Source organism: Notolabrus celidotus, chromosome 14 (genome assembly GCF_009762535.1).
Source record: "Notolabrus celidotus isolate fNotCel1 chromosome 14, fNotCel1.pri, whole genome shotgun sequence".
Lineage (NCBI taxonomy): Eukaryota > Metazoa > Chordata > Actinopteri > Labriformes > Labridae > Notolabrus > Notolabrus celidotus.
Genome location: NC_048285.1, coordinates 18,978,260 through 19,110,377, shown reverse-complemented (window position 1 = coordinate 19,110,377; position 132,118 = coordinate 18,978,260). Strand labels below are relative to the sequence as shown.

The following is a 132,118-nucleotide window of genomic DNA, read 5'->3' as shown; positions in this document are numbered from 1 at the left end:
TTAACCAGTGAGTGTATTTCACCCCTTTTCTTTCATTTCTTCTTCTTTCTTTCCAAAAACTGAAAATTGATTCTAAATGCAAATATATTCTAATTAAACATATATATTTATATAACTCAGCAAACATAAAGATCGAAGAAACATAAGCTATAGGCTGGAGAGAGTACTGAAAAAATATGACTCACTATGTAAAAGAAAATATTACAGAAATCTCAGTAAAAAAAAAAGTATTAGTAATATAATTATAATCATTATTATTATTAATATAATTATTATTGTTATAATTATAATTATTAATATTGTTATAATTATTATTAAATAATTTTTATTTTTGTTTTTATTATTTTTTTTATTGTTATAATTTTAATCATAAGTACTCTATGATACATTTCTTTTACATCAAATGGATTAATTTGTCAAGCAGTGTCTCCCAAATGCAGAATTTGTCACTAAACATAATGATAACTATGGGTGTCCACCCATGATGGGCCATGGGTGGCATTGCCCCTCTCCTTAAACTCTGGTCAGTGATCCAAGGTGCTATCCCAAAATCTACTACTAGTATATTTCAAACATTGCTCTTTTGTTAGTACTTTGAAGGTAAAGGAAGTTATATGGTGAAGTCAAATGTCTAATTTCTGTATTTGTGGTAGTTATGTGCCAGAGTTTGCTTGCAATCTTTTGAACAATAAATTATAACTTTATTCTTTTTGAGTCACCAAAGAATCAAGCTTAGAAGATGTATATGGCCCCACATCTGTTTGACATTTACATGTTAGTAGTCAAAGTAGACATGATTAGTGGTTGCCCCTGCATAAATCTTCCCGAATAGGGCCACAGTCAAAAATTTCAGGACGTGCCTCTGCTCTCATGCCCTTTATGAGGAAAATGATTATTAAAAAAAATAAACAAGGTCACTGCCATGATAATAAAACAAATACCATTACTAAAAGCTTTAATGAACAAAAATATTAAATCTCAGAGAGTGGTACATTACTTTGAAAAGCTATTCAAGTCTCATAGAGTCATCGCCACTTATCATAAAGATGTTATCTGTTCCTAGCAGTGGAAAGTTTCCTGTGGGTGATTCATACTCTAGCATTTACCACAAACTATGAACCACAATGCGTATTAAATGCTATCTAATGGGTCAGCTGCCATAACCACATTAATCCAAAGAGATAAAAGGATCTTATACTGATGACTGAATGCTTGCGGAGGTAAATGCTGCAGGGAGACACCCCAGTTTTTATCAGAATTTTCAGTTTCTCACCTCTACGACATTTGTCAACTGTGTTCCATGAAAGACCCATCAAAATGTCACACATATTTGACACTGTATATGTAGATACTCGTATGATTTTTAAGTTCCCGCATCAAGATTGTTATCTATATTTTGTGGAGGGGGGGAATTCCATTTTTTGGGGCAATTATACACCCCCCAGAAAAACCCCAAAGAACGCACACACCCTCTGAAAAAAAAGATTCAATCATTTAAAATGTTTTCCTTAGTTTGAACCTTTATTGTAAGCTTATTAGCTTCATTAGACTGAGAATAGCCACAGGAAACAGGTTGAAACAACTAGCCTGACTCTGTCCAACAGTAAAATTATCAACCATCTCACACCACATTGAAGAATGTGCAAACACAAACAAGGCTGAATAATCAAAAGAAATAAATTCACAGGCTTTGATTACACAAACTGAATCGATACTAGGATCCTGCTCACCGGACATCCCGACACTGATTTTTTTTCTTAGCATATGTGATTATCTATGTATTGTTTTAAAGTCGAGGCGACCTCTTTGTAGTTTGGATCCTGTTAAAAACCCAAATAAAAGACGAGCGCTGACAGAAGCCTCACTGAAACAAGGGGAGCTCCTACCAACATGCTACGCTAAATTTAGCAGCAGCTCCTCCCTCTGGTGATGAATTATTCCTGTGTGTCAGAAAATTCCTCAAACTCCTTCATTTAGTGATTCTTATTAACCGGGTTTGTTTTCAAGAGATGGAAACATCTGCAGGCTGTTTGGTTCTATAAGAACCTTGAACTATTCACACTGAATATTTTAAGGAAATGTTCCTTTACATTTTTTGGAAACAGTATAAAGTTTACAGTCGCACCACAGAGATGTGTCACAAAACGTCTTTGGTAAGACTAATGATCTGTTGCTGATACATTTTATTGCATCACAAGTGGTATACATGTGACATGTCTCAGTAGAGAACACTTGTCCTACCTTCTTCTATAAAACTGCTCTTTTAATTGAGTCACTCCGGTGGAGTGGACAGGGCTGAAACAATGACATCACTAATCAGGATTTTTTCCAGTGGACAGTCAAGTTAATTGTTTCTAGAATAACCACAGGATTATAAGTCATAGAACATTATGAAACCATTACTTGACTATTTTGGAATTTTATTTTTCAATGATTTTTTAAAAATATCAAACAGATATGAAGCCTTGTTTCTTTCTTCTTATTCTTTTTTGCATTTATTCCCCTTTTCTTTCACAATTACACAAAATTTAAATAATAAATCCAAGATTTAAATGTTTTTGAATAACCTCAACATGTCAATGACTGGCCTCAATTATGTAAGCTTGGAAAAATAGGCGTTTATCATTATTTCGGCTCAAGCATTAGCAAAAAAATGAAAGAGAAAACATTATTCTAACACATGCAGAAGATGTAGGTTTACAGTATGGGAAATTAGGATGACATACTTTTCTCTAAGCTAAGGTATCGTAAATGTGAAGATGTTAATCATTAACCCTTTCTTTTTCAAGTTGCCCTTTATTTGGCTCGCTGAATCTCCAGTTTCACAAAATACACACCTGTGTGAACAAAAGAGAGTTTGGGTGCCTCAACTAGCAGAGGAACCTTACGTTTCAGGGCTCTGATGGTAAACTCAGGTGCTGTTCATGTGTGCGAGTTAGAGAGAGAGAGAGAGAGAGAGAGAGAGAAAGAGAGAGAGAGAGGAAGAGTAAGATAAAAGTAGAGGTCAGAGAGGCGGGATAAAGGGAACTTTATTGAAGAGTATTCCCAGTGGGAACAATTAAGGTCAGTCGAGGCAAATCTCCAGAGGAAGATACTGGATTTCAGACGCAGGGACTAATTTGTTTTCTCACTGCCCTCCTCATGATTGGGGCGATAGTTGCTGCACAGGTGAGAAGAGAACTGGAGGAATGTGTTTGTGAGAAACTGTGGTTCATTTTTTTTATTACTTCTGTATTTTTTGTTAACACTTACCCACAGCTTTGCTAAATAGTAAATTAATTTGCATCAGATTTCTCAAGGAACAAACTTATTATAAAGAAAATAGAAGAATTCATGGGCAATCATTTTCATAATCACTGTCTTATAGAAGTTCCTGCTGGGTAAGGATGAGGTGCAAAAGTCCTTTAAAGTCTGAAGTTCAGTCTTTGATGTTACATTTCAGTATGCCAATTATGATTTGGTAGGCTGTTATGCAGGTGTATAGAATACAGTTGCTTCCCATGTGTGCTTCCTTTTTTTTCTCTAAGCTGGTCTTGTGATCAAATGAAATGCCTCAACGTTATTGCAATTACAGTCTCAGATCCCTGTTTTGGTTTCAAGGGTGTGCAGACTGATTAAATCTGCCGCATTGTTTGCAGGCCAACGAGAAACAAAAGTGGTTTCATCATTTATAATGATGCTCAAGAAAAAGAGGTTACATGATCATACTTTATATGTAGTGGTTTTGGTTTTAGTTTGCTGATGTGGCTCTTATACTTTAGTTAATATGTGACCCGTCTAGACTGTAAAGTAATCAGGAAGTAAGCAGTTTGTTTTTGCATGTAGTCTGAAAAAAGAGCGCCAGTGATCCCACAGGCTGCAGCTGGTTTCCCTGACAAAGAAATGAGGAACAAACTAATGTATGCATTTCATTATTCTGATATGGAGTGTGTGCTTGGCTGCTGTGCTGTGAGAGCTGATGGGATTATGAACAAAATGAAGCAGTGTAACTCAGCAGAACAGTAAAAAGCCCACAGGCAAATAAAGGCGTACAATAGATTCATTAGATCTCTGAATTGCTTTCGTCTTCGCTTTGATAGCACGTGCAAACATCTTGTCAGCCATTGTTTAACCATGTCTGAGAGGATAAAAGTTGTGACTGCACAATATTCTTTGGATTTAGGGTTTTAACTCTGGGAGGATTTTATTTGAATTTGTTTTTATCCTATTATTTTACAGAGTGTCATCTAAATGGCAAAATGGTGACTTTTCCTAGGCGGACAAATGAAAGCCATTAGTGTGCCAGATTTTATATCAGGGTGGGGCCGTTGAATGTTTTGGCACCTGCATGGCAACCTGATTATGTCACGGGGTTAAGGGAGGTAACTGGTAGGCCATTCAACCTGCCAAGTCCACAGGCCGAGTTTTATAAGCAAATACAGGATGGGAGTGAGCTGAGTCATTGCATTTAACTGACCAGGTCAAACGCCACATTCAGCTGCTGTTTCAAACAATGGCTCTTTCTCATTAACCAACCATATCAGGGTTTTTTTCTCACACTCCAAGTCAACCCCCAGCCCTTTATCTAAGCTCAGGGTCCCGTAACATTCACAGTGGTCATCGCGTGGACCAGTGAGTGGTAATTTAACACTTTCGACAAATTTGCTTCTTTAAAGCTGTCCTACTTTGACACACTCAGGCAAGCTAATGCTAAAGCTAGTGCTTGCTTTTGTTTTCCTGATCACATTCCGATCAGCAGCGTCAAAAACAGGTTGCTTTTTTTATCTCTCTGTTTATTCATCAAAGCCAGTAACCACACCACACCTTCGGTGCAAAAACAACTGCATCATTCTCTCAGATTTCACAGATATCTACAGAAACCTTGTGTAATTTCATTCATTTAAATTAACATTTAATTCAGATGTAAGGTATTTCAATATATTTTTGAAAATACAATTTTAACCATCAATCAGTTAGTCTCCTTCGTCTGCCAGTCCAGCTATTGATGTTGTGTCAAAAAGTGTTGCTAAGACATTCATGGCTTCCAGAGGACGAACCCCAATGACGTTAGTGAGACCCTAATATCTTTAGGATTTACCAAGTGGTTGACATTTTAGACTTTTCTTAACTTGTCTAAACAACTATTGGACAAAGACATTCATTCTCTCCCTAGAATAAATTGTAGTAGCTTTGCTGATCCCCTTTCTATCAATGTAGCTCTATAAGCATGTCAGATACTGTGGGTTCATGACTTCAAACAAACACAGTAATAATATCAAGATCTCCATCTGGCTAATTAGGTTTGCTTTAAAAGGCACTGTAAGGAACTTTCATGTTGTGTTGATTTTAGGGACCTCAGTGGCATTTTTCCCTAAAAGACTGCATTTCCCATAAGCAAGCATTGATGTGTGCTCTGGTGTCTGAATAAATCTCATATAGTACTGAAATAGTAAAATAGAGCGCATTCACATCCCAGCATTCAAAAGACATCCTGTTCATGGCGATTTTGCCATTTTACCAAGCAAAGCTGTAACTTTACTTATACTTCAACAGGAAACATCTTTTTGCTAATCAATCAATCAATCAATCTTTGTTTGTATAGTGCCAAATCACAACAAACATTATCTCATGACGCTTTTACACACATAGGAGGTCTAGACCATACTCTTTTTTAAATTATCAACTGAGTCCCAACACCAAGACAGGATAATACTCAGTCTTACCACATCTTAATCCAACATGAGCATTGCACCTCACAGTATTTAGCTAGTTATGGCAAGAAAAACGTCCTTTTAACAGGCAGAAACCTCCAGCAGAACCAGACTAATGTTAGACAGCCATCTGCCTCAACCAATCCTGCGCTAGTATCAGCTAGGAGTACAAAAAACCCTGATAACTTGCTTTACCAAAGCTTGCCTGCAGAGCTCTAAACATATCCACTTCGGGTTTAGTGCCAAATATCAACTCAGCTTTGTTTGGGGGGATAGAAAAATTGGCCCTGAATACACACAAAACAAATCTGTAAAGAAATGTCAGTCTTGTCACTGTTACTGTCATTTTACTAAGTAGGTCATGAAGTGGTATCGGTACAACCCTTCAAAATAAGCTAAAAACTACTTATGGTGGCTTTAAGCAAATGTTAGAATGCTAACACACTGCACGAGGATGGTTAACATTGTTGATAAAATATCAGCATTTAACAGCATTGTGAGTGTTGTGCTACTGTACAGCCTCACAGTCACTAAGCACAGCTGTAAGTTTTTATAGGTCACTGGGTGTATTTTTGTCTCTTTTCTGTTATTTTTGAGCTATGACACAATGTGAGTCACAATTTGATGTCAGAGACAAACTTCTGACTGAAACTAACTGACTGTCAAAACAAAACAGGTGTTAAACAATCCACACCTCAGCCTCAGGGCAAGTCTCAGCGTAAACACACAACACCACTGTAAGCTGCTTCATAATTGGTCTGGATTTTTGTGTTTTTTTTGCATAAACTACAGAAGTTTATACGGCTGTGTGGGTGTATGTTTGGGTAACATTTGAGAGGCAATGAGGCACTGGAGGGTAGGTAAGGACTACAGGACACAACAGAGACAAAAAAGGGATGGTGCGTTTTCTGTCCAGAGGGTTCAAAAAAGTATGAGGTGGGAGGATGTGTGGGAGGAGGAACCAAACAGAGGGAGGCCCACAGGTAGCGAGAGACAGGGAATGAGAGATAGAGGAGGGTTTAAGTGTCAGGTTACCTGAAATATTTTAGATCTGTTTTGTTTGTGAGCAGGGCTTGGTCACCCAAAAACAGCCTACTCTGAATCTACGAAGCATCCAAACAACGCTACGCTCCGGAGCTCTTTATTACAGCCCTGGGGTTTCAAAGAGGGGACACGTTCAGCAACCTTCAGGAAGGATTCAGTTACACTGCCATAGAAAGAAAGGGGGAGGGAGAGAAAAGAGAGAGAGAGAGACTGAATCAAACCAGGTGTTGTAGTGTAAGCCAGGTGAGTTGGACAGTGAGGGGAAGCGGAAGAAGGACGTACAGGGGTCAGTAAGTGAGATACAGGGGAGTCCCACCTCTAGGGAGGGAGGGCAGTGTTTGCTGTGTGCTTCGTGCTAGGTGAGCTACATCTGGGTCTTAACGTGAAAGACAACTACATCATGTGGGTAAGTACAACTGGAAGCAGAACATGTTTATGGAGAAGATGGCATTTCAGGTCACAGATTTGCATTGCAGTAGCCATTTGAATACCCTGTTTATGGTTTTTAATGTTGTGTAACTGAGGTACAAAAACACACTATTATACAAACACTATACTATGTGTTTTCTAACTTCTGCTAAAACAATTTCCTGCATTGTCCTGGCCAACTATGTTTTGCATACTTGAAATGTTATCTCAAACTAAAGGGTATCCACCTCAAGCTTCATATACTGTATTCTGTCAAAGGTGTGTAATCAGGGACAGCTTCTGGTGCAGGTAGGAACACTTTAGATTCTTATAAGTCCAACTGTTACTCATTTATTCTGTTTGATTTGTGCAGAAAGAGTTAATTCTACAAGACTAGACCAAACAGATTTTTGTTAGCTGATCTTTGATCGGCTGTTCAACACAAAGGCTCAAACATTTAGTCCTTTTTTCCAATTGAACCTAAAAACAAATTACTTATAATCGCTGGTTAAATGAGTTAAACTTTTAACTTGTAACACCTTTTTCAATAGGCCACATCTTTTGGACTAGCATTAAACATTTCTAGCTAATTACTTTGGACTGTTTTGGTGAAATTGCTGTTATATTTTTAAGCAGATACAGGCATTAGACATTAAGGATGGGACATGATTTTCAAATGCTTGAATATTCATTCACTTGTTAAAAATCGAAGAGTTAATGCGAATATTGTCTAATTTTAAAAGTACACTTTTCTTCTTTTTCACCGGCGCCTGGTTGTATTACAGAATTCCCTCCACACAGGGGCTATAGAGCGTCTTAAAAGAATGCTAACTTCATTAAATAGTAAAAAAAGGAGAAAACATTAGCGACAGTCGCTGGAAATAAGTGTGAAGTGGTGTGAGATTCAGAAATGGAGAAAATTGCAGCGACTGAGCGTGGCTGTGAAATTTAAACATTGATGCCACGTTGCTGTGTCAAAGAAACACCGGCATAAACGTTGAGACGGACCCTGCCAATGCTCGCTACTAGCAGCACCTCAATTACGAGTAATCGCTGAATCGATGCCAGTGACTATCGAATAGAATTTTGGCTTGAAAAGCCCATCCTTATTAGATATCTGATGTCTGGATCTTAAGTTTCCAGAGAAACAAGTTTTTCTTATGTTAGTGTAAGTTTGGTTTGTAACCCTGGAAATCCTGCAAAGAGTGTAGACACTCATTTCAGTTGTGAGAGTGCTTTCAAACACTAATTTCAGTTGTGAGAGTTTATAATTTTGTTTCATTATCCTCAGTGGATAATTCTGCTCCCGGGTTAGAACACTTGTAAGTTATGCACACTAAAGGAAACCAAGTCTAAAAACAAGATAGGCACACACACATAGAAACATGCAATTTGTAGTTCAGCTCATAGCTCCTGTGTGAAACTGCTTACACTTTGACCCACCAACACTATCAATGTGCCTTTTTTGTAAATATCCTAACATGTGTGGACTGCACTGGTCTAGATGTGTGCCTGTGATTAAAGCTCCTCCATCATGTCAGTGGAAGTTTCTCAAAAGAGCTTTCATAAATCAGTCAGTGGAGATAAGCTGTGAAGGGAACACCTCTTCTGAACAAAAGGTTTACCGTGTTGTGGCTTTTATCTGGTAAGACTGACCCAGTTGTGCTTTGTAGCTTGAGCTGGAAGGAGAAGCTATTGACGTTCACTTACTGAAATCCATCGTATGGATCAGTCAAGTTTCACCATGACCATGCTTTGCTTACAGTAATACTAAAAGTGTTTATGGGAATGTGACATGGTGAAGATGACAGCATTGATGTGTCCCAGCAGGAGCTATGACCATGTCATGGTTACATAACAGAACATGTATTTTCAGGTAGGTGTTTGTCCATTTTCAGGCACTTGACATTCACTCACTCGTAAGGCATCTTTCTGGTTTGCCAGGTTTTGTGCCGGCTCATTCCTTCTGCTTTTAATCCTTTCTGATTCATTGAACTAAGACGGTATGAGCTTGATTGATGTTGACCTGATTATGTTTCATTAAGGTGTGGTTGGTATTATGTTAATTATGTGATGTGTATGTTTAGTCAACTACATGATTAAGCGTCATCCCCCTCGCATGTCAGCACCAGAATTACCAGTTGGTTAAATTAATTATTAAAATGTTTAATACTGTAGGCCAGAATTCCCCTTCATAAGTTGTGTCCAAGCTGTAGTTAAGCCACCTGCCACTAGCAGGGGCTGTAGCTTTGGCTATTGGCCACAAATGCCATAATGTTACAATGCTCTACTACCCAGATGAAAACCAGCGCAGATGGCATCTTGTAGCATGGTGTGGTTCGGCTGTATTTTGATCCAGAACATATAACATTAGCAACTTAACTGAAATCACATGGACATAAAACTACAAGAGAAAAACTATCTTTCATCATTTCATTTGACTCAGGTGAACCGGGGCTCATTGAAAGTGATGCAGCACTGCCCTTTTGCTTTAACCAGCGCAACATACTGAGGCCCTGCCACCAGGCTGTTTGTGACTAAAGGGATAGATGGAGGGGTGCCACGGGAACATTTCAGAATCTCCATCGGTCTCGTGCTGAGTAGCAAGCCGGGGGAAGTGGGTGACCATGGTGACAGCATGAACAGACATGCTGATATTAAGTCAGAGCAAGGTTTAGGTTTCGTTGGCTAAGCAATAGTTACTCACACATGCATACTGTAAACGAAAATGGGGGATGCCACTAAACTTGAGCCCAATCTGAGTGTTTTCTTTCAGACTAGTTGGTTGGTAGTGCAGACGTGCAAACTTATAGAGTAGACTTCTTGCATTGCATGAACCTGGTATATTAGAATGAACTAGACAGTTTAATTTGGACTCTTCAGGCATGGGTTAAAGCAGAATGAGTGGAATTTAGAAATGGCTGAAATATCCCAGAATAGAGAAAAGTTACATTACTGGTCTTTGCATCATCATAAGGAATGGGCGAACAGGTTATAGATGGTCAGTGACCCCCGGAGAAAGTCCTTATTGTTTGGCTAGCTTGTGTACTGCAGATTGTTGCAAAACATAACCAACAGGATAGGCTTTTTTTAGTTTTAGAACATAACCACTTTGTTATGATTATTAATACTGCAGATCCAGTATTATTATTTATAAATTGTTGTTATAGGGGGGTGGCTATTTCATGGATGCATTGTTGATTTATGCAGCAGTACAGTAGAATACTGCATTTCCTTTATTCAACTTAATTAAAATCTGGTAACTTAACAGCGTCATTTAGATCATGTAACCTCCAGTGTTGAAATATGAAGCCAATGCAAGTTGCTAAAAAATGCAGTTCCTCAAGTGTCCACTAGAGGCTAGCTGCAAAAGCCCAGGAAGTCCCATCCACATTAATGTTAAAATGCCTGTTTTTACAGCAGAAATTAAACATGTTAACAGCCTGCTTCAAGAAGTGGTTTTGAACTTTTCTTTATCGCTAATCTGCTTTAAAGATATTAAGGCTAAAAGTGATGCATACATTTGCATAATTTGGGCCGTGGTCAATGTTGACTTACAGGTGAACGTAATGTAACTGCTTGCTCAGCGGCTTCCTCCCTTTGTCTGTTTCTAGGTTGACCAAAAGTTTGGCTGAGTCAGTATTTCAGATATAGTGCCCGCCTTCGACTGTCAAAATCCCTCTTCAGGAACCAATGGGTGACCTCACTGTGACTACGTCAATGTTAATACAGTCTATGATCCGGATGGATGCCTGGCTTCAGAATCACCTTACGTCCTGTTATATAAAGTGAAAAAGTATATGGCTGTAAAGTAAAACAAAACAGCATTTCACAGCAGTAGAGAAAATCTCTTGTTACCAGAGAGCTGCAGGGCTTTATGCGACAAAGTTTATCACACAGCGTTTCTGAGTGGAGGAAAGTCTAAGACATTTTTGGTGTGTACACACACAGAGTTAAAGATACGGTGCTTTATCTATGATGCATGTAGGACATAAACATGCACAATTCTTGCTTGTAGAAGACTATTTGAAGAAGTTTCTAGGTCAGCATATCTGATTCGAGAGCTCCTTTTCCAAAAAACCTGTCAAGCAACATTCTATCCTGCTTGTTCATAAAGCCTATACACTCTTTTTACCCTCACATTGGACTGACAGGGGCTGATATTTAACAGATGCTATAAAACCTCAACTTTTAATCTTCGTTTTGACCATTTCCTTTAACTGAGGAACTACAGCAGACTGAACACAACAATAAAGAAATGCAACCATAATAAGGGACTTCACCTTATGCTAAAAAGGAGAAGTGGAAATAAGAATGTATGCAGTTCCATACCTATTCATCAAACTTTCTGCAGTGTATGTTTCTCTTTAAATTATCAACTAACATTTACACTGTAAACATATTTTCAGCTCAAACAAAGAAGAAAAAGCTGAAAGACAAGTCAAAGGAGAGCAGCAGGTAGACGAATGGGCTTTTCATACAGCCATTCAGTAACCATATACCATCTGCTGAAATCCTCCACAAAAGGACAGTAAGCATCCATATTGATGTTGAGCTACTAAGCAACAGAGTGAACTGTATTCAGCGGTGATGAATGAAAGCAAACATGCCACACAATCTCAGAAAGAGAAGAACTGAGAGTCACATGCTAATATGGAAGTGCCACAAAACAGATGAGCTCTGCATGAACTCATTTACATAGCAATGTATCAGCAGACTGAATCATTGTTGTCTTCTGTGTACATGTGTGACAGTTAAAGTTTTTAGTATTGAAGGTGAAACTGACTTGAAAGATGATAGTATGTCTGATGTGTTTCGGTAAAATGCAGCCCATACAAGGATTTCTTTTCCTATTGTTTTCTGCGGTCCCTACGGGTTGTAAAATATCCGTCAAAGCCATTAAGTACTCAGTCACTGAAAGGCAGCTTGGATCTTCTGCTCTCTTTGGCTTAGATTGGGACAGCAACACTGTAGGAGTGGAGAATTAGTCAATCTAGCACAATACAGTGGTCTTTTGCATGGCAATATGGGCTAAATAGGGGGATGTCAGGAGTCTTTTTTCTGCAACAGAAATAGTTTTTGAAACATTTTGTTGCAAAATGAAAAAATCTGTGTAACTGGTTGAAAGTTATTTTTTAAATTTAAATATGAAGGTTTTGTTCAATGGAAACTGTATAAATCACAACAGATGTGGAGTTCATTGAATAATCACGAAACATGCCAATATAACTTATTAAAATACTCAGCAAATTGGCAAAGACAAATCATAAAGTTTTCTCAGGAACATTAGCTATATCTTATAATTGACCTCTAGTGATTCCTACTAAACGTGTGTATCTTTTCAGCACTCAAAATCCCACAATCCTCTGTGCTTCTGTGTATTCATTCAGCCAAATCAATAGGTAGGGTATGGAAATGTGTGAACCCAGCCAAACCAAATGGTGAACATAATTCAGTATATTTCAATGTCAACATGTTTCAGCCTGTTGTTTCTCATTTTTTCCAGTTCAGAGTAAGATTTGTCAGTTGGAGAAATTATTCACAGTCATGTAACTCTTGAAATTATTCAACAAGGCCTAGTCAATGCTGAAGGTACAATTTGGCCACAGCCATGGTGTGTTATGCATGAGTTCCCATTTTGGTTGGTTAGCTGCTCTTGCAGGATCATGTCACATGAAGCAGGTGTGTTAAAAATGTTTTTTTTTAAAAGCTCCAAAACAACAAGTGCATGCCACATAACAAGGACAAAACAACAGACAGAAACAGGAAATAGCAACTGGCCAGCTGGTGTAGTAAAGTGGAGTATTTAGCTGCATTCAAGAGTCAGATCCCAAAGGAGTTGATTGGGCTTACATTAATGAAAGATCAGTCTGCTTACTGTATCTGGGTCGTTGACAAATAAGCCTCAAAAAAGCTTTTTGTTTTTTTAAGTATTTCCCTATTGTATACAGTCTATGGTATTTCCAGAATGTTTGCAATGCATATTTTTGTGTCTGGAGTAATGTGTTCAAACAAGGCTTTTTTGAACACATTCCTTTTTTTTAAGTGTTTAAATAGTTGGTTGTTGTTTTTTTTTACCCTTTTCTTAACTTGAACACCCAAAAAATGTCAGGTGGCGCAACCAGATATTTGTCAAAATACATGTACTTACCTATCATTTATTTAACTGAAAGTTTTAGGAAGTATCCCTTAGAGTGGTTACAGTGCTTTGCACATTTGTATTTTGTGAGTCTATTTTTTATTAACAATATATTAGGATTTTTGCATTCTATTGGCCAGGTTTAAAATATAATTTTTACAGTTTTAGGTTGGTTGTACCACCTGACATGGAAGTTTTACCGTCCACCTATAAGTTGATAAAAGCTTTTCTATTATTATTTAAGAGACATCTACAAACCTTTTAACTCAGACATGACAATTAGTAGGGTCCTCTGAATGATTTCATATGTTGAAGTCCATTATAACTACTTTCAAAATAAAAGCTCCATGAGTACAGTGGTGCCACCCTGACGTTTGAGAACATGCAAATTGCTGGACAAAAGCTTTTAAATAACCTTAGGTGCCTTTAACCCATTGATATTTATGAAATTATGTTTATTTCAAAGCTCTTGTATGTAAAATCATGCCATGGTGTTTTAATTTTAATTTATTATTATTAAAATACATTTTTTTTATAGTGTTTTAAGTCAGTTCACTTGCTCAGACGGTTGCGCCACCTGACATTTTCAGGGTTTGAGATACTTCAAAATAAAATAAATCTCAATATTTGAATGTACTGAATTTGTATTTAAAATAAGCATGTTTTATAGAATCAATTGATGTTTGTGTTAAACATAATTAATTATTTCAAAAGAAAATAATGGATTCGGACACAAAAATATGCACGTCATGTCAATGACCCATTTGCTGAGTGTACAGTAAGCAAACCTTTTGTTGATCTAAAAGATAACGTACTGATTAGGGGCTCACAACTTTCAACAAGTCCCCTTGTTTAGGTGGTGTATGGTAAAATATCAGCATAACTAATTGTTATCCCCAATGGACGCACACGTTTCAGCCTATGGTTTCAGCCCTTCAGAGTCCAGCTCTCACAGAGGCCACACCCTCCAACTCTGTGTAACCAAATAGATTAATTTTAAAGTAAAAAAATAAAACTACTCACTAGAAGTCGCCGTTTCCATTTTGGTCAAAGCTAACGGAGTCCTTACGCTTCCTGCGCCCAACTTAAAATCCAGTTTCGTCGCTGCTCGGAGAAGACGAGACAGCAGACCAAACTCCAGGTAACAAGAACAACCCCTCTCCCCGGCCACCACAATAATATGTCTTATTGATGAAGTGATGAAGGTCTTTTCTGGGGTAAGAAACTACCAGAAATGTAATGATGTTGCCAGATTTTTTTTAGTGAAACATGACATGGAATTCAAATCCTGGAAGTGTACACTAATTGTATCACGTGCGGGCACAGCCATTTCATTCCCTACTCATGAGTGAGTGAATGGTGAGTTAACGTGGCTTTTAAAAGTTGAACTAGTGAAATGGACAATGTATACAGTTTACATGCTCCCTTTTATCTATGCGGCGCCGTTTGTAAAGTTGTGCACACAAAAATTACAGCAACATTTCTCCACATTTCAGCATTTAGATTTAGATTTAACATTTAGATATATATTTAGCATTTAGATTTATATTTAGCATTTAGATTTATATTTAACATTTAGATTTAATATTTAGATTTAGATTTAACATTTAGATTTAGATTTAGCATTTGGATTTAACAATTATTTTAACTTAATATATTTTTCACAACAAAATTAAATTTGAAGAAGATCACAAATATTCCTCTAAATGTGATAAAAAATAGTGACTTAAAAATTCACTCCACATTTTCATGACGTTTTGGAGCTAAATGTGGAGAAACACAACTTTACAAATGGCGCCCCATATTTTATCACTTGCCAGTTTCCTATAATGCCATTTTATCTATTCAGCTCACATTACCTGAAACCTAAGTCTGCCATCATGTGCCTATTCATTATGAGAATTTTCATTGTTAAATGCTGGATAGTTTGTCCCCTTCGCCTTGTGTTAACCCAATCTTTTGAGAATATTTCCCTTGTTTTGATTTATAAGTAATTCCTTTTGTACATTTTTTCTACATGCTACAAACACAATAGTGACTGCAATGAACTGTGAACACTTATGCAACTGGGATGGGCCCTATAGCTGATATCTTGCCTAAGGACTTCTAAAGAGCAGCCACTCCTCTCTCTATACCACCCCACAACTTTACATTGTGTTCTGTCAACCCCATATCAATTGCACATAAGCGGAAGACTCAGTTGGTCCCCAAAGACCCTGCTACACTACAACCTGTACTGTATGTTCAGAGTCTATCACTTTCACAGTGGACTCTGTCTTATCACAGATTAAAGGAGGAGCCTGAAGTATATAGAATGTCTGACATGCAAAAAGCTGCATGGGTATAATGTGACAGCTCATAGTGGCACACCATGTTCCATGTATTCTTGTCATCAATTATCCGAAGATGGATATGCATTGTATTACACTCCTGTTGTAGTTATGGATCATACTTTCTACACCACATTGGGGTTTTTTTGCATAAAAGAAGACACAATTCATGCTCTCGTATCAATATATTACCTGGGAGTAAACAGAAAATGTCGTGTGCAAAGAGATAACAGAAGCTTGGGCAATTGCCTGGCAGTCTGCAAACAAAATGACCTAATCACAGACCAACGCCTCCACTGGGAAACTGTACGCTGTATATGTTCTCTCAAGCCACGCAGTGCACACTGCTGTTTTTTTTTGCCTGTTCTCACTTTATCTCTTGTATCTTGCTCTTTCCTCAGACAAGCACTCAGGTGCCTCAGGAAAGCACTAGACCATTGAATCCAAGGCCGGCAGGTAAGCTGTCCATTGGTGTTTTCTTTTTCTGTTGTCAATGTGTTATTTTTTCACTGTAGTATTTTCTCTAACATTGTAAATCCTGTAATCTCTTCACTGCTTCTCCTCTTCCCTCGCTCTTCCTCTCAGTGGTACCACGCCCTGGCCGCCACAGAAGGCCCATGACGGCTCCAAAGACTCAGAAGGACAAAGCGTCTAAGAGGAAGAAAGTGTTGCTGACTATCCTCTCAGTTGTGGTTTTACTGGGCATACTGGCCACAGCAGCAGTCTTCAGTGAGTCCAACTCCTGTATTTATCTTCCTTTAAGGCTGAAAATACACTGAAGGCTGGCATCATATTTATAACGCTGACTGAAATCAGCTATGTGAAAAAACGTCATTCTAACTTGTGTTCCCGCTCCTTTTCCAACCAGTTAAGAAGCTGATCGACAGCAAATACTTCTTCTGCAAGCAATCGTTTAAGTTTATCCCACTAGACAAAGCCTGTGACGGGATCCATGACTGTACTGGAGGAGAGGATGAAATAACTTGTGTTTCAAGCTTTAAAGTCAATACAACCTTTCCAGGTAAGTCAAACATTAGCTTCTTGTTCTCTTCATCCGCAAAGACACCAAAATAAAGCAAAAGAAACCGAGACTCCTCTTCTGATCCTGTTTGTGCCATTCCCCCCTACAGTGCGTCTCACGTCTAGTCGGAATGTCCTGCAAGTGTACAGTGCTGGAGCAGGATGGCGGAGTGTGTGTAGTGACAACTGGACTCCGCAGCTCACACAGAGGGCGTGTAAACAACTGGGTTACACAAAGTGAGTATGCACCCACAACGGATGAATTACATCTAAAACATCAAATTGTGTGAATGAGCCAAAATCAAATACTACATTATTCTCTTTCTGTTTTCACAGTAAACCTTCTAGCACCAGTGTCCGAGTAGAGACGTTAATGTTGTCCATGAAAAATGGACCATTCGCAGCTGTCAGTTCTGGGACTACAACCACCCCCGTACATCAGGCCACTGTAGACCGGTGAGGAAGGCTGTCATGATGGCATTATTTGTCATCTCATAGATCTGACTTCATCTACACAGTCAACAGTATTTTAGAAAATCTTAGTTTTCTGTTGTTTTCTTAAAATCTCTTTATGTTCTTCTTTTATCTTCACTTTAACTCCCTTTCTCTTTCACCTCTCAGCTCCTGCTCTCTATTCCCCTGTCCTCCCCCCTGGTGGTTTTCTTACACAAGTGAAACTGTGTTTTTCTCACAGTTTCTGTATCTAAAGTGCAGAAAACACCAGTTTTTGTTCCTTTTTTTATTCACCCCTTATGAAAGTGAAAAAAACAGAAGATTTCATTACAGAAGGCAAAAGTTAAAAACAGTAAAAGTTCAGCATTTTTTAATGCAGGGAAGTCAGGTTAACATGTGTTTGTCTTAATGACTAATGTTGTGGCCATTTCTATATGTATGTTTCCATAAATATTGAATGAATACACTTTTCTCCTCAAACAGCAGTGCATGCAAATCTGGATCTGTGGTCTCTTTGTCCTGTTCAGGTGAGTTTGTTTTTTAGAAAAGCAACCCCCACCATTGACTTACTTTGCAGCATTTATCTTTGAAAAGTTGGGAATGACATGGTTGTGTGACCAGTTTCTCACCCACAGGCCCACACTTGTCTGTTATACTTTGAAAAGGTCTTCTTAGTAACACGACTGATTCGTTCTTCATTATTTACTAAAAATGAAAAACAGAAGTGTAAAGGAAACCAAAGCCTGCCCTCCTTTGTTTGGATTGAAAAGAAGATCAAATAAAGTTACTATGAAATGAAATTTAAGAGGACAACTTTGTTTTTCAGACTGTGGGATGACAGGCTCTAAGGGACGTATTGTCGGGGGAACAGATGCCTTAATCGAGGACTGGCCCTGGCAGGTCAGCCTGCAACAGAACGGCCGACATACTTGTGGAGGCTCGCTGGTGTCACCGCGTTGGGTAGTCACTGCTGCCCACTGCTTTACTGGGTGAGTGGTGTTTCTATGCAGCGTTTTCTATGACTTTCTTCAGAGGTCAACTCTTGCTTATACTTCCTTTTTGCTGTCTTATTTGTGGTTTTGCAGGAGTAAGAAGGAGCTCAGTGGCTGGAGAGTGGTGTCAGGCAGGACGTTCCTGGGCACACTGGGGGGAACCTATGTGGATAGGATCATATTGAATGGAGATTATGACACATCACGAAACGACTATGACATAGCAATGATGAGACTCAGCAGCCCCATCAGCGTTGGAGGTAAGACGTTAATTTAAACCTTATAAAAGCATATAAAATACAATTCCTCACTAACTGTTACTGATGCCATATGAACTTTGATTGTAGAGTAAAGTGAATACATTTTGTCTATTCATTAGGTTTCACTTTTACTCTATTGCCCTCTAGTGGTGCCAAACAGCACTTACACCTCTCTGTTTGTCACTTGATAACTTTAACTGCTAAAGCCAAGACGAAGGCAAATTAAATGACCCTATTTGCAAAATAAATCCAAGTAAATGCACTGACCTTGTCTTTCAGAGGCCCGCAAGCCGGTTTGTCTACCTCCTAAATCCTTTGGCCTTGCTGCGGGTACTGTCATGGCTGTGACCGGCTGGGGATACCTTGAAGAAAACGGTGAGGGATTTTAATAATGCCCATCATCATCACAAAGTTTTACCCCTTTAACTTGAAAAGACAACTTCTTTGAAGTAGCCTTTTTAAATCCAAATTGCATCTTTTGTTCTGTCTCCAGGTAAGGTTTCTCCCTCACTCCAGAAGGCTGCTATCCCTCTTATAGACAAGGCCAAGTGCTCCAGCCCCACAGTGTACGGCAGTTCCATCACCCCAAGAATGATCTGTGCTGGTTACTTGGAGGGGAAAATAGATGCCTGTCAGGTAATCACAGTTTCCAGTTACATCAATATTGATTAAGACTTGGAGTTTAGAATAATTGAATGCATAAATAATAATTTTAATGTAATACCTTTCAAGTTTGATTCCTTATATGATACCGCATCATCACAGCAGTTAAGTATTTGTTGGAATTTGTAGAAACATCCTTCATTTACATAATGAAATGTTACTGTGCTGTGAATTTCAGGGTGACAGTGGAGGTCCATTGGTGTACTTCACCTCCTCTCAGTGGCATCTGGTGGGTGTGGTGAGCTGGGGTGTTGGCTGTGCCCGAGAGAGAAGGCCAGGTGTCTACTGTAATGTTGAAGAGATGTCAAACTGGATTCAAACAGTCATTGAGGTACAGCATACTCATACTGGTGTAAACAAACCACATTGTTTACTTGAAACTAAATGAAACTATTACTGCCTGGAGTCAAGTCGATGTGGGAAAACACTCTCCCTTCTAACAAAAATAAGTCTGTGTTGACCAAATTTTACTTCCTCTTTCGTAGAAAAACTCCTGAGTCTCTCTGTTGGGACAAGTAGGTGCCACGAGACCTCGGTAGAGTCAACATGGGACAAACTGTGAAGCTAAGGCAAAGCTTTGGTTTCAGTGTAGTTGACTGAAGACAGGAAATGAAAGGGCGAAAGGGGAAGATGAAGATCATTCTCAGCAGCAAAACAGACTGTCAAAAACAGCCATATGCCAAAACACTGCACACATACATACACACGCATTTCACACAGACTTATTTCAGGTGTTGTTTTTTGCCATTTCAGGTTCTTATCTCAGGGGGAAGAGTTTTTATGCAGTTGTTCGTCATTGGCCATTCTTGGGTTGTTTTTCGCCAATTCACTCTTCATGTGCTTTCAAAATGGGAGTTTTACATTAAGATCAGATCACTCCCATTAGAACATTAGGACTTGGCAATAATCCTACAAAATGTTTTTACTGTGCAGATTTTGGACCTTACCAGAAAGGCAGACCTCACACATAATGTACTTGATTACTATGTGCTACGATTTCAGGTGTGCACTGTGATATGAGGGTTTGTCAAAGAAAGGGTTAACCTGTGCAAGTTTGAAGCACCAGGTAATACCACCAATAGAAGTGAGTTCAATGCATTTATGGTGCTTGTTAATCTAATGTGTACGTGCCTTTTTAAAGGACAAATGCACCTTTTTTCAGCACTGATGGTGTTCCTGATTCCTTAAGCACTTTAAATGGAACATGAGATTTACTTGTCCTAAGTGTATATGCAGATGGCTCAATGTGCTGGAGATTATAACTCAGATCACACTATTGCATGTCAAAGTGCCTCCATGTTGAGTTTAGGGGCAGTCAGACATCCAGTAGTGAACTAGAGTGTTAGTGTTGTGTGTTTAGAGTTTTTTAATTCATAGCTAAGAGGATATTAGAGTCACTTCCTACAAATATTAAGTGAAGTTCATAGTCAGATATGTGAATCTGTACACTCAGGTGAAACAAACATAAAAAGTCTGCATTTTAATTATTCCTTTGCAGCAATGTAAAAAATATACATAATTTAACAGTTTGATCTTTAAGGCCTTACACGTCAGTCCAAACTGGCACATCTGAATGACAGAATCATAGTTAACACATTGTAATATACTGTTTGTTATCATAGACTAATTAAACACGAGTGCCACGGTTGATATAATTTGTATATACGGCCCATTTTGATGTGTTTTGTTACCTGTAAATAATCTGTAAATGTAATAAAGACATTCTTCTCTAACTTCGCGAGCTCTAATGTAACAGAAAATACAACTTGATCTACTTGGCATGTGTGTCTGTGTGTGTGTGCGTGCGTGTGTGCGTCAGAAACTGGATCTGTCCTCATTTCATTCACTGGTTTCCTTCAGGGCACACACCCTTTGACCCCACAGACAAAAGAAGTGACAGGTAACATACTTTATGGAAATCATTATATAAACCGTGATCTGGAAAAGATCCAGTGACAGTTTTGTCTCAAGTTTCATTCACCACCACATGAGCATATCCTGCAGCAAGATATCAAAGAAGAGTTTGAAAAAGTGACAAATCTGGCAGTTAAAAATGACTACAACTTTAAAGGAAGTTGGAAAGTTATTTTGTCTACTGTGACTTGGCACTTTTGAAGACCTTAATTTTGATAAATGCAGTGCATGAAAGTTCATACTTTAATATGGATTCCTAAATTGCCCCTAAATGCTCCAAACTGTATTATACCGCCCCCTTATGGCGGACACATCTCATTCCCTGTGATCTACTGTTTTCACTGTTCACTTTTTCTTTTACATTTGAAGTTTCGACTATCAACTGCTGCAGATTTAGCAGCAAAACATAAGGAAAGAAGTAGTTCTATTTGAACTAACCCACAAGCCTTTGAATCTAGTACAACATTAAAAAAAATGGAACACCACTGCAAAGGAAGCCAGTGCAAAGAGCAACTTGTTCTGTGGCCTTGTTCACATTCCTCTGCAAGCTCTATCTGGTTTTTCAATCTTAGCTTACCTACAATAACTTGCACACTATGTCAGCCCAATGCCATTTCTATGTTTTTCATACAACATCCTTACAGGGACAGTTTGAAAAAGAGACAGGTGGTTGTATAAGAGAAACATTTATTATATCCTGAATATCAGTGAACAACAACAGGCAATGACAAACCCAGCAGCATGTGCGCCACCTGTTGGTAGGTTAAAGTGGCTGCACTCACCAGAAGCAAGTCTAGTTTCAAAGCCATCGCAACCAAGCTTTACTCTAGCATTTAGCAAACCCTTCCACCAGAGTAGACTGATTAGACAGTTTTATCAGAAGCAACAGCAGCTGATCAACTTCATGAACCATTGTGAAGACAGGGAGAACAAATCCCTTGTTTGGATGTTTGGATGCTCTTCTGGTTATCTTCGGGAACCACGGCTTGGGCCTTTGAATGGATTGTCCTATATTAAAGACAAAAGAAAAGAAGATAGAAAAAATATTTGAATCAGGCATACATTTAGTTAAAAGAGGTACAGCGTGGATCCTAGAACTCCAGATCAATAGTGTATTATCTCTGAGCCTTTCTTACATCATCATCATCACTGTCATCAAATGCAACTCCTCTTGATGACTGGCTCTGGCTCTGAGAGCCGTACTTAGTGAAGGATGACGATGATGAGGATGCTGGTCTGTGGTAAAAAAAACAAAAGACAGTTTTCATTAACCCATCTGTTATAAAATTCTCACTTGGTGGGAAAGAAAGCGAGATAGAGAGAGAAATAATCACTTCCATGCTGCAGATGAAAATAGACATACCTCGCAGGGGGTCTGGTAGTCTTCGTCACAGGTATATCTTCATCCGAGTCTTCAATGGTCAGCTGGGGATGGGAAGCAAGGTAGAGGATGGAAGAGTTTAACTAAGAAAAAGTAGGTTTTTCAATGTGTGTGAGTGTACTCCCTCGACTTACATCCTCTTCTTTGTAAGATGTGGAAACTTTGGCCCGAGATGATCTCTGGGATGTAGCTTGAAACGCTGAAAGAGGAATACGAAGAGAACAGTACATGTAGTAAACAGATTCATACACTGATAAGATGAGCTTTCTGTGCCTTCTCTGTTAAGTTTCAGTATGACTCATTACTTTTGTATACCTGATATTAACCTGTGCGTCCTTAGATCATAACACCCACACAGATACTCTCACACCGTCCTACCTTGCATAATGCTTCTACTTTGTGTTGGTGCTGAGGATTTTGTGGAGCGACCTCGACTGGCTGGCTTTGGTTCAGAAGCTGCTGCACCTTGATGGACAGAGAAAATAGTGAATACATGAATATACATTTCTCTACTTTGCCACATTGTATGAAATAAAAAGCCTCTTTAACCCTCCATAGTCTAAACTCAGGGTGACAATCATGGATGTTTCTGACTTTTCTGATTATTGGGGATGATTGCAAAACACTACTGGCAAACTGATACATCTCCCCTTAATTCTTCAACAAGAAGCAGCTACGATCACAATAAAAAAATGACCCATAGCATATCAACTTCTTAGAAAATGATCCCAAATGTGCTAGTTATGACTGTAAAATTACAATTTGAATCAACAACAGCAGTACACTGTAACGTTTTTTGTTGCAACATAGGCTTTAATTTCAAGGCAGGTCTACTCTTCTAGGTCTGAGGAGGAGCGTGTTAGCACAAAACGTCACTTTGTGCTGATAAACTCTTCAAGGAGCTTCCTGGTTTGTGGATCTTCATGTTTTTTTGATAGGCTGATTTATACTTCTGCGTCTCCCCTACGCAGCAGGGGCTGACGCAGACATGAGCCCCACATACTTGTGCGTCGATGTGTCCGTGTCGCGCAGCAATTCTCAGCCGAAACGCCTGAGGGCAGTGCGGTCTCTCTGATAGCCGGCCGCCTGCTTCCGGTCCCGCTACGATCTCTGTTTACTTTTCCACAGAGTTTCAGAGCGTGTTATGTTAATCTACAGCTGATACATGTTGCTGTTTATCATACAGACATGATTACATGAAGAATAGAGAGGAGGAGATGAAATACACGGCCGATGTGCGGCCGATGTCCGGGATCCCGGAAGTGCTGTAAATGCGGGAAAGACAAAGCCGCCGAGCGGACCAATCACAGAGCTTGCGGTCCACGTCGGCTCTACGGGGAGTTACATTTTGGAGGAGGTGCACGTCAGCTACGTGCGTAGGCCTCGGCGTAGATACGGGAGCTACGCGGACCCCCGGCGTAGGGTACGCCGTTGATTCAACGCAGAAGTATAAATCAGCCTTTACTTTTCCCGCAAAAAGGTTCACGGTTCAATCTTTTCATCTGCAAGAAATTTGTCCTTAACAAAATCAAACTAACTAAAAAACAAACCAGCAGCTATGGCATGTAGAAAGTAGCTCATACACAGGATTAAAATATGTGGAAATCTTTCTTTTTTGTTGTTGTTCTTTAACTAACTTGCTGCATAAAAACAAGCAAAACGCAAATATGTCCTCATGTTCCTTTTGCCGTCCTGAAAAACTTGTCCAAGTAAAAAAACATACACCTTCTTGGTGGCTGCCATACCTATAGTCATCTACCCATACATAAAAATACACAGCAACAGGTGACAAACTACTCAGTTCTCAGTTCTTTCAAAATAAAAGCACAAATGAATTCTGAAATATTCTACAATTAAAATGTTTCCAAACTCAACTTGTATTACTTTAACAAAAAGTAAATGATGAATTAAATACTCGAATATCTCCAACAGCATTAGTACTAAATTAGTGCACTAACATGGGTTCTGTAGTCCCTTACACTTTGGTTTACTGAGCAGTCACTCTGTAGGAGGTGTAAACTACCACTCAGGCACTTATTGGTGTATTTGCTGCGAGTCATTAGCTTGCACCGCGCCTAACTACGTATATATATATATATATAAATAAACCTCTCAGGGACAAATAACCAATGTGTATTTTTGACTTTCATTATATCAATGCCACTAATATTTCAACAACCTTACCTCTGCCCCTTCCCCGACTCCCCCGCCCTCTGCTCCCTCTCCCTCTGCCTCGTGTAGGAGCAGGGGGCGAGAATGAGTCTTCATCAGAGTCCATATTAACATCAGCAAGGTCATCTAATGTTGCCTGATCTAGAGGATCATCGCCACGCTCCAAACGGTGAGCTTTGGCTCTGTTGATGGCCTGTGAGAAAGAGAGATACACATTTAAAAAAACAGACAACACAGCGTTTCAGGTTCCATACACTGACCACTTACTTCTTTGATTTCATTTTCTTCCTCAGTCGTGTTCTTTTTGGAGTCTCTGAATTTTCTGATCTGAAGAATTAAAAAAAAAATGCAATCTTAGAATGACTTTAAACATCAACTTAGATAACCACATTTCCAATGTGAGCCGTTTTTCCTTACCTCGGTGTCTATATCCTGCTCTGTGGTAACTCCTCTGGCTTGGAGGTGGCGCTGTGTCTTCTCTAACTGATACGTGATCAGCTCTTCGATGGCATCTTTCTCGTCTTTGTCGACAAACTCCTGAATGGCCTTGCCCATGCCCTGCTCGGTCAGAAGGGACAGCTGCACCTTCTGTGAAGATACAAACTTTTTAAATATAATGTAGTAGAAACATGAGATGAAAGTGAGTGTTATAGCTGTTTACATGAAGATAATGTAAATCAGGATGTGTAGAGTACCTGTTCAGCTGCCTCAAAGTACTGTTTAACCAGATCCTCCACTCTCAGCCCCTCTACTGCTGTGGTTTTCAATATTTTGCTGTAGTCAACATTGACCTCATCTGGAAAAACAAAGATTAAAGTGTGTGATTAAGAAAAATAATGTACACTTATCTGTAATGTATACTAGCATTGTGATCCCTCATTGTCTAACCTTTAATGTCCTCCTTTTGCTCGCGCCGTCTGAGAAAATGAATGAGGTCTTTTGGGTTGGCTACACGTTCCACAAACTTCTGACTGAAGCGTGCAGTATTAAACGCCTCAAAGCCCCCACTGTAGTCCACCTGTGGGCGATGGAAAGGATCCAATTTCACATAGTGTTAATGCAAAGATTTGTGCAAATGGTTAAGTTGAGACCTTCTTACCCTCAGGCGAATCAGAGGTTTCTCTGGAGTGAGTGGACACCCAAGTCTTTCTCTTTCAGCTTCTTCTAACATCTCTGTGACCTACGTGAAGACAAGGGAGAGCACAGATGACGGACAAGAAGGGTTAGATATTGGAGTAAGAGCAGTTGGACTGACTTAGTTTGCTGGTGACTTCAACAGTTACCTTTGCATAGCAAAGGTTCTCCACTTTCTTTGTGACCTGGGGTGTTTCAGGCGTGAAGAGGTCCTGATAATCAGCCAGAACCACATCCTGGATGAAGAACTGACGCACCGTCTTTAACGGGATCTTCTGGAGGTTCATCTTACGACCTTTCACCCTCAGGAGCCCTATGTGCCTAAATCCAAACAAACACACAGTTTTGTTTCTTCCATGCTTTAGATCATAATCAGAATATGACCAATGTCAGTGTGTGTGTGTGTGTGTGTGTGTGTGTGTGTGTGTGTGTGTGTGTGTGTGTGTGTGTGTGTGTGTGTGTGTGTGTGTGTGTGTGTGTGTGTGTGTGTGTGTGTGTCTCTATTTTTACTTCTTAGTTGCCTCTCCAGGGGACAGAGAGGTGGCTACAGAGCTGCCGGGCTGTGTCACATAGAAGAGCTGCTGTTCGTTTCTAGTTGGTGTTATCAAACATTCGTGCTCGTGACCCCACACCACCAAGTCGAGAAACTCATCCAGGAACTGCTCAGGAATGTAGTTAGTGGGTCCATGTTTACTCCTGGTAAAATCACGCACAAAAACATTGAAGTGAAATCCTAAATGACAAACAACTTGTTTCAGGAGGTCATTCGGTAAAGATGAAATAAACCCAATAGATATTGAACATGCCAACTTATTAGTCAGGACACACACCTGTTCTGGTGGATGGCGAAGAGGTTAAACCAATCATCTTGATCTTCTTTGGGCCGAAGCATAGTCACCTGGTTGTTGACAAACATCCTGTACAAGCGCTCATCTGGGATAGAGCCTTTACAAACACAGAGAGAAAAATCAGCCTGAAACAGTAATTTAAATTCTCATTCTACCTGTGATCAGACTGAAACATATTATATAAAATGCACTTACCAAGACCATATAAGGCCAGCTTTGTGCTGCCTTTCTGCATGAGGACAGGACTCATTTCAATCCTCTCCACTGAGTGTGAGTGACCAAAGTGATTGACAAGACCAGAGGCACTGAGCAGATCCAACGCACACAAACCTTCAGCCTTGAGAAATACAGAAGCAGAATGAGATTAAAATAAATATACAGATTATACTGTTTAAGTTAAGACAATAGGTTTCGTCTATTGATCTGTTTTATCTTGAACTCACCCCAGTTGGGTCGTCATGATTACCATGAATACTGAACACAGGAATCGAGATGTTCAAGTTTTCATCCTGATAGTTCACCCAGGGGAACCTACAACATACCATCACAGACTGTAAAACAGCATTTCTATGACAGTTATTCAGAGAGAATACAGATTTTTGCTCTTATAAAAGACACAGATGCTTCGTGAACTGACTGGGTGGTGTTGAAGTTGACAGTCTGGTCACTGACAACGTTAAAGTGGATGGGTGTGTCCCCCATGCAGTATCGTCTCAGCATCGTGATGCAGTTGTGAAGGCATCGGCGTGTCGGCTTGTTTTCATGAAACAAATCACCACCCAGCAGGATGAAATCTACCTGCAAGCAAACAAGTGAGCAAAAAGAAAGCAACAAGCATTCAGAACAGGCAGACATTTGGGATGTCAATTCAAGCAAACAGATAAACAAACACACACATCCATAAACTTGCACGTACCTGGTTTGTCTTGGCACATTTCAGGATCTCATCGAGTGTGTTATAAGAGTCACCTCCACGGATGGCATCCTTCTCAAGGTAGCCGAGGTGAATATCTGTAGCAATCAAGATCTTGAAGGTATCCTCATCATCCCTGGAAAACACACACAAACACATACAGTATTTAAAAACAAAAACAACAAACATAATGTAATTCAGAACGCCCAGTGCAATTATACATTTGACTGCATCGTGCATTACATTAATACAAACGATATTATGCTTGAGGGTGTTTTAAAAAGTCATAAATCTAACAGACTCACAAGTTGCTCTCTGAGGACATGATGATGATGAGCGCTCTGTTTGCACAGACAGGTGGTCAGCAGGAAGCTTTGCTGCAAAAAAGACAGTATGGTTATATTAAATCCTCAATGAACTTAAAGCTGCTGTGAGGAACTTCTGGTGTGTATCGATTCTGGCGCCCCCTTGCGGACAAAGTGATACCTCTTATCTCTTCTCCTGCAAATGCAAAATTGATGTCTTCAGACAATAACCTCATCCTGTTGTCTTTTAACATTTATATTCATCACACACAATGTGATTATTTGCCATGAAAACAGCCAAAAAAAGGGTGTCTCTAGAGCAAGATGTGAATCATCTGTTCTGACACCTACCTCCTCAACAGTTTCAGGCATTAAAAATGACAACAGAGGAGGTATCGGTGTTGTTGTGGATGGTCTTGTTTGCTTTTGAGGGTCATAATGATGCATCAGTATCAGTTTCAGTCCGTTTCTCAGCCAGTTAAAAACTCCTCATAGTGCCTTTAAAGTACAGAAGCAGAAGCAGAACCTGCAGCACACCTGGTCTTCAACCAGCCTAAGACAGCTCATGTCACTCCCCTGCTCATTTCGCTACACTGGCTTCCAGTTGCAGCTCGCATCAGATACAAAACGCTAATCATGACTTACAGAGCAGTAACCAAAACCGCTCCAGTTTACCTGGAACCCCTCATCCAGGTCTACTACCCTTCTCGCCCACTACGCTCAGCCTCTGAAGAGCGTCTAGTGCTTCCAGCACACAAGGCCTCAAAATCACTAGCTGGACTCTTCTCTTCTGTTGCCCCTAAATGGTGGAATGAATTGGCCAACTCCATTCGATCTGCAGAGTCCCTCTCTACTTTCAAAAGACAGCTAAAGACCCAGCTCTTTAGGAAGCACTATGCACTTAGCTAGACTGTTCTCCACTGTTGTCCCCAGTGACAGATCATGTCTTCCAGCTACAATTGACTCACACTGTCCTGCTCTACTCTGGGAATCTGTGTTCAGGTCTTGAGTGACCCAGCACTTGGTACTTTGGTCATTATTGTGGTGATGTTAATTGTTGATGATGATAATGGAAGGTCTTAAATTGTTTGGTTGCTTCATTGTAGATGTTCCTTATTTTATTAAGAAAAAAAAATCCTTCTTTACTTTTGTGAATTGCCTTCACACTGCTTGGCAGTACCTGCACCCAAATTGACTTGAAGCACTTTGATACTCTTACTGATCTTGTTTCCTCTTGTCTAGATTTTTGCTTGTGTTGTTTTGTTCTCGTATGTACGTCGCTTTGGATAAAAGCGTCTGCTAAATGACATTGTAACATTGTAATTTACACACAGGAGATGCTAAAGAAACAGCTAATGTTACCTATGTTGAACATGCTAGGAAATACCACACTGTACAATAATAACCTAGAGAACTGTCAAAGTAGTATTCTATTATACTTCATGAAGCTTTCCACATACAAAACATCACAATTACACTCTGGTACATTGACAGCTAAAGTATTAGCTATAGTAAAGTATTAGCTAGCAGTAGTAACGTGTTACTGAGTGCTAACTAACTGCGAGGACAGTGAAAGAAGTTAACATTAGTTTAGCTTTCAATTTTGCCAGAAGCCATCGAGAGCAAGTCATCAATGTGATAGCTAACACGACATACGCTTATACCAATCGTTACAAGTGCAACAAGTTTGTAATAACCTTCAATGCGTCAATAAAACGTCATAGCTATACGTTATACATGCTAAACACTACTAAATGGAAGACATTACTTTCTACCCACCTCTTCTACACACCACAAGCATGCACACTTGTCCTTAAAATCCCGGCAAGTCTTGCAAGTCCTGTCCCCGCCTTTCGAAGGTGGCTTTGAGGTATTGTAGTTTTATTTTGAAGCAACGCCGTTTTGAACCGCTGAGTCCCTGCGTAAAGAAACTACATTTCCGGTCAACACATAGTGTGCGTTAGTTTTATACTTCAAGGTACGCCGGTCTTCCTATCAATCGAAGAGTAGTACTGCGCATGTGTGCTAAGTGACTGACGGGCAGGGCTAGGCAGGATATCATTCAGACCCATCAGAAATCCTGGATTGTGTGTGGCTTGTCAAGTGATGTTTTCTTTTCACAGCCCATACTAGCCTTAGTAGTTGTAGAAACGGAGCTTAGCATGCAAGCTATGAGTCGTAGTTAAAAAAAGGCTCGGCTATATGTCTCTGGTGGACTACATTAAGCTTATTTTGCACATTTTTAATAGCAGGTTCAGCACAAGCGAGGCACACTGGATAGGCTGCAGTCAATGGAGAGTCTGTCAAAAACAGCCGCTTCTGATGCCCCGCGGGAGACGGTAGCTGTACACCAATTTCCTCATTTGAAATCTGTTTGTTTATGCAGTTTGTATTAGCCTAAGAGTTAGCTAAAAGCAAACCAGGTACTGTTGCTACAACTCAGACCAGCCGATGCTGCAGACTGGGAAAGTAAACTTAGCTGTCATCTGTCATCTGTCATGTGTTATTTGACTTCAGCTGCAAGGAGAAACACGTTAAGATCAGTTTAAGCATGCTTTAGAGGTTTAGTGTATATTTACTTGATGTACTCTATTTGCTGATTATTGCTCATAATTGATCATCTATATTACTGATATGTTATTCACGTCTGCAGTATTAGCCATATAGTGTGCTTTCTTTCTTTTTCAAGTTTCTTTTTATTTAAGTTCAAGATAGATTTATACAGCACATTCTCAGATGAGCACTTTTTTTCACAAGAAAAAACAAAAACAAAGAGGACAGACAAAATTACAACAAACAAAGAAAACATAACAGTCCATGTGTAGCAGTGAACTAAGGAAGTTACAGTACAGCTGTAGATTTACCTGAAATCCGTTCTATGGGGGTTAATGAACTCAATCCATCCTTTCCAACAGTTATCAAAAACATCACTTTTGAGCCTCAGAGTAAACATTAGTTTTTCCATTACAAAAATGTCATGCATCACATTAAACCAATCTACTGATGCAGGTGAATCTTGACATAACCACTTTTTCGTTATGGCTTTTTTGCTGGCCACCAGCATTACTCTAAACATGTACACTCTGGAAAAGCCGAGAAGTTGAGGTGGCATCTTACCTAGATACAATACCTGAAAACATAAATCCATCTTGATTTTTAGAACTTGTTCCAGGCTATCTCTGATTGACTTCCAGTAATTTTCAATCTCTGAACAATCCCATAACACATGAAAGTGGTTTGCTCTCTGAGTCCCACACCCTCTCCAACATGCTGTCTGCCCCTCTGAATGTTTTTGTACAGGTGTTATAAAAAACCTAACCAAGGTCTATAGTGTGCTTTCTAACATCCAGTGTTGTTTCTTCACAGCTCTATCCACGGCCACCCAATGGAGTTGTATCTGACAGCCTGTCACTCACATCTTATAAAGATTACCCCTCTCACCGTCCCTTCATCAACACACATGTGCATCACACTCCTCAAACACGCACACATCAGTCATTTCTCTCATCATCACCCAGCAAGGCATTCCCAGAGACCAGCAGTTCAGGTAACTTTCTGCTTTCCCATAGTTTCCATTCAGATGTTGTCAGATGGTGTTTCTCAGCTCCATGGTTACAGCATGTGCAACATGATGCCACACTACTTGAATGTCTCTGATGCACAGGCATCTATTCATCCTTTAACATTAGACTCTCCTTCTATTCCAATGTAAAATCGTATCTTATTACAACATGGCTATGATAACAACCTAAATATATATGAAGTCCATCAGTATATTCCCACATGTATCCTTTCTTGTACCTTATTTCTCACACACAATGCATGTGTGTGTGCTTGTGTAGCGATCCTCTCTGCCCTGAGGAACCTCCAGGAGAAGATCAGGAGGCTGGAGATGGATAAAGGAAAAGCTGGACTCAGGATACACACTCTGGGGCAAGATGCATCACACACCCATCTGCAGAGTGAAAGAGTTTCAAGGAGAATTTTAAGTGATCAGATAGCCACACAAAAAGAAAGAGGAGACCAGTCTGACTGCAATCAAGGTTGGTGTGTGAATAAGATTTTGCAAATGTTGAATATTTTTTTCATTCATGTCTCCTCTCTCTTGTAGTTTATGGTGTCCTATTGTTTGTCTTTGCAGTGTTAATCGGCCACCTGGCTGCTGCAGAGTCTCGCTGTGCAAAGTTGGAGAGACAGCTGGATCACATGAAGAGGATGCTGCGTAGTGCCAAGGCAGACAGAAGCAGCCTGCTCAAACAGCAGGTTAACAATGTTCCTTAATGTCACAGGCTGTGATGATAGAGATGCAAAGACATTCCACTTAAAGAAGCTCAAAATAATTCATAAATGCAGTGTTTCTTTTTGTGCAAAGATTTATTAAACTGTATTAATTGTTCTCTAAACATACAGGTTTCCATGGAGACAGCCAAGTCAGCTGATAAACTGTCTGATCCAGTGTCTGAGCATGCCCAGTTGGAGAAGCTTGAGCGACTGGAGCAGGAGTATCTTCGGCTGACACGCACACAAAACAGTGCAGAGGTACAGACAAAGACAAAGACAAAGGTCATTTTCAGTTGTCACTGACCTGAACTACTTAGATGCATTAATCCAAAGTTCTACATTTGCCTTCAGATCAAATGGTTATACATCCCTAAGATTGTTTTCAGACTATCTGTCTGCAAACTACAGAAGAGGATAAGGGCCATTAGGAAACATCTTTTTGGAGGGTTGCCAATCAAAGACATTTTTTTAGGTGTACATTTGTTTTTATTCTGAGATTGAAGTCAAAAAATGTTGAAAGGCGCCATTTTTTTTCATTCTGACATTGAAGTCGGAATTATGACTTTTTTCAGAACTATTTTTAAGGTGTAATATTTTTTAAATTCTGAAATTAAAGTCGGAATTTTAATTTTAATCTTAGAATTCTGATTTAAATCTCAATACCAAAAATGATTTACACCTTAAACATTTTATTTGCTCACCTGCTCTCCAAAAAATGTTTTTTCAGTGGCCCTAATCCTCATCCATAGCAAACAAAACAAACACTGATGAATAATAATCTTTAAAGCTTTATTGAGTCTTGTGTCACAGTGGGGAGAAAATGGTGGAAAGAGGACCCAAGTGCAGATTTAAAACAAAAGTATCATCAGAACTTGCTAAAAACATCCAAGAATGAAATCCAAATAAAACACAGGGAACACAAGAAAAGAAACACATGGAGAACACAGGACAGGTGAAACCGAGGATTAAATACACAGAGTAATCAACACAGGTGTGAACACAGGACACAGGTGAAGCTAATCAGGTTAATCAAACAAGGAGGGAAACACACAAGGGCAGGAAGTAAAACTAAACTGGACACACAGGGAAAAGGAACTACACAATAAAACAAGAAAACACAAGACTAGACTAAGAAACACAAAAAAAATACAACAAGAGACATGGATAACTAAACACACAAAAGAGACATAGGATAACTAATACAGAATAAACACGGGGAGGAACCAAGGCAAGAAATACAAGGAAACATATAATCTAAACATCAATTCATGACAGCTTGCCTTCATTACCGGTAGACTTGCACTTGCCCAGAATTCAAGGCTCTAGTTTCCCTTAAATATTTTCTGTTTTTTGGTGAAATGCTGAATACTCTCCATCTGTTTTTAGGGAAAGTCTGTCATTGGTTAAATGTTCCTGTAGGTTGTAATTAATCTGTGATGAGGTGGCACAAGTAGGAAATCATATTTTGGAAGTGTCTGCAGCCTTACAAAGGGTTGGTGTTATTGGGTTTGGGTTAGGGTTAGGGTTAAGGTTAAGGTTAACAGATTACTGATTCAAATTTTTAATTACTCAGGTAGAGTGACCAAAAAGTTAATATTTCATCAGTTTGGAAAATTTCTGCTAAATCGTTTAGTTACATTTTCAGTCTCTACTTGGCCGCAACTAGATTTGAAATATCAGACCTGAAAGCTTAAATCTCTCACTGATTTTCTTTTTTGAAGGCTAGGCCCTGATGAGAGAAAGACAGTCATTTCTCTTGTTATCATTGTTCACTCAGTAACAATGATTTGGTGTCTGATTGTGGCAGATGAAGATTCGGGGGCTGGAGATGAAACTACTGGAGGAGGAGCACCAGAGGAAGCTGGTTCAAGATAAGGCCAATCAGGTACCGAGTCTCTGTAGCAACTATTTTCTTCCTTGTAAATAACATTGACAGCTTGTAATGTTTTTCAGAGGAGGTGAAGTCTTTTGTTTTGTATTTCTTCAGCTGCAGACAGGTTTGGAGGCCAATAGGATTCTACTGCAGTCAGTGTCACCTCGCCTGTCTTCTAGACAATCCAAAGAGAAGAAGTCGGATTCAAAGGTAAAGACCTTCATTCGGTTTTACTTCACTAGTCTCCGTAAGAAGATTAAGAATATGTACAGAGGTTTAGAGGTTTTTATAAAAACTACCTATGCACATTTTTTGAAGAGAAAGAGATCAAATGAATTAATAAACAATGATAAAAGTAACACTTTGTTGAGGGCACAGTTCATATTCTTGTTTAAGCATTTTTTCCAGAGGATCACATTTTAGTACGTGTCTTTCTTTCCAGAAACAGTCATTTCCATCACCACAGCTATCACCCTGCACACAGCCACACTACAGACTGAGCCTCAAGGATGTTCCTTTTGTGGCTGGAACGGTAACATGAGCATGCATTCATCCAGGTTAAAACACTGGAATAAAGCTGAATCTAGTTTAAATCTTTAGCGTTCCTAACTCTGGCTCTCTCTGTCTCCTCTCCCTCTTGACTCTCAGTCAGTGGGCTGCAGCCACTCAGTCCGAGCTAACGTCCAGTCAGTTCTGTCTCTCCTGAAGCAACACCAGCCTCACCTCTGCAACAGCCGCGTCCTCTCCAACAGTTATGAGACGGCGGAGAATCGCAGGCACTCCAACTCTTCTTCTTCTTCATCCTCTGCTAGTGAAGAGGAGCTTTCGGAGCTGCTGCAGGCACTGCAGGAGGAGCTGCGACTCATGAGCTTGTGAGTGTATATTCAAGTAAGAGCTCAATGGAGGGTATATTTCTTTAAATGGTATAACATGTTATCTATTGTGTGTGCGTGTGTTAATTTGCAGGGAGCAGGACGAGTTAATACGGCATGTGGAGGCCAGTGTAACTGGAGGGGAGAGAGGAGAGCTTCAGAGGGAGCAGGAGAGGCTGCTGCTGAAGATGGAGAGGAAAGGAGAGCAGATCAGTAAGCTCTACAAACACAAGACACAGGTAAGTCCTCACAGAAAAAAACACTTCAGATCACTCACAACCAGATGGCTAAGATTTGATTTGGTTTCGTCTCTCCAATAGATGAAGAAGTTTAGAAAGGAAGCTGACTCCAGGCGTAATGAGGTGAGAGTAACAACCACTGTGTCCACTAGAGGTCGCTCTGCTGGATCAGTCAAAGCTCGACCAGGAGAGAGAAGCAGGAGGAACCTGAAGCTGCTGAGGGACATGAAGGCTCTACAGACTTCATTACAGACCTGAAACCCACCAGGACATGGCCACAGCCTGCTGGGTTCACCTTACTGGCTCTACATACATTCCTGCAACCATGATGTCACCACACACATTGCCACTGAATAATGTGACTAGTGAATAATACTGACCGGCCTGAAAGAAGTGTCCTTTCTTGAATATATAACATATCCGTTATATCACATATATAACATCCGTTGAAAACTCATTTTCCCTTACTGTATTAGAACATATGTAGCAACTCTTAAGAGACTGTGTTTATCAGTCTAAGTGCATTTTATCATAGCAGTTACATTTTTGTCCGTCCAGTCATTCTAGTGTCTAACAGCCATACAAAATATGTTCATTTATAGTCGACTCTTTCTTCAGCTTTCCCACGTAAGAAGCTGTGTTTTTATATTTCATGGAGCTATTGCCTCAAACATCTGTATGAATCTTTATTTTTTTAAACTTCATGGTTAAATATTTACCAGCAGAGGGCAGAAATTCTCAAAACTTGTACCTCATCTTTTTGTGCAAGTAAGGATGCAATCTGGCTCAAAGTTTTCTGGGTATTTCTAAAATGTATAGTAATAAATGAGTCCCAGAAAATACATAAAGTGCTGAAATATTTTTATAGTAAAGCCAACTCCTCAGGATGCTGAAACATTCCCTGTTTGCCTGATAGTCACATATTGTCAGATTTTATGAAGTGGTCTGTGGTGATGAAATGGTTTGATACATATTTTTGTCCTCAAGAAAACTACACTGTGCTGTATTTTGTTACAAAGACTGAATGACCTTGATAGGTCAGATTTATGAGTGTATACACACGTGCTGTTAAATGAGAATATTTGTATTTATTACTTTAGGTGTGTGGATTCTGGTGTTTTTTGACAATCATGAGTGCACTATTTTTTTTGCTTTGGTGACGAAGTAAATCATCCCCTGAACAGAACAATAGCACTGAAAGTATCTGTTTTGTATCTCATTCCTGTAACATGATTTATTGTACATATTTATTTCATAATGTTTTTCTTCTACAAGTTATTTTAGTGATGTCAGTATCATAATTTCAGATTTGGATAAATAGGCCTGCATTATTCCCCTCAGTACAAGAAAAGAAGGCCGTCAGCATTGGCAGTAATCGCAGAAGTCACCAGACAATGACACAAAATCCAACAAGCATGGACTTAAGAAATCGGGAGACTGAACATTGTTCCAACAACTATATAAAAAATATATATTTTTCCTTGTAAATTTGCAGCATATCTGTAATAACATTCTTACATATCACAGTGCATTTGGTGAATACGATATCTGAAATTTTAAATATCTGAAATAGAGAACCTAATACACATGAATGGCAAAAGTGACCTCATTAGAAATAAGACATTGTAATAATGTCAATATCTGAGATGACATTATGGATAGCTGAAATTTCATTATGACTTGGAAGTATTGAATTATAGATATCTGTTATTTATATAACATAAGTTAAATCAACTTGCCAAACTTAAAATTATTTAAAAAATCTGTAATATGTTTTATTTTAGTCAGAACTGTATTGTTAGGAATAAGAACTATAACAGTATAATGTAATATAAGCACAGTGACATTCTTCCTATTTACAATTGTTATTTAAGATATCCACAATGTCATTCTTTCTGTCCACAGTCAACATTTTACTGCAATAAAAAAAAACATCTCAGATATCTAGTCTAGTTGTTACCAGTCAAAATGTATTTTGGATGTTCAAAAGTTCATCTGGAATGATAGTTGTCATTTTTGATCTCTAAAAATGAAATGCTGAATAATAACATTTGGATTAAAAATACCTGAAGTTTAAGTTTCTTAAATGATCTTAAATGTTAAAACCACTTGCCATAGCAGCTTAAAACAATGACTCTTAACAGCCATTGGGGGTACAATTATCTTATTTTCTAGGTGTAATAAAACTCATGTTCAGTTGTCAGACAATGTTTTCAATGTTTTTGGATGAAAATATTCTTATTAAAAAATATTCACCACAAATTGTTAACCACAATTTCTGACAGAGCTAGCAAAATCAGTATTTCTGTCTTCAGTCATGTAAATAAATACATTTTATTGTGTTGTTTTAATAATAAAGTGAGCTACAATAAGGCATATTTTTAAAGAAAATTACATTAAATGAGCTTCAAATGTATTCGAACACTTCATAACACTGATATGTCTCTAATAATGGCTCAATGAACGTTAAAGGTGCTTTGCTTTCATTTTGACATTCTCACATGAAACACTAGTAAGCGTTACAGGGAGCCTTCTGTACCCACGCAGAGACTTGTTGGTCACATGTTGAAAAACACACGTGGCCCCCTTGACGACACATTTCATTTTACAGGATGAAAACATACAAAGATAAATAAACAATGCTCTTGATGTTGCTCCCGGGAACTGAGTCAGTGGCCATAATTGTCTGTAAAAGTGCTGTCACCTGCACCCATAACGACACCCAAAGTTCAGAGCAGAGTCCAGACATCTGATCCTCACTGAAGAGGCCCTCGGGTGTCATCACTGCTGACCGGGCCTGGATCGCCATGGCAGAGTGAAAACAAACACCTGTAACCAGAGTCCTCTGTTTGTGTGGTCAGGTGTGATAAAATCGGTCTGCTGGTTCGCTCTGTAAGAGCTCCAATCTACTCTGACCTAAATGAAGTCCATGTGTGCGTTTTGTCTCATGGTCCACATCCAAAGTCGATTCAATGTTCTGCTTAATCCCTCATGAATCTGTCTCAGATATTGAGGCCAGCTCTGTGATTTTAGGCCCCTCCTGGTGCTTCTTAAGAACTGGCCTACTGGTGTAAATGTCATCCACGGGTAGAAGGAATGTGACAGTTTTTACCTTTGTCCTGAAAGGTCAAAGAAAGTGGAAGGGTTTTATGTCTGCAAAGCTGAACATACGCAGCGTAAGGTCTGCATGGGAGAATTCACAGCATCACATATATAATAACTACAGTTAAAAACACACCACAAACCAAACTGTATGCAACAATGTTGTTTAAATCTCTAGGACTAAAGGCTGCCTTTATTACCTGTTTTTGTGCACATATTCCTGCAGCGAGTGCCTGTTGTTAACCTCTCTGGCTGAATTACCAAAGATGGCATTTCCATGGTGATGGTCGATGTCTTCTTTTAGTCGTCCCCATCCAGAGTCCTTCCTCTGTGCCCTGTCCACCCCTCCTTCTGACATGGTCACCCCTGACAGGTTGGAGCCAATAGAATACCTTCTGACAGTCATGACAGTGTTCTCTGTAAAATAATAGGAAAATAATATACTTTAAAATATGCTAGCAGATATCCATCCATCCATCCATTTTCTTCCGCTTATCCGGGGTCGGGTCGCGGGGGTAGCAGTCCAAGCAAATTGACCCAGACATCCCTCTCCCCGGCGACACTTTCCAGCTCCTCCTGGGGAATCCCAAGGCGTTCCCAGACCAGGCGGGAGATATAATCCCTCCACCGCGTTATGGGTCTACCCCGGGGCTAGCAGATATCACACAACAATAAATTGATGTTTTAATTTCAAGTAAATTTCATGTGTTAAAACTTTCCATGTCTTACAGCGAATTCATGGTTTTCTTGTACGTTTTCACATGTGGTTGCCTTTTCAATAAATATCAGGCCACTTCTAAAAAACAAAAGTGCAAATTTATTGAGTTTTAATATGGGAGCCGTAGGATAAAGGGTCATTAGCACATGTTTGACAAATTCCACAGAAGAAAACCTGAATATTTCTGCTCTTCCTCATAATATGTTGTTGTCACTGTGTCATCCAACTCCACAAAAGTGTTACTAAATCACCGGAGTTCTGCTTTAAATGTTGCCAATTAGAGGCAACTGAAGTGCATTATGGGAACTGAGGTAGCTGAAGTATCCAGGTGTTGGACTGATGCTAAGGAGAAAAATCGGACCATCTCTCCTGTCCCAATTAAAATTCTAAATGTCACTCTGTGATTTTAATTGATTTTTTCATGCAGTTTAATTTAAGTATCAGGCCACATCATTTTACTGTTTATTTAAAAACTTTTTTTTAACTTTCTTTAAAGGCCCTGTGAGGAGTTTTGAACTGGCTGAGAAACAGACTGAAAATGATACTGATGCCTCTTTATGACCTTCAGCAGCAAACAAGACAATCAGCAACAACACTGACACCTTCTCTGTTGTCATTTTTAATGCCTGAAACCACCCTGAGGGGGTAGGTGTCAGACCAGATGATGGACATCTCGCTTCAGAAACAGCCTTTATTTGACTGTTTTAATGGAAAGTAATCACATTGCCTGATAAAGTTGACTTTTAAAAGACAACAGGATGAGGTTTTTGTTGAAAACACTACTTTTGCATGTATAGGACAAGAGATAAGAGGTATCACTTTGTCCACAAGGGGGCGCCATAATCAATACAAAACAAAAGTTCCTCACAGCAGCTTTAAGTTCATTGAGGATTTAATATAACCATACTGTCTTTTTTGCAGCAAAGCTTCCTGCTGACCACCTGTCTGTGCAAACAGAGCTCTCATCATCATCATGTCCTCAGAGAGCAACTTGTGAGTCTGTTAGATTTATGACTTTTTAAAACACCCTTAAGCATAATATCGTTTGTATTAATGTAATGCACGATGCAGTCAAATGTATAATTGCACTGGGGGTTCTGAATTACATTATGTTTGTTGTTTTTGTTTTTAAATACTGTATGTGTTTGTGTGTTCATGTGTTGAACTGGTTTGAAAATTGTTAAATTCAATAAATTAAGCATCGAGTTGAATTAATAATACTATATTCTCTATTAAGCAACATATTAAAAATAATTTCAAACACATAAAAATAAAATACGTCCAAAAGAAGTCCTGAAGTGCCTTATTTCCTACCTTTGTATTGTCCCTCCAACACCGGCGCAGATGCATTCCTCCTCAGGTTCACGTAGGGGTTTTCCAGCTTCTCTGATTCTGGGGAAACCTTGCTGCATTCCCCTGACATGCCCCGCTGTCCAAAGTCCCCCCTCAGCTCTCGGTTCTCCTCCTCCAGCTTCTTGATCTCGTCGCGCATCTCCATGATGACGTGCGCCAGGCTGCGCGTGCTCTCCATGCTGCTGCTGCTGCGCTGCCAGTACCACGGCTTCCCATACACCGGTGGGGAGTCATGCAGGAGGAGCTCACCGTGCTGCTGGGGCTCTAACATGCTGCTCCTCCTCAGGGGGGGTTTTGTGGTCTACCTAGTATGTGCCTGTGCGCTCAATCTCAGCCAAGATCTTGTTCTGAGGAAGATTATGTCGCCTTTCACCACTTATACAGCTGAAAGGACTCCGGTGATCAGCCAGCGGCACACAAAGGATGTTTTATTAATCAGGTCTGGAGTCCAGTTTCAGGAAAACCAAGCAGGGGTCGGAAATGAAATGTGCACTGCAAAGGAGCTTGCACGGCGGGAGATCTACTAAAGAGAAAGCGGCAGGCTCACTCAAATATGAAGACTCTTGGACCACTTTTTGGTCCTCAGACACGCCTAGACATAGCAGCTTCATTTTTCAACTCAAGGAAAGACAGGATGAACAGATTTTTTGGCACCCCTCTCTTCTTGATGTAATGACCATGTCTCAGCAGGGATAACAATATCCGCCCTTAAATTATTAATTAAATCTGTCAACAGAGATAAATCAAGGAAAGAAACTGAGAAAGCAGCTTTCAGTATTCTTCCTACCTATAAGGTGATGCCAAAAGAAAGCATTTTAAAAACTACATCAATGAAAAGATCTACAGTATGTCTTTTCAATGCACACACATCTTCAGCAGTTCTCATGTAAAATACAGCCAACACTACAAATATACAGGAGAATAGGAGGTAAACATTTGAAGAAAACAACATGCTGTGTAGAATGATCTGCCAGACCAGGGCAGCTGACAGGGGGGGACAACCGGGTCAGTTGTCCCGGGCCCTGGGTTAGTTGGGGGCCCAGAACTGAGCTGAGCCTTGTACTTGGCACAGGCAAACCTGTCAATTTTCTGTTTATGCCACCATTCAGCAGCCTATCTGAACAGTAAAGGAATTGTAGCTTGTCATTCATAGATATGCTTCCTTAGAACAGCACACTACAAAAGGGTCAGCAAGTGATACAGTAGTATATGGCAGTGTTTTTCAACCTTTTTTTAGCCAAGGGACATTTCTTACATTAAAAAAAATCCAGAGTCACACCACCAACCAAAAGTTTTACAAAATGACACATTTAGTCTCTCAATTTATGAACCTATTTATCTGAGAGAGGGACTTTGGCAACTTCTTTAACTGCGTCAGTGCAAAGCATCTTATTTACAATGACTTTTGCAGGTAGTATTAATGTCCCTGCCACAGTGTGTGGCTTTTTTGATTTGGCTACGAGTTCAGCTACTAAGTAGCTAGCTTTGAGAGCTCTCTCAGAACCCGTTGTAGTTTTTCTCATAAAAGTTGCCTTTTCCACCACCCATATTACTCTCTTCATCCAGGTTGGACTTCTATCCAGGGCCAAGTTTGGAGTTTTCATTTGTCCTTTTTGAATATTTATCCATCGCTGTTGTATGCCTACGTCTTGTCACATACACCTCTCGCACATCATTAATTCTATTGTCTTAAATTAACAAGGTCATTAGTGTGCTTCATTGCCACCCAGTGGGTGGGTAGCACAGGTCAGTACATGGAGTACTGAATTACTCCGCCAGTCACTACACTGCAGGCACAGACACACTACATGGCAAATTGTTTGCAGGATATGAATAATATATTTTTTTTGACTAAGTGAAATTGGAAAATGTCCCACGGAACACCTGACGATCTGTCACGGCACACTAGTGTGCCACGGCACAGTGGTTGAAAATCACTTGTTTTATTGATAGCACAGCAGTTAGCTAGCTTGCTAACTTCAATACTGTTATAAGGACATTTTTGCATGTAAAGTTACAGTAACCCACCCGGGATTAAACAGTAAATAAATGACACTGCAAATCAAGTCAACTAATACACAGGGTTCCCACGCGTCCTGGAAAACCTGGAAAAAAGTTGACCAGTTTTCCAGTACTGGAAAACACCTGGAAAATGGGAGAAAAAGTAAAATGTCCTGGAAAATCACATATAGTCCTGGAAAATTATTCCAACATGGCTGCGTTTGACCTGACCCTATTAACAAAACACATCCCCATTCATTGAAAGTTGAGTTCACGCTGTGCTGGAAAAGACAGCGACACTGCACAACTTTTTTCACATCTTTTCTCCTTCACTTCATAATCATGCATTCACAGAAAACGGGGGTATATTGTTTATGTTTTATGGTACATTTGGCTCAATTACCGTACTCTAGCTCAGTTGTTCTCAAAGTAGGGTCCTGGGACCCCTGGGGGTCTGCGAACCATAACGTGGGGGTCCGTGAAATAATTAGAATACATTTCTAGTAAATCATAAAATTGTGGTGTGTCATTACAAAACAGCATACACCATTGTTATGATACCATTTGGTGGCTCAAAGGGATATGTGAGTCTTGTTACTGTTCATTTTCTGAAAGTGTTTAAGATCAATTACTTGAAAAGTATAAATGCTGTCATGTTGTGTCCACAAGGAATGAAATGACCCTCTGTTTTAAAGTATACAAGTGGTATTTACTTGATTCAAATTGAAGTGTTATCTGTTTATCACTATGGTACAGGTCTGAAGTATTTACATTGATAAGTTTTACAATACAAATAGTTCCAAGGGCAACTAAGAGTGCAAATGGTAGTAAGCATGTGCTTTAGTGATGGGAAGTTGGGCTCTTTTCAGAGAGCCGGCTCTTTTGACTCGGCCCCCAAAGAAGAGCCGGCTCTTTCGACTCCCGAACGGCTCTTAATTTAGGATCTTTTGTAGCCGTATATTTTACCTTGATTTTGCTAAAACTAATGGTTTGTGTGTTGAAAACCCTTTTACGTATGGTGTTTCTGTGAGAAGACTTATAATTGCCCAATTGTGTGCATTTATTCTGTTACAAAATCATTCTCACCCTGATCCTAGGGTTGTGATTAGGGTTAGGGTTGTGATTAGGGTTAGGGTTGGGGTTAGGGTTAGGGTTAGGGGTGTGATTAGGGTTAGGGTTAGGATTAGGGTTAGGATTAGGGTTAGGATTAGGGTTAGGGTGAGGGTGAGGGTGAGGGTTAGGATTAGGATTTGGGTTAGGGTTAGGGTTAGGGTTAGGGTTAGGGTTGGGGTTAGGGTTAGGGTTAGGGTTAGGGTTAGGGGTGTGATTGGGGTTAGGGTTAGGGTTAGGTTTGGGGTTAGGGGTGTGATTAGGGTTAGGGTTAGGGTTGTGATTAGGGTTAGGGTTAGGGTTGTGATAAGGGTTAGGGTTAGGGTTAGGGTTAGGGTTAGGGGTGTGATTGGGGTTAGGGTTGGGGTTAGGGTTAGGGTTAGGGTTGGGGTTAGGGTTAGGGGTGTGATTAGGGTTAGGGTTAGGATTAGGATTAGGGTTAGGGTTAGGATTAGGGTTAGGGTTAGGGTTGTGATTAGGGTTAGGATTAAGATTAGGGTTAGGGTTTTGATTAGGGTTAGGGTTAGGATTAGGATTAGGGTTGTGATTAGGGTTTTGATTAGGGTTAGGGTTAGGGTTGTGATTAGGGTTAGGATTAAGATTAGGGTTAGGGTTAGGATTAGGGTTAGGGTTAGGGTTAGGATTATGGTTAGGGTTAGGATTAGGGTTAGGATTATAGGGTTAGGATTAGGGTTAGGGTTAGGGTTAGGATTAGGGTTAGGGTTAGGGTTAGGATTAGGGTTAGGGTTAGGGTTAGGGTTAGGATTAGGGTTAGGATTAGGGTTAGGGTTAGGGTTAGGATTAGGGTTAGGGTTAGGGTTAGGGTTAGGGTTAGGGTTAGGATTAGGGTTAGGGTTAGGATTAGGGTTAGGGTTAGGGTTAGGATTAGGGTTAGGGTTAGGGTTAGGATTAGGGTTAGGGTTAGGGTTAGGATTAGGGTTAGGGTTAGGGTTAGGATTAGGATTAGGGTTAGGGTTAGGATTAGGGTTAGGGTTAGGGTTAGGATTAGGATTAGGGTTAGGGTTAGGGTTAGGATTAGGGTTAGGGTTAGGATTAGGGTTAGGATTATAGGGTTATAGAATCAAACTCAACCAGAACCGAACCAGAACCGAACCAGAACCGAACCAGAACCGAACCAGACCCGAACCACAACCGAACCAGAACCGTACCAGAACTGAACCAGAACCGAACCGGAACCGAACCGAACCAGAACCGTACCAGAAACTTACCAGAACCGAACCAGACGTGAACCAGAACCAAGCCAGAACCGAACCAGACCCGAACCAGAACCGAACCAGAACTGAGCCAGAACCGAACAGGAACCGAACAGGAACCGAACCGAACCAGAAACATACCAGAACTGAACCAGAACCGAACCAGAACCGTACCAGAACCGTACCAGAACCGAACCAGAACCGTACCAGAACCGAACCGGAACCGAACCGAACCAGAAACATACCAGAACTGAACCAGAACCGAACCAGAACCGTACCAGAACCGTACCAGAACCGAACCAGACGTGAACCAGAACCAAGCCAGAACCGAACCAAACCCGAACCAGAACCGTACCAGAACCGAACCAGAACCGCACCAGAACTGAACCTGAACCGAACCGGAACTGATCCAGAAACATACCAGAACTAACCCAGAACCGAACCAGAACCGTACCAGAACCGTACCAGAACCGAACCAGAACCGAACCATAATTGAACCAGAACAGAACCAGAACAGAACAGAACCAGAACCATACCAGAACTGAACCAGAACCGAACCATAACTGAACTCAAGCAAACTGAACCAAAACCAGAACCAAACACAAGCAAACAGAACCAGAATCAAACTGGAGCAAACATTATTAATGTCCTCAGGTTGGCATTGAGAAAAATCAGATGCCTCAGCTTGGATGGGCTGATCCGATTTCTCCTCTCAGTGAGTATTTGCCCGGTCTTCAAGAAGACTCTCTCTGAAGGAACAGAAGAAGCCAGGATACACAGCCTCCCCTCCATCACCTGTATCCTATATCCTCACATATGATTGGCCGCATGGCCGCCATGCTGACCAATCAAACAAAGTTCTGCTGTGAGCAGAGCTGGGGCTGAGCACTGAGAGCTAAGCTGCGAAAGGACAAAACTGGGAGCCGGCTTTCTCTCGATGCGAGCCGGCTCTTCTGATTTACTATAAAGCGTCGGCTCTCAGAGCCACAGCTTTTGATCATGACACATCACTAATGTGCTTAATCTGTGTTACAATTATGAGGGGGCCTTGGACAACATTCTCACCTGTAAGGGGTCCCTGGCTCCAAAAAGTTTGAGAACCCCTGCTCTAGCTAGTAGGAGTGCAAACTCCTGATAGTGAAAACAAACGGAACAAAAAGAGCGACACAGCTGCACAGAAACTCCACGTTGTAGACATCGCTGATCATAATAGACATCGCCACGCAGGAAGACAGTTTACATTTTTTTAAATCTCTGAGAGATCTTCAAATACAGAGTGTGTCTTTACACCGGTGCGATTTTTTCAGAGTTTACGGTAACTCAAATTAAAAAACGTGACATTTGCTTTGTTTTATATCGACCACTTAGCAGGATGAATATCATGATTAGTGGTCAGGTATATTTTGAGTTTGAGATGAGTTGAGAAACATTTGTGGCCATTTTTGTCATTCAGATCTTTTTAGGTCATTAAAGCACTGATCCTCTGATCATTATTATTATTTATTTATTTCAGTAAGGCAGATTCCTTCGCTGGCTCTTTTGATTTTTTCTTAGCTCATTTTATATTTTTTGAGAAAAGAGAAAGCTGAGATGTTGCCCATCATTGTTACTTGGTTGGAGTAATAAAGTGAAGTGCTGTACATCTGTGGTTGCATTATTCTATTATCAATTTGCCATCATTTTTAAGTATGTAAGAGATGATTTCATTGATAGCCATAGACTACATGTCTTTCAATGTAGACTTCCAGAACTAAATTTAGACTGTCATACCAGCTTGATCATCAATGAAAATGTCCTGGAAAATGATCTCTGGAAAAGAGTGGGAACCCTGAATACAGACATAAAGCACCAATTTATTGTATATGGCATAGAATTTTTAAGAAGTTTGGCAATGGGCGTCCCACTTGTGGCATGTCTGATAGTCTACTGTCAAAGAGTTGTGGCTGCCTATCGAAAATACTTTGCCCTCAAGCCATTTACAGAAAAAAACTCATAATGGCAACTGGAATAAAACTCTAAACTCTAAACTGTGTTACACATACCGTCTACAAAGGAGAGAATTACAGATAGTTATTCTAAATGCGGCTTCTTGAGCTGAGTTTGTATGGTCCTGTGCTGCTATGCAGGCTCATGTTGCCATAGGAATTGACACACTTTTACATAGCTCACATTACTTAAAAAAAATGTGCAACAAGAAGGGTAATACAGTCCGGAAGAGTTGTTAGGTAGCAGGTTGAGATGTTTTTGTTTGTCTCCTGACTCCCAGTAACTCGAACCATTAGGATACAGGGCCCAGGCCACCAGGAAGGAGACAGACAGGCACACATAAGGCCGTCTGTACTGGAGAGAAACCCAATCAGCCTCCTCTTTCTGGTTCACAGAATAGGCTGCAGAGAGGGAGGGAGGCAAGAGAGGAGACAGAGAGGAGGACTGATTGGCTGTGAGTTTATGCAGAGGCAGGAGGTCAGTGAAACTCAATCTACTGCTCCTCAGGTGTGCAACCACAAAGGATAGTGAAGAGAGCCGAGGATGTGTCAGCGTGTTTGTAAGGCAGGTATACAGACAGAAGTATTGAGACAGAGGAGTGCATGCTGGGTTCTTCCAACAGCTGCATGTTCAGAGACACTTAACCTCTCCTTATGTGCAGGGCCCTAAACCCAGAGCTTAGCATCAATAAATAAAGACGCACTCTTCTACTCTCTCTGCATGGTCAGTAATTATACACGACAATAGGAAAAACTGATACCAGATCCCATTGCAAGCATGTGCTAAATTTTAATGTGATTTCAATTAAATCAAACCTCAGCCAAATGACTTATAGTTCTTGTTGTGTGAAAGTAGCTGCCATTTTAAAAACTTGTTTTGGAGTTCATTATGACCCAGTCTTCCTCTGGTCATGCACTCATCCTCAGTTTCTTTTTGAAAAATTCTCAAAGATACTGATTTTGTGAGACATGACAGACATGAGGTAACATCACTTAAGCACATAACATCTTATAGAGCAAGGTTCAGTTTAGTAACAGCTCATAAAAAGCTGTCAAAGGGTGTCAAAAAGGCGGGAAAAGGAAAGCTCTAAACCAAATTAAGCACAGTGAAACTTCATATTAAACCTTATAAATGAAAAAAAGGTTGCCAGAGGGGAAATGTTCAACATGTAAACAAATCAGGGAAATGAGAGACAGGCTCCTGCGAGGAACTTTCATCCATATTGGTGCCGCCTCCAGATAAAGCAGCTCCTCTTATCTCTGTGCTAACTTTGTCCTGTAAATATACTACTCCTCACAGGAGCTTTTAAGCAAGTAGATTATGATTTTCCCTCTATTATTCTTATTTGCATATTGTAAGTTTGCTCTCAAACGTTAAATAGTCCAGTTGGGATGGACTGCCTGATTGGAAACTATTGGAAAATGTAAGTGGCATACTAAGTGACATAAGCTTCTCTATCATGAGGGCATATGATTTGAGTGTGATGTCCTATAGCATAAAAAAAGCCACACAATAGAAGGCACACTGATATCCTGACAGCAGATAAAATGCACTGAGGAACTTTGGACACTAACAAAATTTTATTTAAATGTTATACATAAAACTTTAGTTGTTGTTCTTTTTTTAAATTCAGCTAAACAAATATTTATATATTGTATATTTTATAAAAAGAAACATTTCAAACATTTTTAAATATTAATATTTCTTATTTACAATTCAAAACAGTACATGAAATAATAACAGTAACAATGCAAATCCAATCATAGAAATGTTACAAAACATACGTTTTTTTTGTCTCCGTTTGAAAATCGGCTAGCTGATATTTCCAGAACGTTAGCAAGGATACAAAGTAGCAATGTGGAGCTGCTCTACATTCAAACAGGAACGTGAGGTGCGTTCAACTCTTCAAATGCTTCTTAATGTTAGTCAAAGACCTGTGATCCGATTCCTTTTTTTCACATTAGTCATCTTTCAAGTTCTCCTAAGATCTTCCGAGTATAATGGTACCTTACAGAAAAAAATGTAAAAACTGGTTTAAAAGGCTCCAAAAGGCTTTATTTTACATACACAGCTGAACGCACCTCAAGCTCGGTAAGGTCACTGTTCTCTAAAGGGACAGGGTTGTGGAGAGAAGGCGCATGTTGTGTGTTTGTGTGTTTGACAATATGCACTGGATGCATTCATTTTGTGTGCATGTGAGTGTGAGTGTGTGTGTCAGAGTGTAAGCTGATGAATTAGTCGGCAGGGCACGGGAATCCATTCTGCACATGGTCTGAGTCTCTAAAACCAAAAACAAACAAAAGCTAACTGTCCAGCGGCCTGGCATCAAACTGTAGATAGTCAACGTTCAAACCACAGGACTACAGACTATCACGACCACAGTCTACACACCACTTCTTCTTCTTCTTCTTCTTCTTCTTCTTGCCTTGTTTTCTCTACACTCGCCATCAATCACAGTTCCACTACTTCCACAATGAGGCTCAAACTGGCACTCCAAAGACATTCAGGAGAAAAAAAATTGGCCTTCTTCCAGTGAGGCTACTGGCCATTCAGTAGGCGCTGTGCCGTTCCGTTCCTGGTTGTCTTGTGTGAGGAATCTGGACAGGGACAAGAGCAACAAGTCAAATCCAAAGGTAGCTTGACGCAGCAGTTTGGCTATAGGATGAATGTGGAAAGGCTGGGATGTGAGGTGGAGGAGAAAAAGTGGGTTAAGCATGTGGCAACAATGCTTGACCAGAGACTGTATAAAAGATGGATGACATGACAGCTCCTCAAAAGTGAAGCCAGGCTATTTTGAACTTCTCCCACTGACTGGCTTCAGTAGAGGTCGTAAATCTCGCCTCCTTCACGTTTACTGGTGGTACGTGGGTCAAACTTTATGACCACAGTACACGTCAAATATATTTTCTGCTAAATACACTTCCTGTTGTTATAAGGAGCAGATGATTGACAGCTCTGTTAAATTTTAAGTGGTGAGTTAAATGTTTGATTCGGTTAGCGGAAGGGGCAGAGCGTCAATATGACGGACTGGCTCCAAATGACATCACCTTTACACCATTACACGCTTGTCACAGGAGGCTGCTTTTTTGTACAACAGGTAGAGGCAGAGACATATTCTCCATCTTTAAATACGGTCTGTGGGCTTGACGTCTTTCATGAAGGACTTCAATGGCATGACATACCAGTCTTAGAAAGAGTGGACAGAGAGCTGGCAGAGAGAGATGAAACACTGGCAGCAAGAACACGTTTTTGCAGCTGTAATGAGAGGAAAAGTTGGAAGAAGCCAAAGAGACAACAGATGCTGATGTTCATGAAAATGCAAAATGACTAATGACCAATAAAACAATTCATAGGACAAGATGACGCCTAGAAGAAAGACACTCATAGGTTTTTGTATAGCAAGACCTGCTCGTTCATGATGCCTGACAGCTCAGTCAGCATGTCCCTGTAGTGAGCTTTCATCTCCTCCTGGTATTCCAGCTGGTCCTCCTTGATCAGACGCTCGTTCACATCCAGAGCCTGACCACAGGCTTCTGCAAACTGCCTGCAGGGGGACAACAAAGATGTTTTTTTTTGCAGCATTATGATTTAAATGCAGAAAATAACAAACCTGAACCTAACCTTAAGTGATTTTTATAGAGCAATTTAAACTTTGTAAAAGACTGTGGCTACAAAAATCAAATAATAACTGAGTACTTGTAATGTCCTTCAACTCCAACTTGAATCATCTACGTTTATTTTATTTTTTAAATCTTATATTTTCTCCTGAGAGAAAAACAGAGCAGTTTTTCAAACATTTGAGCACTTCATAATTTACCTATGTGTAGACAAATCCAGATTACCTTTGTTATTGATTTCGAGATACATGCTAAACACAAGAAATACGCTTCTGTTTCCAAAGCAAAAGGATCTTGGGAAGCTATCAAAACTCTACGTCCCATATGCCCTTGCATGACACATAGCAGCATACTTCTTTCCGGTTTTATATCTGGAGTAGTTTGATTTTTTTATGTGTGATTTGCCCTTCAGTATTGATTTTTTATCCACACTTGCAATGGTCCAAAGCAAACAGGGTTTCCGTTTTTCAGACACTCAGAAGACATATTTACTGTGTAACAATAATCTCTACTCTTTTCTCTTTACAGTGTATTTTATTTTACCTGAAGATCTCCTTGAGCAGTTTGACCTGGTTGTCCGGATATTTCTTGGCATTCTTCTCCTCTAAAAACGCTCTAGCATAAGCCATAGGCCCGGCATTCACCTGTGAGGGAAACACAAGGCAAGGCAAGGCAAGGCAGATTTATTTGTATAGCGCATTTCATACACGAGGGCAACTCAATGTGCTTTACATTAAAACATTAAAAGCATTGGAGACATTCAGACAGGCATAAAAGAACACAATTAAAATGACAAATATGATAAAACAGAAAAGAAAAGGAAAATTAGAAATATATTAAAAATTACATTAAATTTTTAATTTAAAGTGGGTTAAAATAATCTAAGATAGGTAGGCAGTGGCAAATAAAAAAGTCTTAGTCTTTGATTTAAAAGAGGTGAGAGTTGGAGCAGACCTACAGCTTTCAGGGAGTGTGTTCCAGATATGTGGTGCATAATTACTGAACGCTGCTTCACCATGTTTCGTTCTGACTCTCAGGACTGAAAGCAGACCAGTACCTGATGACCTCAGAGGTCGAAGTGGTTCATACAGTAGCAGCAGATCAGCAATGTATTTTGGGCCTAAACCATTCAGTGCTTTATAAACCATCAGCAGGATTTTAAAGTCTATTCTCTGACAGACAGGAAGCCAGTGTAGAGATCTAAGCACTGAAGTGATGTGGTCTACTTTTTTGGTCCTTGTTAGGACTCGAGCAGCAGCATTCTGTATGAGCTGCAGCCGTCTGATGGACTTTTTAGGGAGTCCTGTAAGTCTGCTAAAGATAAATGCATGGTGAGACAAAACAAAGTACTTGAACTTACCATAGTGTCTGTATTAAAGAAGAAGCGTTACCTTCACACTGACGCTGCCCTGCAGTTTCAGCTGCAACCGGATCATGTCCACCTCCTCCATGTTGCACAGCTGGTTGAGCTCGGAGACTTTCCGTGACATCTCATCAATGGCTACCTCGATCGGGTTCATTTCTGTGCTCTGCTGCTCCACCACCTGGATACGCTTCTTCAGGTAGGGGAAGCTGGAACTCGCTAAAGAGAGAGACAACATTTTTGGAGTAACAAAAACTGTACTAATGTTCTTAAATTATTATATTTCTTTTTTTTTTTAATATTTACTGGTCAGTATGGTGCGTCTCTTGCACTGCTCCTCCACATCTCCGTGTTTCTTCCCCGACAAAGTGAACGGCGTCTCAAAAACAAAGCGGTTGATGTTGTGATGTCGCTCAAAGTCCGTCCTTTTGTCCTGTTGTTCTTTCTCATCAAAGAAGGGCACGACGTATGTCACCTGGATGTAGGCAAACTTGGGGTCCAGGTCTTTAGGATTAACCTGTTTTTTTTTTAATATTAAGCAAACATAAGCAACCAGTTAAACTATACCTTCATAAACCAGAAATTAAAAAGATGTTACTTGTTTAATTTCTCTGTAAATGACCTTGTTGGAGTCCTGGATCATCTTGACATTATCGGCTCCAAACTTGTCTGAGTAGAGTTTGAGTAGCCTCTGGGAGATTTCTGACAGTCCTGTCAGCTTCGGTTCTTTGTAGATGAACTCTTTGCTCTCCTCCTCTTCAAAGAAACCCTGCAAGAAAACACACACCCATACCCTAGTAAGCAAAGCATGTTACATGACAGTATGGGAGTTTGCACTTGTACATCATAAGTTGTTCTTTTGCTTTCACAACACCCTGTGTAAGTATCAGTCTGATTTAAGTTTCTCCCTGGTGGTCACAGGCCAGATTGAGTGTTAGAGCAACTCAGCCTTGACAGTGTTAAGTGCCGGATGGGAGAGGTTGGAGGTCATTTTCAAAGCAGCGCTGGAGTAAAATGTCAAAGGTGGAAGAGGGTCATTAAATTATATCTTTCTGTCGAAGATGGCGCTCTAAGTTCTTAAAGTCTAGGGAGGAAACAATGTCATCTTTTGGCAAATATGGGGAGGTAAAAATGGACCACAGCAAGCTTGACACAAACCCTTCAGGAGGTAAAAGCAGACAATGTTAATAGTGGGAGAAGGAGAAGAGAGGTAAAAGTGGTTAGCACTGAGGAAAATGGAAAACCAATGACACACAGAACTTACCGCAATCTTGATACAGAATATAATAAAAAAAAGAAGAAAAGAGCAGACAGACAATTAAGGAAACTAGCTCAAAAATAAAGGCTGCAAGTTTTACCGTGTTCTTAAATTTTTGACTACTGAGACGCTGTAGAGCTCTGAAATCACTGCATAGACACACTATTCTCTTATTAACACGAAGAAACTGTGTCAACGATACAGGTTCTTAAAAACAAAGCCAGTAATGCACTGCTAAAGCAAGGAATTAAAGATAAACCAGGGCACAGCTCATCCTTTAATACCAAACATGCTTTTAAATACTTAAAAGAGAGAGTTTAATAAAAGGAAAATACAAACATTTAGTTTTCCCACATAACTGAAAAGCTTTGGTTTAATTTGGTATTAAATTATTGGCTATGACTTCTTCCATCTAAATTAAAGACACTTAGTACGTCCATAAAAGGCAATGTGAAAAGACAACATCTGTCTTTGCAGAGACTGTGTCTAATCTTCTGAGAAGTAATATTGTCAAAGAAAATAAAAATGTCAATTTTGATCAATCAGACTTTCAAGCATGATTCTTGTTCACCTACAAGTTGCACCATAGTCTTCATTTCAAACAATTTCATTCATTTTTATGTTTATGTACATTGCAGAAAAGGGCAATGGGTGCCAAAATCTGCCTGCAGTAACCAGTTATCGCTCACCTGTCCGTAAAAAGCCACACGATAATAACGCCCAAAGAGCCGCTTCTCTGAGTTCACCACCTCAGTCACTTTCAGATAAGAGCGATGGATGTCATAGTACAGCTCTGACAGCCTCTGTGGACACACAATCAAACTTGTGAGGTTTAATTTTCAAATATGTGACAATATTTGCAGTTTGAAGGTTTAACTACTACCTTGAAATCCCGCCTCTTTTCAAAGACAGCGATAACAGGTTTGTTGATGTCAGCGATGAGTTCGTGTCGCTCTGATTTCCACAGGTAGTCCACACACAGCTCCAGCTGCTCCACCAGGGTGTCCTACCCAACAGACAGATTACATCCTCTCACAGTGGCAACAATGATTGCACTGCCACTTTATAGAATATGGAGTTTAGTAAAGGATGAAAGTCTATCACTGACCTCTGTGTAGGGTGTGTCTTGTGTACCAGTGTCTTCCTTCATGGCTCCCTCTTCCTTCACATTCGGGCTGATGCACAGGAACGCAGCCCAGCCCATAGAGAACGATGCTGAGGTTTCAAACAAGGCAAAGTGACATCAGGGAGAGTAAAACAACAGTTGCACACTTCCTATAAAGGTTATATGGTATCCAGCTAGTATGGATTTAGGATTTTAAACATCCAACACCCAACAAGTCCGCTCTCTTGTACTTGTGTTAAAATACAAGAGGTTTGACATTTAAAGCATTCTGCTTTTTGTACATTCAAACAGAAAAACATAGAGTGTGAGCGTGCTTCATATTAGACCTCAGTGACACTGAACTTCTTCAGTGAGACTTGAGTGAACAGGTCAGACTGTGACAGCAAAAAAGTGAAACTCATATCATTAAGGCAAGCACAGGGGTCCTCAAACTGCAGCTGCATGGTTGGATACACAGTGTAAAAAACCTTACCCAGCTGTGAAGCAGTTAAGAGTATTAAAAAACAAACTGTCACATTTCCCATCAATCGAAACCATCTCCATCTTTTAAAGTTAACACTTTCCACCCAGCTTCCCTTTCATGTCTCAATGCTCTGATTTCCCACCCGCCACCACCACCCAGCAGGCCCACGGCGCACACACTCACTGTCTTGTTCTCGGGAGGTAGTTAGTAAGGAGCTACAGTTATAGACAGGGCTTTCTTCAGGGGACACATTGGACATCCTGGCCTTGTCAGCTCTCCAGTAGCCTGTTTGGTAGGAGCGAAGGATGAGGAGGAGGAGGTTTACAAAGTTCACGTCCACTTGCTTTTGCCTTTTGTGCTAAAGGACGATCGGCCGAGAAGCTTGCATGCTGTGCTAGCTGTTTGGACACAGGCTGTGTGCGTTAAGTGCTCGTGAAAAGACCGTAAAAATGCTGTGGTTTCAACGAGGGAGCATGCACACATAAAAAGAAGAAGCAGACTGGCAGGTAGAGGAACATGCAAGACAGGAAGATGTGTAGGCTAGATTCCATCCAGAACTGTGAATGGAAATGGCAATAGGAACAATACTCAAAAATGGCAGCATGTATAAGTTCCTACCAAGTCTTAACCGTACACATGACACACTCAAGTAATCGGTGTGCTCACTATCAGGCAACACATCAACCCCTCGTGATAATATGGAGGACTGAGGCTAAAGTTTCAGAATTTTTCAGTTGTCATGTTAGTAATACCTATAGCTAACGTGCAATGACAGAGTTAGCAATGACCATGTAAGTAAGGACCATGTTAGACAGAGAAGTTTGTTAAATGAAAAAAGATGACCATGTCTGCAATGGATGCACTCACTGCAGAAGCAATACAACATCCCTGGAAACACACACAAACTGTGCTGAAAGAAGTCAAGTCAAAGCAGCAGAATGTGCACACTCACCTCTCCTCTTCAGCGACTCAGCAATCAGGGCTGAGATGTGGATGTAGCACATAGCGGCCTGAGGAAAAGTCAGGGACATACAAATTAAGTTTTAAAGTAATGCTTTTCTCTCAAAGCATTTCAAGTCCAGAAAGAGAAGAATATTTTCTAACCTCGGAAAGATCGCCGTTCCTGACGTGAATCTTAGCCATGCTCTCAAGCCAGGTGCGTCGCAGCTCCGGGGTGCTGGCGTACGAGTTGGCCAGACTGTACTGAAGATCCACCAGCATCTCTGGATCCTTCTCGTGCTCCTTCATTTGAGCTGTAGCCATCAAAACCGTCCTGATCCGTTTGGTCAGGTCCTTCACTTCAGCAGGGAATGGAGTGTTCTGTAGGAAATTGTTATAAACATTAAATATTTTGAACTACTTTTACAAGTATTGATAATAAAGTTTGAACCCTGCTCTACCTTGAGTGGTGCATCCCCATTGGCAAAGTTATTGATGATAGCCAAGGACTGCTGGAATCTTGAGCCTCCAATGCCGGCATCTGCTATCAGCTGGCTCACTGCCTTTATGACCTGAAATAAACAGATAAGAGTGGGGCAAGGAAATGTCAGTCCTTGATTTACAGTGTTTTCCAGTTACTGTATATTTGTACCACACTTTGTCCAACTGACCTGCAGATGTGAGCGGACAATAGACTTGCCCTTTGTAAACTCAAAATTTTTCCTCATGAAAAAATACAGCAGGGCAGCGGCCTCTGTCTGCGTGGAGCTTGATCGATGGTTACAGCACTTGAGAATCTCGTAGCAGAGACAGCCACACAGGTCTGCCTTACCCTGGAAGAATGCACTGGGGAACTGCAGTAAGAGATGGAGGGTAAAATTGTATAATCCAACAATGGTGAATCAAGATTTTTACATGTTCACATGAAGTATGCGCTGCACCTTTTGAACAAAGAGCCTGAGTGCAGCAAAGACGTGCCGTAGAGTGGCTGTTGATTGGTTGATCTGAAAGTAGAGCAAGTAGGTGTCCAGCACCTTTTTCATCAGTGCGTTTTGTCCCTCATCTAGCAGCAGTTGCTTCTGTGGGAATGCATGTATGAGAACAAACAAAGAAAATAATTATTGAATAAGTTTTGACAAGCATCTTCTTCTCCAAACTGAAAGCAAAGACCACTTTCTACTTCATAGCCACCAGGTGGCAGTAGAGCACTAATGGCTTAGTTCAATGTATATGAAGTATGCAAGGTTTACAATGCAATTCATTTTGGCACTACAACAAATAAGACATCGCTGTTAGAGAATTTCTTTGGTGTAGGATATCAGAGTACCAGACATTGTTTTGTAATTTTTATCAAGGAGCTAAAACAGCTGGAGAATATTACTCAAATCTGTCTTCATGTCACAGTTGCAAAACAAAATTTAAGGTTATTTACTTTATTTTCAAAGGGAAATTTGTATGAAAAAAACAGCCTTAACATATAGCTTTCATAATTTGCTGAAAATTTTCAATCCATTTTTTTGCAATCACATGTAATGATCTAATAAAATAACTGAGCTTGGAGCAGAAAACTTGCATGTTGATATTTATGTAACATATTAGTATATATAGTAGAGGTACAATACATATTGTATGGAAGTATGTGTCACATCAGAGTAGGTATAGCTCAATTTTGGAGTCAGTTATTAATCGAAAGGTTGGTAGTTCCATTAAAGCTCCTGCAGTCTACATGCCAAAGTGTCTTTAGGTAGGACACTGAACCTCAAATTGCTCTCAAGTAGCATAAACGGCAGGGTATGAATGGGACTGTTTAATTCTGATGAGAACTTTACATAGCATCCTCCAACATCGGTGTGTGAGCATGTCATGTAAAAGTGCTTTGAGTGGTTGGACAGAGTAAAAAAGCGCTACGCAAGTACTTTAGTCCATTCAGAAATGACCATTTAAACATTAAACGTGGACTGGGAGAGGACTACAAACCTTGTGATGGTGAACAAAGAGCTCGAGCACATCCAGCACGGTGAGAGACACCTCAGTGGACAAGTTGGCCTCGATGTCTGTCGGACTTAGATTGTCTCCATCCTGAATATTCCCATCTGGACACAGAAGTAGACATACAGTAAACAACTCAAGTCTATCTCAGTCACTTTGTATTGACCCCAAACAATATGTATCAGTGTGTGTCTGTGTCACCTGTCTCCATCATCTGCAGCAGCTTGGGGTTGGTGAGAGCGTTCTTGCCCCTGATGATGGGCATAGTTTGGGAGCGAGCATGTCGGTGGCCTTCCCCGGATGATGCCATCCTGAAGGCAACAGCAGCTGGTATCATTCACAGTACTCTCACGTATTATTAATACCGGTTTAAGTACACTGCAGCTAAAATCTTCTGCAACCTGTAAGCCAATCATCTCTAGGGATCTTTACTCATATACATGCTGGGATCAGGAGTGTATTAACACATGAGAGTACAGATACAGACTGGTATATCAAAAACACAAACACAGCAGGTATGACGAGGGGCATGCTGAGAACACAGTCACAGTCTATATCATGAAACATACAGTGGTTACATCAAAAATGAATAAACACAGGATAGAGATGAGTAAATCTAAGTGTTGTAGGTTGAACTGAATATAAGTTTGTTGTTTTTTAAGGAAGAAAATCTGAAAAAAAGTTCCATTAGCATTAATAACAATTTCAGTAACCAAAGACTCTTGAATCTTAAAGCAACTCTATCATCTTTGCTGAGGCATTTTCCAGGTGAAGTAGGGTGATTACCATTGTGGGAAGAGGCTGGAGGACTGGGAGGGGTGGTTAGAGCCCTTCAGGGTACCATTGGCGTGGGTGGACTGGGCCAGCTTTACTGCCGCCGCTAGCTTCCTGTTCACGAGCCAATCACATCAAAGCTAACATTAGTAACCTTAGTTGTTAAGAGTTCATCAGTATTGACAGAAGTCAGCAACATCCTAACAGTTGCTTGAGCGTGTCAACACTGATGGACCTTAGTGTAAGTGTAAACACTTGCAATACAGCTCTTTTTGCTCATATGTGACCTTGTTACATATTTATAAAAAAATAGGTCTATGGCAAGCCATACATGATAAATTATTCATATGTCTGCTGGGATTGTAACTAGTAAGGAAACCATGTCAGACCTAATATCAAGAGATGTTAAACATAATTTAACTTGTAAATTTGTATTTGTACAACCGTCACTTATATCTAAAGTATTTGCAACCCTATTTACCCTAACTGGTAAAAATGTAATAATAGAATTATTTTGGTATGTGTTGTTGGTTTTTTTTGTTGTGTTTTTATCTATGCATACCATTGGGGAGGAAGTTATAAGAGCATGTGTGGCACTTCGGCACAAATTTCCCCAAGGGGACAATAAAGTTTATCGCACCAATTAGTTTCTTTTACAATGTATTGTATTGTATTGTATCGTATTATGTCATATATTGTGTCCTGTCATGTCATATCGTATCCTCTGGTGTATTGTATTGTATCGTGTCATATATCGCATCGTGTCACATACCGTATAGTATTGTGTCACATATCGTACCCTATTTTATTTTATTGTATCATATCATATTATATTGTGTCATATCTCATTCTTTCATATCGTATCAAATCATACTGTATGGTGTCATATATCATATTGTAGCATATTATAATATATTGTCACTGCTGTTCAACCATATCCAAGATAGCTTGTTAAAATGTTGGACGTATCTCAAATGGATCTTCTGATATCTCCATTGATGCCCCTAAATCATGGAATACCCTCCAACAGACTTTAAAGTTGATACCCATTCCCTCTTTTGAAGAGTTTAAGACTTTGATCTCAGAACACTGTGTCTCAAATGGTATCTGTTTTAATTAATCTGTAATTTTGTGAAGGATTGTGTGTGTATGTTGTTTCTAATGTGCCTGTGATCTTGACGACATTGGAAATGAGGGAAACCTCAATGTCTTTTCGAGGACAAATCAAGGTTTTGAATTGAATTTGAATCTCTCTAATTTGAAAAATTGAAATAACCCTGGTCTCATTTCTTATTTAAAATGTATGAAATGTCATTGTTGATACCTGTTTTTGTTGTACTTGTAAGTGAAATAAAACAAACGTCTATATGACCAACTAAAGCAAAGATTCCAGGGAAAAAGTTTTCACATGTGCAAATGTATTTTTAAAATTGCTTTAAGAAAATCTTCAATTAACATTTCAAATAGTCAAAATGACAGTAATTTCCAGAGAAATATGAAAGTGGATATAAAAGTGGAACTAAATCAATACAAGTCAGCCTAGTACATTAAATGTTAAATGGCTTGCCATAGTAGGTCACATTGGTGCAAAGCTAAATGAGAGCTAAAAGCATACAGGATCCCTGATTTGACCCCAGAGTTGTAAAGTCAGCGTTAAGGGAGCTCAGCCAGATGGAAAGGTTAGTGGAGTGGCAGAGTCAATGGTTTAGTTTTCCATTAGTATAGTATTGTGTGAATGTTATTTCAGCTCATGTTAGAGTGTTAGTGTAGGTCAGTGTTGATATAATAGAAGAGGAGGGAAAGGCGATGGTAAGATGATGACTTGATTTCAACAAACAGATGTTTATTATGTTGGACTCTAAAATGAAGCTTTGGGTGACATGACTGCCTGAGAGCCTATTAATGACTCTTAATCATGCTGCGCAGCAGGTGGAGTCAAGATGAGACATCAAACATTGAATGTGTGAAATAAAGTAAAGGGTACACAAAGCTAACACACAAAACCAGCACACACTCCTTACTTTTTGGGAGTTTCAGTCAATACATATACACATGATGCAATGCAACATCAATGATGTGCAGTCACACCCACATCCATTAACAGCAGCAGCAGCATGCACAAAGGGCAGGGGGCATGAGGCATGCTCTGTGGTGGAGGCTACAACAGCTGGGTCGAACATGTAGGAAATTGACTATTATTTGTTTGTGTCAATGATTTGTTTATTGTGTATGTTCATGAAGCGTGGCTGCATCTAAGCTGTGGCTTAAGTTAAGGAGGTGAGTCACCCTGCAACAACAAACAAACTGCAGCATCATCTGGCTCAGTACAGGCTCTGACAAACTACTTTCCCAATCAGCTTTTTAAGAGTATATTAACAACACAAGAGGACCATTTTCTGCCAAATCTGGAACAAATCTGAATCTGTCTTTCTTTCAAACATGGAAATATAATAATAGATTAATAATTAAAGAACATTTACCAACAATTAACACCTCTACATATGTTTCTATTGACTCTATCAGGTCTATTACTTCCACCTCTTTAAACTGGGACGACTTTAGTTAGAGATGATGATGTCATGTACGTCTCTGAGCCAATCAGGATTTGGGAAAGTTTCATAATGATTTACTTGGTCATGTTTCCAAGCCAATCAAATAGCATCCCATTCTTCTGATGAATAAGATTATTAGATTTTTTTTGGTAAAAATCCATCAGATTAATAAAAGCTAAGGTAGCTTTCCCCTATTGTAGCTTTAATCATTACTATTCACTACTACAGATGGGTTATTTAAGAATTCAAACCAAGTTTTCAGTTGCTCAAATGACCGAATTGTCTGACTGGCTGGCTGACTTTCTAGCTTGCTGTCTGGCTTCAGACTGCTAGTGTAATTCATTCCTCCTGAACTTCAATGGGCGCCCATTCTGACTCAGCCAGGCATCAAAGAGCGAACAGAGAGAGACACTGAGACAGACACAGGCGTAAGACTGTGAATCCCCCATGGCCCGGTATTACAGACGAATGTTAAGTAGCTAGAAGCCCCAGACAGGCTCATCTTCGTCTGAGCGCGCTAGCTGGGCCTCCAGCTATCTTTATTCTGTTAATACCTCCACATAGAAAAAGCAGTGTGTTCTCCCAGCTTTTTGTTGGCTTACATCTCAGCATCTTACTGCTGAAAGGAAAAAGAGGGCTAATTTAATTAGCTGGGAGGAACCAGAAGATGGAGGAGTCTAGCGGTGCCAATGGCTCAGCTCCAGTAAGAGCACACACACACGATAACACCCCCTATCCTTTGCTTGCCAACTACTACAGAACAATATCCAGCAGAGCTTTTCTCTCAGCAGCTAGATCCAGGAGTTTCACCTCCCCCCCTCTCTTCCTCTTCCTCCCTTCTTTACCTCTCCCCCTCCTTAAAGCTCATCCCTGAGCGTACACACACATGCAGAACGCATATTAGTATTTCTGCCTGACTGTGTCTGACTCATTTATTTGTGTGTTTGCACACATGTCTGCGTGGCTGCATTTGCACATGCGTGCATTCATGTGTGCATATGATTATATGAATTATGTAGCAGTGGGTGGGGGAGTTACAACCTTTGACTGCAGATTGTATGTTGAGTTAATAAGCTGTTTCCATGTCTGCAGCTCTACTATAAATGCATCTGAATGAGACTTGGTATGCCTGTTTGTCGGATAATGAAAGCAAGGAGGACTCACCTTGCGATATGGCGTTTTCCGAGGAACCTGAAGTGCTGCAGACACAGCCTGGAAAAATGGATGCAAAAATATGTGGTTGAAAGGTGAAGGTTTGTTTGTGTTATGCTTTTTTGTGGGTTAAACCACAGAATAAATCGAGTCCATGTGGAAAAAAAAGGCTGAAATAGTGGGGTCTAGATACAAACAGGAAACACAGGCAGTTAATTAACTGAGCTGCTCACTGGATAAGACACTCTCATTGGATTTACTCTTTTCCTCCCTCTCTCTGCCCAAGTCTTTACTTTTATCTCTTCCCTTCTGGCTACTTCTTCCCATTTCTCCTCCTCCTCTCATTCTCCCATCCCCATCTCTATCGATCTCACAGACATAGTATCACTACTCAGCCTATAAGGAGCTGTGCTAAAACTCTTTGATGAAGAAAGAGGAACACTCACTCCAGGATGTTAAAGAAGTCTGAGATCTCCTGGTGAATGGCCCGGTGCCAGTAGGACACAAGCACATCTGGAAGCAGGTAACAAACGACAGCATGTCAGACATCACAGCAGATTTAAAGAGGTTCAAGCCAAATTTCAGTAAAAACTGGGTCAGTTCTGGAGTAAACAGAGCAATTTGTAGAGTTTTAAAGCTTTTTAATAGCAGCAAAAGCTTCATCTTCTGGGAGTACAAAACAACACAAATGCAGCATAACTGTGAATATGTAAATCGATAACAGTGCTCAACTCTACAGAGACTGTGTGGGTGCTTTTTATGCATGTTATTCATTAAATGTAGTATCCTACCCTCGAATATGGTTTTCATTATGTGCAGAAAGCACATGAGGAGGCTGCGGGTCTCTGCCTGGTCCAGTTTGTCACACCGAGATCCATAACCTATGAGGGACTGGGGACGAGCGAACTATGGAAACACATTAAGAGAGAAAAAGCAGTTGGAACTTCAGAAATGTCAGAATATGTGTTGTTGTGGATTTAAGTGTTTCTTTTTGACATATCAAGTTTTATGGTTATTTTACAAGCAGGTAAAGTATTTGAGGTGAAAATTTACAGCTTTAAGGCCAACTACTAATACAGACAAAGACTTTCAGCAATTTCCTTCAAAAATGTTTCCAGGCTTTGTGGAAAACGTCTGGAAACATCTTTCATAACTTTGTTTTGGGAAGCACAATTTTTACGGACAGTTTGCTTTACACACCAAATATAAGGCAGTTCACTTGTTTATGTGAAATAAAAAACAATGACAGTTTCCTTCTAATCCTTCATTTGACAAACTCAGATGTGATATACTGTACATTTTATGAGGAGCGATGCAAAGAAAATATACACAATTCATCGAATGCTTTCTCAGCTCCTCTCTTTAGTCTCACCTTTTCACATCCGTCCATTTTCTCACTGTTCCTGTCACTATTGCTGGGGTTCGAGTCCACGCTGATCAGAGATCCCCGAGAGTCGGCCTGGTTAGCCGTGGCAACTGCCAAAGAAGAGAAGGCTGGTGGAGGGGTAGGTGGGCGACAAAAGAGGAGAAGGAGGGAGGGGGGTAGTATCAATGTCTCTTTACACACCTTTTCATGTAGACACTGTTTTGACAGCTGCACACAGACATGCCACACATTGCTACCTGTGATAGAGTTGAGTACTTCTTTGGAGAAGGAGGCATCTACAGAGTTGCCATGGCGAGTAACAGGAATCACCCCTGCGGCCACTCCTACGCTGAGGTCGTCTCGAGAGCCCTAATGAAGCGGGCAGAGATGGATGAGGAATCATTCAAAAGAAAAAATAACAAATTCAAATCATTGTTATCACTTTATCCTCATGAAAAATGTTTGTAAAAAGCACTTTACAACTGCACCAACACAGGAGAGTCTCACTAGTCCTATGAAGAGTTTTCAGTCACAATTTACTCCCAACTAAAATGATCTAGTTGTTTCTATTCTTACTGACTTTTCTATAATACTCATATGAAAATGAAAGTACACAGTTCAAGTTACAGTAAATGTAGTAAAACTACATTGATGCATCCTGGCTCAACTTGCAATATGATTCAAGAACAGAATTTTAGACAAACAAAATATTTTTAGAAAGCAAGCAGAAGACACCAGACAGAGAAACAACGACGGCAACAAAAGTATCCAGCAGCACTATAATTGTCGCTGTCAGGGAAACCTTGTATCTCAATTTTTATCATTTTATCTTTTTGCATGAATCAATTCTACTGATCTCCTTTTATGCCTGCCAGTAGACTTTCTAAAATATAATGGATGCACAGTATTAAAAATTGCATGTGGTTGAATCTCATGCAGTGTTTAGTCATGTGGTTTTTTTTTAACTTCCTGAAAAAGTAGATGTCCTGGAGATACAAGGATTCTACTTGACAATGACTATATGTTGTAGTGATACTGTTGAAGCCTGTGCTGCAAAAATGTGGTCATCTTAGGAAGAAAACCATGCTAAGTACAAGGATTAACTGAACAATGAGTGTATTTAGTTTGCGGTTGTGTCTCACATGTGATATAATAACAACCCTCAGACAAGAATACATGCTTTTTACATTCAACCAATTCAGGAATATGTCTCATACTGCACAGAATTTATCAGCGCAGTACACACAGACTCAGTCATTGATTCAGACTGACTCTTACCTATTGACGTGTTGATTTTAAAACTATTTTACTAGTTTTTAAGGCACTGCATGGCCTCGCACCAGACTACATATCAGAGATGCTTTCAGTGTATAAACCAGGAAGGCCTTTCAGATCCTCCGTCCCCTCTCTTTTAGCAGTTCCTCAGAGGAGAACAAAAACATTTGGTGACACTGCTTTCAGCCAGTACGCTCTTAAACTATGGATCAGCATGACGGAGGATCTGAGGGGAGCTGATAGAGATATTGAGATTTTTAAAAGTAAACTAAAAATGAATTTATTCAGTCTGGCTTTTATGTAGGGTTTAACAATTTTATTACTTACTTTTTACTGTTATATTGATTTAAATGTTGCTTTATTATTTTTACAAATTTTAACTGTTTATCTTATTTTATTTTTATTTATCTATTTATTTATTTATTTATTTATTTAGTTATTTATCTATTTGTATTTATCTATTCAGTTTTATTGACATTTTTAGCCTTCATTTTATTCTCGACTCTTATCCTTACCCTTTTTTAATTGATTTATTTGAACTATTTATATTCTTAATATCAATTTGACGCTTTAACTTGTTATAATTGCACATATCTTATTGTTGTCAGTGTGCATTAGTTACTTTTTCAAAATCTCTCTTTTTTTTTTAAATCCATTTTTGTTTTTCAATATGTCTTGCCATTATTTTATTTCTGCTTCTTTCTTGTTTTCAATCGCTGTAAAGCACTTTTGGTTGCATTTTATTTGTATGAAAGGTGCTGTATAAATAAAGCTTGATTCATTGATTGATTACCTGGTCACTAGAAGTGAAGTAGATGGGGAAGAGGTCCCTGAGGAAGAATCGAGGCATGTTGTCCAGGATCAGGCCATACAGCGGCAGGTAGAGGGAGGCAATTCTGGCTTGCTTCTCCTGGAAAGACAAACAGTGAAACAGGCGTCACATTTCATGTATTTGAGTTTACTCCTAAGCTGGTCGTAATTCTTTGTAAGAATGAAACACATCTTAGACTTTAAATACAATGCAATCGGTTAATATGTTTCCCTTACACAAGAGAAAATTCTAATAATAACATCTCTTCCTACAGAGTGAAGTTATACATAATTAATGTTGTATTTACAGTTTGTCTATATTTAATGAAGAGTCTCGCTTTATAGAAATATCAATGCACTATTATTATCTAAAACAGGCTGAAAGTATGAAAGTAATCTCAAGCTCTATGAAACATGATTTTGGTTGACCTCTGCACACATTTCCTTTTGACTCTTTAAACCACAGCCCTGCAGTTGTGTTGCTGTTGGCAAAGTTTGGTGGAGTTTAACACAGGGTCAGATTACTGACATGATCCAAGCTGGAATTTTCCCAGCATCCAGAGACGTCTTTCCTTTCTGCTCACAGCTGTTTTCAACAATCAAATGCCAGCGTGTTTGTGTGAGTCACAGAAGAAGAAATGTCTGTTGGGAGACTCATGACTCACTGTGCCAGTCATTTCAGTTTCCCACCGTGTAAACATGTGCTCGGGACTACCTTGGTGGCATAGCGTGCATCCAGCGAGTGTTTGGCCATCAGAGTCTTCAGGGTGGCCAAGGCGAGGTGCCTCAGGTCCTGCTCGTCCTGGAGGGCCAGCCCCAGTTCCCGTAGCAACAGGCCAGTCAGGAAGTGCTTCCTGCAGAACTCTCCGGTCAGGTTATACTCTGGGACTGAAACTGGGGTAAGACAGTGTTAAAACAAACATGTGGCTTCTGAAATTTAATACATTGTGGGTATTTTCTAATCACAATAACACAGCTGTTTTTTTGGTATACTATTCAATGTAATGCAAATCACTACTCATCAAGCACAGACTGATCTGTTTGAACTGAAAGGAAGCCCTCTTCCTGACAGTGCAAACCTGGATCATGGACACCGTGAAGCTCTTACATTTAGAGAACTTTAAATGTATCCACTCTGACAGTTAATTTCAAAACATGACTTGTAATTGCACCCTTTCCGTTTTTCGTGTATTCGTTGCTGACTTTTCAGTCTTCTTCTGGTTATTTGTGTCATTTTGCTTTCATTTTGGCAGCAAGGTAAATGTAGATCATCATTTTTAACCAATATAATATAAAGCGGTTCCAAAATAATTCACACTCAATGTAAATTAACTAGCGTGAATTAAATAATCCTTGTGCCAATAATTGCTTTCCATTAGGGAACTCATTAAAACACTTCCAAACAAAAACCTTGTTTACATTCAGTGAATGAAGTGCCAAATTTTCCTCCCACTACTAGATTAGCACACAGACATATGCACACATACAACATAAAAGGAATGAGTATTTACCATGAGTGCTTTGAGGCTCTGGGGATGCATGGTCTGACATAAACAAACAGTCAGAGGAGGTGACAGAAAGAGAGAGGGACAGACAGAGACAGTGTTAATAGACAAATGAGGGTTGGATCTTGATGTATGATTGTTAACACATCCAAAATGGTGTCACTGAACTACAGGATAAGACTGTACCTGTGATGCGAGCGGAGGGTAAGGGCAGGCTGAGAGGGATGTAGTGCTCGTGGTTACACACCTCTCGTAAGAACTCAAACTTCAGCTCACACAGGACCTATCACACACACACACACACACACACACACAGAAATGAAGTTCTACACACTTTATCTACTCTGAACAGAATTAAAGTGTGCTGATGTTTTTTCTTTACCTTGCTATCTGTGGCAGTGATCATGTTGATGTAGTTACTGATCAGTTTGAATGTGAAGCCTCTGTCCATGAGAGTGAAGCAACGCTACAAAGAGAGACGCAGAGACAGAAGATCAGACAAAGCCTTTAAGACAGTGAGAGGGAGATCATTCGACACAGATGGAGAAAGTGGAAACATCTTTTATTTGCAGACTGTTTTTACAGCTTGTTTTGATCAAGCTAACCCTAACAGCACAGGATGTTTCCTTAAACTTCTACTGGGTCTTTTAATCACAATGAAATCCATGAGACGAAACAGTTTGTTCTTACTGAGGCAGCAGCATAAATCGTAGTGTCATTGTTATCCTGATATGAGTGTGTGCAATTATCACACTGCAAAAGCCTGAGTTTAACGCAATAAATAAGAACTGTTCTGTTTATTTTTGTAACCCCGTTATTGCAATATTTTTGTCTATTTGTTCCAAGCAGGACTACTTAAAGAAACTGGGACAAGCTGATTGAAGGCAAATAAAACAGTTAAAGTGTCTGTGAGGTTGGATTCATATAAATCTAAAACCTACAGCTGCTACAGCTACACTTGAACTGATCCTCGCCTTCCTCATGAGTGCACACACGTTTGCAAGATCACACACTAAGCAGCTGAAACCAAGCACCATGCCAATCAGTTACCATGGCAACTCTGCTTCCATTAACCTGCCTCGTACAGTTACTGCAATCCTGAAACACTGTAATCTTCCACTGAATATTTTTTTCTAAAATGATGCAGGGTTAGCTCCCACCTTGACAAAAGCTGCCACAGCTGAGTTGGCACTGCGGGTCTCCTCTCCCAGGTCTTTGTTCTTCCAGAAGATGTGTTCAGACACCGTCTCCACCAGAGTCTCCACGCGACTCAGGTATGATGAGGGGAAACGCTGAGGTCTCGGGAGCTGTGGGAACGAAGGAAGCTTAACTTTGAGATGTAGTATCCTTGGGTATTATTACAGGAAATATACTCAACCAGGTACAAAAAGTGGTTCATAAATGTGATGATTTGTAGGAATCAAAGTGGTGTGAGCCACCTCACCTTTAACTTGTCAGAGTCCACCAAATGCTGGGCCATGGACTTGACAATTAGCTCAAAGAAGAACCAGGAGAACTGAAACCAGGAGAGGTCAAAGCATGATTAACGAATGTTAAGTCTGTCTAATACGCTCCTGCTTCAAAGCACACCTGGCACAAATGTTTCTCTTTGAGGATTTTACACCTAACTTAAGACTTTGAAGTCTTTAAATAACGCTTTGACTTTTTTCTAATTCTGCTTATCTGAAGAGCAGTTATTAGGAGTGATACACACCTTCAGGACATTTCTCACTGCTGTCTGGTCATTGCTCTTCAGGTCAAAGGTCATTCCTTTAGCCAGCTCCTCGTGAACTGTCCTAAAGCCGTGGGCCTCTGACTTGAACACATACTACAGAGAGGGAGAGAGGGGGAAAATGAGTCAGGGTAGTCATGACAGTTACAGGGATTGAGGACAGAAAGGTATATAGATTTAGATTCAACATGATTCCTGTGCAGGCACCTTTTGTTTGGTGGTACATGGTCTTTGCATTTGAGCTGCAACAACTGGTCGCTTGAGAGAAACACTGCGAAACTTTTCATCATCAACCATTCATAATCCCAATCTTAAGCAGGAATGCTGGGAGAAGACTTGTTGTTTTCTTTGTCTCACTTTTTGGTAAAGTGAATATTTGGAGGGTTTTCAATGATTTGTGACAAATCATGACATTAAATAGTGACATAACTTATTTTTCCCTATTTCTTTTATTCACATCTGTTAAAGAAAAGCAAGTACTAAAACTTAGATATTTTTTAAAAACACATATCTTTAAAAATACAACAAAAATATGTATATATTTTTTTATGTTTTAGGGACAAAAGATGCTGATTCATAAGTAAAAGAAAGAAGATTATGAGTTAATGAGATAAGTTGTTTGTTGCAGTGCTATTCCTTATTACTGACACACAAAGGCATCTTTTTATTTATAGGTTAAATAATAGTTCAGTCTTTTCCACCATCATTTTTTGTGTTTTGTTTGTTTAGCCTATATTGATGCAGGCATGTTATGTCAAGCATCCATCTAACTGCCTGTCATAATTCTAGGATGCTTCATTCAAAATGTTACAGAAGAGAAAAAAAACAAATTTTCAAAATCATAAAAAAAACCCCACATTATTCATTAAAGAAACTGTCTTTAAAAACCAGTTCATACTGAATCAAAGGAAATTAAATAGCAAAAGTAAGTGTGAGGTTAGTTTCATATAAATGTACTACCTCTGGCTACCATAGCTGCTGTGCCTTCCTCATGATTGTACACACGATTGCAGGATCACACACTCAGCAGTTTCAACTGAGCACCATGCCAATCTGTCACCATGGCAACCCTGCTTCCATTAGCCTGCCTCGTCCTCTCCTCTCTTGCCGACCATCATTTGTCTCTGCCGCTGCCTCTTCCAGCGCTGCACTTTTCCTTCACTGTGGCCAACATGAAGCAGACCTTGAGGTTTTCTCTCTCTCTCTCTCTCTCTCTCTCGCTCTCTCTCTAAACAAACACGCCCTGTGTTTCTGATTAAGCACCCTGAATGTCCCTGTTTGCCTCCAACTCAATCAGCCTTTATTCATCCTCTCTTCTCCTTTTCGCATTGCTTCTTGGTGTTTGCACATAGCTCTCAGCACGCGGCTCAATGTGTACTACAATCCTGCTGGTGCAAACACACACACACACACACACACACACACACACACACACACACACACACACACACACTCAAACACAAAAAAAGCCTCTTCTTTGACTGTATTCCCTTCAGAAATTAAATCCTCTGTGCAGGGTTTCCACTCCTTCATTGAAAACAACAGCCTTCAAAATGATCATGTGATTTTCCTGAGCATGCACATTCATTATGCACTCAATAATATGTGCACAAACACATTTAGTTCCAAGGTGTACAGGTCCTTGTAGGTACCTTGATGTAGGAGTGCAGGTAGTGAACCAGGTTTTCTTCATGGCACTTTGCAACAATGTGGACCAGCACTCTGCAGACACACAATGACAAACATTAGTTTTATTTTTACATGCTTTGTAGAGCTTGTGGTTAATGAAGCTCATGAATCTCAACAAGGATAAAGTGCAATACATTTCAGATAGAAGGCAACACCCTGTATCGAAATATAACAGTAAAACTAATCTAATATGAGACTAAGAGATTGCAACATATAGAAATTAAATATTTATAACTATTTAATAAAAACTAAGATCAAAATAAATGACATGAGATGCATTAGATAAATATAAGCCACCTTAAATAAGAACACATCATAATGAAACATTTAAATCCAAAATAAAGAGTCATAAATCTTCTGGGACCCCCTCTAAAACGAAATGGCACATCTAAAGGGTCTTATCCCAATAAATACATTTCTTCAATAAATCATCAATAAAAAAAGGTGTGTTGTTCAAAACTGTTGAGTAAAACCCTTATTGGTCTCCTAACTTAGTGCCCCTTTCCACATCCATCACCAGTCCACTAACCCAGATGTAAATCCAGCTGTTGAGGATGTTGTAGTACCAGCACCTACCTGGTGGTGGCAGTAGTGACATCGTCGTTGTCATTCTGAGTCAGGACCTTGAACAGCTGGTTGAAGAGCACTGGTAGAAATCGGATGATCACTGGGATTCTCTCCATACTGAGGAGACCCTGGGGAAGGGTGGAACAAAGGCGGAGGAGGATGGAAATAAATAAGAAACATCAAAACCACAAGGAAGAAAAAACAAAACATAATATGATGTTGGATAAGATGCTAGAGTTGATGTAGCAGTCAAGGTCCTGTTCTCAATCAGTGAAAATTGGCGTAATAAAGTGTCTTTCCTCTGACCTTCAGGCAGTTGAGGAAGTTGGAGGTAGGAGGTTGCAAGAGGTCCAGCTCTCTCTTCTGGCACTGCTGGAAGAATCGGTTCAGGTGGGGGTCCTGGCACGGAGAGCAGAATCCATGAAAAACAGCAGAGAGCATATGCGATAAGACTTAGTGGACTGGATCTTTTAAGTTTAAAGTTAATCCAAAAGTTAAATCATTAGTACTGTCATCATTGTCACTGTTAGCCTTAATGTCTAGATTATTTATTTCATTATGTTTCCCAATCCTACTCCTGCCATGTTGTGCTTCAACTGCTCTACTTTTCAACTATCAGTCTGACGGATCGTCTGTTTGGCACTCTGTCGTTCTGTCTATCTGACCATCTGTCTGTTTATAGCCATCCCTGTCAATCAAAATCTATAAATCTTGATGTCTGTGAGCGTTGGAATGCAGGATAGAAGGAAACAAGGGACCAGCTGAAGTGTTAGCAATGACTTCATCTGCTTTTGCAATGTGTTAAAAAAGGGCATAAAAATGATAAATGTAACCATTCTCATAGATTTGATTCTTGTTGAAGTATCTGAAGTGGAAAAACAGCACGGGGTAATCTGGTTTATATACCAACAACAAAGAGAGGGATTTCCTTTCCAATGCTCTTATACATTCCTCATTGTAGAAAATCTGAGCTTCTTTGTTTCCTGTTTCATCGCACCCCACATAAGAGGAAGACGACACTTTAAACATCCACTTTCCAGCTTTTGGCCCAAATTGCATTTGTTTAATAGATCTGAATGCTTCATAATTTGTTTAAGGATATCTTATTGGCATTTGAGGTCCACTTTACAGTTCCTCACTATCTGCAGAGCGCATTCTCTGCTTGCTGGAGGAAGCTAAATAGGAAAACTCAGACAATGAAAATGGATGATAACGTCTTGTAGCGATAAAAGTATATTTTTAAAGCTTTGAGCAACATTGTGGATGCATTCTGGCTGATTTGTCGTCGCCATTGATGCATTTTCTAGACCACTTATCATGTTAGGGGTAGAGGCCTATCCCAGCATTCACTGGGGCAAACTTTGGACATCCCCAGCATTAAGCGGGTAAAAATCATTTTAATGAGAGGAGAGCAGTAACACAGTTGCTCTTACTCACCTGAGTGTAAACTGTGGAGACGACATTAGTCGACAATTTAAATATTGCTTTTCCTCCATCCACCCACTTCACATCTGCTCCACTCTGAAAAATAGAGCAAAGAAAGATGACACCCATCCATGTCCAAACCCTTCACTTATCATGTTCTCTAGTGCTATACCCGTCTTCTCACGGAAATGAATCTTTTTATTATTCATTGCGATTTTTAATGATTATGTCTGATCCCCTCCTCTTTCCTTTCCTTCCTCCTTCTCACCTTGGTGTTGCCAGCATCCTTAATGGCCAGGTATCCAGGCGGTAGGTTACAGGAGACAGACACACTGAACTCCTGAGATACCAGACGACCCTCTTTGAGGAGAGGCAGCCAAGAATACCCCACTAATAAAAAAACGTTCAAATTAATAACATATAAAGGAAGAGAAGCCAAAAAAATAACCTGTAACAATATGAATGTGTCTCTAACTTATAGCTTCAGACTTACCTGGGGTCTCCAAGGTTTCTTTCCTCTTGGAATTAGTCTTGGCGTTGATGTCACAGGTGACATGATAAAATGAGAAAAGGAGGTGGTGCTTTTCATGGAGCTGAGTGGGGAGCTCAATCTTGACCTGCAGACACATTAGCATGTTGTTGGTTATTTTATGGGAAACAAGCAATGCTTCAGATTTGCAAGTTATATGTAATGTTAATGTGGGACCTGTAATAATGTGAAGCATGTTTATAGACTCTATTTAGAATGACAACGCCCCACTCTCATGTTTATTTTTGTTTTTGTATTTTTATTTTGTATATGATCTTGTTCATTGATGATGTGTTAGGTTTTCATGTGCAAAAGACTCTGTAATATTTCAGTGGATTTATTTGTAGTTTAAATTAACAAGGCTCACATAGGTATTTTGGGGCAGCTTAAGGGCCTTTAGGATGCACAGGTGCATAATACAGGTGCACGCGTATCATTCGGTAGACCGGGATTCACTGCAGTATGCAGCCACACTAAGCTGATGTGCTTGTATTTTTATACTTTCAGGTGAGCAAAAGTGACAAAACAATGCTTAAACATAGGGACATAGATTTATATTATGTATGAGAGAAACCAGACTTCTGTTAATGCAAATACGTCACTTTATGTCAGATTTTTTCAAGTTAATCAGTAGTCTTTTGAAGTGCTGCACCTGTTGTTTGCTAGCTAGAAATTCAAAAGTGAATTATATTAACTGTGAGTCTGCTGAATTGTATTTAATATGAGTGTGAACTACAGCACTGATTTAGAGACTCAGTAGACTGGGATGTTCTGCAGTATACAGCCACGCTCAGCTGATGTTATTGAATTTTCATATTTCCAGAGAAAGAGTCTGAGTAATATTTATTATAAAACCCATGCACGCCTGGAAATTCCCTTACTGTGTCCAAGTGTGCAACACTAATTCTCATCTTGTTACTCCTCCCTTTACCTCATCATAGAAGTCAGGATTCTGTGAGTGGTGCAGGACTGTGGAGCAGGCTGCTGTGGTGAAGACTGGACCTCCGGCCTTGCCGTAGATGCACTATGAAAACAACAATAGGAAAAAAACAAGCAAAATGAAGTCCTGCTCAGCCACTTTCCTTTCAAACACAGGGTTTTAACCAGAGTACTAAAATCTAATTTGCATTCTTTTTACCTTTAAAGGTTTGGCAACTTCTTCGTCCGAGCTGCGGAACTCCACATAGACTGCAATGTTACGAGCCTGGGAACAAGAGGAGCGTTGTAACATTAATGATGGCAACAATTAAAGGAGAGGAAGTATGACAAAAAAAACCACAAGGCATGCTGTAAGTAATTGTAATGCCAGTGTTATTAGATCTCCTTTAAAACCTTGAACAGGCTTTTTGAAAATGTTGAATCCACTGCTATAATCTGTACCTTCGCAAAGCTTTTCTGGCTGTCATATTTGAGATGTTTAGGGTAGACATGGATGTGGTTTGTGTAGACGCGGTGCGGCTGGGTGAACTTGGTGGTGTCCTGGACAAACTCCTCCACCTCCACAGTGGGCTGGTGTTTGCTCAGCTCCTCAAAGGGCTTCACTGGTATGTAAGAGGAGGTAACACAGTCTGAAAGTAAGCAGAAGAGGAGTTCAAACACATGACATGACAAGAGAGAAGAATGTCAATGAATGGATACTATTTAGACCAAAAGTGGACATACTGGGATGCTCCAGCGGAATGTAGTCGACTGCGATGTCCAGCGCTCCAGGAATAGTCTGCAGTTTGCTGTTTTTTTCAGCCCTGCACATGCAAACAAAAGAACACAATGTTTTAAGTGGAGTAAATTTGCCTCATAGCAGCTTAAGTGACCTACTTTATTTTTAAAGCCTGCAGTGCATCTTACCTTCTGTACTCGGATATGAGCTTAATCAGGTCATCAGTGGCAATCTTGTTGCTCTCCTGTTTGAAGAGAGGTGAGAAACGAGACTCTCTGTCCAGAGCTCCATGGTTGTCCTTAAACACTGGCCTGTAACACAAAAAAAAAACACATCAGCATCAAAGTCAAATATTACATCCTGAAATTTGTAGATACATTATTAAGATCTTAAAACAACTCTCTAATCAGGAGCACTGACCTGACGGACCAGGCAAATGGCATACGGTACTTTCCCAGCTTACTGCAGAACTGCTTGTTGGATTTCAAAATCTTCTGAACAGTCTGAACAACACACACAAACACACACACGGTGGAAAAAAGGATGGAAAGGCTCGTTAGCGTGACGCCACAGCTGATATTTTTAAATACAAGTGGACACGCTAAGCCGTAGATTCAAGTTGACAGAGTGACAGACTGAATCAGAGGTTGTCCGTAACAGTAACTCGAGCAGCAGGTTGGATGTCTGCTGATTCATTTAGCCTTTTCAACAAGGACTACGTGGAAGACTGCCAGCGGGGAAGCCAGGAAACATCTTGGAAAGGATTTCGGAAAAAAACACAACCTAATTAACAAACTACTGACCGGACTGGCATTCAGTGATGAAGATAAGCTCTGGCTGTACAGGAAAAGCATTTTGTAAATGTCATGCTTTAAACTGTTTGAGTAGATTAGGCTGTTTCCCTAAGAATAATCGCCTAAACAACAACAATGATGATGGGCCATTTTTCCAGCTTGCCTCAAGAGATAAGATGCTGTGAGAGGTTTAGCTCTGTGCTGCTGGTCAATGAAAGGGAAGTAATGCGAGTAATGTGAGCAGTGAAAAAATGACTTTCTGACCTTGCTGGAGTCTGTATTCTTGATGTAAGGTTCAGTCCCACAAGCAATATTTCCCATCAGCACCTTTTCCACTCGTGCCACCATCACTATATCCGTGTGAGGGTTCGTCACAGAGAAGATTGCCTGCATGGAAAAGCTTGTTAGAGCAGTTCTATAAGTTCAATCCAAAGTAAGAAACAGAAGGAAACACATCTCCTTTGATTGATCTCTGTAAAGCAAATTTTAGGAGTGAGATATTTGTACCTGTTTGGGAAAGCGGAGCCAGTGATCCAGGTCTAAATTGAGGTTACAGTCTCCTTGCTTCTTCTCAGCAGGAGAACACAGGCCGTTTTCCTGACCTCCAACCCCTGACCCAAGAACACCTGTACCATTACTGCAGCCTCCGAGCATCTGACGCACCACCTCCTGGTTCAGGTCTACATGGAAGTCAGCAGACACTTTCCTCCCTTCTCGGATGTCCATCAGAGCCAGAGACACGAAGAAGGGTTCAATCTAGAGAAGCAAATGCAGCTCAGTCACTCTCGATAAAATGTACAGCCCACTTAACGTGCATACCATGGACCATCTACTTCTTTTGGTGTAAAAGTTAAATTAGCATGAAAACATTTTAATTGCATTAGCTTCACACAATCATATTGATAAAAAAAAGTCAATCTTGAAGCATGGCCCTTCTCACATTGGTGACTGGTTCAGTTTCACTCTCATTGATGCAGCCCTGCAGCATGAAGTTGAGTGATCGGCAGGTGATCATGAACCTTCTGCCCAGTTTCTCCTCAAACGGACGCACAGCTCCGTTCTCCCCTGATGAATGTTCTGTCTTTGGGCTCCTCAGAACCTGTAATTGAAAAAAACCAGAGTTTTACAGGTCCAAAAATGAAAACAAAAAAAGAAAACAATATACATTTGTATGTTTGAAAACTCCTTCTTAGAGGACTCATACGTACAGGAGTGTCAGGATCCAGGGAGAACAGATTCAACCTCTCTTCTCTCCTGACTGAGCGAATTCCTTCATCTGTCTCTGAAATGTACTGGAACAGACAGGATGAGATAATAATTAACTTACTGTACAAGTACAGTTGTGTCCAGGCTTAGTGTTTCTAAACAGAATGCACTCTGTTAAACCTTTAGGCTTATTGAAAAATGATAAATGTATGTTCTTCCTAATTAAATAATTGAAATAACTTTTTGAATGTTCTAAAAAACAGAATAGTTCAAACTTAGGGGTCATCTTATTGTTTCCTTTCTTTAACTGAAGAATAACTGCATATTAGTGACTTACATTAATAACTGTTGACTAGTAGAACCACATCGGCATCAGGAATGTGTTTTGCGTCATTAACAAGTACATGCACATGTATTTCATGTCAAATATTGCCACATGACACCTCTCTTGGTGAAAACTTTGTAGGGTGCTGTTATAAACAAACTGGACGGTGTGCTGGGCCCTGATATTTTTTGTTTTATAACGAAGAAGGTTTTAACCTTTGCTAGCTCAGGATTGATGCCGTTCTCAGCCGTGGTATCTTCGTTCTCCTGCAAACAGCAGTCACTCAACGACAAGTCAAACACATCTGAAAAGAAAACAATAACACAATCACGTGTCATGAGAGGTACTTATGAATAAATGATATCTGCAGGCAGTAGCTGGATGGGAAAGTTTATGCAGGTACTCCATTTTCCCCTGTAGGTTAAAGCCCATATAACATTTTCTAAAATAGGTTCAGCAGTGCACTAAATAAGCACTAACCGGCATCACTGAACATATATTCATCTCAATATAAAATATGACTCCATTCGTGGTATTTATGGGCAATAAGGCAGACAGGCTTCTGCAGAAATATAACCTTCATATGCCTTGAGCAATTCTTCCCAAAGGCCATGCTGAACAAAATGGCTCATTAATGGTAGGTCACCACATGCTGCTCGCAGCCTGATTTAGAGGCATGCTAACAGACCACAGAGCCATGACGGCTCAAGCTATTACATCATCACTCCACCACTTTTCAGTGGGCCAAGTCTCAGAGCTCCATCAGGGTGTGTTATGTTACAGGCTGTGATCCAATGCCCCAGCTCTGGCAGAGTAGGCACAAGGGAATAAGATTTTTTATTAAGTTTGGTAAATAAAAAGTAGGATGTATTAAACAAAGGTGGAGTCCATGGCCGGTGTCTGGTCTCATTTCCTGATTGTGATGTTATGGATTAAGCCCCAAACAGGCAGAATTCCCTATAAAAGGTTCGGCAAGTTGTTATTTAGAGCAAGGCCAGACAGAGAGGGAAAGGTTACATTGTGCTGACACTGAGTATAAAAATTGTGTCTCTCTTGAGGGCACTATGATTTAAACATGTGTTGAAATTATGCTAAAATATCCTCCTTGTCTCTCTTTAAATACCCCTTTCACCTCCAAATTACCATTTCTTTCTTCCATCCTTTTTGCTCATTCCAACTATATTTCATTCCCTCTACTCTACAGACATCATAAGTAAACTTTGTTTAATCCTAATTCCAGAAACAGAACCAGTCTCACCCTGCCGGTGGTCTGTGAGGTCCAAACTTTTGCGGTCAGGAGCTGGCCCTTCGTGAGGACTGATCTGTAAGATGCGGGTCAATGTGCTGATCCACTCCTCCATGTCTTGTTCGCTCTCCGCGGCCAGCACGAAGTAGGTAACCTCGTTCATTTTCAGCTCGAAGGCATGTTTCCTCAGGCGGTTATTCTTCAGGGGGACAGATGAAAGGAAGGATAGGATTATGTGGCTACCCAAGGAAACCAAAACTTGGTTTTGTTTTTGGAAAATCTGACTACTTTTTGAGTTTTTGAAGGTACTGAATGAAGGACTGAGTTTAGATGAGCTGAGCCTCCTTATGTCTAATAGATAAAGAAACCCCTTTATTAAATAGTCTTTTAAATGAATACTTTGATATGGCATCAATCCTTTGAAACTGAACTTTGTAGCTTGTTAAACGTGTATCCATCACCAGAAAAGTTTTAAAACTCTGCTGGTTCTTACGGTAACTTTAGATGGATAGATTTCTATGACTACAATAAAGATAAATACAAGACTGCTTATGCATACTTTTAAATAGCAGACGATAAAAGCATAATAGTCCTGAAAAACCACAATGGATATCATTGTGGTTGTTAAAGGAAGGAGGAAGCCACAACTCCCAAACCCTCATATAGTGCATTAAGAACATGCAATTATGTTCTCTAAGTGGAGCTAAACGACTCTGTCTTTATGCTTAATGCAGAGAATTACATCTAGGACATCCCGGAGGTGGCCATAACAGTTACTTGGAAATTCAAAAAGAAGGTTAAATAACTCCCTTTAGAAGCAAAACAATATATTGACCTGCACATTTTGTGTCATAATGCCCCATTTTACAGCTTAACAATTCAAAAACAATCCTCATAAAAGTTAATGGTGCACAGTTAAAGTAAATTGTCTATGCTTTTAACTAAATTCTGCATTTAAGTTTTGATTACAGAGATGCTTTGATGGAGGTCTTTGTGAAAAAGCTCATAGTTGATGCAAAGACATGCGAGACTGACTGTTTTTGACATCACAATTCTATTGTTTTTGTAGTGCTGACCGCACAAGCTTATATTTTAGTGTATATTGTGATACATTTATTATTATATAAATGCTTTAAAACACACCTGTACAACCCCAGTGCATGAGTCCAGGAAAATGCACCCTTTAGGTTCCTTGGAGATCTTTTCATCTTTGTAGAAGTTCATGATATAGGAGTTATCTGTGAGCTGGGTGAGCTGGAAGTATCTCCTCTTGAATGACTGCACACATAGAATGAAGTACAAATTCAGTATCCTGGTTTAAGGACAAACTCATAGGCAACCAAGTATGACATGCTACATACTAAAGCAGGTGATCGTTCTTCAAATATCTGTGGCCAGGTATTACATTTTAACTGTAAACAGGCAGATCTGAGGATCAGGGTGAATGTGATGAAAAGGGAGAGCTTCAGACATTTTCTCACCCGAACAGTGATGCTATTGTTGACGGTGCTGTTGAAGTTCCCTTTGTAGAGCCAGCCTGATCGAAACACACCGATCCCTCCCCCTCCCCCTCCTCCGCCACCTCCCCCTCCTCCTTTGGATGAGGACAGTGAGGTGGTATCCTGTAGAGCACACACAGTCAGTTATTGATACATTAGCTTTCCATTCCCCTGAAATAGAGTAGAGGATGATCAATAGAGAAGAGGGGACTTTCCAAAACTCTATGGAAAGATGTCAGTAAAATTACATTCATAAAAAATGACACTCTGACCTCTAATGAGCAAACTGCTCTTGCAAAGTATATTCTAACAGCTTTGAGGCAGAGATAAACCAATTTAAACATGAGCCTCAGGATGTGTCCAGCATATAATACATTCACTGTAGAAGCATTTATCAGAAGATGGTCATTACTGACCTCATCCTTGTCCACGTCCTCATAGTCAATCTCAAAAGAATGGGATGGCAGCTTCTCTGCTTTGTACAGTTTCCTGGAGATGAGGGGAGAATAAGAGATGAATGTGAAAGTCTAGTAATAAAATATAGTGATAGAAAGAGAAAATGATTTCAGGAATTTAATTAGTCCTCTCTATGAATGTGGGTGGCTGACTATGCTCCATCGTTCTCTGTCAGGAGTCAACAATAGGTAGTCCTCATTCAATCTCGCTCCACTGATTTCACAGGCTGACTGTCTTTGTGTGTGAGCCACTGGGATGAAATGCTTTTGTGAATGTGCTCTGAGCTACAGACAGCTCGGCTTCAGTCTGTGGAGGTGAAACACTGGAACCACCCTGCTGCTAAAAGTCACAGAGTTGTAAAAAAAAGCTGTCTGAAAAAAATTGCTTTCAGGGACTATGTTTGGAAGATTATTGGTGATTGCCTGCTGGCCACTGGCAGAGGAATGCAAATATTGGCCTGAGGGGAAGAGGGGAATATCCCTCCATTCCAACAAAGTGGTGACGACCACACAAGATCTATTTTTCCATTGTACTGCGGTTGTTAACTGTAGAAACATCAGCTAGCTAAACAGCTGCAGATACACAGAGTGGCTTGTTAGCGGCAGAAACATACCCAGCTAGTCAGCCATCGAAAACACTTGCTTGGAGGTTTGACTTCTAGACACAAACCCTGCTGCTGTCATTCACCACACCCTTCTCCCCTAATTTACTGTCTCTCGTCAGCTGTCCTATCTAATAAAAGCAAAAATAAACGTAATAAATATAACTTAAAAAAGACATTCTTGCTGTCTGGTTAGCAATATAAACAAGCGGCAATCAACGGTCTAAAAGTATGAGTCCAATGCGGAAGTTCTAAAAACTGCAGTTCATTGAGGATCCGCTTGAGGCTGGCTCCGGAGGTACTGGATAGCTCATTTCTCGATCGGCACACACTGTTCAGGGGGTGAATTTTATTCTAACGCGGCAATTTCGAAGACATTTAGATTACGAGTCTTCCAATGAGAGGCACAGCTGACTTGATTGACGGGCGGGAACACTGTAGCTGTTGGCTAAGGAGGCTCAAAGCCCGCCTCTTTATGTCACAATCACTCGACAGCAGCAATATAGCTGCCAACGACGATTGGCTTCAAAACAGTGCTTCAGAAACAGATGGGTGACGTCATGGATACTACGTCCATATTTTATACAGTCTATGAATATAAACAGTAGCTTGCTTGTTAGCTGTAGAAACACTAGCTAGCTTGTTAGCTGTATAATTTGTTTTCTTGTTCAACTTTTGTCGTATCTTGTAGGTCTGTCCTACCTTTGGATATTCTCTGCCCTGCCACCCTGAAACTCTACTTAAACTGCTTTTTGAAGCCGTTATGCTTAAGTTGTATAAATCATAAAGACTGCTTCTTGGTCCTTCGTACTCATGACTTATCAACCAAACTTCATAGATAGCTTGCTAGCCGGAGTTAGCTTTTTAGCTATAAAGAAAACATTGCAAAAGAAGTGTTTGTGCTTTTATGCTGATTCCCCAGCTTCAAGAGTCAACTGACATTGGTACAATTGTGCTTCAACTCATGTTTCAGCTTTAAAGTTAATCCTGGTTGTCAGAGGTCATGTGAACCATCTGAAGGAATACAGTGGACACCCATGGGACCGAAAAGTGACATTCCTGTGGTTGAGAGCAGTAACTGTAGAGCTGCTCTGGGTCAGCCTCACTGGGACTGACAAAACACCACTTGACTGACTGACAGCCTGATTTAAATAAATGACTGACTGAATAAATGGGTGTCTGATGGGTGAATGACATTTATGAAAGGGATCAAGGGAGCGCTGAATGTAAACATTCGTCAAAGAAGAATGCTCTCAGTCTTCCTCTCATACTTCCCTCTCAATCAACACCAGCCGCCATATTGTTATTGTTAATGACCCACCATCTAAGTGTAACAAATCGTGGTTGTACTTTATGTCTGCAGACTTTACTTCTGGGTCGTGCTGTCTTTGAGGAAAAAATCTATTCCCTCTTTAATCAAGTCAGCAAGTCAAACAAATCTGAATCATGTTTTTTTAAAGTTTCATACCACTGTACAATGCACAATTATGTATTAAATAAAACAGCTGTACCTGTAAATACGACTTATGGTGATTGACTTAATTGAATAATAATCCCGAAACACTAATGGGGAAAAAAGTAACAGAAAACCTTGTGCTAAAATTATTTGATTTGAGTGGCAATTTGAATTTTGTTGATGACACAGAGGAGGTATTTTCAGAAACAAATTTTCCATTTTTGGTATTATAGCGAAATAAACTGGTCTCGACATTTTAGAGCAAGAATGTGTTATAGAACGATGCCAAGATCACAGAGGACAAATTATGGTTTGACAAATGTCTCATTGAGATATTTCATGTTTCATTGAGGAAATTGGCTCTACTGGTTGCCTGCTGGGTTCATGGTGACTACAAGACTCCAGAAAGTCTGTGTGTCACAAAGAGGGGCAAACTTAAGAATAGCCAATGTCCAAAACTGCTGTTCCTTGCACGGACACTTGAGGCTGGCTCCAAGTCAATCTCCAGAGCTTCACGATAAAATACCAACTTAACAGCAGAAATTGACACATTTATGATATATTTATTATATATGTGAATAAAGAAATGGGCTCCAAAAATAATAACCGAACAGGAGGTACATTTTAATTTAACTTTTGATAGTGATAAAGCTTAAAGAACATATGGTTGATGGCAAGCTTTGTTGTCTTGTTTGTTGTAGGTCAAATATTGATTAATTTAATGCTACCAGCATGTATAAATAGACAAGCCAGACGACCAGTACTTTTATGTAACCCATAATAAATTTGCTATATTCCTCAACACCCTTGCTCTTTAGTGTAATAAAAAAGTAGTTCAGCAAAAAAACATATCTCTGGTCCCCTTAAAACAAAATTAAAACTCATGCTTTCATTGACAATCTCATTAGCTGGCTAATGAGTTAGCCTTAAGCACTGACTGTATCACTGTATGAGTGAAATAACTTTCTTAAGCTCCACTTTCAATGCGATGGTGACTTTTGGCTACAAGCTAGATGGCTATAAAAAACACAAAGGCTTGAATATGACAGTTTACAGACTAGTTGGTGACAGCGCCACTTTGCCATGTTCAGTTATTATACACAGTCTGCCTGACCAATAAGTAGTTTCACGCACATGACCCAGGCCAGCTGTTTCCCCCCATGGTCTTGATACTAAGCTAAGCTATCCATCTCTTGGCTGTAGCTTTATATTGAATGCGTACAGAGTGTGTTTCACAGAATGATAAGTTTACATTTAAACGCATACAACGAACACAGTAAACAGAGATTTGGAGTCATGCCAAAGTTTACTACCTGGGCAGCAGGCGGTAGTCTCCAGCGTAGTCATCGTACTTGAACTGGACCACATTCAGCTCCGAGTTGAAATACTTACAGGCCTGGTAGAGAGGATTGAGATTAAATATTAACTTCCTGAAATGAGTGCCTCTCCCTTTCTAAAATTGTACCTGGGGCAGCTGAGAAGTCTACAGGCATTGAAGAGTCAGGCATTCAGACCTCAGCTCTCCTGAGGCCTAGTTGCTAATGTACAGGGAAGGATTCATCATGAGATTATTTAAATTATAAAAAGAACTGAATAAAGACTTTGTCCCCAAGGACTGTACAGATAATGATATCTTAACATCATAACAGATCGCATGTCTGTTTCAGGGATTTAAATAGTTCACTCCACTTGCTGTTCTCTTATAACTCCTTTTAAGAAGTATTTTGATCCATACATATTATCTGTTATCAACATCAACCTCAGACAGTACAGTACGGTACATACACACACACATGCAAACAGAGTGAGACACAAATTTCAAGTTAATTGTAGCCTGTCTGAGAAGTTTCCGTCTACTTGGGTATTATTTCCTCAACCCACACCTCAAGATCAAGGCTAGTTGACTTGAAATGATGGCAGTTGCCTACACACATACATCAAGGTAGGCACACACATCTGGTTTACTGTAGAGGCATTGGTATCAGGATGCTCTATATTAAGAACAGCCTGCAGTGACAAAAATAATTTACCACTACCAACTGAAACCCTTTTCCTCCAAACCACAGTGGCTTTGGTTAACTCTGTACACCAACAGACAGAAAGACACATACACACATGTTTAATACTCACCTGTCTGACCAGCAGACATTCAGCCTGAAGTTCTGCCCCCTCTGGAACAGTTGACTTGAGAGTCCTACTCTCCTGAGGCACAGTGGATACCTGGAGGGAAAAATGGAAAGAGCAGGGGCTCTTAATGTGACAGGAAATTACAAAAAAATAATTTCTAAATGTTTCAAAGTAAGGTGAGTCACCTCGCTTAAAATAAAAAAGGAGCAAAGAGCAAAGCATATCTCATTTAGTAAGTGGAAGTGTTTTTTAAGGGCTGCCATTTGGTAACTAGAAAGAATGCAGAACAAGAAATGTGAGACTCTGGGTGGCATACTCCACGACTAAACCAGGTGACAGAAGAAATGCTAAACAATGGCTTCGACAGACCATCACACTATACAGCAAAGTTTAAGGATAAATCTTAATCAAAACACAAATCACAGGTCTGTGATAAATAAATCAAAAAATCCTGAATAAATGAGTGGAGATACACGTTTGTTTTTAATGCTTTCATGCATACTAAACAGATTTGCATCACCTGCTTATGCCTCAAAATCAGCAAAGCGTAAAATGACATCTATCCACAATTTAAATAACCAAAAGCACAAAGACAAGCATGTACTATACAAATACAGTAGAAGAAACTTTTAGAAGATGAGAGATTTTTCATCTCGCACAGGCAGACATGCAGACTGAACATTTTTACACAGACTTTGACCATCGTATTAGCTCTCTCATAACCATCATGAAAACACCTGATACATTGAAAGAAGAGTGCTGTCTCTTCCTCACCCGAACACCCACAAAGATAATAGCATTCACGTTTTGCTCTGATATAGCCTAATTACTTATCACAAGCAAAAGCAAACATGCTAACACTCTAAGTAGGATTGTGGCCTCTTAACATCAGCCTGTTAGCATTGCTGTTACTGTACTAGCATGTGAATGTTAAATTACATACAAAGCTACACTAAAAGTTTGGACACACCTTCTCATCCAATTGTTGTTTTTTTTTATTATTATTTTCAACATTGTAGATTAATACTGAAGACATCAAAACTATAAAATAATATGGTTTTGCCATAATCTGGATTACAACAGTAGTCAAATAGGGCTCTCCATTGTGTACTAACCCTACCTCTATGGCCTCAAACACATTAAGAAGGCAAGTAATTCAACAAATGAGCTCTTGACAAGGCTCATGTTAATTAGAAACCATTCCAGGAGACCACTTCATGAAGCAGACTGAGAGAATACCAAGAGCGTGCAAAGCTGTCATGAAGGAAAAAGGAGGCCACTTCACAGAATCTAAAATATAAAACATATTCTGGTTTGTTTAACACTTTTTTATTAATTAAATAATATCATATATGTTCTTTCATAGTTTTTATGTCTTTGGTATTAATCTACAGTGTTTCAAATAATTAAAGTAAATACAAACCTTTGAATGAGAAGGTGTTTCCAAACTTTTGACTGGTATCGATTTACATTCCCTCTAATACACAGCTGTACTTTGTACGAAAGCTAATGTAAGAACACTAACTCACCAAACTAACAGTTGATGTGGTAAACACAGCACCTGCTGTACATCAGCAAGCTAACATTATTATTGATAGCAGATTAGCATTTGGATATTAAAATACATGTTAAGCTAATGTAATTATCACACTTACATGTACTTGTTTTGATTCCAACAAAGTAATAGAAAATGCTAACATATTAAGCAGGGATAATGATTGTGGTAAACAATGTTTTAGATATAAAATCAGCAAGCTAGCTTCATTATTAGCATATAGATGTCACAATACTTGCAGAGCTGACCATTAATCAAAGCTGTTCATTATCTTTATATCTGATCAGAATGCTAACATGCTAAACAAATACTGTGGTACATTTACTTAATGTCCACATCCTAGTATTGTTATAAATTGAGACCTACAGTCCATGATACAGTCTTTTCTGCTTAAGTAGGCCTATAAGAGTCTCAGTGACATCACCCCATTGGTTTCTATAGTGGAGTTTTAAAACCCAATGATGAACTCATTCATTTCATAGTGGCTTTGCTTTATACCAGAGAGGATGAATAACTCTAGTAAAATTATTTGTTTAACTCTGTAGGGTTTAGACCTACAATTATAATAATCATTGGTATGAATCCTGCTGCCTAAATTACACAAACATTTTTAAAAATGCTTGTAAAGAAAAGAAATGCAAACAAGTCAGCACTAAAGATCTTTGTGTGCAAACACAGACAGACTTTGATTTATACAGCCCAATCAGCTGGCTTGAGTGCTGAGCTCACAAACCAACTGGCAATGAAGCAAATCTAGTAAATGCCTTTTGTGCATTAGCTAGACCCTGCCAAGCCACTTTCACTTACAATTATGGAAATTGACTGTGGGCTGTGGAGACAAAGAAAATCAGAGAAGCCTGTGTTGAGGCCAGACGGAGCTGGAAACCAGCAGGATCATGCATTAAAGCTACAACTGCAGGTTTCACAAGCAAACGTTTCTCTTTACAACAAGCAGCTATAAGGTCGCTCTAATGTGCAGTGGATCTGCATCTGCAGAAACACATTAGCCCAGTAATGAAAGCAATAATAAACAAAGAGCTGAGGGGAGCCGGGGAGAATTAATAGTTGACTGTAATGAAAAGATCCTGATGCTAAACATGCATGATTAAAGCGCAGGAGTGGAGAAAATCTTTCCCATGTTGTATGATAAACAACAATACATAATCATCAAATAAAGAACTGAAAACCTGGACTGTAATCCATATCACTCCGCTATTATTCAAGTGACTCAGTTCCTATTGTGAAATAATGCACTACTGCTCTAAAAATGTCCTATGATCAAAGAAAAGAGGCATGTCCATACATGGTATATTTCATTATGCTAACTGATGCATTTTGGGATGCAAAAATTATAGTCCTGTGTTTCTACATTGTGTACTAAAGCAGAAATTTCTCCTCAGTATTGATAAAACTCTCAATTTTGCGATACTAAGTGAATAGTGGATGAAGAAATGATTGACTGATTATGTCACACTGACACAGGTCTGCATGCTATTATTTCTAAATTTGTTTATACTACTTTACTAACTTGCCTGTGAAATGACTAGTTTTAAACAAAGGTTTGGTTGATGCTGGGTTCTTCTTGTCAGATCTAGAAGAAGCCAAACTGAGCCACTGCAATGCACTCTCCTTTGGCGTAACATTATGACAGATGTGGGGTAACCTTTTTGCAGACTAATCAAATCACAAAACTTCATTGCAGTCAAGCTAAACGAAATGTAGCACCTGTTCTCCTGATAAAAGGTTTCATGCCTCTCTTCATGAAAATAAGGGAATGAGCAAAGTCATTATTTACATTAGCCCTTTTTAGACATAGTGGGCCCTTTGCAACTTAGATGTTGGCATGTTAAAGCAATACCCAGTTTTGTTTTAATAAAATAATACTGATTAGATAAATATGTCAAATTAAAAGTCTTGTGCAATAAAGTTATATTTTCTTTATGCACTTTAGCACCAGGTTCATCAGATAAAACAGTACAACAGTCTGGTGCACCATGAAGAACAAAGCACCAGAGAGTAACTTTGTCAGAAATATAAAGAATTGCTTTGTTGTTGTTTGACATCATTGTGAGCCAGATAACTGGACGTTTTTATTTCTTACTGTTGCTGCATGTCGTTTTGCTTCCCTCTTTCCCTGTCTATCTTCCAGCTTTACTCTATGGTTCAATACTGGCAAAACATACCCCAAATATACTTCTAATCAGTGGTGGACAAAGTACACAGCCTCATTACTTAAGTCAAAGTATAGATCCACTTGGTCAAAATAACACTCCAATACAAGTGAAAGTTGCTCTGTCAAATTATTACTTGAGTTAAAGTACTGAAGTACTTGCTTTTAAAAATACTTAAGTATTCAAAGTACTTTTTAAAATATCTCAAAACTTTGCAATATCACAAAGAATGAGTGCAGTCAAGAATACATAGGAGTACATTCTGTTACATTATGTATTTTTAGAAAACATTACTTGAAGCCTCTAAAAATTATACCATGGAGTAAAAACAGAAACGAGGTTACTCCAAGCACAGACAACTTAGTTTGAAATGTTCATCTGGAATGAAACAAATGTTACGTAGCTCAACATGCTTTCTCAGGTTGGACAGTGAACAATACCTATCATTCTTCATTTCTTAACCACTGAGACAAACAGAACTACACAAACACATGTTACTATCTTAGGGATCAGATTTCAGAAAAGAGAAGGAAATTCATGAGCTGACTTCAAAGCAAAAGTAGTGAGTAACTGGAGCATTGATAGAAATGTAGTGGAGTAAAAAGTACAGATACTCAAAAATGTACTTAAGTACAGTACTCAAGTAAATGTACCCCGTTTACTGTCCACCACTGCTTCTAATGTTACCCAAATCATCCCTTGATAATTTGCAGTAAGTGGTATTTGATGAGTGTAATTGAATATGATGTGACACAATTAAAATAAGTTTAGGTGAATGATCCACCACTCAAAAATCGACATTTTATTTGCAACCATGCTAAATTCCAATCATCTGTGCATCTGTGGAAGAGAGACAAACTAAACAAAAAGTAATGGATTCAGATGTGAAACCCACGCACAGAAAACACACGTATACACACCCTTACCGAGAAATCATTGTCCGGGAATAGTAGCAGGTCTTTGAGAGGGTCTTCCTTCAGCTCCTCCCCTAGTTCAGAGATGACTGTCTCATAGTCGAGAGGATCAATCACCTTTGGCTTCTCCTGCTGCAAATAGAGACAGAGATATTCAATCAGCATTGATTTTCTACATAAATATAAAATTAAAGAAGAAGATACAATGAGATAGTTTTTTAATATGAAGCACAAAGTACTGAAAAAAGTGCCAAGTACTGTTCGTTTTTTATGTCAGATTTTAAACAAAAACACTGAGGCTGTAATTAAGTTGTAAAATTAAAATTAAAATCAAAATTAAAAAAGTTTGTTCTTGCCAACTGCTGTATTATTCAGGTAGCATATTGGCACCAGCCTAAAACACGTGCAGTTTTTTTGTGAATATTTGGTGTACATATTTTTCTAAAAACAGTTATCATGACCGAAACATTTCCTGTGTTTTGCCATGACATCATTAGGACCTAAAATAATCATAGAGGAAGTCTGAGTACAGCTACAGTGAAGAGACAGCACCCACTAAGCTGCATTAAAATTAAAAACTGTTTAAATGTACATTCATTATGTATTTAGTTTGAGCTTCATTTAGCCAGGTTGTAGCTTAATACAAGTGGGTGTTATGGAAATAAACAAAAAACTGACAAGGCTAGCATTTACTGACACTTGAAAACCTCAAACATACAGGGGTCGCTTCTAAATGTGGACGCCGGTTCTCACACTGTCCTCCAAACCCCATTCAGACACCTTTGGTGCATAAACCACCATTGCTGAATATGTGAAACACTGATGCACTGCATACAAAACAATACATTACACACTAACTTTTCCTTTTTTTGAAACACGTAACAATTTGTTGAAAGATTATGTAACCTGTCAATGAGTCACAAATGAAAAACCCAATTATAAACGTGATTAACACATGGTATATTACATCGGCATTTAGACAGCAGCAAGAGAAACAGCAGCAGAGTGAGAGCTGAAGTAGGCTGTGGTGAGGAAGTAGTGATCTCTGTTTTGAGTTCACACGCACACAGCGCAGACCAGAGCTTTTACCCACCACAGCTACACTAACAGTCAAAACAGGCCTGCTGGCACTCAACCAAGAGGGAAACAGCAGAATGTAACCTAAATAAAGGTCATCTACAATATGTTTTAAAGCAGCCCTCGGTCTATGCACTGCTGCCACCATCCATTCTATATTATGTTAATGTTCAGTACCATGCAGTATACAAGGTCAGCATGATATATGCTGATACAGGTCTACAATATAAGTCTGCGCTTCATGTACAGAGTATGGTTTCAAGATTTGTTCCTTGTTTCTATTCAGTCAAATGTTCAAAGCAGCATTACATGCAAGCTTTTCATTGAGAAGCACTGCTTGGATTAACTTTCAACTATTACGACGATAATAAATAAAAGCACAAATGTGTGAAATTTAACTTCTCATATGTGAATATGTTTTTGTTTTTGCCTGTTGTTAACTGATGTAAATTAAATATCTTTGTGTTGACTTTTAGTCAGACAAACCAAGCAGTATGAAGGTGTCCAACTTGAGACGATAATCATAGGATGCATTTGTTTCAGCAATATCTGACATCTTACGGACGGACAGCTAATCAGTGTTTGAATACATACTTGAGCAATTATTTGATAATGTAAACAACAATTATGATAAGTCTAATTTACAGTTGTTAAACCAAAACAATTTTGAGTTTGCTTTTCTGGGAATCAATAGCGTATAGGTGACGAGATTAAGAGTAATAATCAAAAGGCTAGAGCAGGTAATCAGATGAAGCTTGGGGTTTCCATACATTCACCGTGACACTGCTTTGCCCCTTGTGATGTCAGCAAAAACGTTTCGGGTGTATGTATGGCTTTCCCCTAATGAGCTGATACAGTAATGTAGTATCATGTCTGCTGGGACAAACACACATAATTTGATTTCACAAAGTGTGGTTCAATGGAGTTAGACAGAGAAATAATCAAACTTGAAGTAAAGCAAAGATATCATAAAATACTGATTACAGTATAAAGGTTATAATCTGTGGTCCATTATCTTGAGAGCTGTGTACTTTAAAGCTATGTCTGACAACATATAAACATAAGTAAACCACTGTTAGTGAACTAAAGCAATGTGACAGAAGCACCATACATGTAACTTGACCTGACAGCTAAACAGAAAGAGGCATTAAGATACGTACAATACTCAGCCGGTTGAAATCTGATCGCACTCGTTTGCTTTTTAGTCTCTTCCTGAAGGTGATTTTACTCCTGAAGCTCATGGCGAAAATAGTGAAATGTGTTTGAAAAACAAAAAAGAAAAAAAATGATCAACTATCAGCGTGTGACAGAATGTTAAAGGTATTGTAAAATCGATCTATACAAATCGCACATCGCACACATGTGCCCTTACAAAAACAGAAGTAATACTGAGTGGCTTTGAGAGAGTGTGTCAGCACACGTGGAAGTAGAGGAAGTTGATGTTTGATGGCCAACAGCACACACACAAACACAGAAAATCCCCAGCAGATGGGACACCAACCAATCAGGTGCATCATTTTCTATAAGTCATATTATCTCAGTGTTTCACATTCTAATAGTTCAACATGATGAAAGAAGACACTGCTGTTGTGAAGAAACTAAATTTTAACATCTTAAAGCCCCCCTGTGTTACCAAACAAACAAATACAAAGGACAACCGCCTTTTCTGTTGAACACTATCATAAATCCAAACACTCTGCTTAACCCTCAGTACTTTATCTGCTTATCAACAGCACACTGTCAACCCACACATACACGCACGCATGCGCGCGCGCGCACACACACACACACACACACACACACACACACACACACATCTGAACATGCAAACAATCAACTTCCTGTTCAAAAGCTAGCCTGTCCTGACATCAAAAGACATGGGTAAAATTAAAAACATAAAGATTTGTTCACAGTTGCATGTTCCCATTTAATCAAATAAATAAACATTAAACATTAGAAGTATAAAATAACAAACAAAGATTTTTGCCTGTACACACAGATGCTCACTTCCCCCGGTGGTAACCTCAGAGCAGAACAGATATCTGTACAAGAGGAAACAAGCCCTAAACTGTTTCACCTGCTAACACATTATATAAAGTGCCACTTGAAGTTCTCCCAGACACTGATGGATTAATGCACTGGTTCCTCAACAGGGTCTGCACCTGATGAAAGTACTATAAAACTCCAGCGAAAGTTCAGTCAGCAAGTCTCCTGGGGGTAAATGTCTTGCAGCTGCTCAGCAGAAACACCCTAATCCTGATGAAATGCATTCAAATGGTGTATGCGGAATGGTTGTTGAGTAGCTAAAGAAAGAAGCTATAGGAATAGAATACATTTTTGATGTATTCAAATATTAAATTTGCTGTTACGCCCAAGCGGCAAACTCCGGTCTCAAATGATGAAGCCAATGCGGAAGTGCTATAAACTGCAATACATCGAAAATCCGCTTGAGGCTGGCTGCAGAAACACCGGAAACCACATAGATATGAATGGGAAAAAGAGGATCTTTGCAGCATTAATAAACATGTGTACAGCCTGGTTCAAAAAACGGCTTGGCCCTACAACGCTAATCTCTCTAATGGCACACACTGTACGGGGGGTGAATTTTTTTCTAACGTGACGGTTAAGAAGATATTAAGATTACGAGTTTTGCCCAAATAAGGACATGACTGACGTGACTCCCGGTCGGGAACACACAGCCATTGGCTAAGAGGCTCACACTCTGCCTAGTTGAGTTCCGCATTTCCAATATGGCTGCTGCCGTCGATTTGCTTCAAAACAGCTCTCAGGAACAGATGGGTGACGTCACAGATACTACGTCCATATTTTATACAGTCTATGGTTACGCCCGAAAAATGCATGTTGTAAAAATGCAACAGTGTGTGACAACTAGGTAACAAGCAAGTTTAGAAAGTTGACATGATAAGCTAAAAGTGAAAGATAAACAGTTTCAACAATGAACTGAAATAATAAATATAAGGTTGAGAAAGACAGGAAATGGATTAAATTGTAAATATGTATGAGAGTCAAAATGTGTCATATCAAATTGATGGATCAACAGTGGAAATCTGTTAAGTATCAGATCATCATTATATTGAAAGGTTGAAATAGCTAGCTAAAATATTGGATATATTAAATATTTAGTTAATTGTGGTTAGCTAAAATAAGTTGAAATGATAGCTACTGGTTCAAATAGCTAGCTAAAATAATGCAATTTCATATTGTATGTAAAACTGATGGATCAATGGTTGAACTAGTATGCTAAGTACTGCAGTACATCTAAATTACAAATTTAAATAGCTAACTGTAAGCTAATGGATTGTACATTAAATATTTGGCTAATTATGGTTGGCGACAGTAGCGAAATGGATAAACAGTTGAAATAGATGGCTAGTTGAACTTGCTAACTTAATACATAGCTAATGGTTAAAATTGCTAGCTTAAAAACATCGGTAAAAGAAACTTGGAAAGGGTAGCTCATGTTTACAATAGCTAGCTACAGTAAAAGTCAATGAAAGTTGAGGATTATCAGTTGAACTGATGGATCAACACTTAAAATAAATGAACAGTTGAACAAGTCGGCAAGACAAATAAATAAAAAGGTTCATAAAGGTTGCAAAAATGTTTAAGCATGCTGACCTCACACTGTAATTGTTGAGAATTTAGATGCTTTATAAATTATTCTAGCAATATTGTATTGTGTTGGAAATTTGAGACATGATAGATGGAAACCAATTAAAGAGGACATAGTCATCACATCATCTGACTTTGGCCTCTGACTGAAAAAGTAGGAACCACTAAAATGACAACTGCCCACAGAAACACACACGCACACACACACAAGTATTTGTGACTAATTCAGTGCTGAAAAGCGATGTTGTGAACAAGGACAGCCTAGGCAAAAATTTCTACAACTCCAAGGCTGCTGACACGTCATCCACTCGTCGCTTAATGACAGTTGGTCCGGGTCAAATTTGAGGTTAAAGTGTGAAGATGGTTGAACATGTCATGGAAAGTGTAAAATATAAAAAGTGTGGCTTAAAGCATGTGAAAGGAAAAGGTTTGCCATATTACTTTGATATTGTGCTATTTGTGAGACTTCAGTATAGAGATGACACTGTTAGTTAGACTTTGATTCATAACTGTCTCTTTGATGTTCATGGGAGAGTGAAACAGAAACATCGCCCCATAAATCTCCAAGCACAGACACTTCTAAGTAACACATTAATCTTAATCTGCTGAATGTTTTCCTAATCATATAACCATTAAAGAGTCTTTGATGGTGGGTACTGTACTCCTTCAAGCCTATTTAATGTCTGCAGCAATACTTCTTTCCCTCTCATCCTCCCTCCATCCTTCTTCTCTTCTGCCCAGCTGTCTCCATCCCTCCCTCAATCCATGCTCCCTCCCATCACCTCCTCATTTTATCAAACATCCTCAGCATCATTCTCCTTTATTTCTTCATCCTTTGATTCCCTCTGTCTCTTTTCTGCCCCCCTGTTCTCACCCTATTAAACATCCCTTTCAACATCCCTCCGTCTGTCCCGGGTTTCTCTGTTTTCTCTCTCCCTCCCTCTTAGCAGGGGTGAGAGAGAGGGGGGGTGTTGATGTTTGTAAACTACAGCTGTGTGAGGGGCACAAATAGAGCACTAGACTGGCGGCTCACAGCGTGGCTCTCCTCCAGCATGACTGTGAACAAGGAAGTGAGATGATGGTAGAGCAGGGAGGGTGCTCTGAATTAGTCATAAGAAAATATAGAGCAGAAATCTATGATGGGAAAGATAAAAAACAAAGATGGAGGGAAAGCACAATCTTAAACTATTTCCACAAGCTGGTTTGTATCATTCTCAAGCACAGATTCAAGGGCTTATTATCCCGTTAAGGAAAAGATTTGAGGAAAGTGTGACAAAGACAAAGAGTGTGAAAGTGTGGGAGAAGAAAAAGAGTGTGACAGATTGATTGAGAGACAAAAGAGAGATAGAAAGTGGGAAAGAGGAGGACAGCTGAGACAGCAGAGAGAAGAAAGTAGATAGAAGCCATCTGCTTCATATCATTAAAGCAATACAGGATCTGTAGAGAGATATAGTGGGACTAACGGGGAATCATCTATGTGAAATCACTCCTCTGCTGTGAGCAAGCGTTCACCACTTTTATAGGTCCAATTTTGACAAGGTGAGTTGTGTTGGAAAGCCAGGAAACTTTATTTGTAACTTCTTGCTTTCTTCAAAAACACACAAACACAAGCAAACTACAGTTTCAGTGCATTGACTGTCCACTTCACACATCCTTTTCAATCTATCTATTCCACTGTCAGTTCTACAAACTACTAGAAGCCCTCATTCAGAGGGGCACGGAAAATAACTGAAACTCAAAAATCATGTCAATGACTAATTAACTACACAAAAGCATATTTTCAAATGTCAATCAGGAGGTCTCCAGAGGTCAACGGCAAAAAGGATTGACAGTGGCCAAAGAGAAAGTGAAGGATTTGCATTCTTTGGCTGACCACAGTGTCAGTGACAGTGACAGAAGAACAGACAGAGCGTCAGGCTCACAGGGAGTGATGGATGGAGATGGACAGTGTACTACAATGTCTGACAGCTTGGAGACAATGACTTATTGAGTGTGTGTTAGACCTTTGCATGTCCCATGGTTTGTAGTTTCAATTATCATCCTTATGTCCTTACTCTTAAGAGTCCCTAATAGAAGCTGTTGTTGTGTTAACATTTTCATTTTATTATCATTATCATCATTATCATTCCTCCAGGTAGTTACTCACAGAAGTCTTAACTTTTTATTTGACATCCAACTGTTTTAAATTATATACTGGCAGCCTAGTGGCTTAGTTTTAAATTGGCAATATACTGCACTCTTCTTTTTAAAGGTACTTTAACTCATTCAATCAGCGTTGTAGGACTGACGACCAATGTCCAAACATTTCTACTGACCAAAGAAGTACCAGATTATGTTGCTAAAATCTTTAATTTTGATTTTAATTTTAATTGCTAATAACTTTTTAATAATTGTATATTTATAGGCTCTTGTTTGCTTTATATATTTCTTTTGCACTTTGTCTACTCTGTTACTGTAACACTTGAATTTCCCCATGTGGGATGAGTAAAGGAATCTCTTATCTTATCTTAACCTTTCAAGAGATATGCTGAACAAAAGCTTGAAGGGGAAACTTTTTGAAGTTGCAAATGCCTTACAGCTGGCAGTATTTATTCCAGATTCTAGCATTATAGTCATTTTGCAACACAAAAAATCCATTAAAGTGACCACTTGACTCCATTCATTTATAATGTGTTATTGAGTTTGAAGTTGTGGGCCCTGGAACCTGTATAGCAAATGACAGCATCTCTCTGAGCAAGGTTTTCACTAATCGTGCAGGTGCTGCCTGGGGGATTATCATGGTGGCTACACTGTCAGTTGTACTAGTCATTGTTCACACATCATGGGATGATTATCTTGAGTGTTAGTGTTCTTCACTCCACTTACCAAAGGGTTTATGTACACAAACTGTTACTCTTTCTCTGAGTTGTAAAGAAATTGTTCAGCTAGCCGAGTATTTTTTATGTATTGTGTTATTTTTTGGTATCAAGAGGAGTTACAATGTTAACCCACTGGATGAATGTTGGTTTACAGTTGTGAAGATATTTGTGTGGCTTTATTTACTTCAGTTTAACTTTGCTTGAATGGATGTCAGAGGAATAAAACATTTTTAATTGTTGCCAAGTCTGCTTTTGACCTTTGGAGTTCCCCAAGGCCCTTCACTCGGGCCTTTGCTATTCTCTGTCTTATTGTCTATCTGGTGGTGGCATTTCCCAAGAATCAGTTTTATGCAGCTGTTTTTTTTTTGCTTGAGTCTTCTCAAACCTGGCTCCTCTAAAGAGTGTAAATCACCACTAATGAATCACATAATGGATCTTTGCCTGCAAGCATAAAACTGGGCTGCAGAAACCTGCTGTTATTAAGAAGAGTGCCATTTTTGTTCTTCAAGAAGTTGAATTACTATTTGAGGTTGAAAAACTACCTGCAGTGATAAAGTTTCATTAAGCAGTTTTGGCCTGAGAATATAAAAAGAAAGTTGGCATTGTTGTAGTGCTAATAAATCTACTCCCAAAACAGAAATGTAGCATGCAACATCAGCAAAAAGCAGAGCTCTGCTAAGTGTGCACAGACTGGCCTGAATACAACAGCATACATTCTTATGCTTACATTGCAGGAATCAGCAGGCAAACATGACTTTGCAGGTTAAGCTTATGACTCTGGTTTGCCAGAGAGACCAGAAAAACAGGCACAGAGACAGACATGGGAGGTTAATGGAGGGAGGGAAAAAAGGGGAACAAAAAGGGCGACTGTAAAGATCCCACCCTGCCAAAACTTGAACATTTTTCCACTGGACTTTCAGAAACCAGGGTCTTTCTGGGAATAAAAACTCTGGCCAACACTAATGGATACAGATACCAAACAGATGGCTCACATGCATCACTCCACTGAAAAGAAAAGTCATGAACGGGAAACACACATGTACTTTGATATATTTCATTCATCCACTCTTACATTCTTTAGTGTCTTACTTCATTCACTTACAAGCTCACTCAAACAACTCTCCTCCTGCATCTTATTCATGGGTCTGTTGTAACAGCTATTTTTATCATCTCTGTGAGCCATATGCAGAGAAAGAAGAGTTTTCCCACAGAAACTAAATTCCTCATGTCTGACCCCACCATCCCCCTCTATTCTCCTCTCTCCATTTCCGTCCTGCTGCCTCTCAGCTGTGATGTGTAACAACCAGGCCTCATTGGCTCATTGATCATACTGCAACCTCAACAAAAGAGGAAAAGAAAGAAGCAAAAAGTTTGACATGGGTAAGTGGATCATCAGAACTTAAAATGCATAGAGCTATACATTGATGCATATACAAATATAATGCCATTATGCACACAATCACTGCACCACCACCTACTGTAGATTCTTCTACTCGCAGACAAATGTATTAGCTTTTAATGCATGGGAATTTTGAGGTTGCAGCAGCAGTGTTGCTAGTTACCATGACAATGATGGTCAGAGGTGAGGTGGTAATGGTGAAACCTTCAAGAGTTGGAGTTGCAGCATCCATTGATATCTGGTCCTGTCTTGAACACATATGTCCGCAGTCAGCCCCGCCCACTGAACGAAGAAGAAGGACCACACTTGCCGAACAACCCATAATCAATCCACTGCTGTCACCCCTGCTCCAGCCTGTTCTCCAGGCTTCACCTGAACTGCAGTTCCTTGTTTCTTCCAGTCAGCCTGAACTCAACTGTGCTTCAGTCAAGTCCAATCAGCCCCCTGGTCCAGCCAGTGGTGCTGTGCTGTGTTCAAGTTCTGTAGGAAAACTGAGGCTCCATCCTATATAGTCTAGCGTCCTGGTCCTGCTTTGCAAGCTCCCTGTGTCTACTGCTCTCCTTCAGCCTCCAGCTCCTAATGTTGCATTTGCTGAGCTTACACACTGGCAGCCTTACATGGCTCTCGCTCTCTCTTTCTCTCTCTTCCTCTAACACACTCACACACACACACACACACACACACACACACACACACACACACACACAAACACACACACACACTGGCTGCAGCTGTGCGTGGTTCAGCCCAGCCCAGCTCACCCTACAAATCAATGTCTGCAATAGCTGTCAGCTGACCAGAACCAGCTGCTACACACACACACACATACACACAAACGCGCGTACACTCAAACCTCCATAATTTGTCTGATTTCCATGCTGCTGCTGCTGCTGCACTCTCCCTCTCCATTTTTCTTCCAATCACACCAGTCCTTTTAAGTCTGAGTTCTGCTGGCTCTGCTTGTGCTTTTGCGGTCTGTGCACAGAAAACAAGATGTAAAGTGCAGACACGCTATCCCACACTCTGATTTTGTAAAATAAACCGTCTCTTTTTTAAAAGAAAGAGGCTCAAAAAGTGTGTTTATGCATACACAATGTTTGCTGCAGTAACTTCAGCCTAATGGCTCTAGGGAGAGTTGTTAGGTAGTGGCAAGAGAGGCTCTTGAATGGAAAGAGGATGAAAAATGGGAGGTGAGTGGTTTTACACATGAAGCGTGCCAGTAGAGTTTTGGGACTGCAGAGCAGCGGTGAAACTGACTGACTTGTGCTCAGCACATTGACAGGCAGAAGGACTCTAGGTAAGTCTAAAACAAGTGCTTTATGTAACAAAAATCTTTGCTTTAGTTCTGATGATCACTTTAATGGCTCTAATTGCTCTCATGTCACTGAAACATCTGGTTCTGCCTTATTTCAAATACTCCACTTTCAATGTGTGTGGCTATCCAGAAAGAAAAACATGAGCATTCTGAGAACAAAATGGTTTTCATATGTTTTGCAGCAACTTGAAATTCTCCTCGTTGTTAAATCCCCCTTGTTCTTCTTTGCCAGCCAAACTTGCAGAACCAAAGTTTGTCCAAAATATAGATTTTCAGAAATGTTTTTGAAAGGATGCTTTGAAGCTTGGATTTCAGTTTACTGCTGTTTTTCAGTCACTGAAGCCAGAGACCTTTAAAGTGGTAAACAGGGAGGAGATGGAGTAGGCAGACAAGGAAATAAAAACTGTATTGAACAGACTGGGATATCTGTCAATCATTGAATCATACATCCTTTTCTAAGTCAATATTTAACAATACAGTTAGCATTGTTAAAATTGCCACCAAGACACTCACTAGAGGAAGTGAAACTAAATTCAGATGCTGATTCTAAAACCATAAATAAATACTTGACTGTTTTAAAAGAGAGAAGTCAGGTGGTTTTTCCACTGAACTGACAGGGTGAAAAAATAAATTGCATTCCATGAGACCACATGGCTTCATCGCTGTAGTTACATCAGCACTTTCATACCACCTTTGAGAATCTTTCGTTCGTTTTTCTCTCCTTTTCCTATTTCAGGTCTGCGTCTGCTTCTACTGTCTCATAAAAGTTTCAATAAATCCCACAAAAAAAGATTCCACTGGGTACAACACAGTGAGTGACTATATAAAACCAGAACCAACAAACTCTCAGAGGAATTAATGTGTTTTAAATCATGTCATGTGACACATGAAAATGAGTATCTCCAAAACTGGCACAATTGAGAGAATAACCTCATTTAAAAAGCTTATTAAAGCTGCAGTAAGGATTTTTTTAGCAAGTTATGAAATAGACAGAAATGTATACTAATGCCTCAATGTGACCTATGGATGTAAAAAAGACCATCAGCAACAACACTGACACTCATTTCTATATTTTACTTTTAATGCTTGAGGCTTGTCACCACCACCATCGCAGCTAGGAGTAAGGAAAAGTCGGCAACAGTACAAATACAAGTAAGCAATAAAGTTAGCTATTAAAAGAATGCAAGGGTAGGTTTTTTTGGCAGAAAACACAACCTACAGGATAAAACAAGCAAAGAGATAAGAGGTATAGCTTCGTCCACAGGAGCTTCAAAAATAAACCATAGACTGTAGAAGATGGATGACACGACCGCCCCCAGAAAGTGTAGCTAAAACATTAAGAGCTCCCCCTGGTGACTGGCTGCAGTATAGGTCATCATGTTTTCTCTGACATGATGTCGTCCTTTTATAACCTTTTCATTCTCCTTTAATGCTTTATTCTTTATCTATTATTTTCACTGTCTTAGGATTAATTGTTAGATCTATCTGTTTTATCACTTTTATTCAGTTTTTTTTTTCTTGCTGACCTTTTGTGTTGCAATTTGTTTTTGCATTGTTTGAATTTTTTAGACTACCATTTGGCCTGACTGTTAAATATTTATTCTGTTATCCACTTCAGTTACTATCACTGCTTTGTCTGTCGAAACACTTTGTTGACATTTTTTTGAATGTGCTGTATAAATAAAGTCATTAGAGGAGGAACAGCATGAGACAACGTAACAAACAAAAGATTCAATGAACTTTCAATAACTGTGAGTGTCAGCTTCAAATCAACAGACGAATCTGTTTTGCTGTGGACTGTATCAACCTGAGGGATTGTTGCTTCACCAGCCAGATTGCTTTTGCGCATGCCTTCGCTTGTCACCATCGCAACATTTCAGCGCATGCTTCGTTGGTATTCTGGTTTCACTTTTTCTTTTACGATGGTAGGAGATGGAGGCATGCCATCCATTTTTATGTACAGCTGATAAAATCAACACAAAATTGGTGCAAACCTCAAGTTTCTGAAAGGAGCTTTGCACATATCAAAGACTAATCGGATAGGCTAGAAAGAGCGGACCAATCAATTTTTTTCAGATTTTTTCAGAAGCACATGCACAAGCACGCCCACAAACACACAAACACACACACACACACAGAGACATACACACACATTTGAGGGACTATTTACACATTTGTATCATGTAATCCAGTTTAATCTATCTCCATGTATGTTTTAAAGGCTTTTGGTGGATATGTAATTAAGTGACACATAATGCACAGTCCCAGTCATTTCCCCAATCTCAGCTCACTGCAGAGAGGAAGTAACCATAGTGATGCTGTGAGGTCATGATTAAGGTCATTAGTGTCGAAGCCAATGTGACAGAAAATCCCACCCACCGCCCACAGAGATGCTCATTATTATTATGCTTTACATCGCTAAATATAAACAACAGCACACAAGAGAGACCCACTTCAGCTGGAGCACATACCAAATTGCTATTCTCTCCCACACAGAGTACAAATATTAATGTTCCTCTAATGTGAAGAAGATGAAAGAGCATATGTGTAGAGCAATGTACAAAGTATAGAGGTATTACACACCATCCACCACCACCATCATCATAATCATCATCCTCCTCCCCAAAACACATCCAAATCCACTGCAACTCATCAAACTCTCTTCAGTACAACATGCCTGAAAGCAGCGGCTGTAAAACACACAGAAATCCACAGTGATGGGCTTTGTTTGTGTGCCAGGCCTCCACAATGGTGCTGTCATGCAAATATGCCCACACACACATGCCCTGTAGATGCCAGCAGAGTCCTAATGTTACACAGCTTGCATGGTGTTGTGCTTTCATTCACTCCGCCTGCCTTCACACTGTTTTCAAACACAGATTATATCTCCATACTGGCTGCTGGAAGCGTGTTTCCATCCAAATATACATCAAGGGTTGAGATAATGGTGGTATGTTTGTACTCTATGATGTGTCAATATGTACAAGAGAGGGTTAGATAATGTAAAGAGAGCCAATAACTGCTAAATTTGGGGGAATTTAAATGATGCAGTTGTAGAAATATTCTTTTATTATCAATTTGTCTACACTTATTCACTGTGATACTGTATTACAGCTAGACTGAATACAATCTTCTCTGGTGTTTGTTGGGAGCACTTTTCTTGGGCTTCATTTCTTTTTAAAGTCGAAGTAGAGAGAGCAAGATGGGATTTTAAGCAAAACACCCAAGGCAACTTCCAGCAAATGAGGTGCTGAGTGCTGAATAAGTGATGAGGACCTCACACTTCCAGGGAAAGAGATGAAGAGGGCGACACACCCTCTGTGGTTTGCAGCACGAGAAGAGGCTCGTGCTCAGCTCCCAGGTTTCTTGTTCTTGTGTTTTAGCTTGTACAGAGAATAAATAAATCACACCATGAAATGCAAAACAAAGCTCTGCTAAAGCATCACCTCCCCTGATAAAACTACGAACACCTGTAACTGTTCTTTGGTTCTTTATGCTTTTCTCTTATTTCCTCTGTCGCTCCCTATTTCTCCTTGATTCTTTACATGTATTCAACATTGAATCCTCTTTCAAAAAGTCAATGCCAACTCCTTAAAAGTTCTCTTGAAAGTTCAGTGTGACATGTTGCTATTTATTGGAGATGAAGGATAAGTAATTATAATGTACAGTCTGTAAGCACCAGCTACTTTTAACTAAGACTTCAGGAAAAATAAGTTATCATATAGTCAGAGCCCAACAAGAGGACATAATTGAGTTGTGAGGTATCTGTTATTTCAAAGGATATCAAAAATTTAAATTTAAATTTAAGAATGTATGAATAATGATTCATTAACATACTAAAGCTCCTGTGAGGAGTTTTAAGATGGTTATGAAACAAACTGAAATTCAAATGGATGCCTCTTTATGACTTGCAAAAGCCAAAGAGACCATCAGTGACAGGATGATAATTCCTATGTAGTTCTCTCTAAATCCTCTTACGTTGCAGACACAGACCCAGCAGAATTTACAGTGAGTGATATATTCCACTATTCAAAAACTGCTGGAGGAGATTTTTATAGTATGAAAACACCTATGCATGCATAAAACATGGTCAGCAAAGAGACTAGAGGTACCACTTTGTCCACAGTAGGCCAAAATTCAAACAAACAAAAAGTTCCCTACAGTAGCTTTAAATAGGCTGCAGACGAGTGACTGAATATATATTTTTTGTATTTTGATTCCTGTGCTTTTCTTTCATTTGAAAGCAAAAAGAAAGGCATGAGTGCTCAAAAGTAAAAACCATGAAAATGAAGAAATACTCCAAGTACACTTTATATCAAAGTTTTATTGAACACACGCACTAAAAAGAAGGTTTTTATGTAACTTTCCTGAGGTTGATGTAACAATGCAATACATGTAATAAGCTACTCCAGCATTTTGAGCACAGAAAATTAAGTGCAAACTTAAAGAGAGCGTTTATGTCGTAGTATGTTGGGCTGAACTTCAAGGCAGTGCATCAAGCAAGCACAAGGATGAACATGTGCTTAGTTGATTTATCATATTCATTTCCCCCCTTATTTTCTCACTCTTCAAAAAGTATTGGTGAAAACTTCAAGAAAATTGGGATTTTATGTATTCTGGTGTGTTTTATGTCGTATTGACTGTTGGCCTGATGGATGTATGTTTAACTGCTGACTGCAAAACAAATGTCCCCTAACAGGACAATAAAACAACCTTACACTTTGAACCATGAGCTTTGTTTTGGGTTGGATGCACCCACTGAAAAAACTTTGTTAGCATACAGTTTTTGTGTCCATGTACACCTTTGCTAATGTGTCCTCCCTCTCCCTGTGTTTCCCTGTGTGACCGGGGTTAATCTGTGTGTAGTCTGAACTTCTGCAGAAGATGACATCATCAGGGTGTACATGGCAGTACGCTGCCCTCATTTGTTCGTTAATATTTTCCAGATGTACAGCCTTTGTCTCTTTAATCCTTCTGTTACTGCACAAAAACACTGGTGGTGATTCTGGATCTACAGGAGTTTGATGCATGTGTGTGTGTGCATGTTGCAAACATACGCAGGTTAACTTTTTAAAACAAAAGACAAACACAAGGCAGTTTAACTGACTTCACATACCTCAGCCAACTAGGCCAAGTAGGAAACCACAGTCCATTAAAAGTCCTGCGCACTGCCTTGTAAGCATTTAGCTGGGCTATAGTTAGGATCCCTGTAGAGCTGCAGGCTGACTCACGGCAGCCCTGTTTGATGTGGTGCAGAGCTCCGCTCGGTTTACTTGGGAAAACACTCTCCTGTTCCCATGGCGACCACAACAGGAAGGATGCTGTCATTCACTGGAGCCGGGTTCTCGGCAAACTACAGCTTGGCCCTCAGGCGCAATGAGAGGGACACAGGGTCAACCTATTTTCTGGCTGCACTGCCCCCTTCACCTCACACAGAAGCGCACATACTGCATGTCTCTCAAATATGGAGTCAGATACAGTCAGAAGGAATGCAAACGATAGAGAAAATATTTGAACGTGCTGCAGCTACAAAACACAAGCGGTCTCTATATACACTATATTCAGAGAGTGTAGTTTGGAACACTCGACAAATTCATCCTGATGTGATCTTATAGGTGAAACCTCAGCTTGCAGATGCAACACCACCACAAAACACGGTCTCATGCACAAACAGGAAGACAGACAAGGCGAGGTCTGAAGTGAGATTGTTTTTCACCTGAAGAAGAACTGAGCCACTCTTACAATCTATTGTTTTCTGACTTATTGATACACTTTGCTGTACCTGTAAGATGATGTTTCAGAGGTCGGACTGCAGGATTGCATGGTTTTTCAGGTGTTTGCATACAGTGAAAGCAGTACATTAAACCGTCATTTTACAACCTAAGGAATCCCCCACAGAGTATTTCTGGAGCAGGACTTAAACATGGACTTTAGGGACTTTCTTGCATCTGACTCATGTTGGTTTCTGTTTTGTTTCTCCTCCATGTCTTTCCCTTTCTCTTTCACTCTTCTCTCTCTGTATGTGTTACAATTGTTTTGCACAGATGTCTTTTTAATTGTGAGAGACATGACACAAGAATTGGAAGTTCTTAGTTTGTTGAAGCTTCATTTCTGGTACGAAACTAAAGACAAGTCAGATCAAAACAGTAACTGATACAAACATTGTGCAACCTTACTGCAACAAGTTCACATTAAGAGCCTGCACACAGACCGAGAGGAATGTCTGACAGTTTTATCTGGCCCTGAGTTGACTGTCCCCGGAGGAGGTAACAGGAAGGGAAGCGGGTTGAGAGCCACAGCACACTGCCAATGCCATCTAGCGCTGAGAGCTCCTCACAGCAGGCCCTGCAGATGAGAGAGAGCAAGCCGGTCTCCACACCTCTCTCTCTCTCTCTCTCTCTCTCTCTCTCTCTCTCTCTCTCTCTCTCTCTCTCTCTCTCTCTCTCTCTCTCTCTCTCTCTCTCTCTCTCTCTCTCTCTCTCTCTCTCTCTCTCTCTCTCTCTCTCTCTCTCTCTCTCTGCCACATCTTTAATGAGTGACCTCCAGGAGGCGCCCTGTGCCAGAGATACTATCTGATCCTCTGGCAGCTGGTTTGTTTAGAAAAGGAAGCTATTAAAATGTCTTTAACTGAGAAGTAAAGTCCTGGGGCAGGAGAGATGTTGAGGGGGGCGATGAGGTGGAGAGAGAGGAAGTTAGTGAGAGAGAAACTGCTGGGAAGAGGGGACATTGTTGAAAATTTTCCATTCATTCACCCTCGACTCACCTCCCTCTTAAAACTCAATCACCTACCCAAAGTCAACCTTACCTTTATTCCTTTTGTCACAATAACCTCACCCTTCTTTACAGCATTTACATCCAGTCATCTTTTAATCATTTTCATATCAGTCCTATGGCGTTTGATGATGGAGCCTTTGAAGCACAATATCTTTAGAATTGGCATCGTTTTTCGTAAATATTCTGGGACATTGTCGCCTTTGTCACCTTGTCAGCTGGTGCATAAATGAAACATAGGTACAATCCTCAGTGATATCCCAAGCTGACAGTGATAAATCTTGTCTCACGGTCAGTCCCACCCCTCTTTATACACAGCACACGTACAACAATACGTAGGGGCCTCATCATCTTTGGGGGTCCTCATGTTTGTGCAAGTGATTGCAAGAGGCTGCCTACTCATCAGGCTGGTGTCTGCTGTATGATACATACTATGCTATGGTAATCAACATACAGTCACATATAGCCTTTATCTGGGCGCCACAACCAAGCAAATTAACCACGCCTGAGTATAACTGGCAAGGAATTGTAGCATTAAATACGTTTTTTAATTGATTTTCAGTGATATTACATGCAGTTAATTAAGCAGTGATCTCTCTGCTTCTATTCACTTTGACAGACACACACTGTGCTGTCCCTCTAGTAATTTCATTAACTGTTTATGGACCTTCCCAGCGGTTAAATGTCAACTTAAGTTGTTTAGTACGTGCTGCTGTGCGTTTGTTTGATCATCTTAATCAATTGTGTTTTTAATATCAAGCTTTCTCCTCATGTGGATTAGCTTCTGCAAAAATAGATGAAGATGAAAACAGACGGTTTTCTATGTTTTAAGGTGATTTAATAATCCACATTGCTGATTGAGAGACTGGGAGAGGTAGGACAGGCTGGTGTGAGCATGAAGAGAGTAGAGATGTGGGTGTGAGGGGAGAGCAAGATGATCAATAATCAGCTAACTTGTATGTATAATTCTTATGATATATATGTATTTTGCTAAATGAAACAAGGGTCTTGCTGCTACTGGTATTTTTTTTGATGTCAGAATAAAGTTTTAAATGTGTATAATAAATATAAGTTACTTATACTTTGTTCTTACAAACAGAGGTTGTTCAGGGTTAGGCACTAAGCTCATGTGCAATTTGATTTGTAGATTGGCAAGCATGCTTATAAAAAGTGCATTTGATCCTCTAGTTATTTATTCTTGTTTTATTTTTATATAATAGTTTGTTATAATCAAATACTGTGGGAAATCTTTAGAAAACAGGCCAGACGGCTGCATTTTGATGTTGCATTTGAACTTGAACTCAGTAGCACCAAATATCTGTTATCAGAAAACATCTCGTACCTCAACCTGTCTCCCAGCCTCTTACATTTAAATAGTCAACAGCTGACTCTGATTTTCTAAATCTACCATCACAAGAGGGAAATCTGGCCTGTGAGTCACAAAAAAAAAGTAGACTAGTTTCATTTAGCAGTCATTCAGTAGCAACACACTCAGCTACTGTACTGTCACAGCGCTGGTGCCTCATTAATTCACTCTCCCACGTGGCATCTCTCCACATCTCCCTGCTGTTCCCTCCTCCCCTCCTCCATGCGCCGTATCAGGCCTCAGCAGGCTAGCACTGACGGCTGAGGTCACCGGCTTCTTACACACTCTGTGATAAATATTTGCTATAAAGCACATCCTCCTGCAAATAAAAAAAGCAAAGCAGTAAAAGTTTTTTGATTTGTGCAGTAACTAAGTACACTTTTAAAATGTGATTCAGAGCTGTGCTTTGTTATTCATGGCTTAAATAAGAAACATATATTACAGGGGAGACTTCATGTACGTAAAGGCAGGAAGCAGAGAGTAAGAGCTGCTCCTTTATGAACAAATTTTCCATCCAAGAGAGAGGCACATTAATTAGAAACAGAAAAAGGAGCTTCACTGCAGAGAGAGAAGGTTATGCCAGTATTAATCTGCACATCAAAACCTGATATTACCAGAAAGAAGTCAGCAGCAGGGTAATAAAAGCCAGTCCAGAACAGTGGTCATGATCTCTCTCACAGCACTGCATGTAGTCGCTGTTTCATTTTACACAGCTGTCAGGCCGGTCCTGTTTCCTGTCCAGGTAGCAGTGTATTCAATCAATAACACAATTCTCAAACTCCTCATGTGAGCCAAGTCAAACTCTGTAACACTCTGAACTCTCCTCTTCTTCCCCTGCATGTCTGAGCCTCCGACACTCGGAAACCGTAACTGCTCCTTGAGCAATCATCCCTTATGATTTCTGTTTCCTGTAATTCTGGGAGCTTGAAAAAGTCGTCCTAACTCTGAACCCGCCATATTCTAACTAAATCAGGCCCAAGGCAGTACTAACTTTCATGCAGACATGCCAGAAATACATACATGTACAATGGGCACAATGCTAATGAACAGTTGGATCAGCCTCATTCCAGCCTGAGTGAAATATAAATCATAAGACTTTATGCCAACCCCCAGTCCACACCCTCACAGCAGAGAAAAGGACCACTAGAATGTCTGGTTCGCAATAAATCATTCAGTCATACCGCCTACATGACACCTACACAAAGCCTACATGTAACCTCTGTGTAACCTCCACACCAGCGCTAACTATCTACCAGACGCCTACTCAGCATAGCTCCCTGCTCCCTGAGGTCCTAGTTTAGACCGAGGACACAGCTGTTCAGAAGACTTTTCCTCATGAGTTTTCATATTTATTATCCTCTCTTACCTTTCCCCCCCTTCCCCCCAATTTAGGGACCCAAAAATCCCTCCTCTGTCTCCCTCTCTGGCAGCTGATTTTTTTTTCCTCCCTTATTTCTTTTGCAGATCCCCTTTCAGCCCTTTGGCTGACGTTTAAGGCACACAAAATTGATGAAGGCACATAGCAAGATTCGGAGTCAGACATACACTGAGCCAGAACTGACTCATAGGAAGGCTTTAAATCCATGAGGATGACAGACAGTCATAGGTCTGAGTAATGTATTCTCACCTTTCCTACCTTCGCTTATTGAACATTTTGGCTTGGGGCTGTGTTTCCAGTGGGACTCCTCTTTGTGTGAGTGAGCATGAATAGCAATGAGTAGAGCTGGCATGTTTGAATCAAATCTTTCTGTACACCTGCCATATAACAGTTTAGCAAAAAATAATTCTCATAGACTGACATAGGAGCTCTATGAGAGAAAAGTCTGTATAAATCAAACATATTTATGAGGACAGCGAAATATGAATCCTTTCTTATCCTTTCTGTTGTGATACAATTATGCTACTAGTGCAAAATATTAACATTTAATTCAATAATAATACAGCTCTCTAAACAGATTACCCTTCGTATCATATCGTATTGTGTCATATCCTTTTGTTTTGTATTGTATTGTATCGTATCGTATCAGATTGCATCGTATCGTATCAGATTGTATCGTAAATTGAGTTACGAAGAGATCCCCACCCCCAGTAGATTGCAATAAACATGATGCTACTCAGCTGCTGGTTGGCCTGTCTTAGCCTAGCTTAGCATAGCTAATGTAAAGACAAAAATAATCCACCCACCACAATCACGTAATATAAATACATCTCAATTTCTTGTTGTCAGCAGAGGTTGCTTAGGATGCAGGCGTTAACCAGTTTCACTATTAACTGCTCCTTTACATGTCATGGTTAATTAACTGTGAAGACTCTCTCAAGAGGGGCCTGCACATTGTGTTTGATGGAACCTGCAGGAAACAAAACTGAGTGACACCAGTGCAAGGTTTTTCCTGCATATAAAAGTGCAAGGAGGCCACTCTGTCTGATTTAGGTACACCCTACAGCCCCTGTCAGAGTCTGATGGTGTTTTCATGAAGAACCCCGTTTTCATATTTAACTGCTAGACCACATCGTTAAACAGTGCAATAACAGACTCCATGATCAGACTGCCATTTTCATTTCAGTGGATAAAAACAAAGTAACAACTCTTTATTATTACGAATACCTACAGAGGCAGAGTGAGACACAGTGGTGAGAGTTCATAATTGCTTAATGGGTTACAATCAGGTCATGTGAACAGTTTGACATGTCAATAACTATATTCCAGACCTAGGAATTGATGCATTATGAGCGTGGTAATCATGACACTGTGATTATTACTCAGACTATAATCATACCACCAAAATCTCTATTCCTTCCATCCCCTATTAGCTACGTAGATCCACTGCCCATTCAAAAGAAAGTTGAATTTAATGAAACAAATAAGTTGGAGCCTTCCATTGGATAATTACTGCAGGTATGAACATATTTCACCTGGCAACAACTTATTTAACCCTAGCTGATGTGGTGAGTAGCTTCTCATTCCTAGAAACAACCATGTCGGAAGACATATCCTGTGGAAAGGATGTTAATCTGTTGAAGAGGCTCAAATTATTGCCCTGCATCAAGCAAAGGAAACAACTAAGGAGATTTGCAAGGGAGCATAAAGATTGGACTGTAGAAATCGAAGAAGGTTGTGTGGTCTGACGAGTCCAGATTTACCCTGTTCCAGAGTGATGGGTGCATCAGGGTAAGAAGAGAGGGGATTCTGGGGATCTTGGGGCAGTTGGCCAGGTCTAAGTTCAGCAATGTTACGTGCCCAAAGAATGAGGTCAGCGGACTACCTGAATACACTGGAATGACCAGGTCTTTCAATCAATGGAGTTTTTCTTCCCTGATGGCACGGGCATATTCCAAGATGACAATGCCAGGATTCATCAGGCTCACATTGTGAATGAGTGGTTCAGGGAGCATGAGACTTCATTTTCACACATGGATTGGCCACCACAAAGTCCAGACCTCAGCCCCATTGACAATCTTTGGGATGTGCTGGAGAAGACTTTGTGCAGCAGTCCGACTCTCCCATCATCAATACAAGATCTTGGAAGAAAATGAATGCAACTCTGGACGGAAGTAAATATTGTGACGTTGCAGAAGCTTACTGAAACAATGCCACGGCAAATGAGTGCCATACTCAAAGCTAAAGGATGTCAAAGAAAATAGTAGAGTGTGCAACCTTTTTTTGGGACGGGCAGTGTGTCTAACAAGCTTTAGATGTGCTGTAAGGTAGATTTTGTTGGTCAGATCCTTTATGCTAAGTTATGGTTAGCTAACTTGTAATTATAGCTCCTATTTGAAGTGGTGCCATGATATTGATATCTTGAACTGACTTTTGGTAAAAGGCAAGTTTTTTTAGAATGTCATTATAATATTTTTGAATAAACAGTTTGTGGTTGGCCTATTAGCTGTCTGAGTTGGTTGAGTCAGCTTCCACCACACTCTGATAGAAGTGGACGAAGAAACTATGACATTACCTTCTGGTAAATTTAGCCTTCAAATTAGTTTTTTGGCTGTACCATCTTGTTTGCAGTCGTTTAACGTGTATTTCTGCTTTAAAGTTTGCCATTTCAACATTGGGCCTATCAGGGGTTGCTGGTTTTCGGAGCCAGCAAGCCTTGAGTAGCCGACTGAAGAATTGCAGATCGTAGCAATGACGCACTGGCTTCAACTTTTCAGCCCTTGGAGTCTGGTTTTTCACAAGCGACAACCTCCGGTCTCAAACAAGAAGCCCATGCGGAAGTGTTATAAACTGCAGTTCATCGAGAATCCACTTGAGGCTGGCTGCAGAAACACCGGAAACCACATAGACACCAATTAAAAAAAGAGGATCTTTGCAGCATTATTAAACATGTGTACAGCCTGGTTAAAAAAAACGGCTTGGCTCTATGTAGCTAATTTCTCTATCGGCACACACTGTACGGGGGTGAATTGTTTTCTAACGCGACAGTTCAGAAGATATTAAGATTACAAGTTTTTGCCCAAATAAGGACATGACTGACTTGTCTCCTGGATGGGAACACATAGCTGTTGGTTAGGAGGCTCAAACTCCGCCCCTTTACGTCACACTCTGCGTGGTCGAGTTCCGCATTTCCAATATGGCTGCCGCTGTCGATTGGCTTCAAAACAGCGCTCAGGAACAGATGGGTGACGTCACAGATACTACGTCCATATTTTATACAGTCTATGGTTTTTCATCAACTTAAGGTCCTTGATATACTAGTGGGCTTAGAATACATTTTTTAAATTGTCCAGCATTTCGACGAATAGTCTTAAAAGATTATGTGCCAAAAATTCAACAGTCAAAAACCTATATTTTGATCCAAAATATTTATGTCATAAGAAGCCATACTTTCAAAGTCTAGGCTTTTCTAAGTCTGTTTTTTTTATGCACCATGACCAGTTATGCTAGCCATATTTTTATGTGCCCATCTACTTAAGGCATCTCGTCTTCTGTAGGTGTAACTATGTGTTCTATTTTTTAACAAGGGTCCCGCCTCTGCAGACATAATAACAGGTGAGCCTCTATATTTCTGTAACTGTGTTAATAGACATGGATAGCTGTGGTGGCTGCTGGGGGAGAAACATTTATAGTGGCTGCTTGTTTCTGACTCTTTGTGATGTTCCTCCTGACAGCAGGGCAGAAAGGCTGGACTTGATCAGACAGGATTATTGGTGGGTCAGCCAGTTGATCAAAGCAAGCAGGAAACTGTTTGACAAGCAGAGCAGAAAGAGACAAAGAGATCTAAAAGGATTCAACGATGGAACCTAAATTCTCTTTTAAGATTTACAGACTTTGAGGGTGGCTTGTAAAAAAGGGAAGACGTATTTTCTTTACATCCAGCCAATTTGTTGCTTAATTAGATCACCCTTGTACTGTTTCACAGGATCCTTCCAGTGAAGAGAGTTAATGAGGGAAAGTCCACATCACGTATAACTGCCACACAGAGTGTTTAAGTGTGTGCGAATACAAGAGGGCGAGGGCAGCGGGGCATAGGGTCGGACGGTAATGGCAGCAGCATATTCAGGCCTCCTACTCTGGAATGCAGAGTGAGGGAGAGACACAACACTTCAATTCACTCGCAGAGAGCGGCTGAACTATTCTTAGGCCAGTATGTGAAGTGGACCCCCTCCTCCTCCCCTCCGAGGGCCATGCAAAGAGTCTAGATGGACGAGTGGACATGGTGTCTATTAAGGTACAGGGCAGGATGGTGAGGTTTTAGAGAAAAAGCGAGAGGATAAAAAAGTTAAGCTCCAGTGAGGCAAAGCTCGGTCAGCTTAGTGTGAATGGAGCAGTTCACTGGCTGTGAAGCCTCTGCAAAGAGTCTTTTGTAAACGTACATTGGCACAATGCATGGAGCCCCAGGGACTCTCGCCTCCTCTCATGTGACTTCTCACAAATACTGACATTCAGACAGCACATATTCTTTCTGGCTTTTGACTTTGCATACCTAGACTAAACAGACCTTATGTGTCTTCAAACACAATTCAACAGCTTGCAATGTGAATCTACAAGGTTGCATGTATTGCTAGAAAAAAAAAAACTAACTTCCTGTGCTCACACACCCAGCACAAACACTACTGAGATCACTGCAGCATCACACAGAGTACAGACAGTGGGGGAATTCAGCTGAAAACAGTGTCACTAGTGACAGTGACAGGCTCAGATTTTTTCTCTTCTCTCTGTTCTCATCTCTTTTGCTTTTATTTCTCGGTCCTATCTGAATGAGTCATTGAGAAGATAGGGAGGCAGACACACACCAAGGCCCTGGCAGTGCACGGTCCTACTGTTATCGGGCAAACATGGCCGAGTTGTCTGCAGCTCAGTCATAACAAATGTCAAAGAGCTATTCATCTCTTGTAATCCCTTTCTCTGTTCTCTTGCATATCCACACACACTGATGACACCAGAGGCATTTGCTCAAACTAACAAGGGGAGCTGAAAAAGAGGGGTGCAATCCAGTTCATTTTCAAGAGAGAGAAAAAACGGAGTACAGGAGTGCAGGCAATGATGTAAAGATTGGATTAGGCAAAGCAGAGAGGCAGAAAGTAAAGGTTTAAAAAAGGTATTCAGATGATAAGTGTAAGAGGGAGACGGGAGGTTTGACAGGAGGAAGATGAATAAATATGTCACCCTGCTGATGTAATCTCCAGAGTTCTATGCACACACACACACACACACACACACACACACACACACACACACACACACACACACACACACACACACACACACACACACTAAGGTTGTACTGTATAACAAAGGTTTGTACAGAAGTACACAGCATGGTGTCTCAGTAAAAGCTTCAAGCTGTGTGATGCAGGAACACAAAATGCACAGCATGAGAAAAGGGACAGAGAGAGCATGACATCCTGTCCCTCAGTGTCAGGCTGTGAATAAAGGTTCACACTCTGGTTTGACACGTTTAGAGCATGGGCTATGAAAGAGATGCAAACTGATGTGCAGAGGGGTGCTGCTGCATGAGGTGCCAAGAAGATGAACGCATGACTCATCACATACACCGATTGAAAACACAACTTTATGTCATGGTGCACATTTGCTGTATATGATCAAAGTCATGCAGTCCAATGTATCATATAGCATGGACTGGGGATGTTCTGAAGTGACTTATTTCGTTTCAGTGGAAAATTTAATTTAGACTATCTGACAGGTCTAAAGGTATGAAAACACTTAGAAAACAGTCAGAAGTTAAGAAGAATTTATTCAACAGGGTTAAACACAGGATCACAGAGTCTGCGGCTAAAATATTAGTTTGGCTAACATTGGCACCATCAGCCCTCAGTCCTCCTGGCAGTTTAACGTTCACATGCCTGTGCAGCATGCGCATTGTTCAAGTCGAGTTTTTTTTAACTGAGTTTTATTCTTAACAGTTTTATTTATTCATTTATTTATTATCTAGTTCAAATTTTAGTCACTTTTATTCTACTGTATTTATTTAAGTACTTATTTATTTATTTTAAGTATAGCATCTTATTTTCTTTTAATGGTTTAATATTTTAGTGTTTTATTATCTTAGAAATGTTTTTTATTTTAGTGATTTTAATTTTCTGTGTTGAGTTTTAACATCTTATTTTACCTCCAGTGTTTCCTCATTAAGATATCATGAGAGCGTTTTTCTTTTTCATAATGTATTCTATTTTAGGTTGTTTTTATGTACAGCACTTTGTGTTACAATGCCATTGTATGAAAACCGCTTTATAAATAAAGTCTGATTGATTGATTGACTGATTGATGATTATATGCCAGTTTAACCTGGCACAGCCTAAGTTCAGCTTTATCTCTATTTGCTAGATTAAAATACCGCCAAACTGCGCCATTCAACAAGGTTTCATCTGTCACCTGTGCTTGTTTACATGCGGGTGATAGAGCACAACATATGACCAGCTCGAACAACTTATTAAAAATAAAATGAATTAAAGTAAAAGAATAAAATAGTAGAAAATTATTAAAAATATCACTGCAGTTTTACTTTTCAAGGTGGTAATAATAATAATAATAATAATAATAATAATAATAATAATGCAATATTTTAGTTACTCATGTAGGGACATTTTTAATCATCAAAGTTCACCAGATATTCACTTTATTCACAATAAACTTATGTAGAGGGATAAAAACTCTCTGTAGCTGATTAGCCAATCAGCAGTAGCCACACTTTCATATTGCATTTAGTATCGATGCTATCATCACTGCATATCCACTTCCCCTTTAAACCCTGATACAAGTTCCGTGAAGTGCTTCTTAATTCATGATATTGCAAAGTTAAAGCCAAAAGCTTCTTCCTCATACACTTTTTTTTTTCTTTCATTCTTATTGGTTAGACAATCCAAATGTGGAGTAAAGCTCACATCATGATACTCCAGGGTGTAAGTTAATACTTGCATTGACAGGCCGAGAAATGTTGCCCCTACTGACTTGTATTGGATGCAGCCATATTCTAACTCTGTGGGAAAATAGCACGAGAATCTTGTCCTCATTCCTGACCTCTTATTAAAAAAAAAAAACTTCTTCAATAATTTGAATCACTTTTATGACTAGTTTTGAGCATGCACACTTAAAAGTATTCACAAGGGACCTTTAATGTCAACAGGACAAAATAACATAATAGTTTTACATAATAACATGAACAGAATACTAGAAAACATGGGATGAATGTGTACTTCAACACATACAGAGGACAAACTGTTTATAACAGGACAAGTTATCAGCAGTAGAGCCTCAGTGTGAATTCTTCAAGGAGAGGAGACCGATCTACCCTCACCCTTGCTCCCTCGTGAATTTGTTGGTCTTCCCCCTCTTTATGGTCCAATTCTCTGAGCTGATAAGACTGTTGATGTCTGACTCAGTTAAAAGCCTGAATCTTGCAGCTACACTCTGATCTTACCTTGCCCTGTCCAGATGTAATAAGAAGCATGTCACAGAAATAATCAAAATCTCCACATCCAGTCTGCCTCGTCTCCAGGTTTGTCTTCTGGCACAGTTAAGAGAATAATATAAGAAGCTATACAAAGCAGCTATTGGACTTATGAAACACTTTGCAACGTGGGAACAGAGGAGCCACAGATGAGATGAACAAGATATACAAGAAAGGGGGGAAGTAGAGATAGGAAGAGAATCAGAGGAGGAGCACTTCCTGTTAGAATTCCATCCCAACTGACCTTTCTCTGTTGCCGTGGTAACAGAGAAATAGCTGTTGGGAGAGCAGACCAATTATTACTGCTAATCTAACCAGTTTCTCTCCTCTGTGAGAATAGGTTTTCACCATTAAATGTTTGATTAACATGCATTAGATGGGCATTTTAGTTAGTGTAATGTACTTAAAATCAACTGAGGCTGCACAATAAACCACAATTCAATAGTTTAATTGTTTGTTTTGTAATGTTTTACACACAACAGAAAGTCTGAATTTATCACAAGGAGTAAGAGAATGATAATACATTGACATGTGGCATTTGACCCTTTGGATGGAGGCCATGTTTTTACACCATTTCAATACAATCAGATGATGCTCATATCAGTTACCTGTGGATTAAATGGTGCAAATTTAAAGCTACAGTAGGCAACGTTATTTCCTAGAAGTGTAGTAAATAAATGTGTCTGATCTCTCTGTGGGTGCCTTCCACTCAGTGGTGCTGACAGCACAGCACACAGTTACATCTTATTAACTTATTTGGGATGTATTCATCGATAAGCTTTCAGTGTTTCTGTCCTCTAAATCTCACATTCCCAGTTTAGTGAAACAGACACTTTGCCTGACAACTGTAGTATGTTTGGTGCATCATTTGGTGGGAGGGGCTTAGTGGAGTGATACCAGATAGCAGGCGGAGAGTTGGAAGGCAAAAAATGACTGCTGTTGGATTATTTTGAATTCAGGAGGGATGTTACGCAAACAGGCATTGAGTAAAATTGGCTATATATAAAGATGGATATCATGTCTTCACCTCCTCCTCCTGTACAAAAAGGAAACCAAAATACCCCCAAATACATCTTGCACTGGTGAATATTTTGGAGCCAGAGTCTGCGCAGTAGGTATAAGCTGGTAAAGCTGCCTTAATGTCCCACCTCTTGTGCTTACCCAAACACACATTGTAAGGAATAGCTCAGTTTATTGGAAGTGTGATTGTATGAGGTACTGGTCAATAGCAAGTGTATTACCCACAGAGGATGCTGGTCAGCTCAGCCCTTTTGATGAGAAAGCCGCCTGTGAAACGGAACGGGAGCAAGGCTATCAACCCCTAAAGATGGGGTCAACTCTACCACATCTGAAGCAGCTAAGATTGAAAGGTGCCACAGAGGCTAAGTGGGCTCGTGTTTGTGACGCGTCTTGCCATAAATCCAAATCAAAGTCCCAAGAAAGTTTTATATTTATTAACAAAACACTCAAAATAATTAAATAAAAACATCTAAATAAACAATAATAATGACGATGACAGTGGCGGTCAACAAAAAATATTCAACCCCACTCACCCTCCTTGTATACCACCTGCCACACAACTGAACAGGTTAAAAGGTAAACCACACCCATGAACCCAAAACCGGAAATGTAAAAACCATAAAAAGGTAATAATCATGATTAACAAATAAGACATGCAAATCAACATTATGGCCCCTACAACGGCATTTAGCCAAATTGAACAAACTCCACCCAAAGCTCTATGTGACATGAAAAGGGCAAAAATGTAACGGCTGAAAAATTACCGAATAGTGCACTTATACCAAGAATAGTTGCTTCCTATTCAATAGGGTTAGCTGTTTCAGTCCCTCTACTGCTCACCTTAGTTATACTGCTGCCTAGACTCAGCAGGGGAAATCAAGTCAGCAGCGGTATCCTCTTATGTTTTAGTGTTTGTTATGTTTTCTTTCGTCTTTAATCCCAAAGCCTGATTACATGACCCTTTACAAAGCATTAAACACAAGTTAAAACCACACCCCTTAGAAAAATGAACACCTGGACATAAATCAGCATGATAAGAAACAACTGTTAAGACAGAATACAATATTTGAGAAACATATTTGACATGTACTCTAATTTTATAGTTTGGCCCATGTTCCATCTGTTAACATGGAGGAGGCTTGGTTTGAATTGTGACCTACACTGCAGCCAGCCAGAGGAGCACCAAATGTTTCGGGAGCTGTTATTTCATCCTTTTTTTTGTCATTTTGTAAAATACAAAGAACAGCAGAAAGTGAGCTACAGATGATACACACGCTTCATTTGTTGTTTATTTATCGCACTCAATGTCGCTCATACAATATTAAAGAATCTATTGCATATTTTTCTTATATTTTGCAGGCCTCTTCTTGAAGCAAAACAGTGCACTGTAGTCAAATCAAGCTAAAACCACACTCATCCAAAGCATTTACATGTGCATGATGCAGGATTTATAAGAAGCATGCTGGACAGGTCAGCAATCACACACAACACAACCCAGGCGGCCTCAAAATTATGTGAGAGAGAGCCGAGTCGGACTGACAGCATGTCTCCAAACCACCCCACTGCACCCGCAACACATCACTGGGGCATGCTGGGTAGACGCAGACACCCCTCTGCCCCCCCGCCAACAACTGCCTGCTCCACACTGTCTGACACACATTTTAGCTCCAGACAGACACACAGACATGCCCAGAAGTGGTATTTTACTAGAAGCAGACACACACTCACAGAACATGACTAGTATCATCCAGAAGACAAAGAAATAACGGCTGCTGTACATGCAGATTAAGAGAGAGCAGACTAATGTAATGAGACAGGCCAAAGGCAGTCCAGTCTCTAGAGAGAGAAGAGAAGAGGCGAGGAGATCTAAGAACAAAATCTCTTTTCTTCCTTTGTTTACCCCTCAAAGTTGGAAGAGAACTTAATTAGATAACAAACTGCATAACGCCTAAAATTGAAACTAAAAGGGAGTCAATGACTTCTAGAATCATTTTAACACCCAGAGCAAGCTTTGGATTCATAACGAAAAAACATCAGCAGAAAGGAGAAGTACTTAAACTTTGACCAAAGTCTGACCTTCTTTATAGCTAGCGTGTGTGTTCACCTCTATAGTTCAGGGCCAAAACACACATTCTTTTCTCTGATGGTTTGTTCAGGGGAGCAGTAGCATGCACATGAGCCCGGAGGTGGACCAGATTGGTTGAAGACCACCATGCTAAATTGTTTTTCATGTTTAGGCTCATTAAGTACATGTCACTTAAATTTAAAATCACTGTCAGCCAGTTTCCAAAGCAATATATGTCTGCTTTTAGAATGATTCAATAACGTCTTGGCAGAAGACATCCTGCTTGCAGAATAATTAGAATGATCAAGCAATTTAACCCATAAAATATGCAAACATATCAATAAAAAATTTTTACTTGACATGTTTGGGTTTTTTTAAGTTATATTTTTGGGCACTTTTGCCTTTATTGGATAGGAAATCTGGAGAGAGACAGGAAATGTGGGGAGTAGGGAGAGGGGGAAGATTTGTAGTAAATGGTCGACCGGCTGGGAGTCGAACCAGCGACCTCTGCGACGAGGACTGTAGCCTCTATACGTAGGGCGCTTGGACCGCTAGGCCACCAGCGCCCCAACTTGACATAGTTTTATCGCAACATTGATAAAGTATACACAAAAATTAATCAAAAGGAGCTAAAATACTAGTTGGAATAAATAACTCAAAATCATTGACAATAGCAATAAATGTATTATTCCCTGTCTCATTTTGTGTTTGCTTCATTGTTGATTTCTAGCCTACATGGCGATGACTTCATTATTGGGGAAATTTGACTTCTCACCAGTCAAAACGAGGGCATTACCTCAGGCACTTGGGGATTGTGATGGGTGTTTTAACCATTTCCTGCCATGTAGCCTCAACAGCGATCAATAACCATGAAGTTTAACAATCAATCTATTGACATGACAATTAGCAGATGATTAATTGAGAACACATAAAGTTATAAGCAGCAGGGACAAACCATTTAAGAATTGAATGGTGGATGTAAACAGCCATCTTTAAACTTGCTTTGAAAAATAGTAAGCAATAGCAAAAAAGATACAACGGTTTGTGGCTATTAAGCTACAAAAAAATGATATAATGATGGTACATTTCCGGATTACAAGCCACCGTTTTTTGTAAACAGCAAATACTGGTGTGCAACAAATGGAAAATTCCCAGTCAAAGGCTCAAATATGGGGTTAGGCTCCAACAATTGCCAATATGTGATCAGGCGTGAAGCTAGTACCAGAAGGGCACTAAGGATGCCAAGTGCAAGGAGTGGCCTTATCTGGAGCCAAAGCACGGACAGGGCCAGGGTGAAATAGCCCCAAACATAAGGATACAGAGTGGAACGTGTAGGAGCATGCATATGGCTCAAAGCAACCAGGGCTGGTGACTGCATACAGGCAACCTTGTGCTAGTGGGCAAATAAACCCTGAGCTGCAGAGGGGTGGCAGAGTGGGCAACTTGGCCCCGGTCACTGGCTGTGTGGAGAGTGTGGCTGGCGTCCTCAAGGCATGGCATGACATGTGGTTCGTCCCAGCAGGCAGCCGGAGTCAATACAAGAATGACACTTGTGTCTACACTGCAACGCTGCTCACTTTTGCTAAGAGGCATAATAAGCACACTCACTGTTACTGCAGTAATGGGATTAGCAGTAATATATTACAGCTAATCCTATTTATTATGCAGCTTGCACCTCAGGTATGTTTGATACAAAATCTGCCTTATATTTCTGTCTTTTTTTATTAAATGTTGATGTATTTTGGTGCACAGCAGCTCAGAGCCAGAGAGAGAGAGAGGCCCAAAAATATGTAATGGAAAAGATCCCATGGTCACTGAGGCAATAAGCTCTTTTTTTTTCAGAAGCCAAAACTAAACCACCATCACATCCTCTGTTCTTGTATCTGTCTACTTCCATTCTGCTTGCATATTTGAGGACGGGTGGGCTGACCACTGTGAGAAACAGTGAGGCAGTCAGAGAGCAGTGATTGCTTTCACAGAGCACTTCATCAGAGGTAAAATGCAGCATGCACCAGAGGTATTTACCAGGTATCATGTATGCTATACACACAGGAAACGCACACAAGCTCCAGGAACAGCTTTAACCTGACCCCTGCAGGGCAGAGGGGCAGTGAAACACAGTGTCAGAACTTGACTTTAGAAGAATGTGCATCAGCATTCACAGATGAGGAGTAAAAGTCAATGGAGGGATGGGGGCAGCTCTAAGCGAATGAGGAAAAAAAACTGGCTACTCTGAAAAAGAGAAGGGGTCAATGGGAGAGAGAAAGAGGCTCACGCTTCATTGAGTGTTGTGCCATAGGGCCTGATTCTGCTGACCTGGTTTCTTTCTCCAACAAAGGCCATGCATTAACACACTCACAAAAAAAGTCCACACATACACAACGCCTATGGACATTTACACACCCACTTAAGCTAAGCCTGGGCAAACATTTACACACATGCTTACTCTTCTATCCAGCTATCCCTCTCTATCGCTACCTGACCACATCTCTCTATCTCATCTGTACATAGACTTTCAAGTTTACTTTTACAGAATTGATCAAGAATTGACACCAGCCAGTCTGTCTCCTTCACTGGAGGATATATTTTGCATGTACCAATAAAGATCAGAGTATTAGTCATTTGTTTCTGTTTTGGTTCACACTATCTCAAAAAGCAACTTCGCACTTTTGTGATAGGTTGGGTGTTCCAGTAAATTTTGCACAGGGGCAGATGAAGTGATAAATACATCTACATCAGCAACAGATAGTGTCAACCATCTTTTACCATGCTCTTTAGATTGTGATAATCTTGTGTTTCAAAGTGTATGAGGCTGCTGTGGGCTGATTTAGTACTTGATTTAGAGTTTGCAATGAAGTTTTTAATAAAGTTTGAATTGAAATGAACTAAATATGACATTTTTGTAATCAGGGTTGCATAAACAACCTAAACTTAACGGATTTTTATCAACTACAGAAGCGAAGACAGTGAACCCCTGTCTAGTTATTTAATGTCTGTATCAATTAATTTTGATATGCAACACGTAGAGGGTTACAGAGCCTCATCCATACTGTTTAAACCTGATAAAACATGCAAACCGTTCAAAACTGTCAGATTTTACTACTATTATTTCACATCTCAAAGTGCAGCTGATCATGTAAAGTCCTGTAAAAAATTGAGTAAAGGGTGTGACTTCAAGCAACTAAAGTGCCTCTAGTTTGAAGCTGAATTACCGTGACAACCCCCCTCCATCTATCTCCTCCTGTATATCTCTCACTTCCTTTTTCAAAACTTCTCCCTTGCTTGTCATGTCCATGCGTGAAACCTGCTGCGGACTCAATGTGTCACTTCTGCTGCAGGGCTTTCAGGCAAGGCAGTGAAGCCGAGTGTGCGATTACTGCACTGCAACATGTGTATCTGTGTTCTAAATGATACCAACACAAGGTGACCCACCAGTCAATTTCTACATGCAACAAGGCAATCAATAACACTACTGTGTTGTACCCCCATTTGACAAATGCATACTGTCAGTAAATCCTTTATTCTCAAGGCTCAGGCTATTCTCTGGTCCACTCTGCTGATCCACTGATCCAGTGCATATAGAAAATGTCTATTTTCTGCTGAGAAAAATATGGAATAATAGAGCTTTTATTCACTTTCACTCTTTTTCTTCTCTTCTTATGCTGCATCCCTTTTGAAAACTGTAAGTTGGACTCAATTTTTACTCTTAATTCTAATCAAGTCTCACTCTGCTCTGTTATGCGGTGTCCCACTGACACACTAACACCAAAGTGAAGAGGATGTAGAGTAGCAGCAAAGAGACTCGAGTGGAGTGACCTTTCTCTATGCTAATCTCTACAGAATGGACAAGCAAACACACACACACACACACACACACACACGCACACACACATACATACACACAAACACTCACACACGCAAAGGTAGAGGATTTGTCCTCTGCCACATGAATGAAAAGGACATCATCACAACACAAATCCTTCTCCTGGTGCGTGTATGTGCGCGTGCACGTAAGAGGGTGGCTGCTTTTATCATTTCATTTTTCCATGCATGGATTTCCCCTCCTCCCACTATCTTAAGTGTCAATCAGAACCTCATATTATACAGCCTGACACACCCACTGGAGAGCACATTTCACAATTCACGACATTTAAATAGCACGATAATAGAATTAGTCGTAAATCAAACCCAGTGGTAGATTTTTTTTTTCACCCTCTCAGCTCCTCCCTCCATCTTTTCCATGCTGTTTGTGCACCGCTGTGCAGATGCAAACCGCTGCCTGGCTCATGCCGCATCCCACTATCATACTACAACCACCAAACCGCTATTTAGCCTACTGCATTTCATTCACTTCAGCCCCAGACACACTGGAATAAACTCCAACCCACATGGGGATATGATAGGCTCTACGACTTTTCAGCCACAAAACAAGCCAATAATAAGAGTTCTTCTCTCAACAGTAGAAAATGAGATAATTCTGCACCTCCTGCAGCGTTATCTGCGTTAAATGTATTGAATTGTTCCCTCCTGCATGATCAATAGACAGAGGCTGAGTAGGACTGCTGCACTGTGCAATTTCAGCTCATCCATTGCAAGGAAAGATGCAACATGAATGCCAATGTCAGGTCCGCGATGCAGTGGTGCAGATGATACCAAATCTAATATATTCCAGATGTAAAGCTTCAAAGGTCGTGGCTTTAAAAACCTCAGAACAATACAAAAAAAAATGTAAGAAGAAGAAGAAGAAGAAGAAATCCTTGGGCCCACAGGTGGTGATGCCTTTTTCACCACCACCATGTTTTTACTATTCATGCAGCTCCACTCACCGTCACTGCAGAGTGTCTGACTGCGTTGCACGCTGTCTGCCGGATCTCCGCCGCGCTCCCCGGTTTTAGAAGGTTCTTGGTGAATCTCCGGGTCGATTCGGCTGCCATCTCCTCATCTGAGCGGTCCCCCGGTTCACCCACAAATCACCCTGCTGGTTTTCCCCCTGCTGCAGTCAAACCTGGTCCTCCTCGCTCCTAACATGAGCCGACTGAGCTTGTGTTTACACACACATTCACACACTCACACGTGCACATACGCACACACGCTTCACACGCGCTGTCCGCCCGTACACACGCAGAGCAAGGAGTGTGGAGGATGCCAGTGCGCTGAAATAGTGTCAGACCTGACAGAATTAAAGACAGTACTTCCGATTATAACCTTCAAAATAAAATAGCTTTAGTGAACTCCAACAGGATTGACCTTTGACAAAGAGTTACAATGTTACAATGTTACAATGTTACAATGTCATTTAGCAGACGCTTTTATCCAAAGCGACGTATATATGAGAACAAGAACAACACAAGCAAAGATCTAGACAAGAGGAAACAAGATCAGTAAGAGCAACAAAGTGCTTCAAGTCAATTTGGGTGCAGGTACAGCCAAGCAGTGTAAAGGCAATGCACAAAAGTAAGTAAAGATTTTTTTTATTATTATTATTTTTTTTCTTAATAAAATAAGGAACATCTACACTAAAGCAACCAAACCATTTAAGACCTTCCATTATCTTCATCAACAATTAACATCAGCACAATAATGACCAAAGTACCAAGTGCTGGGTCACTCAAGACCTGAACACAGATTCCCAGAGTAGAGCAGGACAGTGTGAGTCAACTGTAGCTGGAAGACATGATCTGCCACTGGGGACAACAGTGGAGAACAGTCTAGCTAAGTGCATAGTGCTTCCTAAAGAGCTGGGTCTTTAGCTGTCTTTTGAAGGTAGAGAGGGACTCTGCAGATCGAATGGAGTTGACCAATTCATTCCACCATTTAGGGGCAACAGAAGAAAAGAGTCCAGCCAGTGATTTTGAGGCCTTGTGTGCTGGAAGCACTAGGCGCTTTTCAGAGGCCGAGGGTAGCGGGCGAGAAGGGCAGTAGACCTGGCTGCTGCGTTCTGGATCATCTGTAGAGGTTTAACCGTGCATGCAGGGAGGCCTGCCAGTAGAGAGTTGCAGTAGTCAATGCGTGACATTACAAGAGCTTGAACCAGAAGCTGTGTTGCGTGTTCTGTCAGGTAGGGTCTAATCCTCTTGATGTTATAGAGGGCAAAACGGCAGGACCAAGCAATCGAGGCAACATGAACCCTGAAGGTTAGCTGGTCATCGATCATGACACCCAGGTTCCGGGCAGACTTAGTGGGCATGAGGTTTTGAGATCCAAACTGGATATTGATCTGTGGGTCCACAGTGGGACTGGCTGGAATGATAATAAGCTCAGTCTTGGACAGGTTGAGCTGTAGGTGACGTTCCCTCATCCATTTAGAAATATCAGCAAGGCAGGATGAGATCCGAGCTGAGACAGTTGTGTTGTCAGGTGAAAAAAACAGGAAAAGCTGTGTATCATCTGCATAGCAGTGATAGGAAAACCCATGGGAGCGGATCACTGCACCAAGTGATGTGGTGTATATTGAGAACAGGAGGGGACCAAGCACTGACCTTTGAGGTACCCCTGTTGATAAGCCATGCATATTGGACACTTCTCCTCTCCATGATACTCTAAAAGATGTCCCTGTGAGGTAGGACTTGAACCACTGGAGGGCAGACCCTGAGATGCCAGGTGAGGAGAGCGTAGAGAGGAGGATTGGGTGGTTTACTGTGTCAAAAGCAGCAGACAGATCCAGCAGCAAGAGAACTGAGGACTGACCTGCTGCTTTAGAGTTATGCTTTTATTTTGAAGGCTTAGCGCATCAATTGCGGGGTAGTTCTTTCTGAGTTCTTTTATCTTTTCTGTTAACTCGACATTTAAAAAAGATCATTTTTACAGAAATTCCTAAACTGAGCTTAATCAACATGTTTTTTTTCCCACAGTACAGTCCATCACAAGTAAACCAGATTATCTCTGCAGTCTGCAGACTCATTATTCATCAGTAGTCTAACCGGCTAAACAGCTGACATTGATTTGACCAGGGTGTTTGAGGCTACACGGTATACATTATGGATCTCAAGGGGAGCACTGAAATGTCAACTACTCATCTACACTCTAGTCACGATGGAGTGAGAGCAGAGGAGAATTTACAGTGGATGTTACAAGATGTGAGAGACAAGCATAACAGCGACACACAGCGGTAGGGAATGGTTATGTCACTTTTTAATAAAGCCATTCTACTGTACTATCTTCGCATCTTTCCTATTAGACTACTTTGTCTATTGTCGTAGACCAAAACACCAGGGCAAATTCCCTTTATGTAGAGGACCCGCCTGGAAACACTCTGAAACATCTGACCCTCATAAACTGCATTAGTTTGTCACTGACATGAAACTTCAGAGTCATATCGTAAAGATGTTGCTCCATAGACACTGTGTTGCTGTCACAGTTGTTTTTTAATTGAGAACAAACAAGTAAAACTATCAATCAAATCACAGTCACATTGTGGTCATACAGTAGGCCTGTATGGTTGTGGCTTCATTATAGTGTTTCTACAAACTGTAAACGCAGTGCTCTGCCTCCCTCTTGTGTACATAAGCAGTATTGCAGAATAAGTTAAATGCTGTCTGTGTTAATTTTAAACTTATGGTTAGTTCATCCAAATCACATAATATAAGTTGCAACCATGGAGCCAGAAGCCTCAAGCATGAGCAGTTTAATCCGAGCACATGACTATACATAATTAAAATTTGGTTTTCCATTTCTGATACCTACCATTTAAAATTTGACTGGCCATAATTTAAGTTGTGATATTCAAATTACATTACGGACAATTCAGATTTTTTTATTTTTTGGTCTAATTGATTGTTTAGGTTTATTTTGGTCTGCGTCAGCAACCAACACGTCCCTCCACAACATAGGAGCCATGTAAAAATTAGAAATAAAAGCAAAAAACAAAACAATTACTGAGGGATTCATCAAAAAATATATATACAGCATATACATACACACACATATCTATCTGTACATGCATACATACACATACACATGCATACATACATCATGCATACATATACATATACATATACATATATACATGCATACACATACACATGCATACATACACATACACATGCATACATAAACATATAAACATGCATACACATCCACATATATTTTGGCCAATTCCATGCTGACCAAAAAAGGTGTAGGCTGAAGCTAAGGCTTATCCTGCCTATCCTTTAACATAACTTATACCTTATAGGCAACATTGTGAAAGTAATTATGTTATTTTTTTTAACAAAGCACTCCACAAATGTTTCCTTCGGAAACAAACTTATAAACAAAAAAACAAATCCCAAAACAATTCAATCTCAACAAGCAGCAGTTCAGAAATCTTAGTGAAACCTAATTTAAATTAAAGTTTATAATTCATCCATATATTTATTTATCTGTTTGTTTTTAAGCATTTTTTTTTCAAATGCACATGCATTTTCAAATGATCTTAAAGGATAATCACAACTGGTAACAAGTAGATATCTGGAATGGGAATGGCTAACGTGACATCATAAGAAATATTTGTTATAAACATCTATATTGATGGCAAATGTTTTGTCATATTATAAAATAGCGGGACGACTCAATAATACCATCTTACACGTGAAAATCTCATCAGGCAAATTTTCACCCTAAATGTAATAATTTTGTTTGTCACTTCTTATAGCGACTACAAAGAGCCAAAAGCCGCTGAGAGGCTGACGCTGGGCCCAGTTATTGCCAGACGCGCTAAAGCAAAAAACACTATGCACGAAAGTAAGTTTAACCTTTTATTACAAAAAAGGATGATAAACTCATGATAAAGTGCACAAACAAAAAATGGAAAAGTAAGTGATAAATAAGCGAAAAGCATGCGTAAAGCAAGCGTAAAGAAAGCGGTCAACAAAAAGTACGGAGACCCAGCTCACCCCCTCTCTCTACCTTCCAAACAAAGGAACACAGGTGGCCTAAATGAACTCAGTATCCCCGCCCCTAACACATGACCCGTAAATAACCTAATTAACTAATCCCACAATAAACTATATTGTAAACAAACACCATAATAACACCCCAAAAAGTATACAAACAATATCCTACCCTAAACCTCAAAATAACATAATATAAACACTTGGACTCCCTTCATGGCTCCAACACTTCTTATTTGCAGTATTGTTGTCACACAAGTCTTCCTTCCTTTTGTAGTAATAATTAATTTGAATGGGTGAAACAGCGCCCCCTCCCGAAGAAACACCGATAATGAAGGATATTTCAAAAGCTGAGGCCCATCGGTGTCAAATCAACAAGGTTTCAAAAATGTCTCAAAATGACACAAGCAGTCATTCTAACAACCTGAAGCAGGCCTGACGGTAAATGGACATTTGTCTTAAAATAAAGGCAACTATGAAACTAAGTGGAAACTTTCTAGCCTCTCAAACTAAAGAGGATTACTGAACTGTTGAAAGCTAGCAAGGTGAGACAACACCTAGGTTAGCTTACCACCAACTTCAGTATTGTTGAATTCAGCTTAAGACAATGGGCCTGCTATATAAATCACATTGGAGTTTAAGGCTGAAGGAAAGAGGAGATGAGAGATGTCACACAATGGAAAATGTATGGCCCTTGCCAAGAATAAGGTGAGTCATAAACACCATTTGTCTTTCTCTGGGTATCTCTCTGCTATGTGGTTCTTGGCTGTGTGCTAGTTGGTGTTATGAAGGTCACCAAGTAGTAGGTACACATGGCCTGGATACTAGCATTTGTGTTCCTCTGAATAACTTGTCCAGTTATTGCCAGTATTGGTTATGTGCTGATTTGTTGCCTTTGTCATTCTTGAACAAGTAATGTTTGCTGGTTACTTGGGATAGATAGATAGATAGATAGATAGATAGATAGATAGATAGATAGATAGATAGATAGATAGATAGATAGATAGATAGATAGATACTTTATTTGAGACCCATAGGTCCATATCAGCACAAGATTAATATAAAAGACTAAAAATAAGTAAAATACATGTCCAGCAAGAAATAAAAAGATCATATGACAACAATTTACACATTCATTTTGATTAAAGCACAAAAAGCCATTTGTTCCAATGTTTCCAAAAGCAAGAAAAATACCTTGTGTCACTTAATGTGGACTGAGTGAGCTCCCTTAAAATTTCATTTTCTGAACCAGCTAAGCGACACATACATTTATACATCAAATTTCTTAGTACAGCATGAAACGTAGGGACATTGTTTGATACAAACACAAAACTTGCACTGGTCCATCTTGGTAGTTTCAGGAAAATTCGATATGCATCATTATATGCTACCTGAAGCTTTTTAATTTTAGCTCTACTGTAACTTTACCACAAATGGGCAATATAAAGAGGAGTATTGTCATTCTTATTTTTTAAGCAGAGCTATTATTCATCACTAGCTTTAAAACCTGAACAGCAATTAGGTGCGTTACTGGGATAGTTATCCAGTATTTGCATGGAGGCCTGCCATGGTTTAGCCAAGACAGGTTAATGATCATAGAACCCTCAGCTGTTAATATAATATAACCTACTCTGGACCCACCAGATTCCCATGTTTGGTGTTTGGTATCCCCATTTATAGCCCACATTAATGCCCATGTGGGCTCTACTGCTGACCCATTTAAAAGCCAGCCTTGACTACCTTAATAAAAACCCATCTAACCAGGTTAAGCCCATCGAAGCCCCACTTGGATGAGCTGGGTTGTGGTGGTTTGTGGATGCCTGGTAAATTGAATATGTTTAAGACTGCAAACATGTGTTTGAGTACATGCACTGATACAGTTTGTCAAAAATGAAAACTTTTACTGCTTTGTTGAACAGCACAGGTTGATATTGGTCTGATATTGATGTAGTTTTTACAGTATATGCATGATTGTCACTCTGCAGTTTACCAATTGCATGTTCTGCAGTTTGTGATATTATAAAACATTGATGCAGTGCAGCAAGTTTGTTTCTTTGTTAGAAAAATAACATTATGTCTTACTATTTATCTATTTCTTAAGATGTTTTGTTTAACTTGGCCTCTGAACAACTCCACTACAATGAGCAGGCACTTTCAAATAATATTTACTTGTCTAGCCTTCTTGAAAAAAAGTTGGCCCAGTTTCTTTCATTTTGCCAATGGGCTCTTAGGCTAATTTGCCAAACTGAGTGATTTTTGTTCTATCAAGTAGCATATTTCCTGCATACCAATAAAAACCACAACAATCTCATGATGGAGGCATCTTTTTTAGGACATTTTCAAAGTTATGTTCTGTATAGGGACTTTGACAGAGCCTTTTGAATTTGCCACATAAGGGACAACTCAACTGAAGCCATTTTTTGAATTTCATTTATAGAAACAAAACAGCATAATTCAAGTACTAGATAGGAAAGTTGATAGTAGTTGCTGTAAATGCCACCTCCAAGAAAGTTAAGTTGTATACATGTGCTGTTTGTATGTATCAGAAGGGTCTATTCTACACTTTAAGATTTTTGTTTCTAGTGTTTAACTTAACAGTGCTATGCCAAGGTGTCTATAAAACCCAATCCATCCAATGTTTGTCAATAATATACTGACTAATATAAATAGTAAAAACTCTAATAGTTTTCTTTAAGGTGTGCCGAACTGTCATATGTGTTGATTTGCAATACTCAATCTGATCTCAGGGTGGCAGTAACACATAAGGTATGGTAAAAAAAAAATTGGGCACCACAGCAGGAAAACATCATCAGTGTGATTTTAGTGCAAATTTAATTTCTGTCACACACTCTATGCTGTGTAAGGGACTACGTGATAGTTCTGACAACTTCAACCAAATGACAGATGAGAAAAAGGGTCCAAAATGTGTGGCCAGATCTCAAAAGTGTGTACAGTATCTCACAAAAGTGAGTACACCCCTCACATTTAGTAGTCAGTGTACAGCTTGTATAACAGCATAAATTTATTGTCCCCTCAAAATAACTCAACACACAGCCATTAATGTCTAAACCACCGGCAACAAAAGTGAGTACACCCCTAAGTGAAAATGTCCAAATTGGGCCCAAAGTGTCAATATTTTGTGTGGTCACCATTATTTTCCTGCACTGCCTTAACCCTCTTGGGCATGGAGTTCACCAGAGCTTCACAGTTTGCCACTGGAATCCTCTTCCACTCCTCCATGACGACATCATGGAGCTGGTGGATGTTAGAGACCTTGCGCTCCTCCACCTTCCGTTTGAGGATGCCCCACAGATGCTCAATAGGGTTAAGGTCTGGAGACATGCTTGGCCACTCCATCACCTTTACCCTTAGCTTCTTTAGCAAGGCAGTGGTCGTCTTGGAGGTGTGTTTGGGGTCGTTATCATGTTGAAATACTGCCCTGCTGGCCAGTTCCCGATGAGGGGGGGGGGGATCATGCTGTGCTTCAGTATGTCACAGTACATGTTGGCATTCATCGCTCCCTCAATGAGCTGTAGCTCCCCAGTGCCATGACACTCCCTCCACCATGCTTGACTGTAGGCAAGACTTGTCTTTGTACTCCTCACCTGATTGCCCCAACACATGCTTGACACCATCTGAACCATCTGAAAATTTATTTTGGTTTTATCAGACCACAAGACAAGGTTCCAGTAATCCATGTCCTTAGTCTGCTTGTCTTTAGCAAATTGTTTGCAGGCTTTCTTGTCCATCATCTTTAGAAGAAATGTGAGGGGTGTACTCACTTTTGTGAGGTACTGTATATGGTATCAGTATAGAAGTGTAGCCTCTGATAAAAGAGACTGAACATGACTTTTGTAACTCCAAAGTTGTTTATCTTTTTTTTTCTGGCTATAGTATGAAGTACCCAAACTAAGACTCTTAAGTCTTAGTCCACCACAAGTGCATGAAGTTTTTCAAGCACTGTATGTTTGTGATTAGGGTTAGGGTTAGGGTTAGGATTAGGGTTAGGGTTAGGGTTAGGATTAGGGTTAGGGTTAGGGTTAGGGTTAGGGTTAGGATTAGGGTTAGGGTTAGGATTAGGGTTAGGATTAGGGTTAGGGTTAGGGTTAGGATTAGGGTTAGGGTTAGGGTTGTGATTAGGGTTGTGATTAGGGTTAGGGTTAGGGTTAGGATTAGGGTTAGGGTTAGGGTTAGGATTAGGGTTAGGGTTAGGGTTAGGATTAGGGTTAGGGTTAGGATTACGGTTAGGGTTAGGATTAGGGTTAGGGTTAGGATTAGG

The 132,118-nt window shown here is 39.9% G+C and overlaps 5 protein-coding genes and 1 long non-coding RNA gene across 14 annotated transcripts; 3 read left to right on the top strand and 3 right to left on the bottom strand.

Moving 5' to 3' along the window:
- The first annotated feature begins 14,203 nt into the window (after window positions 1-14,203).
- On the top strand, window positions 14,204-20,732 carry tmprss4a (transmembrane serine protease 4a). Of its 4 annotated transcripts, none has more exons than XM_034701076.1 (13): window positions 14,204-14,498; window positions 16,013-16,067; window positions 16,197-16,340; window positions 16,480-16,632; window positions 16,742-16,868; window positions 16,968-17,087; window positions 17,571-17,611; window positions 17,911-18,073; window positions 18,170-18,336; window positions 18,616-18,711; window positions 18,830-18,972; window positions 19,178-19,330; window positions 19,485-20,732. In XM_034701076.1, exons 1-13 carry the CDS (start codon window positions 14,481-14,483, stop codon window positions 19,494-19,496), a joined length of 1,392 nt encoding a protein of 463 aa, XP_034556967.1. In that variant the 5' UTR covers window positions 14,204-14,480; the 3' UTR covers window positions 19,497-20,732. The 4 variants fall into 4 exon arrangements, with proteins under 4 accessions (XP_034556967.1, XP_034556966.1, XP_034556969.1 ...); XM_034701075.1 differs by having other exon boundaries at window positions 14,205-14,498; window positions 17,568-17,611; XM_034701078.1 differs by having other exon boundaries at window positions 14,206-14,422; window positions 17,568-17,611.
- An 850-nt stretch (window positions 20,733-21,582) lies between these two features.
- On the bottom strand, window positions 21,583-29,600 carry mre11a (MRE11 homolog A, double strand break repair nuclease). Its single transcript, XM_034700867.1, has 20 exons — window positions 29,446-29,600; window positions 27,667-27,738; window positions 27,365-27,497; window positions 27,086-27,246; window positions 26,892-26,979; window positions 26,644-26,785; window positions 26,431-26,545; window positions 26,111-26,296; window positions 25,750-25,921; window positions 25,566-25,646; window positions 25,355-25,484; window positions 25,162-25,262; window positions 24,884-25,054; window positions 24,734-24,793; window positions 24,479-24,659; window positions 22,673-22,759; window positions 22,429-22,493; window positions 22,277-22,338; window positions 22,050-22,149; window positions 21,583-21,921 (listed from the first exon to the last, which is right to left on the bottom strand). The coding sequence occupies exons 2-20, from the start codon at window positions 27,684-27,686 to the stop codon at window positions 21,880-21,882; spliced, it is 2,097 nt and encodes a 698-aa protein (XP_034556758.1). The 5' UTR covers window positions 27,687-27,738; window positions 29,446-29,600; the 3' UTR covers window positions 21,583-21,879.
- An 86-nt stretch (window positions 29,601-29,686) lies between these two features.
- Window positions 29,687-36,513, top strand: cep57 (centrosomal protein 57). Of its 2 annotated transcripts, XM_034700869.1 has the most exons (12): window positions 29,687-30,005; window positions 31,033-31,213; window positions 31,509-31,709; window positions 31,808-31,929; window positions 32,077-32,205; window positions 33,755-33,832; window positions 33,935-34,030; window positions 34,263-34,352; window positions 34,469-34,692; window positions 34,787-34,931; window positions 35,013-35,054; window positions 36,273-36,513. In XM_034700869.1, the coding sequence occupies exons 1-12, from the start codon at window positions 29,958-29,960 to the stop codon at window positions 36,327-36,329; spliced, it is 1,413 nt and encodes a 470-aa protein (XP_034556760.1). In that variant the 5' UTR covers window positions 29,687-29,957; the 3' UTR covers window positions 36,330-36,513. The 2 variants fall into 2 exon arrangements, with proteins under 2 accessions (XP_034556760.1, XP_034556759.1); XM_034700868.1 differs by having other exon boundaries at window positions 29,689-30,005; window positions 35,013-36,513.
- A 784-nt stretch (window positions 36,514-37,297) lies between these two features.
- Window positions 37,298-40,662, bottom strand: LOC117825184. The gene is made up of 3 exons (XM_034700871.1): window positions 40,066-40,662; window positions 38,234-38,450; window positions 37,298-38,050 (listed from the first exon to the last, which is right to left on the bottom strand). The coding sequence occupies exons 1-3, from the start codon at window positions 40,373-40,375 to the stop codon at window positions 37,921-37,923; spliced, it is 657 nt and encodes a 218-aa protein (XP_034556762.1). The 5' UTR covers window positions 40,376-40,662; the 3' UTR covers window positions 37,298-37,920.
- Window positions 40,663-48,448: 7,786 nt separating this feature from the next.
- dock10 (dedicator of cytokinesis 10) lies at window positions 48,449-124,153 on the bottom strand. Of its 5 annotated transcripts, none has more exons than XM_034701271.1 (57): window positions 123,796-124,080; window positions 88,566-88,685; window positions 83,917-84,006; window positions 83,100-83,182; window positions 79,690-79,762; window positions 79,256-79,396; window positions 78,918-79,052; window positions 77,787-77,973; window positions 76,744-76,832; window positions 76,206-76,289; window positions 75,938-76,096; window positions 75,505-75,753; window positions 75,262-75,384; window positions 74,624-74,706; window positions 74,392-74,514; window positions 74,209-74,288; window positions 73,927-74,114; window positions 73,685-73,750; window positions 73,478-73,570; window positions 72,511-72,634; window positions 72,286-72,407; window positions 72,030-72,113; window positions 70,899-70,991; window positions 70,602-70,720; window positions 69,989-70,058; window positions 68,319-68,432; window positions 68,049-68,120; window positions 67,765-67,911; window positions 66,987-67,070; window positions 66,791-66,887; window positions 66,611-66,643; window positions 65,815-65,993; window positions 65,083-65,199; window positions 63,272-63,383; window positions 63,021-63,142; window positions 62,440-62,554; window positions 62,095-62,161; window positions 61,661-61,708; window positions 57,957-58,058; window positions 57,372-57,481; window positions 57,159-57,274; window positions 56,123-56,260; window positions 55,853-56,035; window positions 55,643-55,753; window positions 55,347-55,562; window positions 55,195-55,252; window positions 54,426-54,527; window positions 53,762-53,868; window positions 53,537-53,659; window positions 53,343-53,456; window positions 52,018-52,164; window positions 51,702-51,912; window positions 51,424-51,614; window positions 50,576-50,676; window positions 49,821-49,959; window positions 49,598-49,670; window positions 48,449-49,012 (listed from the first exon to the last, which is right to left on the bottom strand). In XM_034701271.1, exons 1-57 carry the CDS (start codon window positions 123,901-123,903, stop codon window positions 48,954-48,956), a joined length of 6,594 nt encoding a protein of 2,197 aa, XP_034557162.1. In that variant the 5' UTR covers window positions 123,904-124,080; the 3' UTR covers window positions 48,449-48,953. The 5 variants fall into 5 exon arrangements, with proteins under 5 accessions (XP_034557162.1, XP_034557163.1, XP_034557164.1 ...); XM_034701272.1 differs by having other exon boundaries at window positions 74,624-74,697; XM_034701273.1 differs by lacking the exon at window positions 123,796-124,080 and adding an exon at window positions 90,791-90,886.
- On the top strand, window positions 65,946-71,048 carry LOC117825429. The gene is made up of 3 exons (XR_004633844.1): window positions 65,946-65,998; window positions 67,752-67,878; window positions 70,905-71,048. It is a non-coding gene; the product is annotated as an uncharacterized LOC117825429 (long non-coding RNA).
- Window positions 124,154-132,118: the final 7,965 nt, after the last annotated feature.

What these genes read in the sequence shown, in the direction of transcription:
- mre11a (XM_034700867.1), bottom strand. Translation starts at nt 27,686, where the DNA reads ATGTCCTCAGAGAGCAACTT. An exon ending in ATCATGACGACCCAACTGGG is followed by an intron (nt 26,786 to 26,891) that starts GTGAGTTCAAGA and finishes GTATTTCTCAAG; the next exon opens with GCTGAAGGTTTGTGTGCGTT. An exon ending in ACTTTGAGGCAGCTGAACAG is followed by an intron (nt 25,055 to 25,161) that starts GTACTCTACACA and finishes GTATCTTCACAG; the next exon opens with AAGGTGCAGCTGTCCCTTCT.
- dock10 (XM_034701271.1), bottom strand. Translation starts at nt 123,903, where the DNA reads ATGGCAGCCGAATCGACCCGGAGATTCACCAAGAACCTTCTAAAACCG. An exon ending in ACCTGCACTCCTACATCAAG is followed by an intron (nt 68,433 to 69,988) that starts GTACCTACAAGG and finishes CCCTCTCTGTAG; the next exon opens with TATGTGTTCAAGTCAGAGGC. An exon ending in TGATCCAGGACTCCAACAAG is followed by an intron (nt 51,913 to 52,017) that starts GTCATTTACAGA and finishes AAAAAAAAACAG; the next exon opens with GTTAATCCTAAAGACCTGGA.
- LOC117825184 (XM_034700871.1), bottom strand. Translation starts at nt 40,375, where the DNA reads ATGTTAGAGCCCCAGCAGCACGGTGAGCTCCTCCTGCATGACTCCCCA. An exon ending in GTTGGAGGGACAATACAAAG is followed by an intron (nt 38,451 to 40,065) that starts GTAGGAAATAAG and finishes ATTATTTTACAG; the next exon opens with AGAACACTGTCATGACTGTC. An exon ending in GAATATGTGCACAAAAACAG is followed by an intron (nt 38,051 to 38,233) that starts GTAATAAAGGCA and finishes TTGACCTTTCAG; the next exon opens with GACAAAGGTAAAAACTGTCA.
- cep57 (XM_034700868.1), top strand. Translation starts at nt 29,958, where the DNA reads ATGGAGAGTCTGTCAAAAACAGCCGCTTCTGATGCCCCGCGGGAGACG. An exon ending in GCACACAAAACAGTGCAGAG is followed by an intron (nt 32,206 to 33,754) that starts GTACAGACAAAG and finishes TGATTGTGGCAG; the next exon opens with ATGAAGATTCGGGGGCTGGA. An exon ending in AGAAGAAGTCGGATTCAAAG is followed by an intron (nt 34,031 to 34,262) that starts GTAAAGACCTTC and finishes CTTTCTTTCCAG; the next exon opens with AAACAGTCATTTCCATCACC.
- tmprss4a (XM_034701075.1), top strand. An exon ending in GGCCACAGCAGCAGTCTTCA is followed by an intron (nt 16,341 to 16,479) that starts GTGAGTCCAACT and finishes TTTTCCAACCAG; the next exon opens with TTAAGAAGCTGATCGACAGC. An exon ending in GGAAAATAGATGCCTGTCAG is followed by an intron (nt 18,973 to 19,177) that starts GTAATCACAGTT and finishes TGTGAATTTCAG; the next exon opens with GGTGACAGTGGAGGTCCATT.